Source organism: Sarcophilus harrisii, chromosome 1, assembly GCF_902635505.1.
Source record: "Sarcophilus harrisii chromosome 1, mSarHar1.11, whole genome shotgun sequence".
NCBI classification, from domain to species: Eukaryota; Metazoa; Chordata; class Mammalia; order Dasyuromorphia; family Dasyuridae; genus Sarcophilus; species Sarcophilus harrisii.
The window spans coordinates 256,860,036-256,981,931 of record NC_045426.1 but is presented as its reverse complement, the minus strand read 5'-3'; the positions used below and the strand labels follow the sequence as shown (position 1 = coordinate 256,981,931).

General features: G+C 35.9%; 2 protein-coding genes across 13 annotated transcripts; one reads left to right on the top strand and one right to left on the bottom strand.

Moving 5' to 3' along the window:
- The first annotated feature begins 2,262 nt into the window (after window positions 1-2,262).
- On the top strand, window positions 2,263-26,468 carry AP5Z1 (adaptor related protein complex 5 subunit zeta 1). Of its 2 annotated transcripts, XM_003761557.4 has the most exons (17): window positions 2,263-2,443; window positions 9,179-9,316; window positions 10,173-10,359; window positions 13,160-13,304; window positions 13,680-13,792; window positions 14,431-14,599; window positions 15,202-15,342; window positions 16,331-16,368; window positions 16,487-16,649; window positions 18,249-18,427; window positions 19,028-19,170; window positions 21,610-21,750; window positions 22,445-22,556; window positions 23,123-23,220; window positions 24,650-24,782; window positions 24,939-25,153; window positions 25,453-26,468. In XM_003761557.4, the coding sequence occupies exons 1-17, from the start codon at window positions 2,403-2,405 to the stop codon at window positions 25,793-25,795; spliced, it is 2,499 nt and encodes an 832-aa protein (XP_003761605.1). In that variant the 5' UTR covers window positions 2,263-2,402; the 3' UTR covers window positions 25,796-26,468. The 2 variants fall into 2 exon arrangements, with proteins under 2 accessions (XP_003761605.1, XP_031796883.1); XM_031941023.1 differs by lacking the exons at window positions 16,331-16,368; window positions 16,487-16,649 and having other exon boundaries at window positions 2,264-2,443.
- Window positions 26,469-27,627: 1,159 nt separating this feature from the next.
- Window positions 27,628-114,082, bottom strand: RADIL (Rap associating with DIL domain). Of its 11 annotated transcripts, none has more exons than XM_031940969.1 (17): window positions 113,985-114,082; window positions 110,827-110,965; window positions 105,198-105,790; window positions 74,558-74,874; window positions 72,088-72,756; window positions 69,616-69,653; window positions 58,138-58,298; window positions 53,148-53,260; window positions 45,097-45,165; window positions 44,461-44,698; window positions 39,191-39,363; window positions 38,136-38,286; window positions 36,415-36,602; window positions 35,679-36,084; window positions 32,229-32,368; window positions 31,212-31,351; window positions 27,628-27,945 (listed from the first exon to the last, which is right to left on the bottom strand). In XM_031940969.1, the coding sequence occupies exons 3-17, from the start codon at window positions 105,745-105,747 to the stop codon at window positions 27,840-27,842; spliced, it is 3,459 nt and encodes a 1,152-aa protein (XP_031796829.1). In that variant the 5' UTR covers window positions 105,748-105,790; window positions 110,827-110,965; window positions 113,985-114,082; the 3' UTR covers window positions 27,628-27,839. The 11 variants fall into 11 exon arrangements, with proteins under 11 accessions (XP_031796829.1, XP_031796800.1, XP_031796806.1 ...); XM_031940940.1 differs by lacking the exon at window positions 110,827-110,965 and adding an exon at window positions 110,703-110,800 and having other exon boundaries at window positions 113,985-114,079; XM_031940946.1 differs by lacking the exons at window positions 110,827-110,965; window positions 113,985-114,082 and adding exons at window positions 110,703-110,800; window positions 113,857-113,954.
- Between the last annotated feature and the right edge of the window lie 7,814 nt (window positions 114,083-121,896).

The window sequence follows — 121,896 nt, the reverse complement described above, 5'->3', positions numbered from 1 at the left end:
AAGGAGAAAAGGAAAGTATTTGAAATGCAAATGACAAGATTTATCAAAGTAAGAAAATATTCTTTGGTCTAGGGCTAGAGACTAGGAGAAACAACCATACTTAAAAGTTGAAACCAGTTTATTTAAATAAAAGCAGCAGAGTCTTTTATCCAAGGATTGTAAGTTCTTCAGAAAAGAATGAAACCACTTGCTTTATTAAGTTGTAACACCTGTCCTCAAACGAGAATCTCCTAGCCAAAAAACAGGTCCCAGGCCACACCCAACTTGGTCATTGTTTGGGCCATAATTGGCTCTGAATGTAAATAACAATTGCTTTGGTTTGGGCCAGAAACCCTGCTCCTCCCAAATTGATTTTTTTTGGAGGCAGAGGGAGGAACTAGGTAAAAAGAGTCCATTCTTGATCCTTTATTACTGATTGAACTTTACCTCACTCAAACTGAGATCTGTTTAAGACCTTAATTTAAAAAGGCCAAAGTCTCGCACTGCATCCAGGGCCATCTCCAGTCCTCTTGTTCTGTATCTTGGCCGCATCTTGACCCAGATGGCTCTGGAGGGGAAAGTGAGACAGACTCCCTCCTTCAAATTCAATTCACTTGCATGTCCTGGCATGCCCTCCCCGATGTCAGTTGTTTTTGAGAAAGCAGCAGAAACAATAACAGTTTGTTAGTGGGAACTTTCTATTAAGAGGTCACCAAGTGACTGGGGATATCTACCTTGTTAGTCCATCCAGATTTTGCAAAATATTCTCCTTCCCTGCTCCCCATTACAAACAACAGATTTAGAGAATAAATTGGAGTTTACCTCAAAGAGAAAGCACTAATATTGATGAGGCTTGGAAAAGGGTTTTGATGAGGGGAGCCCAGAAATGCTCTCTGACTTTGGGGGTGAGCCATGAGGTAAAGCCCTTGAGAAGTTCCTTGTAGGAGAGATTCTCCTTGAGCCCTGCCTCTGCGAAAGACCCACCCCAGGGAATCCAGATCTAGGTGGGAAGGGGTTGAGTACCACTCCTACTTAGCCAGAGCTGGAGATTCCAACTCCCTTGAATTGGAGATTAGCCCAGAGACCTTCATTCAATTTCAAGATTTTCTATTCTGATTCCAGCTCAAACTGTACCCAGCCCCCATCAGGGGCTGCCCCCAGCTTCTAACCTAGGATCCAATTATAAAAAGAGGCAACTTGAACCTCACTTCTTGCAGAGGACCTAACATGCCATGCTATGCCAAGGAACCTCTCTCTTTGCCTAGCAGCAACCCTCTGCCCCCTGGAATGACATTCTCTTTCAGCATTACCCCCTCACCTATTTCCCTAACAAGACTTTATACCTCTCTGTTGGGATTTCTCTGCTGGAAACTACTTCTTGTCAGGACCTTGCTCCCGAGGAATTCAGTCTTTCTATTCATACATAGCAAAGGCTGACTTCGCAATGCCAAGAATAAACTTCTTTTTGCCAGTCTAGCTTTTGGGTTGGCACATTCCTTTAGGACCTCTGTGCTGCAAGAAGGGGTTCCCACAAGTCCCTGCCCTGGGCAGGATCCTTGGGGACCTAACCCCTAACCTCTTCATTTAGCTCCCTGACCACCGGGAATCGGGGGGAGCAGAACCTCTTCCTTTGCTTCCCTGAACGCAAACCTCTCCAGTTTTTTTAAAGGAAAGCCAGACTAGCTGAGACTTGAAGCCAGGAGGCGGAGATGGAGAGTCCCACGCACTCAGAATGTAACCAGTTTAGACCCACCGAAATGGGAGAGGGGGTGCCCCGGATGAAGAAAAGCAAAGGGGGCAGCGTCACTGGCTCAGAGTAGGAGGGGGGAGGGGCAGGCGAAGAAGACTGAAAGGTGGGAGGCCCCAGGGCTTTGGAGACCAGGCCCAGTCTGAGAGAGCCGGGGAGCCGCTGGGATACACCGAATAGAAGGTGCCTGAGCAGAAGGTTTGGGAAGATTAATCTGACAGCTGAGCGGAGGACGAAGGGAGGCGGCTGAGCGCGCTCAACGCGAGTCCGAGGGACTGGGGCGTCCGGGGGGGCGGGGGAGCAAGGCCGGGGCAGAACCGCCTGCGAGGGCTGGATTTTCCGGCGTCCCCGGAAGTTGTGGACGACCATGCGTTTTTTTCTAATGATTCCGGCCGGGCAATGACCCTGGGGAAGCGGCACAGGACAGGACAGAAGGCCCCGGGCCGCGCCCCCAGCAAGCAGTGGGTCGCGCGGCGCTAACGCCGCTCAGGCGCGCATGCGCACGCGCAACTAGCCAGACCCGGCCCTAGTACAAAGGGGCTCCTCCCCTCCTCTCTTCTGCACGCCCATGGTGGTCACAAGGCTTTCCTCTTCCTACGGAAGCGGTTCCTGGGACTTCGGCGGCTCTTCCGCTGGGCGTCTGGGAGGCCAGTAGACTCCGGCTGCTGGCGGCGGGATGTTCTCGGCGGGAACCGAGAGTTTGCTCCTTCAAGCCAGGTGCGGCGAGAGGGCAGCGCCGTCTGGGGCTGGGGGCTGGGCCCCGGGGCTGCGCTTGGGGCACTGGGCCCTGCCCCGGAACCCGCCCGGCGTCTCGTAGGCGGGAGGGGGAAAGGGGCGGGGCCCAGGCGCCGCCCCTAACGTAACGTCCTCAGCCCACCCTTTAAAGCCAAGGGACCAATTCCGATCGATTGAAGCTAAACCCTTTACTCGGAAACGCGGGAAATCAACCCAGAATCGGCCGGAATCCAGGTCTCGCATAGAGCTAGGGGCACAAAGCTTACTGGGCGTGACATTAGCCCAGTAAGTCTTGGGTTATTGCCTTTGTTTTAGTGTGGAAAAGCCCTTCATTTCTGATGTTGTGAATTGTTAGTTCTGTTTCTGTTTTACTCCAAAGTGTAAAGAAGTCCTCAAAAGCTACTAGAAAATGGGTGGTCTAAGCTAGGGTGTAAAAAATGTAAAATGTTGTGGAAAAGGGAGGGACCCCCCCCCCCTCTTCTAATAGCAATGTGGAGACACATGATGCAGAAAGATGCCCTCCGCGAATGCAGATATGTGATTTATCGGGGCTTCTGGGTTTGTGAACCCGGAGAGGTTCAGGGACTTAACTAGTTCCCGGTCACACACCAGATCCTATTATAGTTCTTTGATTTATTCAACTGCCTTTCAACATTATTATTTCCTTGGTAGTTCTTTGCATTTTATACATTTAAGAGCCTTATTCTGAGAACGGGTCTGTGGACTTCACCAAACCGCCTAAGGGATCCCTGACAAGAAAATAGTTAATTCCTGACCTACATCACCTAATAAAGAGTTTGAATGGAAGGACAATATTTTCAGGTAGTACTAAGGTACTGCCTGAACAAGAGGTGTTGGAGTTCCTTGAGGTAGGAAGTGGGCAAGTGAAGCTTTTGGTTTATATTGGAAGCCTAAAACCACAGTGCCTATTCAGAGGGGGATAGCTATGCTAATATTTATGGAGAGCTGTGTTGTTGGGGTGAATGAGTAAGGGAGGAGACCTAGATAGTTTGCGGTAGCAATAAATAGGATAGGTTATAAGTATAAGGGCTCATGTCCGACCCAGATTATTATGTATTGTTATTATTTGTTTGGTAATGAGTCGGATAAGTCAGATTTGTAGGATTTGGATTCGACTGGGGAGTCGACGTTTAGGCGTTGTGAAAATAAGACAAGGGAAAATTATGATAATGGTAGGGCAGAGATGCCTATAATAGTAGGGCAGATGAAAGGGGCAAATAGATTTTCGTTCATTTTTTTTCTCAGGGGAACGGAATTTCTGGGAGTTTGAGGATTTCTTCTGGAGGATAAATATAGATTATTTCAATACCGATGAGTTGTAGTTGGAACGAGCAGAAAATGTTAATGATGGTTAGGCCGGCAACGTGAAATCATGCTGATGTTTCTAATTGAGGCATAGCTTTGAGGAATTGTTAAACTCCGCTAATACTTAAGTACTATGTTGGTTTCTCAAAGATGTTTGCATTATATGTGACCAGTTTTCAATATATTTTAGGGTCGACATTTCTAGTACAATAGGCATGAAGCTGTGGTTAGAGCCACAAATCTCTGAACATTGACCAAAATAAACTCCAGGGCGAGTGGAGGTTAGAGTGGCTTGATTTAATTGTCCAGGGACGGCATCTGCTTTTAGTCCTAGAGAAGGTACTGCTCATGCGAGGAGTACATCCTCTGATGAAATTAACATTCGAATTGGAAGTTCTATCGGAAGAACTACTCGATTGTCAACCTCTAGTAGTCGTAGTTGTCCAGGGGTTAAGTCTTGAGTTGGTACCATGTATGAGTCGAAGGATAAATCCTCGTAGTCAGTGTATTCGTAGCTTCAGTACCATTGATGTCGTATGGCCTTAATTGTAAGATAAGGGTTGAAAATTTCATCTATTATATAAAGAATGCAAAGGGAAGGATACCCTATCTGCTATATAAAATGGTACTTGCTTGTTAATAGTTCTTAAAGATATCCTCTAAAACTGAACTTGAAGGATTTTGTAATCTCAACCTTCTTCTTTCAGGACTAGAAAGAATCCTTATAGCTTTTTCATGATGATGATGACTATTTGGGTTAGATTTTCTTTCATGCCTTTTGACCAGAATTGCAGTGTTACATGGGTAGTTAAGTAGGGGAATGAAGGAGATGGGAGAGAAAGCAGAAGAGGGCGATAAAATGATGGTTTGGGGCCTATATTCATATGTTCAGCTTTACTTGAGCTTTGTCTTTATATTGGATTATAGACAGTAGTCTACTCCTAAATCTTTCTGCATGTTAACTGAGGCTGTGAACTATCATGAATATAATTAGAATTCTTTTTGCCTAAATATGCTACTTCATCCTTATTGTAAGATGAATTTATAATTGTTTACATTAAAGCTTAAGGTACAAGTTTCTCACTTTCATGGCCTCAAGAGATTTCCCTTCATTTTTTGTCCTAGCATTGGAAGAACTTCCTATTATCTCTCCACTAGATTTCACATTGTACTTCTTTCGTATCGTTTATAAAAATTATAAAATTTATTCTAACACTGGCTCATGAGGAACCTCACTCAGTTCAGATGTCTTTATCTAGAGAAATGTCCCTCCATTTTTTTTCCCTGAATCCTGTACATGAATGAATGAATGAATGAATGGTTGAAAAATCTCTCTTTAACGTGAGCAAAATTTTCCCTTTCCTCTCCCATGAAGTCATTATGTATAATAATATTTTTTAAAAATGAGAAAAAGATCAGCAAAACTCAAAAATATATTTTAAAAGTCTGAAAAGAAATGCTTTTTTAAAAAAAATTAAAGCTTTTTATTTAAAAAATTTTTTTAAATTAATTTTTCAACATTGACTCTTGTAAAGCCTTCTGTTCCAAATTATCTTCTTTTTCCCCCTTCCCCCTCCCCTAGATGGCAGGTATTCCAATACATGTTAAATATGTTAAATCCAAAATATGTTTACATATTTATTTATAAAGTTATCTTGCTACACACACAAAAAAAAAAATCAGATCAAGAAAGAAGAAAGAAAAAAAAAAAAACGGAAAGAAAACAAAATGCAAGCAAACATCAGAAAGAGTGAGAATGCTATGTGGTGAACCACTCAGTTCCCACAATCCTCTCTCTGGGTGTAGATGGCTCTCTTCATCATTGAATCTCTGGAACTGGTTTGAATCATCTTATTGTTGAAGAGAGCCATGACCATCAGAATTGATCTTCATATGTCTTCCTGTTGCTGTGTACAGTGATCTCCTGGTTCTGCTCATTTCACTCAGCATCAGTTCATATAATTTTCTCCAGACCTCTCTGAAATCATCCTGCTGGTTGTAAAGAAATGCTTTGTTAATCACACTTGTGGACTTCTGCAAAGGAGTGGAAGTAGGAATGTCTTGTCATAGCTCTTTTTTGAAGCCATGCTTATTCTTTGTAATTTTGCAATATTCATTCAATGTTTTGTGGATGTCTTTTCCATTTTTTAGTTTTAGTCATTTTGAATATTTTTTTCTTGTGTCTGCTTACTTATTTGGTATCAAATCCCATGCTTTTCTGCATTTATCATGTTTATGGTTTTTTATAATACCCCATTATATTGATATATAATAATTTATTTATCCATTTTCCAATCAGTGGGCATTGATTTTTTCCCCCAAAATTTTTTGCTATAACAAAAAGAACTGTTATAAATGTTGTATATGGGGCCCTTTTTTTCTTATATAAATAACCTCCTTGGGATATGTGCCTGGCTGTGCACATTTTAATCTTTTTATATACATAGTTCTGAATTACTTTCTAAAGCAGTTCTGATTTACAGAAAAAGCATTTTCACTTGGCTGCACCACTTTAAAACTACTTTGACTTTTCCACCATGTTTCCCACATCCATTTATTTACCTCTCCAGACTGCCCCCACTTCCTTTTCAGCTTTTTTTTTTTTTTAACATGTGTTGTCTTTCCCCCATTAACTGTAAACTCAAGAGCAGGGAATGTCATTTTTCATATTTGTCTGTCTAGTATAGAGGAGCCTGACATATATTAGGTATCTGATAAATGTTTATTAGCATACTATATACCAAATAAACTGACACATCATGCCATTATATGACATTTTCTCTTGGCAATTTGATTGGTATAGCATTAAAAATGTAAATTAACTTCATTATATTTGTATGGCCATTAGCCATGAGCACTGAATATGCTTCTAGCTATTTAGGTTATTCTTTATTTTAGGTATGTTTTGTAATTGAATCTATATAAGTCTTGCATGCTTTAGGAGATTGAACTCTAGATATTTAATGCATTTTGTAGTTCTTTGGAATGGAATTTTTCTTTCTGTTATTTCTTCTTATGTTTTGGAGGGTGTATGTGTGTGTGTGTGTGTGTGTGTAGGTAGATAGGTAGGTATAAAAAGATTGATTTTTGAGGGTTTATTTTGTAGCGTGCAACTTTGCTGAAGCTATTGTCTCTTAATATTTTTGCTGATTCCCTAGGGTTTTCCAATTAAATCATAACAGCAAACAGGGATAGTTTTATCTCTTATATACCCATCTTTATTCCATTCTCTTGTCTTAGTGCTATCACAACACTTGCAATACTATATCAAATAATAAAGAGAGTGGGCATCCTTATTTCACTTCTGTATTTACTGGAAAAGGTTCTATTAATTTCTTCATTGCATATAATGTTTGCTTTTGGTTTTAAATAGATTATTTTTTTATATTTAGAAAAGGTCCTTCTGTATCTATAGTTTTAGGGTTTTTGACATATGTGTGTGTATGGATGTATATTTCATAGGTCTTTTTCCTTTTTCTGAGATTGTTCATTTAAGATCTCTATCTGGTCTTTCAATAGTTTGTGTATTTTATGTTTTTGAAGACATTTCTCTAATTCTTTTGTGTTCTTAGTTGTGATAGCTTTTAATTGTGCATAATTCTGATTATTCTTTTTATTGTAGTTTTGCTGTAATTTTACCTTGCTCATTTGTTTTCCTTAACCAGACATGAAAGTTTATTGAACTTTTTAGGAAAAGGTGAAAAAGATGATGGTGGGTAGGGGAATTGGGTCTTTTTAAAATTTGTGATGTATATTTCTGAACTTCTGATATTGTATTATTATGTTTTTTTTTTAAAGATGCAGGCTTTATATAAGAGATTTGTGGTTTCATGTACAATTTTTCAATACTTCTCTACATGTGGAAATGCTCATATTTGATATTTGTTAAGTTCAGAAAAAACAAAAAATTAAAATTAAAAGAAAGTCTATAAGGATTTCTGTGGAATATTTATTGTTTAATTTGTTTTACTTCTTTTTTCTCCTAATTAACCACCACTTTATTTTCCTTTTCTAAAACTGAACAATAAAGTGAGAATTTTCCTGTCCAAATAAAGAATTGGATCTAAAATGAACTTGGACTCCTATAGTAATGGTTGACTCACAAATACTTTCTATACCAGTTCTTGTCTCTTCTATTTAAGAACTAAGTTCATTATGTTTCCTCCTTTCCATTTATTTATTTGTTTGTTTATACATTCATTCATTTATTTATTTACCTACCTATCTATTCATTCATTCATCCTATCTATCTATCTATCTATCTATCTATCTATCTATTTATCTATCTATCTATCTATCTGTCTGTCTGTTTATTTATTTATTTTGCTAAGATAATTGGGGTTAAGTGACCCAGGGTCACACAGCTAGGAAGTGTTAAGTGTTTGAGGCCAGATTTGAACTTGGATCCTCTTGACTTCAGGACTAGTGCTCTATCCACTGTATTACCTAGCTGCCCCTGTTTCCTTTACTTTTACATGTATGTTCTAGGAATGACTTATATATATATGACCCCAAAAAACTTTTTTTTTTTTAATTACTGATTTTTCTATTTGTATTAACTTAGAAAAAAAATGTTATCTTTCTGGCTCAACAGTAAGATGGGGGGTGCACAATAGGGAACTCTAAGTGAGCTTATTAGATAAATGTGAATGTACCTTCCAGCTTTAAATCATGTACTACCAAATTATAGCTAATTGGAAATTCCCTGTTTTTGTTTTTTTTACTTTTTAAAGCTTTTTTTTTTTTTTTTTTTTTTTAGCATACCAACATGCTTCTACTTTTAAATGAAATAATGTTATAAAGAATAAAATTCACATTGGTTCTACCTTAAATTTAATAAGCAAATCCAGAAATAGAAAGCAAATTTAAAGAATCTTTGCATCCTTGAAAAGAATTTTCTGCATTTGAGAAAAGGGTGACTAATCTTAGAATTTGTTTTACTTTTAATTGTTATCTTAAAAATGTGTGGAGAAAGAAGTTTTTCATTTTTTAAATTCATTATACTGTCTGAATTAACATAAACTTATAAATAAGTATGATCTGAATTAATGAGGAGTTAACTTGTAGGTATCTCTTAATAAAAGTTAAATAATGGTTCCCCTGTCAAAATATGTAGTATGAAGTTTGATAAATGGGCCATGTAGAAAAGGTGATTCAAATCAATCAGTTTAAGTATTTATTTGACTAAGTATTTGATTTGATTTGACTAATTTATTTGATTAAGTATATTATTGTGTGTTCAGCAATGGTTTCCATGTTTTATTTGGGAAACAATGATTTCATCATAAATGTATTTGACTGTTTTATTAGAAAGTTATATTGTAGCTATTCAAGTCAACAGTTTTGTATTACTTGATTGAATTCCTAATACTTTACCATCTTTTTTTTTAGGGAGATTCAGGATGAGGAACTAAAAAAATTTTGTTCGCGAATAACAGGACTCCTTCAAAAGGAAGACTTAGGAAATGAAACCACTGACTGTTTGCAAAGACTTTACCTCATTGTCTCGGCCACAAAATATTCTAGGAAGTGAGTGAAAATAGGCAATGTTCACTCTACCTCACCCAGTAATGTATAAAGCATTTATTGATCTCACAGAAATTATACCATCCTTAAAACATTTTTCTTTCCTTTTCCTTTGAGTTCTCTGGAACAGCATTGAACAAATCATTTCTTCTAATAGTTGAAGATGGCTCTTGTATTCCTCTGATTTGTACATATTTCTATCACTAAAATACTGTTATTTATATTGATACAGTCTAAGATTATATTCACTTTTTAGAAACCACTTCACAGTTAACTTATAGTAAACTTGTGGTCAACTAAAATCCCTAAAATAGTTCTCAAGATTCCTTACAACAGGGGTAATTTCTTGTACACTAAATAGTTGGAGTCATTTTACACTGGAGACAAAAACAAAATAATGATCAACTTTAAAATTTGAAGTAAAACTTTTTTTTTTTTTTTTTTTTTTTGGTACAAGAGAAAGGAAAGGGAATATGCATTTATATAGTGGCACTCTGTTCCAGGCACTTTGCCAAGTACTTTTTACAGGTATCTCATTTGATCCTTAGAACAATCCTATAAGGTAGGTGATATACCCCATTTCACCGTTGAAGAACATTTGGGTTTCTGGGCAACAAATTAGTCTGGTCCTTTTTTTTTAGTGATTTATTTCTTCTCCCCAAAAGTGCCTTATTTCTTTACCCAAACTAATGTTTGTAATGAGTAATCAAGAATCCTGAATATGTGAAAGCTATATAAAGATAATGTCTTGGGGGGGTCATAATCAGTCTTGGTTTATGAGGTAGGTTAGTAAATGAATTCTCTGAAATAGAAGGTGTAAGCATATTAGTTTCAATTTGACATGGTTATATTTTTACAGGCTTGAAAAGAAATTTGTGGATCTATTGCTGTCAACATTATATTTCCCAAAGTGTCCTGAACAGGTTCAGGTACTCTGTGCTGCCATTGTGAGAGAAATATCACCTTCTGAAAATTTGACATTGCTTTTTGACAGCATCCAAAATACAAAGCTATTAAGCTTGATCTCATCAGTTCTGTTGGCTCAGGTAACTTGAACTCATATTGCTATTTTTCTTTATGTGTCTGATCCCTTTTACTAGTTGTTTTTGTTTTTGTTTATTTTAGAGCAAAAGATGGAAAGTTAGATTCTCTTCCCTGCCTATGCCATTAGTCATGTAATCTCTTACTCCTTCCATGTCTATGAAATAAGTATTTAATTAAATAACATTGTCTGTATAGCTTTTGAAGTATCCCTTAAGGAAGCAAGGAAGGAAAATAAATGCTGTTGTACTATGACACATTTGAAGTATGACACCCCCCATAAATTAGCAAGGTTAGTTCTGTAGATTTTTCTAAACTAGAAATTGCTTAACGTTAGTAGTAATCAATAGTGGGGCAATTTTTATTTAAATGTTGCTCTTTCTATCATATAATCATACTTATGTTTTTTGTGGGTCCATTTAAAAACAGTTTTTGTATCTAATGAGTATATATTGAAATTTAGATATTTAAATAAACTTTTACAGTAATTTAAAGTGAATTCTTCAGAGATTCCTATGTATAATAACCTAAGCTATTTAATTATGATAATATGACCTGGACTTTCTTTATACTTAGAAGGAAATTTTTAAACTTTGATTTTATGGAGTAATTTAAAGTTAAAAGGTGATTCATCCTGTCCCTTTAACACCTTTTCCCATACATGAACTGTTAGTTTCAGTGAGCCTTACAAATGACTTTGCCTCCTGGAATAAGTCTAATACCTCTAACATTCATTGCTATTTATTCTACATCGATGAGCTATAAATGTGGTTTTGGGGGGTTGGGGGGGAGACGGAGAGAATAGGTTACTTTTTGTGTCCTTTAGACTCTTGGGAAATTTTGGATATTGTTCAAACACCTATTAGAAGAAAACTGTTGTTACAGCAGATGGCGCCAGAGGTTAGTAATGTCTGAGAAAGACTGACATTAACTCTCATCAGGGAAACGGGAGGTATTACCTAGCTTTCCAGTGTGAAAGTGATGGAAGACTCCATTTGGAACTCACTTTCCATACTAAATTCTCTTTTGAGCTATGTGGACTACTCAGTCTTCTTCTCTACTTGCCTTTACTTAAGCGAGTTTCAAATCACTTGGTAAACTGGCCCTGAAGAGTCATGGCGTAGATTATATAATTAGAATGGTACATAGGACTTAGTTTTTATAATACCTAGGTTTGAATTGTGGCTAACTACAAATGTGTGTCTGCTACAGCATAGAGTGCTTCACTAGTTATTTTATCATTTGCTTTTTCAGGTTTAAAGCCATTTTATTTGTTTTTAAAAATAGTTCATTCCAATAATTAAAATTTTTAAATCCCCAAAACTATAACACTGAGCTTTCTCTTTTTTTAACTGTTACCTCTATGGAGCTTAGCACTTAATCTCTGTTAATTTAGATTTTTTTTTTTGTTTCATTTAAGTTCTTTTATTATTCAATGAGCTCTTTTTATATTGCTATGAGTAAAAAATAGCCAGGCAAAAAGGAAAGCAGTTTATCTTCATTCAGTATTAGTAATTCTTTTTTTAAAAAAATTTATCCCACCAATTTAGAATCATCCAGTTTTTCCTTCTGTTTTATATTTCTATTTTCTTCAGTATAGCCTTACCAAATCTTTGAATTTCAGATATTCCTACAGATTAAGAACTTGTATGGGCAGGTGATGGGAAGTGACATAAGTCTTCAGAGTGGATGCTCTGGAATGTTACTTTACAGATTTCTGTTGGTTTTTTGCTTTGGAGGAAAATTATTGAAGCATTGGTTCAGAGAAAAGTTATTTGATCTTTCTGGCATTAACTTTTAAAGTTTTGGATTTTTAAAAACAGATTTATTTATTTAAATAGTATTTTATTTTTTCAAATACATGCAAAAACAGTTTTTAAGGTTCATCTTTGCAAAACCTTGTGTTACAAATTTTTTCTCTCCTCCTTTCTGCTTCCCCCAAACAGCAAGCAATCCAATATGGGTTAAACATAGGCGATTCTTCTAAACATATTTCCATGTTCATCATGCTACACAAGAAAAATCAGATAAAAAGGGGAAAAAGCCATGAAAATGAAAAAAAAAAAGCAAATAAACAACAACAAAGGTGAAAATATTATGTTTTGATTCACCTTCAGTCTCCATAATTCTCTCTGGATGCGGATGGCACTTTCCATCCCAAGTCTATTGGAATCGTTTGACTCTTATTTTCAACTGCATCAAAAAATTAATAGTATCTTAAATCCCTTCTTAAAGTTATTTGGCCCTAAATATGTAGCATTTATAATACCTTATTCTGGAGTATTCTTTGGAATTAAACCATTTATTTTTTCTGTTAGCTGTATCCTTAATACTTAACAAATAGACTCCTATTTTATGTTATTAGAGCAACCAAAGCTCCTATTCTTGACTTCATTCCACTTAGAATTAGAGTTTTCAAAAGCAAAATAATAGCACCAAATTGCTACTGTATTTCTTTTTAATATGTAGTTTTTTCTTTGGGGTAGCTTTCATATTAAAAGAATGAGACTGATTTCATTGATAGATCTGGGACAGTAGAATGTGATCTTCCTACCTGCCTTGTGCAGCTGGGATTACTATAATTATTTTGTGGTAAGTAAACCTTGTAGTCTTCAGGTTTTCATATGTTGGTCCTTTTCTCCCAATGGCCCTTTTACTTATAATGCTTCATTGTGCATCAAGAAAATCTCAAAGGACATAGATTTATCATCTATCATTTTGTGAACAAATTGGAAGTTATAGCACTTGTTTGAAGCCACAAGGACAGGGAAATACATCTTCTTTTAATCTGTGTTTGATTTGAAGGGCAATAAAAGGGATGAGGTCAGAGATGTGGGGCTGCGTGTTACAAAAATCCTTGAAAGTCGACAGCCTGAGGGACAGAGCTTAAGATACCTCCTGCCTGTCTTGTCAAAGGTCATTACCCTTTCACCAAAAGTCCTCAAGGAAGGTAAAAATGGGTTTTATGTGTCGTGACACTTTTCCTTTAATACTTTTTTTGTTGCTAGTTATTGTAGGATGAAAAAGAAGAAAGCTATTGTGCGTTTGAATCATTTTAAGGAAAAACATACATACAGAGCACCAAAAGATGTACATTATGTATCAAAAGATTGTATTACCAGTCTTTTTCAGCTTGTGCCATTTTAAGGGAAGGATGTGTAAACTCAGAAAGGATTGATTATCATTTGATTGCCAGTTTGAAGTAGTTTTTTTCTGAGAACCATTTTAACAGGTTTTGGTTTAGCCCATAAATCTATTTAGGATGTTAGAATAATAACTTACATATTTCCTCTACTTTTCCTCCCTCTGCCCCCAAACCTGGTAGACCAGATAAACCTCCTCAACAAAAGACTAATTGACTGGCTTCGTTATGCAAGTATCCAACAAGGAGTTTCACAAACGTCTGGAGGCTTCTTCTCTAATCCCTGGGCCAGACAGGTAGGCCATGGTGTTTACAGAGGTTAGATCTCTGATCATTAAATAACTATAGGAACTTTTTTCTTTGTGTCTGTTTATGAATCCCTGAGCCCACGATGCTTAGGATAGCTTTGTTTTATCAAGTTCATTTTTTAAACAGAAATTACATTGCTGTGTCATCTTTTCTTGCCAGTGTTCTAAAACCGATGTATCTTCTATCACTGAGCCTCAGTAACCTAGAGAAATAAAAGACTAATTGTATTTTAAATCTCTACAAACAGCACAGTTGTTTTTTGTTTTTGTTTTTTTTCTCTGAACCTAAAGGCCAATGACAGTTATAATTATTCTAGCTGGAATAATTTTCATATCCATATCTAGAAGATGCATGTCCAAAATACAGGGAATGAGTTTGCATCAGTAGCAAGAATGAGCAACGAGACAGAAACAAAACTTATTCCTTGCACAACTGAAGATTCTATTATTCCTGCTCTTGTATATCTTTCTAAGATTATGCCTTTTTAGGTATTTTTATGTCTCTTAGCATATAATCTGATGCTATTTGGATTTTTTTTTTTTTTTTAATCTCTTTAAACTAACTTAAGTTAGCTGCTTGGGAGATTTTGTAATTTCCCATCTCTTTTCCTTGTTGTATCCTACAGCCTGGCCCCATCACTGAGGTAGATGGTGCAATTGCCACAGACTTCTTCACTGTACTTTCAGTAGGCCAGCATTACACAGAAGATCAGTGGTTGAACATGCAGGCCTTCTCCATGTTGCGTAAATGGCTGCTTTATAGTGGGAATGGTGAAACAGACAGTCCAGATTCAGGTACTGACTTTGGAAGCCCTTGAGGATGAGCATGTCTTTAAGAAAGACTAGCATTACTATGAGAGTATAAAAGAAATAAAAATTTGCATTATTGATGTCCTCATTAGGTTAACATTTGGTACTCTTTCTGAAAATTTTATGAAACAGTAGTATGTTTGAGATCTGGAGAGTATTAGCAATAAACTGTTCTTGATGAAGTATTCTTAATCAGGTTAATAAAAGACACTGATTGAAGATGTTTTGTATTCTTTGATTTGATGAAAATTTAGATTCAGTGGTCCAAGATTAGAAGAAAACTTGAACTCTACTGTATGGTTGGACCAAAGTTTTATGAAAAATGTCAGAAATAATTAAAGAGATATACAGAGGTAGCTTCTTTTGTATTTGGTGATTGTTACAGTTAATGAATTCTCTTGGAAATGTTATCTTTTTTCTTTTTGTCTCATTAGTTTCCTCATGTTGTCTCTTTAAATTGGCAGTTTGTATTTCCCTAGCTGAAGATGTGAGTGGAGTCAATTACTAACGCTGTGGCATCTATGCTCTTCCTGGCCCCCTCACTTCTCCACCCTCCCCCCCCCCCCCCCTCCCACTCACCCATACAGATGATAAATCAGAGCTAGAGGGCTCTATTATGTCTATGGTCTCTGCTACCTCTACCTCTAGTCGCCAGCTTCCCCCAAAGGAGCGCCTGCGAGAGAATGCCTTTGAATATTGCCAGAGACTCATTGAGCAGAGTAATCGGAGTAAGTTGTGTTTTCACTGGTTTTCGTGTTTTCAAACAAATCATCTCTAATGAAACATAAAAGTTTGTGACTTCTTTGGAACTTGTAGTTTTGACCAAGAGGAGCTTCCTAGGACTCATACTTTTGAATTGTGTTTAAAATCTGATGATTCTTGGGGCAGCTAGGTGGCTCAGTGGATAGTGCACCAGTACCGAAGTCAGGAGGACCCAAGTTCAAATCTGGCCTCAGACACGTAACACTTCCTGGCTGTGTGACCCTGAGCAAGTCACTTAACCCCACTTGCTTCAGGAAAAAAAAAATCTGATGATTCTCTGTAAGTCAAGTATTATGGGAAGCAAATTTTTTTTAGTTATGAATGTCATTAAAGTTGGTCAAAGGATGTTTTAAATCACTTTGTAGCTATAGTGGTTCTATTATATGTGGGGCCCATAAAGAACACTGCATTGAAAATAAACATAACCAGTGTTCTTAAGATGCCTACCATTTCAGAATCCTCTAAGCAAGGATATGTAGACACCTTCAAAGAGATACATTTATTACATTCAGACATACATGTCTGCTTTTTTATAACGAGTTAATGAGTTGAAGAGGAACTCTACTTGACTTATTGACAACTTTGAACTGCTTAAGTTTTGATTTTCAAAGAAAATAAGTTAAAAATCCCAAGGGGCAAAGAGGGTCTTCATAGTTGTGATGAATTTTGATGCCTGTCTTTGCTTGGTTCCTACTCTTGACTCTTTCTAGAACACCTCCTATGTGAAGTGTGACCCCAGATTCCATAATATCCTGTCTTTACCATATGACTTTCAACTTCCAGCCTCTATAAGAGACTATATATTTAGGTTTAAAAAATTTAGGATAAATTCTTATATTTTAATCATTTAGTATAGTGAGAACTGAGTTCCTTCATTTATTAAACAGTTAATACTCTCATTTTCCATGAATGATTTGTAGGAAGTAAGTGAACTTAATTTGTTCTTTTAACCAGGAGCCCTGAAGAAACCAGATTGTGAGTTGCAAAAAGCTGTAAGTATTCTTATAGGGATATATAAGGATATATCCACCTATAAGGATAGGTGGATAGGGAAGATCAATTAAAGTCCTACTCATTTTGCTCTGATGAGGGTACTCTCTTCTTATGCAGTGTCTGGTTGAAGCTGTGATTATATTGGATCTACTCTGTAGGCAGGATTCCTCCTTCATCTACCGGACTCTCTCTCGTCTAAAGATCTTACACGGGCGGCTTTGTGGAGATCTGACTTATGTTCGAGCATTGTTGCCAGTTGCCCAGTTCTTCCTGAATCACAGTGAGATGTCTTGCTCATTTTTTAAACCTAATTTTGTTGGTCATTGCTCAGGATGGTTAATCCATAGTTTTTCAGAGCTTTATGTCTGTATCCTTTGAAGTAGGCACGAGGAAAAATTGCCATTATGAATTTCACTGATGCTATGACACAAATGCATACTTAGAACAACCTAAAATAATAGATTGAGACAAGAATCAAGCAGCAATTAAAAAAAGTTTTTATAGCTATGGCATTTTAAAAATATATATTAAAAACTCCTTTATAATCTTTTTCTTGATCAGATTGGTCAGTCCTAGTGTAAGCTTAGTGTGTTGAGCCCTATCTCACTGGCTTTGGCTCCATTTCTTGGAGTCTTTATCTACTTGATTAGCTGCTTCGTTTATATTGAGAATGACTGAACAGACAAGGGCCAGGGCACTGAAATGATCCATAGAGAATGTGGTGGGAATATACCTTGGTTTATGTTCTTATCCTACCCATAAGACTGACTCATTCCATTCCTTGATGTATCAGGCATTTATTAAGTGTTTAATATGTACCAAGTGATCAGCATACAAGGAAAAAATTGAAACAGTTCTTATACCTATATGAGTAAATACAAAATAGGTACAGAGTGATTTGGGGAAAAGAAGGTATTAGCTAGTGAAGTGGTTCATGGGAAGGGACAGACCAGAAAAAGCTTCTTGTAGCAGATTGATCATGAGGTGGGTCTTCTAGGAGACTAGGAATTTCAAGAAGTGGAAGTGAGGATGCACTGGATCCATTGCATTTCACGCCTGGGAAATGGCTGCTACAAATGTGTAGAGAGAGGACATGGCATACATAGTAACACCAGAGTGGCTGGGCCATGGCTTCTCTGTGTCTTTGAGGCTGCATTCTATCTGATGCATTTTTCTATGTATAGAATTATAGAGTTGAGAGCTGGAAGGGGTACGGATGAGGCAAGTGAGACCTAGAGAAAAATCATCACCAAAATGAACATCCTACAAACTACTGGGTCAGAAACTGCTTTACAGTGAAGAACGGGGAATATTTAACACATGCAGCTCTCACCTGCTGCATGTAGCAGATCCTATATAGTTACATCTATTTGTACAGCTGAATTTGGAAATACCTGTGTTATCAGAGTGAAAAACGATTTCTGGAATTTTCGATACTCATTTCCATAAACATACACAAAGCCAGAAATCTTTGTCTATTAAGTTTTAACAAGAAAATTCATCTTTGCATGGCACATTGGCTTTCTTAATTTCAGAAATGTTAACAGTGATACTGCTTTTTTCTATAACCCTTTCATTTTATGTACTTTTCTCCTGGCCAATATTCTATAAGTTAAGGCTTATCTGTTCTTTAACTTTGGTTCATCATGATCATCCCTAAATGGTACATATAATAGCATCGTAAAGATATTAGAACTGGAAGGAATCTTGAAACACTGCCCAGTCCAGCCTTTTTACCTTAATATAGATGCACAAATTCAGTCTCAGAAAAGTAAAATGATTTGCTGAAGGGTCACAGTGAGTACGGTGACTTGCCTAAAATCATTGATCTAAAATCATTGACTCCAAATTCACCCTTTGGCTTGATACATTCTTCCAGGTGAAGCAGCAGCAGTTGATTCAGAAGCAGTTTATCAGCATTTGTTTACCAACATCCCTTCAGAGTTATTCTATAATTCAATGTTGGCCTTTGAATTCATCCAGTTCTGCAGGGAAAACATCCACTTTTTCAATGGAAATCTTAGCGTCTTCAAATCAAACTTCCCAAATCTCTTTAAGGTATGTTCATGTGTTCTAATACCCCTTTTGCTGAAATCAAGCAGGTCCTGCAAAGAACAGGAATGTTTTGGGCTAAAACCAAGTGTATAAGTTGCACTATTATTTATTCTTCATTAGCTTTTCTAGGTGACTTCTTAAATGCTATGGTTTTGAATTGGAAAGTATTCTGAATGTATGTCTGTAAACCCGGGTTTAAATAATTCAGATTCAGATTCCACATATTTTCATTTTACCGAATGATTTACAATATAATTTGAGTAGAAAACTTCTTAGTTTATTTTAAATATAAATTATTTATATAACTCTTTGGTGGTTATTTCACAAAGTGAAGAACACCTGCATAATCTTTTTTTATCCAAGCTTATGTGTATTTTCACTGAGCTTTTTTCACCTTAGTGACAATTTCATTGCTAGAAGTCCAGTTTTTTAGATATAGTTTGAGTGATTAGTGGCTTACCTAAAGTCATCTAATCAATCAGTGGTATGTCAAGGCACCACCATATGTATAAATTATAACAATTTAGTTCTCCGGATGAAACCAGAACTGTTAATGTCCATCATCTGCTAAAACTCTCAATTAGTCTTGTTTTTTTCTACTAGTTCTTGGCATGGAACAGTGCATCCCTAATCTCAGAATTTGTGGATATACTTCCTGTTTTCATTGATGCTAGTACAGCCATTGAGATGCTCCATGTCCTCCTTGATTTACCATGCTTGACTGCTGCCCTAGACCTATATATTAGGTGAGTCCAGATCTCCACTTCCTTTTTGTAGGAACATCCTGTCAGGTGAATCTTCCCTGTCTTTACTTTAGCCACATAATAATGATGACTAGAAAAATGTCATTTGGGCAACTTAGACTTTGGAAATGGACTTGCCTTCCCTTGTTAGTGCTATTCCAGAAAGCATGCCTTTTATGACTTGGACTTTGGGTTTCTTTGAATGAAATCCTGCTTTATTTCATGGATTATTATTGCTTAAATATGTGAGATTCTTGTTGCTTTAGGAAGTAGCAGTCTGGCCACTTAAAGAAAACAGAGGCTTAGAATCTCCAGAGATTCTAAGTGGCAGAGATGGGGAGGGACATTCATGGAGGCAAGCAGTAATACTATGTTACAGAGAACAACCAATAGTTGGAATGCAAATGGGAGCTGCACCAGGGAGAGCAATATGAAACCCTCCTAAAAAAGGTAAACTGAAGTTTGATTATGAAAGGTTTTTTTCATTGCCAAATTGTAGACTTTGCATTTTATTATTTAGTAGAGAGCCATATCCTAGAGGTGATAATGTGACATAGTCAGACCTGTGTGGAGGATGAGTCAGTATAGTAAGAGCTTAGTTGCAAAGACCTCAATTGGGAGGCTATTGTAATAGTTTCAGGGAACATGTAATTGAGGCCCAATCTGTGGTGGCTGTCTCATGTGTGTGAAGAGAGAAGTGACAGACCCTACATATTATGGAGATTGACTCAACAAAACTTGGTGACTGATTGCATGTATCAAAGGTGAAGAGTTGAGCATTACACCAAAGCTGTGTGCCTGGATAACTACAAGGATCTATTACCCTTGACAGAAAAAAGGGTAATATAGGAAAATTACAATACAAAAAAATACAGGAAAAAAACTATGGAATTCTACTTTGGACTTGTTAACTTTAGGCAGCTGGAACACAGTGTGTTTGGAACCCCAGACACTTATTAACTGCGTGACCTTGGAGAAGTCACTGAACTTCTCAATCATTTTTGAATCTGTAAAATGGGGATAATGATCGCACCTACTTTGTAGCATTGATGTGAGAATCAAATGAGATGATGTAATTAATATCCTTTGTAAGTCTTTAAGTTATATACATGCTATTAGATGATGTTTATGATTATAGGTCATCAAAATACTCAGCATCGATTGGTGATAGGAAACTAGTGCTTAGAAGAAAAATGGGGGTAAGATAAAATCGATTTGAGAATCACCTGGCTAGAGATGATAATTGAACCCAAAGGTGTTAAGAAAAATCAAAATGGAGACAAGAAAATACCATCTTGCAAAGAGTGAGAGACACAGGATGGTTCAGCAAAAGTAGGTAAAAAGAATAACTAAAAGGTTGATGAGGTCCAGGAGGATGTAATAATCAATAAAAAGCTATTGGGGTTTTCAAAGCAACATCAAATAATGGAAAGCTTTCTGACCCTGGACTCAGACATTCTGGATTGAAATCTCACCTCTTTGGTATTTCTTTTGTGATTTTGGGTAAGTCATTTAACTTCCCTGGATCATCAGTTTCCTCATCTATAAAAATGAGATCACTAGTTCTAGGTCTAATTCTATCATCCTGTCATCACTGGTAGCTTTGATGAGGCCTGTTGCCATTGAGGAGTGATGAGGTCAGGAATCAGATTGCAAGGAGTTAAAAAGTGAGTGAGATTTGAGATCAGTGGAGAGCAGCTGGTGCCTGAGTAGGTGGAACGCCATACTTAGTGTTGGGAAGACTAAGCGTGAATTCAGCCTCAGACACTACAAAATGGAGACCTACCTAGGTCCCCAAAACAGCACCTCTCTAGTAGGACCGTTGTGAGGATCAGAATGCACATTCTCTTCCTCAAAGAAAGCTCTCTGAGAGCCAAAGTAGAGGGGATGTGTTAAAGGGTATGAGGTTAGAACTGGAAAGAATCTCATGATGAATCACTTGTTTGGGTTGGGGAAACAGTGGGGTTGGAAGCTCAAGGAGAAAAGATTTGGGATGGACACATCAGGGCAATAATAAGAGGATTACTCTGTGGGAGAGCTCAGTTGAAATTGTATAAAATAACTTTGTAGAGGGTCCAGTCAGCACCACTATGTGACTTCTCCAGGGGCTCAGCAGCTTCCTGAGAGATGGACAGAGGGGGAGTTATATGGCGTCAAGTTATGGGGAAGAGATGAGCAATGATAGGACTAGAACTCGGCAAGGGATCTGAGGATACAAAACAATCTGATTTCAGCTATTGCACCAAGGTTTTAAAGAGCAGGTAATGATCAGGGAGCTGTAGGGAGGATGAATAATATGATCCTATAGCCATGGTGAGCGAGTCTCTAAGGGACATCCTTTTAGGAAGGTTCTAGTAATGACTTCCCAAAATTCTGTCAAGGAAAGATCTCATGACCTAAGACTTTATCCTCTTTTCTGGGATTTGATGTTTTGGTGATTAGGTCATCATCTCCTACAAGTGAGAAGCCTCTCTGGGATCCAACTCTAAAGCCCACTAGCTGCTTGGATGGTTTCCGAGACCCTCACTACCAGGCTCTCTTTCAGTACCTGCTGCGCACAAAAGCCAGGGGAATTGTCAAGGGGTAAGACTGGCTATCTGGTTCGTTTGCTGTGGTGAGAAAATTCATGGGATGGGAGTGGTGCTAGGGCCTTTCTCACTACTGCCTTATGAAGGGCTTGAGAAAATCTGTGAAGAGAATTCTGCCCATGCTGCAGGCTCTGAGGAGAGATTGGTGGGGCGCTAGAAAAGGTGGTTTCTCTAGTGAAATTCGATTGAAATGTCTTGAGTCTGTCTTATCTTCTCTTGCCTAATTTGTTTTTTACGCTAAGAGAAAAAAAACAAGATGTTCCAAAAATATTGTCAACTATTAATCTAAATTTTCTTTTATTTACCAATCCCTAAACCTCCTACAGAAACCAGAGAATTGACTTCTCCTTTGAGGTCACCTGGAAAATTCACAAATTATACTACCAGCCCCTTTTATTCTCAAGAATATACTTTTCTTTGGGGAGGAGAGGAGGGAAACGCCAAGTAATCAAGGTTAAATGACTTGCCGGGGTCACACAGCTAGTAAATGTCAAGTGTCTGAGGCTGGATTTGAACTTGGGTCCTCCCGATTCCAGGGCCAGCACCTGAGCCTGACTCCATTGTGCCACCTAGCTGCCCCTAATTCTTTTTTAAGTGGAAGTCTGTGGGGAACAGTGGTTTGGAATAGAGCCAGTTTTTAATTATGACTCACCTACTATTGTAGGTCTGATATTGATTCTTGCTCCTAGGTTGACTCCACTCCATCAGCTATTGAAGCCCATGGCCAGTTGTTCACGAGTTGTACAGTGTGCAGAGATTGTCCCTATTTTAATACAGCTTTTCTTTACTGTGGTGACTGAGGTAAGCATTTTCTTCCAGATACTATTTTTCTCTTCAGTTCTATAGCTGTCATATTAACTGTCCTTCTTAGAAACTTCCAGTAACTTATTACATGAGTTGTCTGGATTTCTCATCCCGGTGTGTCCTCTTTATAATATGGTTTCAATCTCCCTCTTTCTCTATGTTATATAGTCTAACAAATTTGGGTTTCCTACTCATATTTTGCAGTTTCCAAACATACTTTTTGTTCCTGATTTTTATTCACCTGAAATAAAATTTTTGGCTATATATACCAATTATTTTTCAGGTCTCATCTGAAATGTCATTTCATGTGTGAAGCCTTCCCCAATTATCCCAACTGAAAGCAAACTTTTTAAACTACCACAGTCCTTTGGGTCTCTGTGGAACACTACTCATTCATCTTATTAATCATCTAATTAATCATTCATCTAATAAAAAATTGTAATCTCTTTCTTTAGGGGCAGGAACTGCTTTTCTTTACACTTAGCTACTAAAGGACAAAACACATGCATTCTGTACCATGTTTAGTTCATTGAGACATTCATTTTGGCAATATTTAACTTCAGTTTGCAGATGGGATACTAATAAACCAGCTTGTAGTACTACTGTTGGAAAGAAGTGATTCACTCTTTGATGTTCCACAGTTTAAAGCTGCTGTCCACAGGTATATTTCTCCTGCCTTTTTTTAATCTACTTACCTTAAAATTTCCAGACTCTAAATTACCTTCTTCAGGATTCTGTTCGACTTTTTTAGGGTTAACCGACTTGCCCAGGTTCACATAGCTAGGAAGTGTCTGAAGTCACATTTGAACTCAGGTTCTCCTGACTTTAGGGCTGGTGCTCTATCCACTGCGCCATCTAGCTGCCCTGTTCTTGACCTTTTTTACAGAACTTATTCTTTGGAAGATGTCAACTATCCCTCTTTAGAGCAATTCCTCAATGTTTCTGTGTAGCTTCCTACTCCTTTTGTTTTTGCAAACCCTTTATATAGCCATTCCTGTTGATGGTGACTTGCATTATTTCATTCTCCATCTTCATAGCCTTTTTTTTTTTTTTTTTCCCTAAATAAATGTTTCTTGGATTTGTCTTCCCTTCAGTCACTACTGCAGCAAGCACCAACCAGGCCACAGCCTAACCAATCTTTCTTCTTTCAAAGCAGTTCTGGTCTAACTTTAATGAAGAATATTTTTATTTTGTTATTTATTTCCTTTTTTCAAGAAACCATAAAATAGTTTCTTGTTGCCTTAAAGAGCAAGCTAATTTTTTATTTTCTAACACTAGCAAAAACCTGTTTCTTCTATCAGCTGGTCTCACTGTCCTTTTCATATAAATTGTGATAGTATGAAAAGTCTGGTATCCGGATATCTGGAAAGGCAAATTTGTTAATTTTTCATGAAGCGCCACTTATTCATGTACTTAACTTAAAAGCCAAGATAGATGCTATCTCATTTCACATAAGAAACTTCCATCACTCGAATCTAATTAAATGCTACTCTGTGGAGGATTCTATGAAGTTTGGAAGTATAGAAACAACTTTTGCCTTCATAGGTTGTCAATTCTTTGTTTAATATGCATCTGGATGACTACAATTATTTTTAAATTCTCTAAGACTAGCCCAGCTTGATAACAAGGTATTGGAATATAAATGTGCAAAATGCCCCAGAGGACTCAGAGATCTAATTTGTAATTATGTTTTGGATTTTGAATCACAGCCTTCCCAGAGTTTTGAGTTAGTCTGCTTCATTCCCATCTTCTTCCTCCTCTCAAAATTACAAAACTATACAGTTCCTTTGTGGTTCTTTGCATTTTCATATATTCATGGATTAAGTTAAGTGGGTAGGGGGGGAAATCCATAACTCTGTAGATTGAGTATTGCCTTGTCTACTTTCATTTTTAAAAATTTATTATGCAAACCTATACAAAAATTGAAAACAAAGAAAAAAATGGAATGAGGCAGATCTATTATATTGAATTATGTATTGTGTTATGTAAAATTACATTTTGGTCCATAGCAAATGCCCCTAGAGTCTATGATTTTATGTTAACTCTAATATAAATGTCTGTTGATTGTATAACCATCTCTCCTCTGGCAGGGTAATGAGTTCCCAGCTTCTGGTTCTGTGTAAACTACATCCTTCTCTTGTAGTTGAACTGTCTAAGGAACTACTGGAGTTCACAGGAACCATCAGCAACATCCACAGCAAAGAGAACATATTCACCAATGTGGTAAGGAGCATGCTTAGCTGCTGCTTATTTTTGCTTTATCACTTTTTATTTGCTATATAAAATTCTGTGGTTTGTTTTGAGAAAATTAAGCTACCCATTCAGATGGGTATCTTAGAATCAAGGTTACTCATAATGGCTTTCTGTGTTTGGTTAAAGGTTTGGGCAATTGGAGAATACATGTCTGTACTCTATGACAGGAGGTGTACTGTGGAGCTGATCAACAAATTCTTTGAAGCCCTGGAGGCCTTGCTGTTTGAAATTACCCAATTTCGCCCCTCTGCTACGCTTCCTAAGTGCTGTCCACGAGTAATCACAGTTCTCATGACCACACTGACCAAACTAGTCTCTCGGAGTCAGGATTTGATTCCCAGGTACATCATTAGGAAGTAGGAAAAAGAAATTTTAACTATACAAATCCATTTCTCACAAAAGAACTTCTTTACTAAAATTACATGATCCTTGCTCTATATCCTAATGATCTATGCCATGAATAACTTTGTGTATCTCCTCAATTTGGTCCCTAGGATAGATATTAAAAATAGACTAAGCCAGACTCCGTCACTGTATTATCTTAGGTACAGTCTTTCTTGGCCTGAGTTTTCCCCTCTAAAGTGAAAAGGTTTAAAGTCCCTTTCAGTTTTTAGACTACAATTCTCTCTATTTTTTTCAGGGTTTTCTTGTTCCTGTCCAAGGTGAGATCCTTTGCTGAGAATCCTGCTATGACCTCTGTGTATGATAATGAGGAAGACATGGAGACTATCCTGACTAGAGCTACTGAGTTGATGAACTTACTAAAAATGCCAAGTGTGGCTCAGTTTGTCCTGACACCATCTGTAGAGGTGTCTAACCCACGTTATCACCTTGACACGAATACCTCTTTGCCTCTGGCCCTGAGGATGGTCAGTCAGCTAGTTGAGAAAGAGACTGGCCTTCTGCCCGGGCGAGGTGCTGATGTGACCCAGTGCACACCGGAAGACTCAGATTTAGAGCCCCCTCAGCTTGCATTTAGCTAAGCTCCTAAATATTGTAACAAGTGTGAATGTAAGGAGATAGATATCCATGACCATGTTGTGGTCTCTCTCAGGTTTGGACTTAAATAATTGGAAAGGTGCTATTCTCACACTGAGGTTGGAGGTGGATTTTCCTAGAATCAAGGATTGTGGATCTACTTAGATGTCTAGGAAGACACGTACCCAACTCCTTTGGCAAGACAATAGTAACGTGGTAGTGTACTCCAGCTAATGAAAGTGTATAGAGAAATCTGATTTCTCTTTTTGGTTTTAGGTACATGAAATTGTAGTTTTACTTTTTTTGTTCCCTGAGTAAAATCAGATTTCTTTGCAGTTATTTTCTAAGCATATTAAAGTAGGCATTTTATTATATCTATTTTTCCACTTAAATCTTTTAATATAATACTCTTAAACAAATTTGCACCATTTAGTATTGTTATTTGTCAGATAAATACATAAAAAGATGTACAATATTAACAGGAACGAAGAATCAAGTTTCTTGCTGGTGGTAACATCCAAGAATAAAATTTAACATTCCTCCCTCTCCCCCATCCTATTTACATTAATGGAATATTTGATTTCAATAAACAAAGATAATATATTCCCTTTTGGAGGGATTGATATTCAAAATATGGTATCAGTGAAACATCTGAATAAAGGAAAAGAGGTAATATGAGTTTTTGCATTTGCTCTAATTGTGCGTCGATAAGACTGTCAAGCAGAAAGGAGTACAGTAGAATAACATAATTCTTAGGATGTCGCTTAGCCTATTATTAGTAGGCGTGATACAGATAAGCTTTGTGAAACCCTCTTATCAGTTTATTTCTATTGCCCAAAAGAACCATTCTCCACGATTTTAATCAGTTTCACTCCATTAGTTTTGATTGTTACCTTTGGCTAAAAAGTTTTGGAGGAGCAGAATACTAACATCAGCCCTCAGAAATGTATGGATAGATTCCTAAAAGGGGAATGTTTGGTTTTGGGTCAGGCTGAGTTGGCACTACCCACTGTCTCAAGAAGGCACTTAGGGTAACACCCAAGTTACAGCCCAACAAGAAAAATGCACAGGGACAGGTTTTTGATACTAAACTGTCTCAGTTAAAGTATTTCAGATATGTAAAAAGGCTCATCCAGCTTGGTGAGAGAACCAGTTTACCAGAGATCCAGGAAGAAATCTGTTAGGAACCCTTATCATAAAGTAGCCAAGTTAATATTTAATCACCCAAAAAAAAAATTAATCACAAACTTTTTTTTTTTCTTTGTAGAAAATGAATGATACGTGAAGTATCTAATCCTCTTAAGACAATTTCCACACGTTACATGTGACTATTGTATATCTAGGAGGCTGGTACCTTTCTATTCTTTCTTTAGTAAAGATGCTTTCTATTTCAGAAATCTTTGGCTGACAGTCAGATGTCACTATGTAAAAATCAAGTATGTATGTCACTCTGGTCAGAATTTTTCCTTTTGTAATTTCTCATGGATCAGCTGTAGAATAACAACAGTTTTTGAGTTTAGTTTCTGGAAAAAGATTAACTAGTAAACTATCCAGTTCAGTATTTTGACACATTTGTATGTACAAAACAAGAACTAAAAACTGACCAGGGATTTTGTTGCCCACACAAAGTTCACATACAACAAACTTTATATCTTTATAGTAAGGAACACATAAAAAACCTTGCCATTCTGCATTGTGCACTGGACCAGACATTTTAGGAGGCAGGAAAAGTAACAGTTGATCATGCTACAATTTTGAGATGAGTCACAATGATGTCCCTGTTTAGTTTGTAGGCTGAACACATACTGGGAGCCAGTAGCACCTGCCCACTTTATAAGCCCTGTTTTTTTTTTTTTTTTTTTTTTTTTCATATACTGTGATTTCTTCTGCATGGTGTAATACTGAGTAAATAATGCAACATGAAAAGCAGATACCCAAACTGTCATAACGCTGGATTCCTACTTTCTAGGAGCATTATCAAGCAGAACCTGCCTGACAAAGCCTTGATACAGGTAGGCAGATATGTAGAGCAGTTCTAGAACAAAAACCTTAGGAAGGAGAGGCGCTTGAGCTGATTTTCTTAGTTATCTCTATATCTGATTTGGCAACCAGAAACCGTAGCTTCTTTCCCCCAGATCGGATCAAGTCCACAGCACTGAAAGAGAACAACAGAGTGTCTATTAGGTTGTAATTGTAAATGAGGCTACAAGTAAAATCGGTGGTATGTATGGCAGTCTAGGAAAAAAAGTCACGGGGAGATTTGTGAAGCTTTTCCCACTACTGATATTTTTATCAAAAACTATATGTATTATTTTCTATATATAAAAGTACCCATCATCATCATCATCCTCCAAGGATTATGGAAGTTTCAATGCTTTTTAGGTTTTTATCCTTGTTTTTTAAGCAAAGGTCTTTTTTTTTTCCCTTGACATTTTTTGCTTAATGTGTTAGGAAAGGCCTTTGGGAGACAGAAAAAATAAGAAATTGATTGCTCATCCTTTTGTCTTTCCTTTGAAATAGGACATTTTACCTGAACAAAACACATACCACATGTCCCTATTTATTCAACTTGTCTAGCACTTAGTTCTAGCTAGACTTGTCTGTTATGTATTTGTTCAGTTACTTTTCTAGTCCCAAGAATAGGATTAAAAATTTACCCCAATTGCATTTTCCTTAGTTGGGTTTGGCTCATCAGTCTAACTTCCCACTGAACATCCTCCCTTAACAATCATCTAATACTTCTACTTCACCTTCCTACTACACCAAAAAAGAGACCCATTTGCTAAAGTTTTTTTCTTCTTATCTCTCTTCATTCAGACAGCTTTCTATTTCCAATCCTGAATGAAAAGGTAATCCTTGCTGTAAAGGACTGAAAAACTTGAGCTCATGCACTGAGGTTCGCACAACCGAGCACTTAAGTCTAATTACTTATTGGACAATACTCTATTAGCATATGCTTGGAAAATGGCCCACCCCATTATTCTGTGCTGGCTTGATCTGTTGGTGTATATAGAGAATGGGAGGAGGGATTAGAGAGTGGAGTAACACAAGCCAGAGTGACTTCTGGCTGGGAGACAAAGAATAGAGGTGTGGAGATTCCTGTGTCCATTCCTCTCACTTCAACAAAGAATAAAGACCAAGAACTTTTGCTTATCCTGATTCCGGCTGATTCTAAAGTATCCAGGGTGCTCAGTCCTCACACCTTGCCAATTTGGATAGCAGTTACTTCATTCCTCCTATTTTCATGTCATCTGAAAATTTAATAAGCATGTCAACCATCTGCTTCTTCATCCAAGTCACTGACAAAAAATGATGAACTCCTCCATGTATTTGTGACAGGTATCCTGAACCTAAGCCCTTGTCTACATAGTAGAATCAATGCTCATGGTAGAGCAGTAATTTCTGAAATGCATTGCTTTCAAAAGTAAAAAACAACAAAAAAAGACTTGGAAATAGTTCCATTAAATCTATAGTTCTGACACAGGCAACTTTAAAAGTTGGAAAAGATCTTAGAAGCCTAATTTGAGTATGCTAAGAAGTAGAAATTTTGTGGCATGTTTCTGACTTCAAATCTAGTTCTCTTAATCCTTTATATTACCATGGCTCCCTTCTTGCATACCTAAGAAAACATGTTGCAGCTAAAGTAACACCATTTTGCTGTTATAAAGAGCAAGTCTAGATTTCCAGCTAGAAAACCATGACCCTGAGGATTTTTTTTCCTCATAGAATACCCAAAATAAGAAATGGGAGTAGCAGTGGGAAAGCTACTAAAAAACTCACTAAGAAAGTCACTTCAGCAGTATGTCACCATAATAAGGGACACATAAGAGAGAACAACTTAGGATATTTTATCTCCTCCTTGCCTCTCTCTTCTAAACCTTATCTATGTGAATCTGGCTTCTTCAATTTCATTTAACTGAAATTTCCCTCTTCAAAGTTACCAGGGATTTCTTAATTGCTCATTCCAGTGGACTTCTCTCAGTTCCAATCTTTCTTGCCCTCACTCTATCATTGGACTCTGTTCACTTCCCAGATGCTCTCTCACTGATCTCTCCTATTCTCCCACCTGTCTGACAGTTTCCTATTCTCCTTTGCTGCATATTATGTCCCCTATCATAGGTGTCCCCCAAAGCTCTGTCCTAACTTTATTTATACTATTCCCATAGATTCAATTATTATTTCTAGGCAGAAGATTCGTAAGATTTACATATCCTGTCCCAAGTTGCTCTCTAGAAACACAGTTTTATATTACCAATTGGATTCTGGACATCCCCAATTGGATTTCCCAGAAGAAACAAACTTAGCATGTCCAAAACAGACATCATTGTCTTTCTTCTTCTAAACTTCACTAGTACTATTGAGGGTTTTGTTAATTTTCCATTTAACGAGACTTATCACCTCAGAGGCTCTGACCAATTTTCCTCACACATATCCAATCCCTTTCCAAATCTTGTTTCTCACTTCACAGTGTCTTGCCTACACTTTTGGAATAGTCTCCTGTTGCTTCCTCTGCCTCAAGTGTTTCTACACTCCAATCCTTTTTTCTTCTTAGTGGTCAAGATTTTTTTCTTTTTTAAAGCCTAAATCTGACCATGGTTTTAAGGTGTCATGAAGAATTGGACACAAATGAAACAACTGATTTAACAAGTGATCATGGCATGCTCCTATTCAATGAGCTACTATTACCTATAGGATGAAATATAAACTCTTCTGTTTGGCACTTAAAGTTCTTCATTACCAGTTTTTCTTTGAAGCTTTCTAGTCTTATTACACTTTACTCCCCTCCACACATGCTATGATCCACCTCCACAGGTTTATTTGCAATTGCTTGAATATCTCCCATTTCCTTACCTTGGCATTTACTGTCCCATATGTCTTTTTTGCTTTTCTGGATTTCCTTTAAGACTCAGTTAAAACCCACTGTCTGCAAACGGCCTTTCCTGGCCCCCATCTGCTATCCTCCCAACTTACCTTTTATCATACTTGATATATGTTTTCTACACACCTAATTGACATGCTGCCCTCTCCATTAGGCCATCCATTTCTGAGGACAGGGATTGTTTTTGTTTTCCTTTGTATGCCCAGTACTCACAAAGCAGTGGCTGGTATACAGTAAGCACTTAATAATGCTTATTGACAGATATAATAGGGTCAGAACTATCTCGCCTTGTATTCTAAGGTCTACTTATTGTTGTTGTTCCCTTGTCTTAAAAAAGGCTAATTCTGCCTGTATACTAATTGAGCCCTCTTGCTTTTCATTCAAAATTTATTTTTTTGCCTTGTCCATTTTTCTGTTGATAAAAGCCGCCATGAAGAGGTGAGCGCCCAAAACTATAGAAGACATCTTGAATTACTGCACCCGCTCTGAGGGTGGAAGCCTAGATAAAGTCTTTATACAAGTTTCTTTATATAAGTTTCTACCTCTGATAATCAGTGCCAATCAAACTGGTGCCATTCACTGCGAGAATCCGATCTCCTAAGGAAAGTCTCCCATCAGAGGCCGCTGGACTGTCTTGGATCAAGGTCCGTATGTAGATCCCAGGAGCATTCAGAGGAGTGTGCTGTAAAAGATCAGAGTTCATACCAGCACTGCACCCAGCAGGGAGCTATGTGTGCACGAGAACACTACCTGCCTGTAATCCTCACTTCTAGAAAATAGCAACACTCTCATGTAAACTAGTGCTGTGGTTCTCACAGCCATGCAACCAGTACATGGTGAGATACCTCCTTCTGTAGGATCATCTCCAGGAAGAGAGTGGGGAGCAGGGTGGCACAGCAAACAGAGAGCTGGCTTTGGGTATGTGAACCAACCAACTTTAAGATTTTTAACCTTCATAGCAGTTGCCAATATTCACTGGGAAAGTGGATACTCATCAAGGATTCCTTATACTAATAAAAAGTACAGGTCTGGGCTGACAAAGCTTTAAGGAGGAGAGCAAAGAAATTTTCCAGAATTTTCAAATATTCCAATTAATAAGGATAACTGGCGGTTTGGTTTAATCAGAGTGGAAGATATACAAACAGTATAGAATTTCTTCTAAGCTCTCTTCCACAAAAATACTATAGTGGTAACAACTCAATAGTTTTAAGTGTGAGTTTAATTTTTTCCATTTTCCCTCCACAGACTAATAAGCAGCCAATCATTTCCTAAGTGCCTCTTCCTCTTCAGACTAAAATAATTCTTAATATGAAGGTATGACCATAAAATAATAATAATAATAATAATAATAATAATAATGATAATGCTCACTACATCACACATACTTAATATTTTTAACAAAACATAAAGCTACAAATCTCTCAGACCTGAAACAAGTAACCTTTGGAATTGTCTAGGAAGTAAAAGAAACACATCCAAGAGTCTCTATCAGGCCTACCTCTTTAAGGTCGTATACAAACAAGAAGGTAGCTAGGGTTAATTGCCTCTGATTCACTTACCAGCCCATCTATCAGACCCATCCCCAGCCCAATAGGTCCTTTTTCCAATTCCACCACAAAGGCATAACAGAAGTCATCAGTAGCTGAACTGCGGCTGGAGGAAGCAGGGGTAGGATAATCAAAGGGGGTGGGAGAATCTCCTGTATAACCAAGAAAAGATGGCTTCACTGAAAAGCAGCAGCACATTTGAACGTGAAGGTAAGAAAATTCTATATGCAAGCATATAAATAACAGACCTTATGGAATATTAGTCAATTAACTATACAAAAAGCATAAGATAAAAAACACAGTAAACTGGATGATTCTCCAGGCTCCCCACTTCTCCCACCTTTTGGCTATCTCTGACTCTCAATGTCTTCTCTAGAGACTGATCAAAGACAATGAGACACTAACAGTTATTATCATCACTAAAATATCAAGTTATATATAATATCTCAGGTGGATGTCCCACTATTACTTACTCCTTCCACATATTTATTTACTCTAATTAACAATTTAATTCTGGCTACCCACAAACAGAGGTATTCATCCTTTAGGGTATTTATTGTGCTTAGGAAATGCAATTATTCTGGAGGTTTTTTCTAGTTGCTTTGTCTTGGGAAGGGAAGAGCCCATTTTAATTTAAAATTCAACCTACATTGAGGATTACCTTTATTAAAGGGTGTTCAGCCCATACAAGTTGCCAGTGCTTTCTTAGGTATTATCACAGAGATAGCTCCATTCTCCCCACCCCCCAACTTCCTCCCCCCCCCCCCAGAGGAGACTGTCCTCTCTCCTATTAAGTTTCCAGATATTAATAAGCAGCTAACATAGTTAGATTTTGTTACTTCTTTGCCTCAACCTTTGCAGTCTCAGAGCTGGAAGAGATTTCACTGGCCATCTTATTCCACCTGAACTTTGCAATTCCTGCAAATCTGGTCATTTGGTCTCTGCTTAAAGAATTCTAGTGGGAGTCATTTTCTACTTCTTTAGATTCCCATTCCCTGGATCAGTTACAACTGTGAGGGAGTTTCTTTACATCAATCCTCAATCTACTCAAATACAGCAGTGGTGTCAAACTCTCACAGAAATGGATCCCTGTGAACCACATACTGATTTAGAAACCCATGAATTAACATTATTATCAATGTTGTATTTGTTAAACATTTTTCAATTATTTTTTAATCTGGTTATAGTCTGAGAAATTTAACCCCTCTTCTGGTTTTAACCTATCATGTCTTAATCTCCCCTGGAGGCCAATCTTTCTTACACATCACAGTCCTTAAAACTCTTGAAGAGTACTCTTGTGCTCTTTTCAACTCTCCTTCAAACTAAACAGCCCCAGTTCCTTCAACTTATCTTTTATGTGAAATGGTCTGTAGATCTCTTGGTCTCCATATTGTCCATTTCTGTGCACACTTCAGCTTGCCTGTGTCCTTACCAAAACACAGTACCCAGAACTGAACATCCCTTTTTCTAAGCAGAATACCACTAGCATTTTCCACTCATGTCACATTTTTTAGCTTGCGTTGAACTATTACTCCACTGACAATGATCCCAGATTTTTTCATAGCAAATGTTGATTATCTAGCCCAAAGCTTCTTAAAACTGTGGATTGTGACCCCACACAGGGTCATGTAATTGAATGTGGGTGAATGAGATGAGATGAGATCTTTCAAGACAGTTGTGAATATCCAGTAAGGCTTCATCTGTTTCAGAGTTTGAGTAGGTCTGAAGGACTTTAAGTATTAAGTCAAGGGCATACTTAAGTCCCCTTGTTATCCTCCTATGACATCAGTGTCTTTCTGTTAGGTCTTTCTGTTGCCCAAATATGGGCAACTATGTACTTATTGGTCAAGTTCAATTTCTTGGGTAGTTCCGGCATTTAGAATGTAAGATCCTCAGCCAATAAGGATGAGGGTCAGTGGTGGGAGGTGGTATTTGCGTTAGGGATAAAAAGTGTTGATCCTGCCCCCTACAGTGCCTCCTCCCTTCAACTGTCTGCTTGATGGGTGGGATGCCCAATTCTCCTGAGACCATATAATAAACTTTGCTTTGCTTCTAGAGATCTCTCCAGCTTTTTTTATTAAATGCTGTCTGAATCACACATGGAGGTTGCAAAATTATGATTCATTATCAGTAAATGTTTGATTTGTCTGCCTATTTTATATACCTATAAACCTGGAGTCATGTAAAAATTTCTTGGGAAGAAAAGGGTTGTGAATGAAAGAAGTTTTAAGAAGCCTCTGTCTAGTCCTTCCACCATTCTATATTTGTGAGATTCTTTAGTATTCAATGTAACATTTATCTGTCCTCTAAACTTTTTAAAATCTACCCTCCCCAAATCTAAGGTAAATGGTAGATCATGCCCAATGTCCTCCCCTTTTTAGAAGATATGATCGAGTGGTCATTTATTCCTAAGATTATCACTCCTAGATCTGTAACAGTGGGATCCTCTCTACTGGTCAGAATCAGGCCCAGAGGAGTTCATTTCATTATTTCCTCCACATGGTTAAACTTATTCAGTCAGACCATGAGTACTGGCTACTCTGCTTTTGGTACAAGGAGTATTTTAGAACATATTTGTGCTACCCTTTCTCTATATCCAGGTTAAGTATGTGATTTGTCTCCTTAACTCCTTATGTAATTCTTCCAGGGATTATACAGTTTCCTTCACTTAAAATATTATTTTTATGTCTCCCTCCACTCATTCTTACCCAGATGTTCTCCATCACAGTCCCTATGAAGTAAAATTTTCTTTTCTTTTTTTATTTTTTTTTTGGGGGGGGTTATAATCTCTAGTTCATATTCTGTTTATAACTTTGCTTTTGGAAAGAAAGAAATAGAACTAATTAGTCCAAGAAACTCCAAGGTTTTCCTTTCTGGTTCTGAAAAAATATTACACATTCTTCTATCCCCATGAGACATTTGGCTACTGTGAATGAACTCGGGCTACAGGGACCCTCAATGACAGCTAAAGGTTCAGGGTAGTCAGCCCATTTTAAATTAATTTTTTTGTGTGTACAGACATCCACACATACTATATCACCTCACCAAAAAATGTGGCAGGTACCAGTTCATTTTTTCCCCTACCTAGTAGAACTATTAGGAATCCAAGAAAACTCTGGGAATAATTACAGTTGGATGTGATAAACAAAATGCTCAATGTACACACAGAGATGTCTATAACTCTTAAACTGAACAGAATCCCTAAAAGCAAGACTGTCTTTGGAAAACTCTTTACCAAGATTAACACTTCCTCCCCTGTATTATGACAAAGAGCTCAGTAACAAGGTAAAGCCAAAAGCCCCAACTTCCCTGGAAACAATCTTTTTTCCCTTAAGTTCCATGAGTGGAAAAAAATTGTTTCTTGTTTTAACAGGGTGGGTGGGTCTAATGGAAACTTTGGTACAGTTGTTTATTTAAGGAATTGAGAACTACCAAGGCCCTCAGCCAGAGGGCCTCCCATACCTTCCTGTGCCGCGATCTGAGCAGTAAGGCCATTCCTCTTCAGCTCATGCAGGGGTTTTTCACAGCTGCCACTGGGCTGGAGAGAATCCTGACTTCTGGGTTCAAAGTTGAGTGGTGTATTGGGAGGGGTCAACAGACAGGAAGAATCCCCTTGAGATGTGTTCATCTTAGAACTACTCCTGCCCATGCTGTTCTGGGGCTTTAGCTTCTCCAGAAGAGGGGTTCTACCAGGGGACTGGGCTCGGGAAACCCCGCTGGTAGGGACAGACAGGGTTTTGGCCTCTCCAACTGCCCTGGCCACTGTGCCCACCGAATGCTTTAAATCCAGGTGGTCCCCAGCATCCTTGGAAGTTACTAGACTATTTGGACTCTCTGAGTTCCCTTCAGGAATAGTGTGATGCAAACCCTTAAGAAGAAAAGATAAAGAATAGGTCAATTCTATCTACCATAAGTTTAAGATTATAAGGAAGCATAAAACAATAAAAGTTTTTTTTTTTGTTTGTTTGTTTTTGTGAAAATAAGGCTGAGAAAAGAGAATAAAGGAACACTAGGGCACAGGTATGTGAAGGCCATCTCACCCTTCTAAGAACACAATGAAATGGCCAGACATAGCCTGATTGAGAAATTCTCAGAACCTAAACCCATAGGCCTTAAATTGTGGATATTCTACCATGGATATTTTACCCCAAACAACAAAACCCAACGACTTTTCTAATGGAGAACCCACCAAGGTTACCTTTAGATTTTCTGGTTCAGGACCTCTAGCATGGGAGGATTTGCTCTGTAGGCTCCACAGGAAGTGGCGGATGTAAAGAAGGTGCCGGTAAATATTATCATCCAAACATTCTACCTCCAAGTCTACCTTGAACCCTCCACTTGGCAGAACAATGGGTGGGTGATTATCATAAGATTCTAGGACATCCTCTGTAAAAAGAAAATTAGCAAAGTCAAGTCCAAGTTAATTGCCTCAGCAACATCACATAAATTGCTTTTGGCTTTCTGCCATCTGTTTTCCATAGTATACTACATTTTTCTGTTTACTTTTTGAGAAATGAATGATTCTTGGTAGAATGATAGGCAAAACAAGCAATTTGAGCTAAGGGTTCATTATCACAGATAAGACCAACTGCTAAGGAATGAATAGTTCCCCAACCTACCTATAGGTACAAAAAATGGGACAAATAAGAGATTAAAAGGAGGCTTATAGATTTAACAATAATTTATTAAGCACCTTTCTTGTATGAAAGCAGTATGGTAAATGGGGAGATAAAAAGTTTAAATAAAAAATGGTCCTTGCCTTCAGCCCAACCCATACCCAATATCAAAAGCGCTACCCCCAAAACTAGTAATTACAAAGCCTGCTGAAAGTTGCAGGGCAGCACAAAGGCATATCTGAAGACAAATTTCATGCAATTTTGAACTCCTAGATTTTCCCTAGGCTCAACTCTGAGGATCCATATTTCCCTAACTAGATCAAAACTAAGCTGAAAGATGGGACAGTGTCTACTAAATACCACTTGTCACATGAAAGAGAAGCAAAAGGAATGCTATTTCTTAAGCAGACCTCAGACTTTTTCTTATTGACATTTTCTTTTTAGACTACCTTTGTTTCCCAATAAAGCTATCCCTTATAAAATAGAAGAAAAAAATAAAGAAAAAATTCCAGCAAAAGTAGTCAAAACATTAAATCTGACATAATAAGATGTATTCAACTTCTATAATCTCTCTACCTCTGCAAAGAAGGGAAAAGGGCACATGTTCTCATATCTCCTTCTCAGTGCCAACATTGTCCATTATAATTATATGCTGGTTCTTCAATTACTGGCTGTTCTTTCCATTTACATTATTGTAGTCATATATGTATTGTTACCTTCATTTTGCTATGCCTTCCTTAAGGCCTTCATAGGCCTTCCTTAACCAAAGTCTCATAAACCAAAATTTGTTTAATCATAACCTAATCACTGGGTATTTATCAACTAACAATCACTTAATAACTATATATTATATGTCTTGGTACTTTGCCCTGGGCACATAATTACAAAGAATTAAACAATGCCCATTCTTAAGAAGCTTGATCTCCAATTCTTTGCAACCATGAAAGCCACTGCCCTAAACGTTTTGGTGTATACTTGGTTTTTCTTTGGAATTCCAACCTCTGAGAGGATGATGACTTGTCAGTGAGATTTCTAAATTGAAGAATATTTATTTATTTTTGTTACCTTTATATCATAATTTCATGCTATCTTCCAAAATTGTTTAATAAGATATCAATTTACACCTTCATCAATAGTGCATTAATATACCTATCTACATCCCCTCCAGCACTGACTAGGGCCACCTTGTTTAGCCTTCAACCATTTGCTGGGTGTGAGGTTGAGCATTAAAAACTTTTGTGATGGCTCTTCTGCTATATGGATACTTTTCCATTTCTCATCAAAAATATAGTCAGGAACTCACCTGTCTTGAAGGCTTTGGGTCTATCTTCATTTAAAGGCTCCCAAGCAGTCACAGAACCAATGTCAGATGCTAGCTGGTATTGAGTCAACAACCGATGCAGCTGAGCAGGGCTCAATTCTGGAAACTGAGTCCTTAAAGATGACCAAGTCATCTGAATGATAAGAGGAAGCTCTAAGAGTCAAGGCCTCAAAATGGTATGAGGGAAGCAGGGTGTTAGACCAACAAGGGGATACATCAGCATTTATTTGTTACCTTATGATTTTATAAGCAGGGCATTCATTCTTGGGAGAAGAGTTAATTATCAGAAGAGATCAAATAACACAAATGTGAGCAGCTGGCCACAACACCCATCCAGAAGACTGTCTTTTCAATGTAGTACACTGCATTAACTAATGTGGCCGTGTGTCTGACAGGTGGTGGGGTGGGAAAGTATTCAATGTACATTTACTTAAGACAATGTCCTATATTGAGCAAATAGAAAAGGCTAGTTTCGAGTGTTTTATTTTCTGAATGTCTTAGAGAAATGTGGTCTAATTAATCTTTGGTTATTATTTGGAAGGCTTATTTTATAATATTCTGAATGTTAAACTAGCCATTTTGGAGCAGCAATCCTATGCCATTTCTACAGATAAAATTTTCATTTAGTAATTAGCTGAGAAAAGCTGCCTAACATATTTGATTTGTAAAGTCATCCAGAATTTTGGTTTTAGTTGAGGATGGCTTTTTGTAAGATTGCCCACCTCTCCAGAGTATGTTAACATTTTACTACCAAACTAAAGAAACTATTAATTTATTCATACTAGTACCCTTCAAGGCAAAGTTTAAAAAAATTTCTGTGACATGGTAATTACTTATAAAGCTGTTTTAGGTCTTGATGGCCCTTTACACATAGGAATCTAAGCCAATGATCCAACTATTTTAAAAACAACAACAAGAGAAAAACAAAAACCCTAAGTATTTTAAGAGCTATAATAAAACAAACTCCAAATACCAGACAACATGACTCTTGTGACTCTACACCTTCCACCTGCCTCTATATCATCATCTGTACCTACCTGTATCAGCTGGGCACTGGGTGTGGCCAAAAGGTTTACTGTGCAGGAAAGCTTCTTGAAGAATTGCTCTGCCAGTGGCCCAAAGCCCATACTCTGTGCCCATTCCAAGAGCTGCCGTAAGCGAGCACAAACTTGTACCCCTTTTGGCCAGTGGAAGCAACTCAGTGTAGGTCCTGTGAGAGGAAAAATAAGTGAAATACTTGACTCTGGGAGCTGGGGAAAAAGTCCTAGGTTTGTGGGGAGAAATAAAAAGACACAAATTCTCCTTCCCCTAATACTCCCTCCTCCCTAGTCACCCTTCTGCTGAGAAAGCTTTATTCTGTTCCACCTGACTACCCCTTCCCTTAGTGTGAAGTTGTTAAAGAACATCAATAATCTACTATATGAAAGCTAATTGTCTTTCCTAATAACCACAAACTAGACCTAAGTCACTTGCTAAATGGTGCCTAATGATCACAATACTTACTCACATTCAAATAAATGTACAATCTAGGTCTTTATTTAGCTCATTGCTAAAAATGCTGAACAGGTCCTAACAGCTTGGGGTACTTGATGGAACACTTACGGTAACTCTGGATCCAGTCATTCAACCAGTTCTCAAACTACCTCATCTGAACTACTCTTTAATCTGCATCTCTCTACCTTGTCCATCATAATAATAATATGCTTTGCTAAAATCTAAAAGAGTTTATGTGTTTAAAGTAATTCTACCAAAAAAAAAAAAATGAGGTATCTGGAATGACCAATTCATGAAGCCATATTGGCCCTTGGTGATAATTTGTTTCCTTTCCTAGATGCTTGTTAACCTCTCAAATAGTTCTTTATGACTTAAAAAGTGACAGATATACTTTACTTCATTTGATTTCTACAAAACATTGTAAAAGATAGAGATAACGGAAGTGCTTTTATGTTCTCTTAAAAAGGAGGAATCACACTCAGTCGACTTACACAATGGCATACCATTTAAAAGAAAGGGGCAGGAAGCTTACTGACCAACTCAGATTGAAATTTAAATTTTTTAAATTAAAAACTAGTATTCTGTTCATACTCTGATAAGGGAATCATACAATCCTTATGTCAAATTTACTAGGCAAATTGAAGAGAGATGACTGGAATTTTAACTTACAGAAATTCAGGAGGGATTTAAATTGAAAAGTAAAGCGGAAGAAACTGCCTATATAGATTTTTACTGTCTGGTAACCCAGAACGTAAAAAGAACATAGGAAAGAAAAGCTAGGAAAAACTAAATTCCTGAGACATTAGAGACTCTATAAAATTCATGACCTCAGATATCTATCTACAAACATACAAAGTACCAATAAATCAACAAACATTTATTAAATACTTATTACTGCTATGCTAAGTACTACTGTACATAAGCAAGGAAAAATACAAGTATGCAAACTGGACCTTTTAGGTATAATTATTGAGAGCTGGCAGAATGAGATTCATCAGTGTATATAGCTTTTATTCAGAAGGAAAAAATGATAGAAAAGAGACAATGGAACAAGCATATACACTGCTTAGTAAGAAGATAACATTCACGAGAGGAAATCTAGGAATCAAGCATGGGGAAATGCACTTGGATCAATGAAGATAGAAACAGAAACAATAGGTAGGAGGAATTATTATATAAGAAATTCAGGAAACTGATCACAAACCAGCTAGATGCATAATACTATTTGAAGGGAGAACCTGAACTATTTTGATATTTACTGGAACTTTTTTTCTGTCCAAAACAGAACTAATAAATTAATGCTTTTTTTTGGACTATTAACTTCATCCTTCAAAATGTAGAGGAAATTATAAAGGGAATTGCCATTTCAGGCTAGATTCCAATCAAAAAGAATAAATTACAGGTTACTGAAGAGAAACTGATAGGAACCATTGTTTCTTCCTTTATTTTAGAATTCATGGTAGAAAGGATGAGGAAAGGCATAATGTGCTATATTCTGTAAGACTTTATTTTTTCCTCATTTTTTAGTTTTTTTCAATTACATGTAAAAAATTTTTAACATTCATTTTTTAAAATTCTGAGTTCCAAATTTTTTCTCCTTCCTTGAGAAGGCCAGCAATCTGGTATGGGTTATACACGTGTCGTCATGATAAATGTATTTCCATATTAGTCATGTTGCAAAAGAAAGGACCTCACCCCATCAAAAAAAATGTAAAGAAAGATAAAGTTAAAAAAAAAAGCTATCTGCATTCAGACTCCATTAAATCTTTCTCTGGGGGTAGACAGCATTTTTCATCTCAAGCTCTTCAGGATATCAGATAGCTAAGTCATTTACAGCAGATCAATGAACAATACTGTGTATAATGTTCTCTTGGATCTGCACTCTTTTACCAGGTCGTATATGTCTTACCAAAATTTTCTGAAACCAGCTCGTTCATCATTTCTTATAGCACTATAATACTCTTATCACAATCATATACTACAGCTTTTTTAGCCATTCCCCAATTGATGAGGAATTTCCATTTTTTTTGTTACCACAAAAAAAGCTGCTATTGCTATTTTTCTACATATAGATTTTTTTCTTTTTCCTTGATCTTTTTGGGGTACTAGTAGTGATACTGCTAAGTTAAAAGATATAGTTTTATCACCCTTTGGGCATAGTTCCAAATTGCTCTCCTGCATGGCTGTGCACTAATGTCCTAATTTTCCCATGTTCCTTCTAACATTTGTCATTTCCCTTTTCTGTCATATTAGACAATCTAATAGCAATGAGATGGTACCTCAGAGTTGCTGTAATTTGTATTTCTCTAATCAATGGTGTTTTGGCACATTTTTTCATATAACTATGGATAGTTTGATTTCCTCTCCTTTGGTCATTTATCAATTGGAATAATTCGTATTCTTATAAATCTAATTCCATTCTTTGTGTTTTTGGGGATGAGGCCTTTATTAGAGAAACTTGCTGTAAAGTTTTTTTCTTGGTTTTCTGCTTTCCTTTCCATTTCTTTGGCACAAAAGCTTTTAAATTTAATATAAAATTATCTATTTTACATCCCATAAATGTTATCTTGTTTTGTCATAAATTCTTCCCTTATCCATATGCAGTGTTCTTCTCTGAAGTATAATGTTCTCTGGGAGCAGATTTCTTGGGGGGCTTCAGACCCTTTATTGTCTCCTTCAAAATAACCCGGCTAGTTTTCTTAGAGGCCCATCTCTCTCCTTGGTTCCGAGAGCTCTTGCCGCTAGTATTTTGTCTCTTCCAGCTTCAGCCTCTAGCTCCCTCTGAATCCAAAGCCTCCAGCCCGCACAAAGGTGAAAGTTGTAATGAATCTTGACTCCTCCTCCAAGAGTGGGATTGTGGGCTTCTGACTTGTGAATCTCCTGGACTGCACTGAATCCTGACTTGTGAATCTCCCAGGAAATCTCTAATGGGCTTGTCCTTTTGTGGGCTCCTCCTTATATATGCTCTCTTAAAGGTGTGAACTCTAAAGGTGTGAGAGGTGTGAACTCTCCCAAAGGTGTGAACCAAGTACTTAAGCATTGTCTCTATCAACTCCAGTGACTTAGCACCTTGTTTCAAGTTCTGGCCCATAACACCCATAGATCTGACAAGGTAGAATTTTCCTGCTATCCTAACTTGCTAATGATATCCTTTGTGTCTAAATCATGTATCCATTTTGACTGTAATTTTATATATGATGTGAGTTGTTGGTTTATGCTTAGTTTCTGCCAAATTACTTTCCAGTTTTCACAGCAATTTTTGTGAAATAGTGAGTTCTTGTTCCAAAAGCTTGGATCTTTAGGTTTACCAAATACAATATTACTATGGTCATTAATATAATGATCCACTACTCTATTTTTTATCCAACACTAGACTCTTCTGATAATTTGTTGTTCAATCATGTCCAATTCTGTGACCCCCATGGACCTTTCAATCCTCCTGTTCAAGTTCATGTTGTTTCCACAGCACTATTCATCTCATTCTTTGCCATCCACTTTTCCTTTCACCTTCAATGTTTCCCAAAAGGAAAATCTTTTCCAGTGAGGTCTGTCTTCTCATTATGAGGCCAAAATATTTATTCTTTATCTTAAATACTTGACCTTAATTGGAATTACTTTTTTTATTATTTTTTTTATAGCTTTTTATTGACAGAACATATGCCTGGGTGATTTTTTTTTACAACATTGTCCCTTGCACTCACTTCTATTCCAACTTTTCCCCTCCCTCCTTCTACCCCCTCCCCTAGATGGCAAGCAGCCTTATACATGTTAAACATGTTAAAAGTATATTCTAGATACAATATATGTGTGCAGATCCATACAGTTCTCCTGTTGCACAAGAATAATTGGATTCAGAAGGTAAAAATAACCTGGGAAGAAAAACAAAAATGCAAGTAGTCCACATGGAATTAATTTTTAAAGCACCGATTCGCTCTCTGCTGTGCAGCACCACAATTCCAAATTGCTCATTCTCCATTCTGTGGTGTACAGCTTTCCTTACAGTCCAACTCTCAAAGACACACATTGTGACTGAAAAAAACCCTTCTGGATCCTTCCCTTGTCACAGAAAAAGCTTGCATCACTCAATGCAACGGCAAGCTACGCTGTGCGGGACTTTCTAACACAGGTGATAGCAGAGAGTTCTGACAGATGATGATAAACTACAGAAGAAAATGGCAAACCACTCTGGTACCTTTGTTAAGAAAGCCCTAAGCAGTGTTAAAGTGATAAAAAAAAAAAAAAAGATGATGTCAGAAGATGAAGTCCTCAGGTCAGAGGGTGCCCAATATGCCACAGGGGATGAGTGACAGCCAACTAGAAACAGCTGCAACTAACAAAGCTGCTGGGCCTGAGACAAAAAGAGAGGAGCTAATGGGAGAAGTTGCATGATTTCCTTCATCTTTATTCAGGAGTAGGAGCATAGGGCGAAGATGGTGAATGATCAGCGTAATAATTCAAGGCTAACACTTGACTGGGCATAACTGGGAATATCAAAAGGAGTACACTCCAAATAATTCCAGAGAAGACAACTCCCCACATCTTTTTGGCAATGAATTCTCAAGTCTCACGATTCTTGTGGTCAGAAAATCCTGCTGAATGCCTAACCTATACTATTCCCACCCTTTATCCTCTGCTCTTTATATATTTGACAAGCATTAGAAATAGGAAGTATCTGAAAAGGCCAAGGGTTAAGAAGACACTTTTCATTAATGTTTTTTGTGATGTTTTCTATTGTTCAAAGATAATCCATAGGTTAAGAGGGAAAAAAAAGAAAGACCTGTGAAGGACCAGGTCCTCTCCTATTCCACCTCACCTTTATCTAGGAGCTGGTTGAAGAGTAGTGTATTAGAGAAGAAAAAGAGGTAGGCAAACATCTGGGAGGCAATCTCGGGGTGAACCTCATACTGCTGGAGGAGGTCCAAGGTGGCCTGATAGATGGACACGATACGTCGAAGCTCCTCGGGCAGTTGTGGGACTGAGCACCAGCTTTCTCGGCTCTCATTCTGGAAAGGGATACACTCCAGCAGAATGGGCAGAGAGACATAGAGAGACTGGAGAGGGAAGAAGAAACACAAGCAACTTAAAACAAACAAACAAACAAAACAAAACAGAACTTACCTATGAACAAACAAACCACTGAGATTTAGCCTAACCTTAAACTTCTTCCGTGATCAATTCAAGTACCACTATTTGCGAGAAACTTTTTCTAATTCAATCTACTCCCCTCCCCCCCGCAATTTCTGGTGTCCTCAAACTACTTATATTTAATCACATAATTGTGCATAATGTAGGTAGATGATACTATAAATAGAATACTGGACGAAGAGTCAGGAGAGACTTGAGATCAAATTCTCCTGTAAAATGGGGATGATGATATCATAAAGTACTATATAATATACACATACATTTTTGTACACACACATATATATATATATATGTTTCTTATTACTCTGTAAAATCCTTGAGAACTGGGATGATTTCCTTCTTTTTTCTTGAATCCTAGCACCACACACAGGATCTAGCACATAAAAATCATTTAGTAAATACATATTCATTGACTGACTGGAGAGATGAAATTCAAAAGGGAAAAAAATGTAGATTTGGCATAAAAGAAAGATGGATTGTGGGAAAAGGAGCCAGAGAATACTGTCACAAGCAATCATGACAGGAGAAAGGATCGAAGTTTGTTTTTCTGGGGTGGGGAGAAGAAGGGAAAGGAGAAGTTATTATTAAACTTAAATGGGATTTCCCAAAATTAATTTCTAATTATAATGTTATAATCCTGGGAGAAGCATAAGTATTTCCTTGCACTGAGTTGAACCAAGCCATATAAATAAGTACTCTAAATTGAGCAGCTTAAATGAAATCGTTACTAGCCTGTCCTCCCCTCATATGGCATATTAGTAGAAAAATGGGTATTTCACTGCTCTTCACTGTCCATCTGGCAAGAACAATTAATCAAATGAGACAAGCTGTTTGGTTATTTCCAAAGTTGAATCATCTACCCCCCACTCCTAGCCCCAAGAAGCTATCTACTTAATTAATGAGACTTAATTTAGGTATAGGGTTCCATCTGACTTGCTTGAGGGGATAAAAGTCTGATATCAAAGAGAGGATAGAGGAAACATTCATGTCATCAAAAATATGCAAGTATCATATAACACTGCTGAGAAAAATAATATAACAGTAACGAAGTAGTTTATTTGGCTATAGAATTTAGCTCATAGCTCCAACATCTCTCATATACATCCATTTTCTCCTCTGACCCTTATACCACTTTAATGCAAGCTTTCTTTACATGAATGCCTAAATTACCACAACAGCTTGCAGGTGGATTATCCCTACTTTCATCCATTTTCTAATCAGCCACCAAAGTGATTTTGTCCTAAAGTATAGGTAGGATCATATAACTAACCTTCTCCCCCTGCTCCTCAGGTCCATAACACTTCCAGGATCGAATACAAAATGCTTTTTGGCATTTAAAAGCCTTATAATCTAGTCCCTGCCTACCTTTCTGCTCTTATTATATCTCTTACTCCTCAACACATACCCTTTCTTTAATCTAGTGACACTGGCCTTCTGGCTGTTCTATGAACAAGACATTCCATTTCTCCACTTTGAACATTTTCTTTGGCTGTCTCTCATGGTCTCCCCCCTCAAACTCTGCCTACTGACTTCCTTTTCTTCCTTCGTGTCCCATTTAAAATCCCAGTTTTAATTTTTTTATTTTCAAAATCCTTGCAAAACCTTGTGTTCCAATTTTTTTTCTTCCTCCCTTCCCCTATCCCCTTCCTTAGACAGGAAGTAATCCAATATATGTTAAATATGTGTAATTCTTCTATACATATTTCCAAAATTATCATGTTACACAAGAAAAATCAGACCAAAAAGGGGAAAAATTGAGAAAGAAAACAAAAAGCAAGCAAACAACAAAAAAGGTGAAAATACTATCTTACGACTCACATTCAGTCCCTATTTCTGGGTACAGATGACTTTCTCCATCACAAGTCTATTGAAATAGGCCTGAATCACCTCATTGTCTTATCAGAATTGATCATCGTGTAATCTCTTGGTTCTACTCCACTCAGCATCAGTTCATGTAAGTCTCTCCAAGCCTCTCTGAAATTATCCTGCTGATTGTTTCTTACAAAACAATAACATTTCATAACATTCATATACCATAACGTATCCAGCCATTCCCCAATTGAGCCACTCAGGTTCCAGTTTCTTGCCACTACAAAAAGGGCTGCCACAAATATAAAATCCCGTATTTTACTGGAAGCCTTCCCCAATATCTCCTAATTTCAGTGTCTTTTCTGTTACTAATTTCATCTATAGCTTGCATTGCCTATATTTATTTGCACAGTCTTCTTCACTGGAATGTAAGCTCCCTGAGGGCAGAGACTGCCTTTTGCCTCTGAATCTCCTAAATTTAGCACAGTGCCTGGCACACTGTAGGTGTTTAATGAATACTTATTGATTTCTTCGAAGTTCTATATAAATACAGTTTCTTAGCTTTTTGGTAATCTCGTGACTCTTAGATAAGCAGCTCTTTTGGAGAAATGGAAAAAGAAATAAGAATATACCAACATGTTCTACTTAGTTTCAAAGGAAAAAAAAATCATTAAAAAATCCACCAATCAAGAGTCCAAACCACAAAGCAAACAAGGAAATGAACTGTGCTCTATAATTAGTTAGTTTAAATGGGTTCTTAATAAGCTACTATGAGGAAGGAAAAAAATTATCAACCAGGTTATCATGATATTCCCGCCAAATGGCTTTATATTTATTTTGCATATATTTACATGTATCCACATTGTGATAGAATCTAAGCTCCCTGAGGGAAGATAATAGTCTGATTTTAGTCTTAGTATCTTGGAGCTCAGTCTGTTGACAGATACCCCAAAGAAATTAAGATTAAAGGAAAAAATTTACATATGATTCAGAAAATAAAAAAACTCTTAATTCCCAATATGATTCTTATTAAGATCTTAAACCCTATTATAATCAAGTAAAGTAGTCACAGCAACATGTTTCTTCCCAGTCAAATGGGACCTGATTTCCCAATCTATCTACCTGGTTTAAAAAAAAAAAAATTCAGGCCATGAAATCTCTCTCTATCCTAAAATGAAGTCCTTTTATTGCCTTCCTTAAGTAGGTTACCATATTCAGGACTCAGTCTGACAGCAGGACTCAGTCTTAAGGACTCCTTAAGAGAGCCAGCTGGTCCAGGAACTTGGTACAAATGGGAAAACTCAATTCCATGCAGATCCAAGGACTTCATAATTTCCTTCTGTCCTATAAGGGGAAGCATATTCCTGCTGAAAAGCTCCTCCAGATGGAGATGGGCCTCTTCCAGAGGTCTGGCTAATTGAAACTAAATGTTTACCTCATGAATGATTCCCAAGCATGTCAAACAAGGGAAAAAGTTGCAACAAATAAAAACAGGTTTATCAGTCAGGTTTGTCATTATGATTGTTCTCTGTGTAGAAATTGTTCCGTAGTCTATCCTGGCTGCTAAAGTGCTCTTGGACTTAATTCAGGAGAGAAGAGGTTTTTTTTGGCTTGCTACTTTTTCGCCAGATGGGACAACTGAACAAGACACAAAGAGGGACAGGAACAGGAAAAGGGGAGTTAGTACTTCCCTCCTGAAATTCACTGTATTTTATTACCAGTCCTAAGAAGAATACTTTTGTTGCTAAGTATAAACTTGTTCTCTTCATTTCACTCATTTCGCCCTGCATCAATTCATATAGGTTATCTAGGTATCTTTGAATCCATCCACTTTGTCATGTATTTATAACACATTCCTTTCCATTACTTTCTTATGACATAATTTGGTAATTACCCAATAGATGGACACTTCTCTTTGCTATAAAAAAATACCTAGCAGAAATTAAGAGTTTAACCATCAGACCCAAGAGGAGGTAGGAACAAAAGTTATAAAAACTACTCTAGCAGTTGCTGCCTCTGCTATAGTAACAGGCAGCTAAAGAGTTGAGAAATGTATAAATATGACAGCGTTGATGATGAAAAGTGTTTACCACATTTATATTGATATACAATTCAACTCCATAACCTTGCTGTCCCAGGATGAGGTCCTGGTTAGCTGTAAAATAGTATTATGTACATTATTCAGACAATTGGCTGATATGTCTTAGATTCAAGATACTTTATTGGTTTTAAAAAAAAAAAAAAAAGAATGTCTCAAATGGGTACAGATCATGGCTTGGGTGTGATCAGGGAAATGGAAGAGGCTTAAAAATGAAATTTGAAGTTATGGCCAAAGCTAATAAGTCATGGTTCAATGACATATCACAGATATATTAAGTCTTCTCATTATGAATGGATTCAGAAAGAAAGAAAAATTTACTACCCTTATCTTCACAGGATCCAGTTTTTTCCAAGTTTGAAAATCTTTCCCCCAAAGCAGCTGCTGCTTTTCCTATAGTTCCCAAAGAATTAGAGTTAATATGGAAATAGATAATCATGTTGAAACAGATTAATATCTGAAATAAATAATCTTGTTGAAGGACCCATTAAATTATCACTGCCTTAATTCATCTTATAGGTGTGTAGTTTGTGGTTTCTATGACTAAGTTTTCTAACAGCCTTTCTCACTGGAGAAGAAAAAACCATAATTAATCAATGAAATGAATAAATAATAATAGTGATTTGATATTATTTATTAGAACATATATATTTATCCCTACACACATTTATACATGTTATACCCTTGCTTGGATCTTTGTGGTTTAAATTTTTAAAAAATTAGAAGTTTATTGTCTCTCTCTTCTCTCCCTTTTAGAATCTGAAGTTAGAACATCCTTATGTAGAACCTTGAGGGAAAAAGCCAGAAGCATTTCCTTAAGGCTTTTGAAATTTTAAAACACAGTCAAATGACTGAAAATTTAAGGATAAAATATCCTATTGCCAAAACAACTAAGTTGGTAAACTGATTAAGGGGTGATTGTTTAACAATGAATGTTACCTAAATTACCTAAAAATCCATGACCAAAAAAAAAAAAAAAAAGGAATTGAAACATTATCTATTTCAAGAAATCATGAAAGCATACTTCACAGGTCTATTGAAACCAGAGGGCAATGTAAAACTAGAAAAAAATTCATTAATCACCTCCTGGGGGGAGAAAAACACCTCAAATGAAAATTCCCAGGAACATCATAACCAAAATCCAGAGCCTTCCAGGTCAAAGAAAAAAATACCACAAGCAGCCAGAAAGTTTTAGTACTACATAACCATAGTCAGGATCCCAGTGATACAGCAGCTAGCATGGTAAAAGAACCGAGACATGGAAAATAACATTCCAGAAGGCAAAAGATATAGATTTATTACTAAGAATAATTTACCTACTAAAACAGTATAATCCTATGATGAGGAAATTTTTGCTTATAAATTGAATTGTATTTTAATAGTCCTCATGAAAACATATTTATAAAGAACTTTAAGGTTTTTAAAGTACTGCATGTTTAACATAAAATTTAATCAGCACAACAACCCTATAAAATAAGCATAAAGATATTCCTTTTTGTTTTTTTCCAAAAACATATCAAGATCATTTTCCATATTCATTTTTACAAAACTTTATATTCTAAATTTTTCTCCCTTCTTCCCTTATCTTCCCACTCTCCAAGAAGCAAGCAATCTGATACAGGTTTAAATATGTGCAATCTTTTTAACATATTTCCTTAATTGTCAGAAATTTTTTTAAATAAAATAAAGCATTTCTAAATAGTTCTGATGAAAAGACCAGAGCTGAGTAGAAACTTTGAAATAGAAACACAGGAGTCAAAAGCAATATAAAATGGCCCATATGAATGAGCAATGGGATTAAAGTGTTTACATTATAATTGAGGAAAATTATATAAATATCCCCTCTTTAAAAATCCTAATGTCATCAGGACTCACAAAGGGAATTAAATAAGACAGAGTCCTGGGAATGACTTTATATTTTGATGATTTTAAGAGAAGTCCAGGGGGAAAAGGAATACACTATGGAAGAAGGGTATAGAACTTATCTCTCATAATTGAAGTTTGTAAAGATAAGATTAAACAAATACAGAAGAAGGTATGGACTATAAGACCAGGAAACCGTTGAATTTCACTTTCAACTGAAGTGGTCAAAAAAGTTTGTGTGTATACATATCACAGAGAATTTAATACAGAAATGCATTTAACTCAACAGGGAAAGAGAGAGAAGGGAAGGAAGAGGAGATATAGGGGAGGGAAGCAGGATAAACTATATGGGTAAATAAAGATAGATAAACTAAAGCTATATTTCAAAAAAAGATTAATTGCTGGAATAAACATCTTAAAGGAGACAAAAAGAAATGTGTTCAGGGCCACAAACAGGGGTTAAGATGTCTTTGGCTAAATTGTAGGGATGATTTATTAAGTAGCTCATTTTCTAAAATAAGTGATAAGGAAGACAGAGAGGGTAATAATTTTAAAAGGAGGAAGGATTACAGGAGAGTTACTTTGAAAGGGGTCAGTCAGTCTCAGTGAAATGACTTATCTGCTATGGAAGGGAAGGAAAGAGAAAGAAAAAAACTAAAAACAAAAGAGGGAGTGAAGGGAAGAGGGTGAAGAAAAAAGAAAGGGAGAGGGAAGAAATAAAAAAAAAGAAAAGGAGGGAGATAGGGAAGGAGGGAAGGAAACAAAGGGAAAGGGAAAGAAAGAAAAAAAGAAAATAGGCAAAGAGAACTATAAGAGAAAGAAAGATAACCTGTGACTAATAGTTAAGAAAGGAAAAGAGAAGAGTCAGGGAAGTAGAGGCAAACTGCATTGAATAGAGCACTGTATAAGAGGATATAACAAACATAGATATACAATTAAAGATTATAGTTAAAAATAAGATGAGTTTACCCATAAAAGAAAAAAAAGCAGAATCCAACAATATGTTGTTTATAAGAAATGCACTTTACACAGAGATTCACACAGTTAAAATAAAAGACTATAGCAAAATCTATTGTATATCATTAGAACTCAAAAGATCTTGCACATCCTTTTATAATCAACCTTAATTAAAATGAGAATTATTTCAGTTCCATGCTTTCATCCCACTTAAACAATTACAGAGCTCAAGGATCTCAAAGAAGAGATCATGAAGTAAAGTAAATCTAGTTCTCCACCAATCACCATCCACATACCCCCTGAAATGAAAGATCATCTCTAACAAAATATTGGGACTTATCCTATACAAAAAGAGAAAGTTGAGAAACCATCTTTGAACTAACTGGCTCATCATCACCCTAAACTGGACAGATTGGGGAACATCACAATATCCATTTGTTGCTTCTAGCCAACTGTTTAGAATATTCTCTAATATATCTCTTCAAGATACATGATGTTTGTTGAATTCCTCCTGTTGCTGTCTCCAATATGGACCCTGGGTTATCACATAATAGCTCACTTCAGAGAAACATTTGTTCTCAAATATATGAATTGAAATGCACAGGTGAAACAAGTAATTTTCCCATTTTAAAACTCAAAAATCCCACAATGAGTCCTCATTCTAACTGTTGCAGTGAATAGTCATGACTTGAATCTCTGAAGACCTTTCCAACTCTAGAGATCTATAAATCTGTGATACCATAAAATTTGGGAAAATTTCTGGAATTAAAGAAACACTGAGCCACAATAAATTCATGGGTATAAAGGAGGGTTATTAGGGTTTGTTTGTTTGGGTTTTTTTTTTTTGCAAATATCAAAAAAGATTCTTCATTAACATAAGCTGGGAACAAGACTCTTGGAGGGTTAGAGATGTTAGGGGGTAATAGGAATGTAGCTGAATAAATCTCTCTCTCTAAAACACAGGTGACTATCAATAATTTCCCCTGTGAAGTTTTGCTTGAACAGGAAAAACTTTAAATGAAACAATGGCTCCAAATCGAATAATTCAATATCATTGAAAAATATGCCCTATACAGGATACATGTCATAAATCTCCAGGTCCTACTGCTAAGTAATTAAAGTATATAAGTCATATATAGGTCTGGATCATAATTAGGTTAACCAATCAATCTTTTGCTTCTTCCCTGCTTTATGCTTCTTAAAATCATTCATGCACTGAATCTAAATTTAGAGCATGCCATGACTTTGGAGAGAAGAAACATGTTAGGATCCAGCAATGGACCACAAATGAAATGAAATGAAAAGGTACTGAGCAAAGGGCAGGGGATAAAGAAATAGTATCTATTTCTTTCATTTTTGATCAAAGAAGTCCTAATAGAACTAGTATAAATGAACATTGTTCCTAACTCGATTTTGTTATGAGAGATTAATAAGAAAGAGGGCTTCCAAATGGAGAAAAAAAGTCTCTGGGTTAATTTCAAGGATATATGGACTATGTTATTAAGTTACTTTCTCTATAATTATTATTATGTCTAAAACCTGTCTGCATGATGGACAAAAGTGAAGATTTGCTGCGCATCCCACTGGGAAGCTTCAACTTTTGAAAAGTTGAAATGAGCTGACAATACCTTAGAGATGTAATACACACACTGCTGGAATGTGTACATGATCACCTCCTCTAAAACTGTCATGGCTTCCTCACTGGCTGTGATCGTTGAAGAGAACAGTGATTCCTTAGAACCTAAAGGCAAACAGCAAAACACTGTGAGAGAACCTCAACAGAAAGGTAAACATCTCTAGGGTGAGTTAAAAAGAATTCTGTGTTGAAGGTGGTTTTGGCCACAACCAGACCAAACCCATTTTGTCATCTCAACCTAACAAAGGAAGTGTTAGAAGATACTAATAAACAAATTGTAAACAAAATAGGGTTCCACCTGCACCTCTTGCATATTTCTGTACTGAGATCACCCTACTATTGGGTAGGGGACATAACAGATTTTAATCCCAAATCAAGAGAAACTGCCAAAAAGACAAACTTTAATTATAGATCTATGATCCAAAGAGACACAATGAACAGTCTCAAAATAAAACTACCAAATCTTTCAAATTAAAATATTTAAAAAAATAAACAAAGGGGGGAAGGGAAACCCTCTTTTATTTATATTATTTCATTCATGTGAGGTTTTAGCAAATGATGTTATTTCTACTTCTCAGTAGGGAAATGGCTTTTCCCCAAGTTATGTGATGCTATGTAACAAAGGGAATTAGTAGTGTCAGGAGCAAAACCAAGGTTCTTCCTGCTCTTTTCTGACAGTTCTTGAGTCAAACTTGGATGAAAAATATGCAACAGGAACTATTTTTGTTCTTTAATCACTTAAACCAGAACATCAATGAAGAACTGAAACTCTACCTTACTTGGTATTGGGGATAATAAAAAAGAATTCTGTATAAAGTGATCAGCAAGAAACAATCAAATGCTGAACTGTTAAAATATTAATGGACACTCAATATATCCCACACGCATCCGGATCTTGCTATTTTCCTTCCCACAGTACTTTCACCCTAGTGTAGATATTGGTGACCTCTCCTCATCCCCAATCCCCAAAGCTCCTGCAGAGCACTGTTTACTCACTCAGCACACATGAAGGCACTAGGGAGCTAAAGTCCTATGAAGCTTGCCAAACTGGCCCCACCCTTAGTTCTTCCCTATGTAGCCAAATGGCACATTCCTTTCCTTTATTCAACTGAGCTTTTCCACAACAGCACAGCCAGAAACCATCTTATGTCAGAAGTTTTGCTGCTGCTCTTTTATTTTGTTATAATATTCTGCTTAGTTGGGTGTTAAATTCCATGTACAATAACCCCTCTGTACAACAAACCCTCTGCTGGTCTTCATCTCACCTGATCATGTAAGCCAACTATGCGAAACAATGATAAATTAATATTTGTTGCTAGCTAACATATGCTCCAATATTCCAATACTCTAAAGCACAGAACTCATATGCCATAGAATATGGTATATAGGGGGCTAATGTACTCTTTAGATATAATGCAAACCGTTCCCTAGTTTATTCCATTAATATGTGCTTTTCTGTCCTGTAATAGTTTCTAAGAAGTTCAATTCAAAATTTAGCTGTATAACTATGAGATGTCAAAGGAGTAGATAAAAAGGCTAAAAAGAACTGGATCTAGCAAAATTAACAGCTTAATTATATATATTTATTTCTGAGATATTCACAGAAACACAGACCATTTCACTGAAACATATACATATGTGTGCTAGGCATTTTCTTGATCAATTTGACAACCTCATTATAATCTAAGATGACAAACATGTCACTTGCTTACCATCTTTGTCCATCTATGGTCTATACTGGTTTGCAAAGACAATGACTAGAACAAATCTTGTCTTTTTGTGCATAGCCATGACCAATTGTCTATATGACATGAGTATCTAAAAAAATCAGCTACAAGGAACAAAAAGTGATCTAGAAAAGCCTAAAACTACAAAATGACTGTGCCAAAAACTTTTAAAATAAACATGATGAATCTCATTCTTTTATGTAAAAGAATTCCTGCTTACAAAAATTCCAGATCAACACTTGAGGTAACTTTTTTAGACTGTAAAAAAAGGTATTTTAAACTCTCTCAGGACATGACATCTTTGTTTTTAAAAGTTTTCCCACAGATATTTCCTGTGGGTCAAGAGGCTAAAATGTTGATTTTAACCTTTATTTCACCCTTGTTGTTATTTTTTCTTCTGGGTTCTTTGGAGCCCACTATGATCATAGCATTTATTTATCTAACTTTCAAAATTCCTGCCTCTGCTTCCCACCACTCTACTTTCACGCTCAAGAGCTTCTCTTATTCCATAGTTTCCCCTATTGAGTTTGAGAGTTGTGGGCCAAATAATTAGACTAGCAATGCTGTTACCTCACAATCTAAAAAATTCTAAACCCTATTCAGGCCATAAAACCAAGAATGATTTCCCTGACAATATTTATGATTTTCTTCTCATGGTGGATGTTCCAACAAAAAATGAGTAAAGAAAGTGACCTTTTTCTCTGGATTAAACTGTGCCTCCTCAGTTTTATGAAAACATTCTTTCCTCATGAAAACTACATATCTAAAAAAATCCACCTTTTAACTTTTTTTCCCCAGTAGATGCTTATCTACCTTTATTTTTTCGTAATTTATTTTTTGCTGAGGCAATTGAGGTAAAGTGACTTGCCCAGGATCACACAGCTAGGAAGTATTAAGTATTTGAAACCAGATTTGAACTCAAGTCCTCCTGACTTCAGGGCTTGGATCCACTGCACAACCCAGCTACCTCTCACTATTTAACTCTAAGTAAAAAAATGCAAAGAAAAAATAACAGACCAACCAAAAATCATTTTAAGAGTCCTGTCCTGGGTTACTATGTCTTGCAGAATAGCAACTCTACTACACTATAAAACTATAGCAACTATAAAACACTATAAAAGAGAAATTTAGTGTAAAAGTTTATGAATTTGAAGAGAGAAAAGGAATCGAGTTTCCAAAATTTATGATAAAAAATATGAAGTAAAGATTTTGTGATCACTTTCCCAATAGTACAAGACTATCCCTCTGGATTCAAACTAGTTAAAAAAAAAATTCCCACCTATATTTTATCCATGTCCTGGGTTTTATAAGTTTTCTTGATCAGACATTGCTCTAGATGCTCTTGTATCTCAAGTTCCTAACTGCTATCTCTTTTAGAGCTAAGGTCTCTAAAAGGCTCTGAGAATAACCTATTCTTAAGGGGGCCAGATGTCTCTGATGAAATACTAACTCTTCAAGATATGAAGAATATTAAATGTCTGTTGATAGTCAAAACTGAAGTGAAATAATCTCCAGAAAGTAGGCAGGGCAAATTCTTAGGATGCCAAATCACTAGATAAAATTTCTAGGGGATTGGACTTCCCTAACAGAAGGGGGAAAAAATTATTTCATAGGACAACAAAGACATATTCTTCAACAGATTTTTTTCAAAAAGCTTGAAGCACCTGTGCCTATGAGGAAACATTCTACCATTTCACTACTCACTGGCCAACCACACGTTGGCACAGAACATTTTTTGCTCTTCACTCATTTCAATCATATCTGATTCTGTAATCCCATTTGGGGTCTAGTTTGCCATTCCTTCTCCAGCTCATTTTACGGATGAGGAACTAAGGCAATTAGGATTAAATGAATTGTCCAGGGTCACATAGCTAGTAAGTGAAGCCAAATTTGAACTCAGGAAGATGAATGTTCCTGACTTCAGGTCCAGCAATATATCTACCACACCACCCACTTGCCCCCTACGTATTTTTAGCCTGTGGGAAAGAAACTTTTTAAAAACTCCCATCACAGAAGAATGCCCTCCCCTCTTCTACATATCATATCAGTATTAGAAACCTAGATAACCAAAGCCCTGGAAGCCTTCCAGAATGCTGGAAGGTCTTTCTTCCTTGACTACACATAAAAGAGAAAATAAAATGCTAAGAAACCAGAACATACTGAGGGGGGGAACTTGCTTAATCCCAGCAACTCACTGTAACTAGGATCTGGGACCTTCCATTTCATTAGAAGTCATTACCTTCCCACATCTCTTTCAAAGAACAACAAAGTATCAATCCTATCCCCAAATAAACCAATTTGTCATTCCTCACACTTTCCCCACAAGTTGGAAAATGAGATGAGCAGAGCTCAAGAGCCAGAAAGCTGAAACTCTCCAGCTAGGTCTCCTTCAACTTAGTTCCTCTTCCACTCATTTTACTGGCTCAATGTGCAGGTCTGGAGAAATGCAGTTGAGACACAGGTTTCATCAAGAGAAAGTAGGCAACTCTACAAACAGATGATATGCCACCTTTCCTTGCTTATGTCATTTTTACCCAAAACCAAGGTTTTCAAAGGGCTTCAGGCAAAATGCTCTCCACTGCTCAGCTGATGATTCTGCTAGGAACAGGTTGATTTTCTCTGTTATGAAATATATTTCTCTTTAGTATCCAGTGCACAAAACCAGACTCTCAGCTGCAAGGCTGCAATCACTGAGATTATTTTTAACAGCTCTGTTACTTTATCAGGTACTTAGCAATTCAGGATCCTACTGAGTGTCTATGTTCGGCATGCTGAGTACTCAGGGTTTGTTTGTTTTTAATGGGTTCTCTAAAGATGGGCTTCTCTCAGAGATTCTCAGCTGTATACACAGACTAAGGATATACTGAATGAAGTCAGTGGCAGTCTGGATGCTCAGAATTTCCTTAGCTCTATTATACTTTAGTTATCTATGCCTTATTTTATACAACTGAAAAATGAATATGTTAAGATAATAAACAGCAAGCTTAACATGCTGTAAATTATGTGAGAGAAAGGTGGTTTTATTAATTCAAATGATTATTCTTATTAGAGCTAAAGAGGGATGTCTTGGATCCACATAAAAAGACTCCTAAACTAGGCATACAATGGGCACAAAAGAAATGCTTCTCTATCTTTAGAATTTGTCTACTGAACAAATTCCTCCTTGTCCTATGGGGCCCACTCTGTCAATGTGATATCAAACTAAAGCTGCCCAACTAGTGTCAAAACACTAACAATGATACATAAAAGCCATACCTCTGACATCCAGCTCCTCTTCCATGCTCTGGATATAGAGTGGAGATTTCTGCTGGACAAAGTAAAGGAGCTCAATGGAATTAGACATCCAGAAGAGAATATACTGGAGGTCTGGCAGTAGGTCAGCAATGGTGAGGCGGGAAAGAGAGATAGGATCCTGGCTAATGAAATACGAAGAGGGAAAACAATGGTTAGTTAAATTTAGCTATAACATGACAAATAACAAAACTTAATATTTGAACTATAAAAGAACTAATAATATAAGGACTTAAGGGAGGTAGCTAAACTGTAATGGACAAATGTTAAAATAATAATATACTACATTAACTTAATCTGTCCTCATTTTCACAGCCAAAGTCTCAGAAAACACTTCTACCCTAATTTTCTTGATTTCTTCTCCTCCCCCTTCACAATGTATTTTAAGGTTTATAAAGTGAAGTTCAGGTATTATTCTTCCCATTTTATAGATGCCTGGGACAGAACAAAGAGTCATTTTTTCAGCCCAGGTTGGTTCAGGGAGACAGAGAGGTATATGGACACTGGTGATGGCCATGACCATGCAGTGTATAGCATCCAGAGACATGAAAGAGTCAAGATAAAGGCATCAGGGCAGGAAGCACTAGGGCAGAAAGAGATCCCAAGGAATCCCCGAACTACAGCTGGTACAAGAATGGGTGCTATCTGGCAATTGGGTCAACCAATATGCAGTTCCTGGTCACAAATCCAGGGCAGAGAGGAGTGAGTCACAAGCATGAGTCTTGTGTAAAAGCAAGGACCATAGTTCAGAAATGCTGCTATATGGATTTAATCCCAGGAACAATACAGTGGCTCAATTCTAGCCACTAACCTTAAATGTGGGCCTGCAGTCTTGGAAAAACCTGTGAAAGGGGGAACAAAGGGCAGGCGTTGGTCAGTTTCTCTTAATGAGCAGAATCTTCCAGCAATCTAATCATAACAGTCCAACAGCAATCCACTAAAATTCTTAAACAAGATGAGAGACTCAACTTGAATCAGGAACTTGTAGAACATAGGAGAGCAATGAACAGACAGACCTTGCGTCAAACCATATGGTTTGAGAAAGCAAAAGGATGTAAAATGTCAGAAACTCAGGCCAGACATCTCCACTAATATTGCAGAGCCTAACATGGACAAAGTCAAAAATAAATAAGTGGGTTAGAAGAATGAGCAAGCAAAAAAAGAATCCCACCAGAGAGTTATTATGGTGACAGAGAAGACAAAAAAACAAAAGAAAATGACACTAAAACATCTATATGCAATGCCTCAAAGAAAAAAAAGATGCCACCTAGACGTAAGTCCAAAAAGAATTCCCAGGAGAGTTAAAGTAAGAGATTCAAAAAAGCTAAATGAGAACAGTGGAGGAAGAAATGAGAAAAACTAGAGCTTGGAAAAATACAAAATTGTATTGAAGAAAATAACTTCTTGAATATCAAAATTAGCCAAGTGGAATCTAATGACACTATAAGACACAAAAGATAATAATTTAAAAAGTAAAAACTTTTAAAAAGAGGTGAAAATATGAAATATCTCTGGAAAAATAATTGACCTAGAAAATAGACTGACACAAGATAATTGAAAATCATTTTAGAAAACTGAAAAAAGACTCTACATATTATATTTCAAGAAATTATAACAACATATTGCCTAGATATCTTAGAAATAGAGGGAAAAGTTTCTAGAAAATTCATGTCACCTCCTGAGAGAAATCTTCAAATGAAAATGCCCAAGTATATTATAGTAAAAACCCACCTCCTGAGAGAAATCTTCAAATGAAAATGCCCAAGTATATTATAGTAAAAAACCCAGCGCTTCCTTGTCAAGTAAAAAGTACTTCAGGCAATTAGAAACAAAGATATCCCACAAGATTTAATAGTCATCACTAATGAAGATCTTGAAATATAATATTCCAGAAAGCAAAAGATTTAGTTTAACAACCAAGAACAACCTATCCAGCAAAGCTTAAAAAAAAAAAAAAAAATTTTTTCAAAAGGAACAAAATAGATATTTAATGAAATACAGAATTTTGAAGCATTCCTTATGAAAACCACAGAACTGAACAAAAACAGAAGAATCAAGAGAGTAAATGAATGCATAATCGTAAGAGTCTCAATGAAGTTCAACTATTTACATTCCTATATGGGTTGATGATCTAATTCCTAAGAATTTGATCATTTTTAAGGCAGTTAAAAGGAGTTTACACGGGGAGGAAATGAGTATTTTGGAATAATCTCCAAAAACCCCAAATTCTAAAAACTCCAAAGGGATGAAAAGGGGATGAACTGGATAAAGGGTAAAGGTAAAGAGGTAGCATGGGGAAAATTTTCTCACATAAAAAAGGTGTGCAAAGAAGAGCTTTTACACAGGGGAGGAGGAAATGGGGCATGGCAGCACAGTGCTTGAACCTCTCTCTTATTGGAATTAGAGAGAGAGAGAGAACAAACACGAGAATTATAATTAACCCTGTAGGGAAATAAAAGGAAAAGGGCAAAAGAAGAGGAGTGATAAAAAGGAGGGCAGATTAAGGTAGGCAATGGTTAATTAAGCAAAATAGATTTTTCATTAGGGACATGATAAAAAAAAGAAAAAGAAAAATAAACAGAAGAAAATGGAGAAAGGAAATGTACACTTAGTAATCATAACTGTGAATGTGAATGAGAAGAGTTCCCCCATAAAATGGAAGCAAAGAGTAGAATGGATTAAAAACCAAATCTAACATTATGCTGTTTAACAAAAGACACCTGGAAATAGTCAGACACAGACACACACTCTCTTAAGATAAAAAGCTTGAGCAGAATCTCATATGCTTCAGCCAAAGAAAAAAAGCAGGAGTAGCAATCATATCAGACAATGCAAAAGCAAAACAGACAAAAGAGATAATTAAGCAAATTACTTTTTGCTAAAAAGTCAATGAAATCAATGCTATAAAGGCAATGAAGTAATATCAAAAGTTTTTATAGCAAGTAAAAATAAGAGCCATTCACCAATTGATAAATGATCAAAAGATATATACAGGAAGTTTTCAAACAGAAATAAAAGCTGTCTATAGTCATGAAAAAATGCTCTAAACTTATTGCTTAGAGCAATGTAAACTAAAACAACTTTGAGGTACCACCTCACAGCTATCAGAAAGGACAAATACTAGAGGAATGAAGGAAAAACAAATACAGCAATGAAAGGTTGGTGGAATAATGAATTGGTCCAATTATTTTGGAGAACAATTTAAACTATGCCCAAACAAAACTCCATACTCTTTAACTCTGTAATACCACTATTAGATCTGTATCCCTAAGAGATTAATGAAAAAGGAAAAGGATCTATATGTATAAAATATATATATATATATATATATATATATATATATATATATATATATATATAGCAGCTCTTTTTGTGGTGGCAAAGAATTGGAAATCAAGATGTTCATCAGTTGCAGCATATGATTGTGATGGAGTACTGTTGTGCTGTAAGAAATGACAAGGGTGGGTAGTTTAAGAAAAAACATCACAAGACCTATGTAAATTGACTTATGAAATGAACTGGGAGATCACTGTGCACAGTAACAGCAATGTAATGATGATCAACTATGAAAGACTTGGATACTCTGATTATCCTACCTAATTAATCCAAGGATAATTCCGAAGTCTGAATACAAACTGAAGTAGAGTTTTCTCACTTTCTTGCTTTTTTTTTTTTTAATATGGCTAATATGGAAATAAGTTTTGCATGATTTCCCATGTATAATTGCTACACTGCATATCTTTTCAGTGGGAAGAAGAGGAACAGAATTAGAACATGTTAAATGTTTTAAAATGTTAAAAAATGATAATATTAAAAATATTTTTAAAATGTTAAAATGAGGCAGCTAGGTGATAAGAGTGGATAGAGCACCAGCCCTTAAGTCAAGGAGGACCTGAGTTTAAATCTGGTCTCAGACATTTATCACTTCCTAGCTGTGTGACTTGCACACTGCAATTGCCTCAGGAGAAAAAAAAAAGTGAAAAATAAATAATGGAAATATTAAAACAACAACCAAGAGCCAGCATTATCTATGGGAAAAAAACTAAAAGCATTCACAATACAATCAGGAGGTAAGCAAGGATATCCATTATTACCATTACTATTCATTGTTATTATTATTAGATATTATTAGAAATGCTAGCTATAGCAATAAAAAAGAAAAAGAATTAAAAGAATAAGCATAGACAAATAGCAAACAAAACTATCACTTTTTGCAAATAATTTACCTAGAAAACCCTAGATAATCAAATAAAAATCTAACTGAAACAATTAACAACAATTAGCAAAGTTATAGGACACAAAGTAAACCCACACATTTTTGTATATACCAACAAAATTAGCAAATTGAGATAAATTCTACTTAAAATAACTAGACACAGTATAAAATATTGGGAATCTACATGCCAAGATACACAAAGGAAGTATGTGAACACTTTTATAAAACATCCCTTAAACAAATATAGATAGCTCTAAAATTTCAATAAATTTTGTTTGTGGGTAGTCCAAGGCAATATAATTTTTAAAAATACTACTTAATTTATTTATTCAGTACCATATTCATCAAACTACCAAAGGATTATTTTATGAAGCTAAAAAAAAATAACAAAATTCATATGCAGGGAAAAAAAGGCCAAGAATATCAAGGTAATCAACAGGCAAGAAAAATTGGAAATGTGGGAAACCTAGCAATAGCTGATCTCAAATACTATGAAGGCTTAATTATCAAAATAATCTGGTAATGAGTGAGAAACAGGTTGATTAGTGGAACAGATTAGGTACACAATAAATAGAAGCAAAAGAGCATATATTATCTGATAAAGCTAAAGATCCCAGTTTTGGCATCCAGAACAAACTATTCATCAAAAACTATTGGAAAAAATAGAAAACAGTCCGGCCAAAACTACATATAGATCAATATCTCACTCTATATAGAAACATAATCTCCAAATATGTACACAATGGGTGACAACATAAGCGAATTAGAAGATCACTATAAAACCATCAGGTCAGATCTAGTATATACAGTACAAATAATCACTTTTAAGAAGACTCTAATTATCAAAAAAACATAAATTAAAATAACTCTAACGCAACAAATAACATTTGCCAAAAGCGCAAAAAATAAAATAAAAATGATAAAACTCAATGTTGGTCAGAGTGTAAAGAAATGTTATTATATTTCTGGGGGAGAAGAGAATTTTGGAATTTTTAGAGAGAATAATCTGACGATACACTGCAAGAATTATCGAAAGGATTTTATCTCTTTACTCAGCAATTATGAATATATATTGATAACATAAAAAGAACTATCTATTCAAAGATAATAATAGTAACATCAATATTAATAATTTTCCCCAACTGGAAACAACCTATATATCCAATAATTGAAGAACAAATATGATGAATAAACTACGGTGGACCAGAGTAATGGAATTACTCCATTACTACAACTCAATTATGAAAGAAAATATGAAAAGATGCATATGAAATAACAAAAAAATGAAGAAAGTAGAATTCAATCAAAGACACTAAGTGCCTTCTGCATACCAAGCACTGGGAATAAGCCGTATCTTCTGAAAAAATCTTACATTCTGTTGGAGGAAAACAACATATAAAGAGATAAGTGTATACATGGTAAATTAAGAAGGGAGTGGAAAATTAGCCATTAAAGGAATTAGGAAAAGCTTCCCATAGGTTCATAAGTTGGACCCTAGAAAAACTAAGAATCCTGGGAGGCAAATGTAAAGAGGGAGAAAGCACTGCTAGCATGGGGTAGAAGTGGGGGGTAGTTCTAGAAGAGGGGAAGAACTATGCTGAGGTACAGGAATAGGTGTGTTGGGAATTTTGAGTTTAAGGAAAAATTGGCCTAAAAGACAGAATCTCTGAAGAGGAACAGTGAACTAAGCCCATGAAGGCAAGCTGAAACTAAACTGTGAAGAGCTTTCAAAGTTAAGCTGAGAAATAATTTTTTATCTTAGAGGCAATATGGAACCACTTCAGTGGTTTATGCCCGGGAGTAACATAAATCAGATTTATGCTTCTGGAATATTATTTCAGAAACTATATGGAAAATAAACAAAAAGAGTGAAGCTGAAAGCAGGGAGTCAAAATAAAGAGGCAGTTAAAATTAACCAGGAAGAAGTGATGCAGGACTAAGGAAGAGACATCTAAGAAATGTAAGGGTGAGATTGGTAAGACTTAACAAATGAATAGAGGGGATAAAGGGTGAGGGAGAAGGAATAGCTGATGATGATACTTAGGCTGTGAACCTGACAGACATAAAAGGAAAGTTGTACCCTCAAAAAATGGAGGATAGAGTAAGATTAGCTCTGAAGAGAAGATAATGACTTCTGCCTCCGATAATTTTAAATGGAATTTCTCTATCTCTTGCTGATGGGCTTTGCCAGAAATATATAGAAATGCTGATGATTTGTTTGGGTTTATTTTATATCCTGCAACTTTGCTAAAGCTGTAAATTGTTTCCATAAGTTTTTGCATGATTTTCTAGGATTCTCTAAATATATCATTTACAAAGAGTAGTTGTTTTATTTCCTCATTGCCTATTCTGATTTTTAAATTTTTCTTATTGCTAAAGCTACAATGTTGAATAATAGTGGTGATAATGGCCATCATTGTTTCAACTCTGATCTTACAAGGAATGTGTCCAGCTTCTCTCAGTTACAAAAAATGTTTTTGCTGTAGGTTTTAGATAGATACTACTTATTGTTTTAAGTATGTTCTTTACCCTTATGTTCTCTACAGTTTTTAATAGGAATGGGTACTTGTTGAAAGCTTTTTTGGCATCTATTGAGATTATCATATAATTTCTGTTGGTTTTAATATTGATATGGTTGAATATGGTAATAATTTTCCTGATATTGAACCAGCCCTGCATTCCTGGTATAAATCCCACTTGGTCATAGTGAAATAATGAGTTCTATTTTAGACATGGAGATTGAGATAACTGGGCATCCATTTGGAGATGTCCACCAGGCAATTAAATGTTGTTTAGCTTTGGATATACAGTTCTAGAAATCATCTAAGTAGGCATAATTAGACTCATGAATACTAATGTGATCAATAGAGAGAATAAATATAGAAAAAATAAAGGATAAACCCTTGTGAACTCATGTAAAGGAGATTGAACATCAATGATGATCCAACAAAAGAAAGCAAAAAAGAGCAACCAGAAAGGCAGATTCTTGAGAACCTGGAACAGACATCACAAAAACCTTAGGAGTCAATATCAAAAAAATTATTGACCATTGTATTTAACAATGAAAAGATCACTGAAACTGCTAGGCATGTACCCCAAGAAGTTCACTGACAAAAGAAAGACCCTCTATACACAAAAAATATCTATAGTAACAATGCAAAAAAACTCTATTCAATAAAGGGCCATGGAAACATAGATTATAAATGAACTGGAAATTAAATAATCCAATCCTAAATAATAAGTAGGTTAAAGACAAATCACAAAAATAATAATTTCATTAGAGAAATTGAAAACAATAAGACAATATAACAAAATTTATTGGATGAAGTACTTAGGAAAAATTTCTATCTCTAAACTCATACATTAATAAAATAGATAAAGAGCAGGTCAATGAATTGGTCATGCAACTAAAAAAACTAGGAAAAGAACAAATTAAAAATGTCCAATTAAACACTAAATTGGAAATCCTGAGAATCAAAGGAAAGATTAATAAAGTTTAAAGTAAGAAAATCAGTGAACTAAAATGAAACTAAAACCTGGTTTTATGGGAAGAAAAGTCAACAAAATTAAATGGTTAATTTGATATATATATATATATATATATATATATATATATATATATGTAAAAGAAGAAAACCAAATTACAAGTATTAATTTTTTAAAGTAAATTTAGGGAAAGTTAGGTAGTAAAATGGGTAGAGCACCAGCCTTCAAGTCAGGAGGACCTGAGTTCAAATTTGACCTCAGACACTTAATACGTCCTAGCTGTGTGACCTTGGGCAAATCACTTAACCCTAATTGCCTCAGCAAAAAAAGAAAAAATTAAAATAAATTAAAAAGTAAATTTATTACTTATGAAGATGAAATTAAAGGAATTATTAGGAACTATTTTACCCAATGATATAACCAAAAATTTTGACAAGTAAAATGGATGAATACTGACAAAAATACAAATTGTTTAGATTAACATAAGAAGAAAAAAATATTTAAATGACCCTATCTTAGAAAAAGAAATTGAACCTGCCATTAATGATCTCCCTAAGAAAAAATTCTAGGAGTAGATGGATTCACAAGTTTACTAAATATTTAAAGAACAATTAATTCTCATAAACTATTTGAAAAAGTAAGCAAGGAAGGAGTCCTGTCAAATTCCTTTTACCATACAAATATGATGCGGACACCTAAAACCAGAAAGTGCAAAACCAGAAAAAGAAAACGATAAACTAATTTTCCTAGTGAATTTTTACACACCAATTTTAAATAAAATACTAGCAAGGAGATTACATCAACATATCACAAAGGTCATACATTATGAACACCTGGGATTTACATCAAGAATGTAAGGCAGGTTCAATATTAGGAAACTATTAAGCATAACTAATCATATCAACAACCAAACCATTAAAAATCATATGCTTATCCCAATAGATTCAGAAAATGCTTCACAAAATACAACATTCATTTTTATTAAAAACACTAGAAAGCATATGAATTGTTACAACAAGAAAAGATAAGATCAGGGATAAAAGCAAGGATATCCATTGTCACCACTTTTTTTTGGAAATTTTTCTAGAAATGGAGGTATAATAAGTAAAATAAATTGAAGGAATTAGAAGAGGTAACAAAGAAACAAAATTATAATTCTTTGCTGATATGATGGAGTACTTACAGCATTTTAGAGAATCAAGTAAAAAAAAAAACAGTTGAAATAATTAATTTCAGCAAAACTGCAGGATATAAAATAAACCCACATAATGGATCAGCATTTCAATATATTACCCACGAAATTCAGCAGGAAGAGAGAAAAAAAAATTCCATTTTAAATAACTGCAGACAATATGAAATACTTAGAAATCCACCCACCAAGACAAACTCAGGAATCATATGAACACAATTACAAAACATTTTTCATGTAACATAAAGTCAGATCTAAACAACTGTAAAATTATTAATTGCTCATGGGTAGGCTGAACCAATAAAAATGATAATTTGACCTAAATTAATTTACTTATTCAGTGCCATGCCAATCAAGTCATCAAAAATACTATTTTTTAGAGCAATGAAAAAATAACAACATTCATCTGGAAGAACAAAATGTCAAGAATAATAAGGAAAAATATATGAAGGAAGTTAGCAGTTGCTTTTGTTCAGTCATTTAGCTATGTCTGACTCTTCAGAGTCCCTCTAATGGGTTTTCTTGGCAAAAACATTGCTTTATCATTTCCTTCTCCAATAAATTAAGGCAAATAGAGGTTAAATTATTTGGCCAGAATCACACAGCTAGGAAGACCAGATTTCAACTCAAATCTTCTTAACTCCAGGTCCAACACTTTATATCTTCCTGGCAGTATCAAATTTCAAAATGTATTTACAAAGTGATAATCATCAAAACAATCTGGTATTAGCTAAATAACAGAGTAGTGATCAATGGCATTGTTTAGGTACAATACACACTAATAAATGATCAGAATAACGTAGTTTGACAAACCTAAAGATCCAAAATTTGGGGATAAGAAATCACTATTTCACAAAGATTGCTGGGAAAACTGCAAAGCAGTTTGGTAGAAGTTAGGTATAGACTAACATTTCACAACACAAGATAAGGTCAAAATGGGTTCATTAAACATAAAGAGTAATATCATAAATTGGGGAGCATGGAACGTTTTACCTGTCAGGTTTATGGATAAGAGAAGAATTCAGGAGCACACAAGAGATAAGAGAACATTATGAGATATAAAATGGATACTTTTGATTTCATAAAATAATAAAGGTTTTTTGTACATAAACAAAACCAATGTTGCCAAGATTAGAAGGAAAGCAGAAAGCTGAGAAGAAAAAATTATGACAAGTGTCTCTGAAAAACCTCAAAAGAAAACTAAGTCCAATTTAAAAGAATTAAAGTCATTCTTCCATAGAGGTCAAAGGATACAAACAGGAAGTTTTCAAAAAAATAAATCAAAGCTATAGTCATATGAAAAATTCTTTAAATCACTATTGATTATTGTTCAGTTGTTTCAATCACATCCAGATCTCTGTGGCCCCATCTGGCAAAATACTAGTTTTCTAGATGAGAGAACTGAGGCCAACAACCTTCCCAAGGTCACACAGTTAGTAAGCATCTGAGGCCAGAATTAAACTCAGGAAGATGAGTTTTCCTGATTTTAGGCTCAGCACACATATTCACTGTGCCACTTAGCTATTCACTATTGATGAGAAAAATGCAAATTAAAACAACTCTGAGGTACTACCTTACATTTATCAGACTAGCTAATATATAGAAAATGTCAAATGCTGGAGGGAGTATGAAAAAAATGTACTACTGTTCAAAGTTGTGAAACTAATCCAATCGTTCCAAAGCCCAGAAACCTACAAAATGGTGTATGTTCTTTGAACCCAGCAATGCCACTACTAGGTCTATATTCCAAAAAGATCAAAAGGAAAGGAAAAGGATTCCAAAAAATGTGTGGACAAAATATTTATAGAAGCTTTTTTTGTAGTGGCAAAAATTGGGAATTGAGAGGATATCCTTTGTTTGGGAAATGGCTGATCAAGTTGTCATAAATGATTGTAGTGGAATATTATTGTGCTATAAGAAATAATGAGCAAGAGATATTTTCAGAAAAACCTGTAGAAACTTATATGAACTTTTGCAAAGTGGAATGAGCAGGACCAAAACATGAATACATAATAATAATATTGTCAATGGTCAATTTTGAATGACTTGGCTATTCTCAGCAATACAGCAATCCAAGATAATTCTAAAGGACTAATGATGAGAATTGCTTATCGATTTCCAGAGAAAAAACTGATAAGAGTCTAAATGTAGATTGAAGCAAATTTTTTTAAATTTTATTATTCTTCATTTTACTTTTGGTCTCTCATTTCTTTTGCAAAATGTCTAATGTGGAAATGTTTTGCATGACCACACATGTGTATCTTATACCAAACTGCCTTCTCAAGGAATGGGAAAAGGGGAGAGAGAGGGAGGGGGGGAGGGAAGAGAAAGAGAGGGAGAAAGAGAGAAAGAGAGAGAGAGAAGGAGAGAATTTTTAACTAAAGATTTTTTAAAAATATGTTTAAAACTTTAGTTTATATGTAGTGAAGGGGAGAAAAAATACAATGCTCAACTTCAAGAGAGCAGTCAGGATACATCCTGATGGCTTTGAAGTTGATTTACTCCACATTTGATAAGTACATTAGGGACTATATATAATTATTATACTTACTGCTGAGACTGTTTTTCGGCTAGTTCTTTGGTTTTTTCCTAAAAGAAAAAAATAAGTAAACAATAAAACAATAAAAAATAAGTAAACAATATACAATAATTCTATTATAGAATTATAACCTATTTTTTAAAAAAAAACCATGTAGTACCCTGATCAATATCAGAAACATGAAACTATCATGTCAGATCCAGTCTATATTATACTAACTACTCTAAACTATATTGGAAAAAAACAGCATGACATATCATTCAATTTTTTTTTGTCATTCTCTTCCCCAAATTTATCTACTTATTTCCTATTGCAGACACATTTCATAATCCTTACATAACAATTATCCAGTGAAAAATAATAAAGAATAAATACTTATCACATTCATAAATTAGGATTCTGTTTATGTTTTTTTCATTGACAATTACATGTTTTAAAATGTTTTAATCCTGTGATTATGAGTAAATGAAAAGACATTTGAATTTCTAGCAATATTTGAATGTTAACATGGGATCCCCAAGCTTGACCAGTATTTGCAGTGCTAACACATAAAGTGAAGGCATAAGTCTAATTTTAATTACTGATTTATTAAGGTAAACTGAACTATATATTTATCAATTAGTCTTCTTAACTACCCACATTAGCCAATATTTGGGCATCTACTTGTTACAGCAAGAAGTTACAGCAAGAAATAACAGAAAGAAGCCTGAGTTAAGCACTAACTCTGCTATTTAATTAACCAAATGATTAGGAAAGTTCCTCAACTTCTATGATCCCATTTCCTCATTTGTAAGATGAAGAGTAGGCGATCCCTAACTCCAATTTCAAAATCCTATATCAACAAACTTTGCAGACACTATATTGAAAGGAAGGGATCAAAAAGCTCCTTAAACAGATAGCCAAAAAAGTTTAGTAGAGGAATCAAAAAAGTTTAGTAGAAGAATCATAGGATTTAGAGCTAGAAAAGGCTATCAGGCCAAGAGGGACTCTTATATTTTAGAGATTAGTACCTACCAATCAGTATTATAGAGCCTTTTGGTAGAATTTATATTTATATTTCAAAATTAAATATTTTAGATTTCATTATTTTTATTTGGGTTTCAACTCCATATTCAATTTTTTTTATTTTTTTGAGAATGAAATAAATGAAATAAAAATATTTTAAATGTTAAAATTAATATGATATACAGGAATTCATTTTATACTAAATTGATCTCATCAAGCTACCATGCAAATTATTGGTTCTCTATATGGGATTACTGTTATAGAAATCACAATATTAGATTTCATAGTGAGAATCCTAACAGAATTGACACAGTACCTAGATCAATGTTCATGGCATTAAGGGTTAGTTATCAGATGTATGTTGCAAACCTTAGTCAGTCACATTACTTTACCTGTCAATAATAACAACAAAAACAAGTCAGTATTTCTGAGCTTTGCTTTTTCACAAGTTTGTTCCAGGCTATAGAATAGCTTAACTTTAGTAGAAAGGATCACCCAGAATGACCAATCTGAACTACAAAGGATCTCTATTTCCTTCGATAATAAGATTATGATTGTGGCCTTTCTCATTTAGGAGATACAGCTCAGGTAACTTTTCATCAGCCAACAGCCAATTCCAAACACAGTTCAGACTTTCCAAGTGGCTGTTGACCTGCCAAGGAGAGAGTATCCCAGATGTTAATAGTTAAACCTCATTTTGTAATATTGTGTTAATTTAAAAAGTAAGTAATGCTATATGACTTCTGAGTCTGAAAAAGCTAGCCATGCTCCCATAAGATTTTACCAACTGTTTTCATGTGCATCAATGAGGGGAGTTGCAGGCAGTGCTTATTCTTATGGCAAAGTGCCAACAAAGAACCATTTGTAGAGAACTCTAAGGAGACCTGATACATAGCACTATCATTTCTATCAATACAGAACTATCACTCTTGTTCCCAGATCCAAGTTCTCAGTACATAATACCACTGGGCAACATCACCTTCATAAAGGCACCAAATGAGATTCAAAAGTTATCTAGGTCAGTAAAAAAAAGTAGGGGGAAGAATATAGCTAGAACCTAAGCATGTTAAGCAAAAATAATGCTGATTCATTATCATTCTAGCCCTGCTTGAGGAAATTGTAGCAAGATAATCTAATATCCTTTTCCCTTATATTTCAAGAGTTTTATTTGCTTGCCTAATGAGCTTGAGACATTAAAAATAAATTAGAAACTGTAAACAAGCAGAAAAGGTTTTGTGCTTAGGGCTCTACTTCTAATAAATTCTGATGTCCCAAGTTTCCTACTGAGGAAAGTATCTAGCTTTCCTAACTCAATTTGTAGATAAAAAACTGAGGAGGAGGACCAGAAATATATTATTGCTACTAAGTATTAGAAACTAACTCGAAAACTGTCTCTCATGAAAAGCCAGACAATTAGCACAAGCACTCCTGGTCATACCCTTCGAAGCCCAATTGCCCTCAATCTCCCCTTTGACTGACCCAGACTGTCCTCTGTATCAGTTTGGCCAGTTTAAGCAACAGTTGCCCAAATTCGCCTGGCTCAAAGTTGGTGGCAGAATGTTGAATGCAGAGGCAGAATAGGAAAGCAGGTGTCAGCTTATGGTCATCACCCCCTGGCTCAATCAATGTCATGATCCTCTTCACCAGAACATCTTCTACAGCCGGTTCAAACTCCAGATGAAGCCTTCGTCGAGGGTTCTTCTGACTAGGCAGAGCTCCATGCTTCTTGGATGAGGAAGGCGTTCTGCCCCTGAGCACTGATCCACACATTTTACAAGTGATAGGGTCTGATGTTCGGGGAACAGCTTTGAGCCGTGCCAAGGTTTGGGCAGGGAGAGTGTGGGCTCGTGCAGGATCCTTATACAGCAGCAGGTAGTAAAGCCCCAAGGAGAGTAGGTCTCCGTGGTGAAGGACCATAGTCTTTCCCACTTCTGAGAAGTTGATAGATATACTAGCCCCAGGAATTGGCTCAAGAATAAGCTTCTCTTCTGCTTGGGAGTGTCTCGAATGGCTGGAGAGGTGGAGCCGACGGATGGTACAGTGAAGGGGCAGAATGTCTGGGGCTGAAAGGCTGATGCTGGGCTTGCTAGAGGGAGTTCTCTGGCCCACTGTGTGCTGTTCACGGTTGAGCACATACACTAAGCTATCCTGAAACGAAAACATAAAACTTCAGGGACAATCCAAGGCTTCAAGCAACTTGATCAGGAAAAACACAAGGAAAAAGGCACTTTGGTCACTTGAGCCTCCAATGCAAGAAGAGCTGTCCCAAGGGCCCTGGACCTACCTGAAGCTGAAGAGCCATGGAATCTCTTATTTACATTTTGCTCTCCACCTGCCCCACATTTAGCACCCACCTTGGATTAAGTAACTTTCTTTTCTTCTTCCCCAGAGATCGGTGTCCCAGAGGACAATAAGGAACAGGTCTGAGACTCAAGAGATTGTTCTATTCTAACACCTTTAAATCTGTGTGGCAGGATAACAAGTGGCCTAGAAAGAGAGAGACTTGCATACTGACCACATGCCCGTAACTGCTAAACTGTCCCCAAGTGATCCACAGCACTGCTTCCCTCTAATATGCAAGTACAATTATCTTTCTCTCCTTCCAATTAAGTAATCTGATATTCCCCTTAATATGTTTTGAACTTTTTGAAACTTTCTATTTTGTAAGTTTTAATGACATAATTCTTAAATAGAGTAGGAAAGTAAATTAAAGCAGAGTAAATTAAAAAATGATGAAGGAGAGAATGAAGGGTTATCTGTAGAGAACATGATAAGTGCGGACTAGAGGAGTAAGGCATTAATTTCTGACGAAAGTGTATTCAATGGTGCCATTAATGGTAACTGCTTCCAAAGTCATCCCTCAAAAACTACATTTCATAGGCTTAAAAATGTACATACAACCCCAGGAAAGAGTCTTTTCATTTCTACCAATTACATTGTGAACTAGAATGAAATAATCAGCCTGCCCCTATTCTCTTAAAAATGAAAACCATATAATCCCTTTGTGTGTGTCTTGAAGCCAACATGGGAAAGGATCATGAATTCAATGGAAAATTTAAGAACTAGGAGGGATCATTATTGAGTCCAATCCTATACTGGGGGTTCAAGTGACTAAAATAGGCATAAATGAAATTCTGAAGTACGTTTCCCACAATTTCTGATAGCAACCTGGTTGGTAGAGTAGATGTCTTTGAATATTATTCTTCCCATTGAAAAAAAAGTCAAGCCATCCTAATGGGCTGGAGATCACTTGACAGAAGACTCCTGGCTTAAGATATAGGGGAGAGTTCTCAGCATTTTCCATTTGAGGAATAAAGATCAAGTGCTATTATAAAGCTTATAATATATGCTTTATATAATATATAGCAAATATAATATAAAGCATAATATATATATATATATTCTTAGAAAATGGAGACTCAGGTTTGAATCCTGGCTCTCACATTTAATAGCAGGATGTCTCTGGCAGGTCATTTTATTTTTCTAAATCTCAATGTTCTCTGCAAAATGGGTATAAGAATGCTTATGCCATCAACTGAACTTATGTAGAGAGCTCTGTAAACCTTGAAGTGCTAATAAAAGTGGGTCATCAAACCATGGATCCATTTGGTCCCAGAAATTTCTCCTTTTAAAATAAATTATTAAATTGTTCTCTTAAAAAAAAAGTGGGTCATTATTGTTACCTAAAAAGTCAAACTTGCTAATAATTTTAAATACAATAAATGTAATTTTTCAAAGTATTTTCATGCAAACCTAATTACTCTGATAAACATCCCCACCCCACCACCTTCAATTCCTTACTAGGGTTATAAATTACAAATCATTCTCACAAGGAAAATCATTTGACTAAAGACTGAAAGAGGACACTTAAAGAGGGAGTAAATTTTATTCATCAGAAGTCTAGGAACTGCTTATCCGGGCAGTTTCATAAGAGAAGTGAAGTACGTACATGTTGCTGACTATATCCCTGAAGGAGGAGAAGGTGTGGGGACTGGTAAAGTGAGTATCTCATACTGCTACTGTTATTTCTCTCCAAAACAGGGTCTGGAAGCTCTTTGCGTGGATCCTCTGGGCTTTGGCTGGGGTCTAGCAAGGTGGGATAATGCCCCTTTGGCTCCTCTTCTTGAGCACTGGTGTGGTTCAAGCTGGTTTCACTAACTGTGCGCCGAAGTGTGGGTGGAGTAGAATTTCGTTTACATCCAGCTGTCAGTGTTGTAGCACCCTTTGCACGATTCTTCTGGAGTTTCCTTGCCTGAGCATTGATCCCTAAAATGAAAACCAAGTTGTTTTCAAAGAATTACTTTTTTCAGAATTAAATATCTGGAGTTTTACTGCAGGACTTAATTTCTCACTATATCCTTTTGGTTCTCATTTTAACTAAACAAGCTTCTCTTTAGCCACGGCAAGCCTTCTCAAATGAGTCTATGCCTCCAAAATATTATCTTCTTTCCCCATCATTCTTTTGATAGTAGTATACTTTTCAAATATAGAAGACTATATAAATATCCCCATTGTCCATTTTCACTATAACACACTGGGAGTTTTTCTTTAAGAGTGAACTTGGGGCAGCTAGGTGGCGCAGTGGATAGAGCACCAGCTCTGAAGTCAGGAGGACCAGAGTTCAAATTTGACCTCAAACACTTAACACTTCCTGGCTGCGTGATCCTGGGCAAGTCACTTAATCCATCTGCAAAAGAAGGAAAGAAGCAAGTGGCCTGAAGTTTACTAGCCAATTTTATCTCAGCGGGGAATTTGCTTGAAACAAAGAGAAATTCACTTGGCACAAGGAATATGGAAAGATTTACTTGTCACTAAATTTTCACAGCAATAAGATCACCAGACTGGAAGCAAAGGCACTGTCAAAGGGTGGGAAGACACTGTTCACTTCTATGGCTTTCATTTATTGGTCCACAAAACTCCTTGCCATACATGGTAGCTACCTCTTTTGAGTCTTCATAGAGGATCATTTAAAAACTTTCTTTAGATGCCTAGTGAACCTTAATTTGGATCTGGATCAGTTTACAGGAACTTAATGGCTTTCTTCTCACTTCCCTTTTTATTTCATAAAAAATTCAAATGGCTTCTAAATTTGATGGATTCCAAATGCAAAATATATTTGATAAACCTTGCTTTTAAGATCTAAATGACGTCTTCTTGAAACCACCACCAGGGTGCAGTATTAGCACCATACTGGTGCCAACTGGCCAGTATATTTCCTAGGGACCACAAGTATTATCACATCACCTATACTTAGCATTCATAAGATGCCCAGTGAAAAAACTTATCCTTTCCTCAGAAGCCATTGGAAAAATGCAGAATTCATCCATCACATTTATTATATTACCTTTCATCTGCATAGTGCTTCATAGTCTTTAAAGTGCTTTTATTTATTTTACTTCACTTGATCTTCACCACCTTCACAAAATAAGACTAGTATTATCCCCAACTTACAAAAAAGGTTCAGAGAGATCGAGTTATTTGTTCAAATCCACTCAGCAAAACTGCAAACCTGGAGGAAAAAACCTAGATCTTCTGGCTCCTGGCCCAGTGAACCTTATGCTTATCTTTTAACACCCAAAACTAGGGGGTGAAGATGTGGGGAGGGCAGGAGTTTGAATAATAGAAATTATAACATTGAAAATAAGGCAAATTTCCTAGGATTATATTTTAAAACTCACTCTATTCTTTTAATGTATAAAAATAACATTAAGTGCAACATTAAGAATTTATAAATACAAAATCAGGGATCTTTCAAGTCAAAATAATTGGAAAATTTGAAAAATCACAGTACATAAAAATTAGCTTTAAATTAAAATGCTCCCCAAATTCATTATTAAGCATTCTCTTTTCAACCTTCAGCTCCATTTCTCCTTCAGAACGCCCTTTAGGCACATTTTGCCTTTATAAGAAGACCCATGGAAATCTGCAGCATCAGCTGCCTAGAGTCACACAAAATGAAAATAAATAAAAGAAATATCAGGGCACAAAGCTTAAGGACAAGAGATTCATTCCTTACCATATATATGACTGAAGCCAAGGGCTTGTGGACAGGTCTTTTCTTTATCCTGTACTGTACTGAAGGCTGACCAGTTCTGGCAATAAGCAGGATGAGAATGCCAACTGCCCGAACCTGCAGACTGCAGTATGAGGAATCTCAGAGTCTGCCTGCTGCAGAGCAGACCTTAATTAACTTCTGGGTATCAATTTAGAAAACAGAAGAATGAAACTAAGGGACAGCATATAGCTCTTAGTCCAATTACTACAGTTTATCATCATCCCTCTGCCTGCCTGGTTTAGATCTTTTATCCCAAATAATGACAGATAAAGCTCCCTTCTGTGATTGATAGCATTTTGCAAACTAAATATTATCTATGAGGCACAAATCAGAAAGGAAAGTAAAACAGGAAAGGTAAAAATGGCATTTTTAATCTTTCAATCTTTTCTCAATCAAGGAAAAAGATTCTTGAGTACTCTAGTCATAGTATAAAAATGTAAAAAAAAATCATATTATTTATATATATATAATAAAATATTTCTAGGAGAGAGAAAAAAATGAAAATTACCTTTCAGAAGTCACGAAGCTATAAAAACAGGGAGGTCTAAGAAAAAAATAAGTCTTTTTCCTCTCCAATTTCCAAATTTCATTTTATGTGGCATGAAGCCCAGTGAATGCATGTAGAATAGTGTATTTGTAAGTACAGGCTTCTCCTATGGGCTCCTATCTCTAAATCCAAAGACTCAGACACAGTATGCACTCTATGCCAGAGACAATGGCTTTCTGCAGAGCCCATGTTTTCAAGTCTGCTGACTACTTAAAGGTCCTTGTCAAGTTAAGGTCTAGAAATAGAGTAAGTTGTAATATCGGTAACTACTAGGTGAAATTTATTCATAGTATTGAAATGTCTCTTCAACAGGAGAGGGAAAGGTTTTCTGATTTAAGATGCATGATTTGTTGTTTTGAACAAGTTCTCATATAAGCTTTACATATTATTGTTAATAGTAATAAAAGTTTTGTGGGAGTTTGAAACAAAGAATTAAAGCAAGTTTTTTGGCAATTTGGGAGTTTAAAATTTCCCTAATTTCTTCTTCCTACTTATTACAAGTAATCAAGAGTTGAAAAAGTACCTTGGGTAACCTGTCAAATCAGTTATACTACATCAAAACTGATTTCTAATACATAAAGAAAAGACTAAAGACTAAATGTTTAGCTTGGAATTTAATCTCAAAAAAGCCCTGCTACTAATTTTTAATATGTGAAAGAAGTGCTTAGATAGTCTGTAAAATAAATAAGCTAGGCCCAAATAATCAAGAGTCAATTAGGCAAGAATGCCATTTTTCCACAGGGGATGAGAGATTTCTTCCTTGCTTTGTCAAACATTTTGGCAATGCCTTAAAAATTTAGAATTAGAAGCAAAACAAATAATTCCTCTTCCAACATCTGAGAGTACTATTACAATTGAAATAAGCTAGAGCACATAGTTAACATCTCAAAGTATAACATCTATTGGCTCCACCTTTGACTGTTCAATGTGATTGTGCTCTACCTTCCTCTATTGTAGAAATCTGTTGGGCACTGTCATTAGGATAAAAAACCCCACAACAATTCCAAAATCATGTTTTCATACTTAGGATTAACTATGTCAGAGACTGAATATACACGAATTTTGTACCAATGACAAGAAAAAAAAAAAAGAGAATGAGATCACCTATCTAAGAGAAGCTAGATAGGTTCACTCTGCAGGAAAAAAATAAATGATCCCTTTTATATCTATATCAGTTTCATAAAATGAGGCCATTTGGAGAGAGGAGAAGAGGTTGGACAGTAAAAATATTTTAACTAAAAACTTCTCTCCCTCAATCCCTCAATGAAATTAGTATTTCCTTATCTACTGGAGAGGAAAAGCTTCTGTATTTATTTTGTATGGTAAAATTAGCTTTGAAAAGCAACTTTTCACTGCAGATAGAGCTCCTGTCACAAGTTCTGTTCAAACTACTGAACTGCATTGGAAAGATAAACACAGCTTTTTTCCTGAACATAACAAAGTTCCTCTATATAACCTTAATACCTTCAGTTTTTACTCTCCTGATCCTGTTTTTCTTCTTTCCTCTCAATGCTGTAACTATCTTTGAAAAAGTATTTTAAAAGATTCAAAATTTTGAAAGATTTCTATTACCTAAGTCCCAAACCAGAAGTAGGTAATGATCTAAAAATTGGAGTGTGATGGACAATCATTTGGAGCAAAGCAGAAACTCCTACTGGGAGAAAAAACTAAAGGCCTTTTTAAAAAGTAGTTCACCCTATTTAACATGTATAGGACTGCTTGCCATCTGGGGGAGGGGGTGAAGGGAGGGAAGGGAAAAATCGGAACAAAAGTGAGTGCAAGGGATCATTTGTTGTAAAAAATTACCCTGGCATGGGTTCTGTCAATAAAAAATTATTAAAAAAAAAAAAAAAGTAGTTCAGAATGCCTTGTTTAAAAAAAAAATAAGTATGGTAGAAATATAGACTATCTGCATTAAATGAGTGTTTTTTTTAATTGTGTAACATATTTGGGATTAACTACCTTTTATTTGTTTTTGTATGAATCTGCAAAAATTGAATCAACTGATACTTGAAACCAAAGTTCTATAAGATTTAAAGTAATAGCTTACATTTAATAAAGCTATTTGAGGTTTGTAAAGGATTCCACATATTATCTCCATTATAAGCACTCTATATTATCTCATATAAATCTTACAACAAATCCGACTTGAAAGAATTACTTTAGCTCATGAAGACCCTTGAAGGACATGAAAGAAACATTATATCAAGCCCACTAAAACCCATACAACACCACCAGGATTTCTACTAAAGGCCAAAATGGGTATATTTGGAAGCTAAAATTTCAATAGAATTTCGATTCTTTTTTTTGGCAATTGGGGTTAAGTGACTTGCCCGGGGTCACATACAGCTTAGTACGTGTTAAATGTCTGAAGCCAGATTTGAACTTAAGTCCTCCTGACTCTGGGGCCGGTGCTCTATCCACTATGTCACCTAGCTGGCCCTTTCAATTCTTTTTAATAGTTCTCTGGTCTGAGTATTTTCTATTTAAATCCCTGAAAGCCTCTACGAATAACATAAAAAGTAAAAAGGCATTTTAAAATTAATGTAGCATCTGTCCCCTGATGGGAAAGTACCTGGGCTGCTGATCTTCTGAGAATATTGTCAAAGATGAGCAAGTCTATCCCTTTCCCTTCAAAATGCATCTCTTTAAAAGAAACAATTCTCATTCCCCTTTCTACCTTCGTCTGTCTTTTACATTGAAAAAGCCTTTGGGTTCCCTATACATGGAGCTGAAAAAGACACCAAAAACAGCATCTGATCCAGGATCTACCTTGTCAACAACTGATGCCCAAACCAGCAGGGTTTCTTCAGTTTGCTTCTCAGTGCTTGTTGTGCCAGCTATGCCAGTGAAGTCTATATAGCAAACATGAAGTTTCACTTATTACTGACTAAATGGGTACTGTGGAAGAAGTTTTATCTGGGAGAGAGGCAAGTACTAATTACCAAGGCCTGCTAATTAAGTATTAAATAGATTTGGATACTAATAGTTCTTTAATAGTCATACTATGATACCAACAGGTTAGGCAATGACCTCTCTATTTCTGGGGGGAAAAAAAGCCCTTTGCAGTGATCAGTAACAAAAAACTTATGGGTCATTCTTCTAAAACCAAGTTGTTTATATCAAATAGAGTACCAGACAACCATCGAGTCTCAACACTGCAAGATCATTCATGTTTTTTGCACTAACACTTTACATGAGGCAAAACCCAGAAATCTCACTATTTTTATCTAATACTATTTTGTCTAAGATTAGATCTTTTTTTGGATTAATCTAAAACAAAATACATTGGGGGAACTGATCATGTGCAGAATCAAACAAAGGATACTACATAATTGTTTGGAGAAAAAAAAGAGAAAAGACATTTTATCAAATTCCTTTTATAAGATAAATGCAATCCTGATATCTAAACTAGGAAGAAAAAAAAAAAAACCAGAGAAGACTATCGACCAATATCCTTAATAAACATTTATGTAAAAATAATGAATATTAGCAAAGAAGCTATAGCAACATATTTTAAAACATCATCTATTCTAAGCAAGTTGGATTTATACCAGGAATTAAGCGACAGTTCAACATTAAGAAAATTATACATATATTAGATCACATAAAATAAAAATCATGATTATGTCAAGAAATGCAGAACAGACTTTTTAATAAAATGCAAACTTCTATTTAAAAAAATACTAGAAATCATAGGAATAAATTAATTTTGCCTCAAAATGGTGGGCAAAATCTACTAAAAAACAAAAGCCAGTATTATTCCATAATGGAAAAACACTAAAGGCCTTTCCAGCAAGATCAGGGATAAAGCAAATATGTTCATTATCAATAATAATAACAGCATTTATATGGAGCTTTAAAGTTTGCAAAGTATTGTATAAGTTATCTAAATTGTTCACCAGTTATTTTAAAATAATTCCAGAAATGCTAGCTATAACAAAAAGAAAACAAAACTGAAATAAGCATAAGAAGGAAATCAGCAAAGAAGAAATAAAGTTATCACTATCTGTAAATGATAAAAGGCTTAATTAGAAAACTAGCAATTCCACTAAAAATTAATTGAAACAATAATTTAAAGTAAAGATTCTCTTAAAGAGAAAATAAACTTACAAAAACTATCAGCATTTCTGTATATTACTAACAAAACCCAAAAGGAAGAAATAGAAAAAAAAAATCCCATTCAAAGTAACCACAGAATATATAAAGAATCTGAGAAGTCTATCAAGGACACACCCAATTAAACAAAAATAAAGGAAGACAAATAATTTAGATACAATTCATACTTAAACCAGGCCAATATTTAATAAAAAGGTCAATATTACATAAGCTGATTGGTAAATTTAGAGTCATATCAAACTATCAATGAGTTGTTTTCTTCATCTGGACAAAATAACAACAAAATATATCTAGAGGAACAAAAAGTCAAAAATCTCAAGGGCAATCATGATGGGGCATGGAAGGAGGCATAAAGGGGACTTTGAAGTACCCTTTTTCTAAAGTTTACTGTAAAGTAATGATTATTGAATCTTTTTTAAAATTGGTACGGGCTAAAAAATGGGCAAGTTGATTAAGGAAAGTATTTGTGACATTAGATACTCATATATGAACTCCCAGTTTGACAAAAATTACTAGGAAAACTGGAAAACACTCTAGCAGAACTTGATTGTTTAGATCAACACTCTCTTCAAATACCACAATAAATTCCAAACAGATAAATGACTTTAGTATACAAGAAAAAAAAAGGTGGACAACTATGGCTAGCAGAATTCTTACTGAAACAAGAAACAAAAATGATAATTAAAAGATAAACAAATTTTTATTATGTGAAACTAAAAAGCTGATACATAAAAATAAATGCAGCTAGAATCACAATAAAAATAATTTAGAAAAAATTTCAAAGCACATTTCTCTGATGAATGTCTAATAGTCAAGATATGTAAAGAACTGACACAAATATTAAGTATGAAATTTATGCTCCAATAGTTATGTGGTTAAAGAATATAAACGGATGGTTTTCAAATCAAGAAATATAAGGTATCAGGGCAGCTAGGTGGCACAGTTGATAAGAGCACCAGTCCTGAAGTCAGGAGGATCTGAGTTCAAATCCAATCTCAGACACTTTAACCCTTCCTAGATGTGTGATCCTGGACAAGCACTTAACCTCAATTGCCTCAGGGGGGAAAATTAATAAAATAAATATAAGGTATCAACCATCATATGCAAAATTCTCCAAGTTACTACTAAGAGTAATGCAAATCAAAATGACTCTGAAGTTCCCATCTCACATTCTTCGGATTAGCAAAGGGAACAAAAAAAGGAAATAGCAATTGTTAAAGGGATTGTAGGAGTCCAAGCACACCTTGTACTAATGGCAACTAATGGTGAAACTGAAAAATGGAAAACAATTTGAAACTATATTTTAAAAGTGACTAAACTGAACCATAATATTATTAGTATGCACATACCCTAAGGTGATCACGGAGAAAGAGAACTTTTATGTATAAGAATATTTATAGCAGCACTTTTTATTGTAGTCAAGAAATGGAAATCAAGTGGGTCCCTGTCAATTGGAAATGCCTGAACAAATTTTTCATGATATGAATTTAAAGGAATTTTACTGCACCATAAGAAATGATGAGAAATAGGATATAACTTGTATGAATTAATGCAGAGTGAAGTAACTACAATCAGAAGAACATTTTTTACACAATGATTACAATAATCTGAGAAGAAACAATTATAAAATACTTTACAACTAAAACAGAACCCAACAATGATTTCAAAATACTCACTAATAAAACGTATCTTCTACCTCTGCAAAGAAAAGTAAAAAATTCAGGATACAGAACAAGATATTTATTTTCAGACTTGGCCAATAGTTTTGCTTGATTATGCATTTGTTAATGAAGGAGAGATTTTGCTTCGAAGGAAAGTGAATTAATGGGCAGTGACAGATAAAAAGAAAATATCAAAAAAGTATTTTAAAACTTCATAGAAGTGATCGAATGTGGAACTGAGAAGTACAAAGACAAGGTACTAATTTTACAAAAATGCTTTTCTTCCCATATCTTGACAGTAACCTTTTTTTGTACCCAACTATCTCCTAGTCAGCACACAGCAACAACACATCAGTAGCTACCTTGAAAACAACTGAGCAATCTATAATGAATAGACTGACACTTCCCTCTATTTGGCAACTGCACAAAGCTTGCTGTATTTTCTTCTAACACATTTCCATCTAGTTGTCTGGCTGCTACACACCATCTCTAGCATCCACCCACACTAATTCCCAACCCTGTTCTTAATGGCTCAGTTTCCACTACAATCCAGCCAGTTTCATTATAGTCAAGGCCGGTTATTTCCTAACACCTGTATGCTCCATCCAGTGAAATGCAGAGAACTTATGTATCTGCTTTTATTGTACTTTTGGACTCTTATCTTATTATATTATCTTATTCAACAGATGAATGATAAGTGTTCAATATCTCCAAATCTCCTTAAAAAGGCAAATTTCTATGAATTCCCTGTTCTTCCTTTAGAGGAAGGGAAAAAGCAGTGAAAAATTAATTCAAAGGTAAACATTTTTTCTCTATTTGGAGATTTCCATACTAACTAGTGACTCAGTAAATAACCCTCTCCCCTCCTTCTCAGTTAATAAATTAATTGGGATAACAGTAACTGAGCAGATAAAACTCTTAAGCCATTTGTAAGGTCACAAATGATAAAATTAGGTATGCTGCAAAGAGAATTTTTTAAGGCTGAAACCAGAGCTTGTACCTAAATAACAAAGACTACCTTGTTCCTAAGTTAAGGAACCAGTACTGTCTACCCTAAGGGGACTCTCTTTGCCAATCTTTAGATGGAGTTTGTCAATGGGCATCTGTAATTTGGTTTTAGCCTGGGGAGGATAAACAAAGAAAGTAGGAAAGAAAGGATAGATGGGTAACTATGCTAATGTCCACAGGCAAGAGTTGGTAAGAACACTTGCTTAAAATGAAGTATTTTTGTAATGCAGATAACAACTTTTGTAAAATACCTAATATATGAAATATTTAATATTTAAACTAGAAGGTAAAAATCAATCAATAAGCATTTATAAAATGGAGAGTCCACACTAGGTATGCACTAAGAGCCAGTAACACAAAGTAAAAAATGAAATGGTCTCTACTCTGGAAGAACTTACATTTGGGTGCTGGGAGGAAGGATGGGAATAGCTGACAACACGCACAGATTTAAGAAACTACAAAATAAATACAAGGTAGTTTAGGAAGAGATGGTATTAGTAGTTGGCAATGGTGGCAGATCAGGAAAGACTTCATATAAAATATAATACTTAAAGTGAATCTGGAAAGAAGTCAGGAATTCTAGTAAAGAGAGCCCTCTAGCCAAGGGGAATGTCTATTAAAAAGGCACAAAGACTGGAGATTCACCTGCCACTGTGACCAACAGCAGTGACAGAGTTTAGCTGGACTTTACAAGTCAAAAACAAAGTAATATAAAATATGGCAGGACAGATAATTGAGGACAGGACAGGTTTTATACACAACCAATCCTAGAATCCTATGCAGTTTACTGAATTAGTGGAGTTGCATAGTCAGACCTGTACTTAAGGAAAATCACTTGAACACCCACACAGAAGACTGATGGGAGAGGTAAGAGACTCAAGCCAGAGAGATTTTTAGGCGGCCACTGTTATTGTCTAGGCAAGAGGTGATGAGGGCTGAAAGTAAGGTAATGGCTGTGTGAGTAGAGAGAAGTCTGGATTAAAGAGATTTTGCAAAGAAAGAAATGACAGCTTTTAGCATCTGTTTAGATAGATGTAGTAAAGAAGAATTAAGACTAGCCCCAAAGTTCTGGACCTGGGAAATTAGAAATTAGGTTTTCTTCAACAGAAATGGAACATTTGGGAGAGGGATGGTTTTAGAAGAAAAATAAAGGAATTGTTTTAGACATGGTGAGTTTGAGATGTCTATGAAACATTCATTTTAAAATATTCAACAGGTACTTAGTGATACCTAGGACAGAAGCTCAGGAGAAAGGGTGAGGAAGGATTTAAATTTGAGAGCTATTAGCAAAAAGATGAAAATCGAGCTACTGGGTTTACTAGAGAGGTTGGGGAGGTTGTAACAGTCAGAGCTGCCTCTTAGAAAAATCACTTGGGCAGCTGTGTGAAAGACAGATTAGAATGGGGAGGGGTTTGAGATAGGAAGATCAAAATGGAGACAATTGTAATAGTCCCAAGTGACAGGAAATAAGGGCTTGAGCTAGGAAGGTATATGAAGAGGAAAAAAATATATAAAGAACAAAATCTGCCAATTAGATAGGTGAGATAAAAAAAGAAAAAGGAGTAAGAAGGACATTAAAGCTGCAGCTCCGAGTGATTGGAATGAAGGTGATAACCTTAATACTAATAGAAAAATTCAGAAAAGTAGGTTTTGGAGAAAAACAACATCTGTTTTGGATATGGTTAGCTTGATATGCATGTAGCCACTGAAATAGAAATTTCCAACAAGCATTTAATTGGTGATATAGAACCGGAGTTAAGAAGAGAAATTGGAGTTAAATATATGCTTAAATCTAAGAGTATTTGGCAAAGAAATGGTTATTAAATTTATGGAAGATGATAAGGTCATCAAATGAAAGTGTAGAAAGAAAAAAAAAAGTAGGCCTAAGACAGAGCCATGAGGTTCACTCAAAGTCAGTGGGCATGAGTTGGATAAGCAGCAGTTAAGATAGATAAGGAAGAACCAATGTCAAGAAAACCTAGAGGGAAGACAGAATCAAGGAGGAGAAGAAAATGATCAATGGTGTTAAAATGTGGCTGGAAGATCATAAAAGATAAAAGCTAAGAAATGCATCAGATCAGACAATATATTAGTTAATGATTTAACAAGTAATTAACAATTAATGGTTTCTAACAAGAGAAAGCTCTGGATGTATTTCAAGATAACAAGAAAGGAACCAGTAAAAAGGAAAAGGCCAAAGATTATCAAGGGATGAGGTAGTTTGCTGGAGAAGAATGGAAAGAATGAAATAAAACATTTGCATAGGATTTACTGGAAAGAATGAGCCATTCCTTCAGACTGAATTAAATACAGTAAGAGATGATGTCATATTAATGAATGGTGAATGAGAAGGTGGGCTAACTTAAATGGCATTGATCTTTTGAGTAATAAATGAGGTGAGAACCTCAAATGAGAAATTGGTAAGAGATATTGAGAGTCCCATGAAGAATCAATTAGGGAGATGTAAAAGAACTGTTTTGTTAAAGAACTAGAGATCATTATTGATCACAAAATAGAAAATTTTGAATATATCAAGTTTAAAAGCACAAACAAAACTAATGCAGACACGATTAGAAGGGAAGCAATAAACTGGGAAAACATTTTTACAGTTAAAGGTTCTGATAAAGGCCTCATTTCCAAAATATAGAGAGAATTGACTAATTTAAAAGAAATCAAGCCATTCTCCAATTGATAAGAGGTCAAAGGAACAAACAATTTTCGGATGATGAAATTCAAACTATTACTATTCATATGAAAAAGTGTTCCAAATCATTATTGATCCGAGAAATGCAAATTAAGACAATTCTGAGATACCACTACACACCTGTCAAATGAGCTGACAGGAAACGATGACGACTATTGGAGGGGATGTGGGAAAATTGGGACACTGATGCATTGTTGGTGGCGTTGTGAACAGATCCAACCATTCTGGAGAACAATTTGGAACTATGCTCAAAAAATTATCAAACTGTGCATACCCTTTGACCCAGCAGTGTTACTATTAGGCTTATATCCCAAAGAGATATTAAGGACCCACATGTGCAAAAATGTTTGTGGCAGTCCTTTTCATACTGGCTAGAAACTGGAAATTGAATGGATGCCCATCAATTGGAGAATGGCTGAGTAAATTATGGTATATGAATGTTATGGAATATTATTGTTCTGTAAGAAATGACCAGCAGGATGAATACAGAGAGGTTTGGAGAGACTTACATGAGATGATGCTAAGTGAAATGAGCAGAACCAGGAGATCATTATACACTTCAACAATACTATATGAGGATCAATTCTTATGGAAGTGGCTCTCTTCAACAATGACATGATTCAAACCGGTTCCAACTGATCTGTAATGAACAGAACCAGCTACACCCAGCAAAAGAACACTGGGAAATGAGTATGGACCACAACATAACATTTCCACTCTTTCTGTTATTGTTTGTTTGCATTTTTGTTTTTTTCCCTGGTTATTTTTACCTTCTAAATCTGATTTTTCTTATGCACAGATAATTATAAATATGTATATATATATATTATATTTAACATATACTTTAACATATTTAACATGTATGGGACTACCTGCCATCTAGGGGAGGGGGTGGGGGAAAGAGGATTAAAGTTGTAACAGAAGTTTTTGCAAGGGTTAATGTTGAAAATGCATATGTTTTGAAATAAAAAGCTATTAAAAAAAAAGAATTGTTTTGTTGCAGGAAGGTTTCTTGATCTTATATATTTGTGTTGATTTCTTACATATTTTGGTTAACAGATTTATTTTAGAGATAGTTGATGCAACATTTTATTTTCCCTAATGTATAGTTTCTCTTCTTGTTCTACATGCATTGACTTAGTCTGTGCTAAAGTTTTCCAGTTTCATGTAACTGAAATTATCTATTTCATCTTTTTTAATGAATGTGTCCATCTCTCATTTTGTTAAGTGTTTTCCCCCTAACCATGGTTGTTAAAGGTATGTAATATGCTTTTATAATTTTAAAAAATAATATGAACTTCAAGATTTAAGTCAAATATCCATGGTAAGCTTATTGAAACATATGATGATGAAAAAAAAAAAAAAAACATATGATGAATTTTTTTTTTTTAATCTATGTCTAAGTCTATTAGCCCCTAATTTTCAACCTCTTTTTATCCATTGGCTCCTTTCCTGATACCCTCATTTCCATCTTCCTACCTTACTTCCAACTTACTTCTCTCTCACATACTTTGCATTCTAGTCGGACCAGCTAACTTGACCTTTTCCATTCATGAAGCTTCATCTCCTATCTCCATTCCTTTGCACAGGCTATTCCCCTTTGCCTGGTTCTATCTCCTCACTCATTGGAACTTCTATTGTTCTTTAACTCAGGTTGAAGCTCCTTCATGAAATCTTTCATGATTCTCTTAGTTGTTATTTTCGTCCTACCTTAAAATCATTGAGTTTATTTTGCAAATAGCCAATAATTATTTATCTATAGACATGCTATATTCCTTAGTAGAGTATAAACCTTTTAAGGACTAAGCCAATCTTATTTTTTTATTTTTATCTCCCCACATCTAGCACCACGCCCGGCACAAAATAAGTGCTGACAGGTCATCTCTGAGATGGGGAAATAAATTACTGCCCTGTAAATCACTAGTAGAGATGAGGAATTCTACCAAAACATATCACATTGGATTTTTCTTTTCTCTGAAAGGTAATGGTATGTTTATATATGTCTCAGTATTTGATGGACTCAAGTTCTGATCTCCTACACAATTAGAAGATATCCTGCCCTCCTTCCCCAGAAACCTATCTCCAAGGAATTTCTTATGCTATAACTTACTTTGCCTTGTCTTAAGTTCTTGACAAACAATGGTACATGCCACTCCCTATTCTCCTCCTTTTAACTCCCATCCACCCCCTCAGATGGTATATTAATAACTGTTGCCTTTATTACAACATTGAGCACAGCCCCCTTTTAATATGTCAGATTCTAACTACTCATCTTCTGGGGAAGACTCAAACAAGTTCCAGCTGTGCATTCATCCTAAAGCAGAGCATTGGCAACCTGGGTCCCTAAGGTTTCAAAGAAAAAGATCAGAATGAAGAATCTACAGCAAGAAGTCTTCAAGAAAAATAAGAAATAATGGCTTGCACATGAAAGACTCAAAATTCATTCTAAAAACTCATCTAGAGGGTAAAAGTAATAATTTGTATTAGGAAGACATTTACTTTTATTAATATATTCTCTTGCAAAAATACAGTTTCTATGTTAAGTGTTGCTGAATGCATTAGAGTTGTGACAGAAGAGTTATGTGACATCACATAACTTCACTACCAAGACTTCCACTGATTTCCATTTTCCCTGGTTTAACCCAGTCACTTGTTAGAAAGCTTTATACTGACCAGATCTTGGGCTCTAGTTATGGGAAAGAGGATTCTAAGCTTTGCACTATGTGATTTTTTTGCAAATCATTTAAAGACTATACTTGCATATCCTCACAATATGACTCACAGAACTCAAGGGAAGTGTCCAGGAAGCTACTAAAAAGCATATTACAAATGCTTTCCTGAACAGAGAGAAACTTTTCTACACTTAAAATTTTACCATTAGGCTCTTACTTGGGTGACAATTGTTGCTAGTGTTGTTTGTCCTCCATTCTTGAAGACCAGGACATCCAAGTGAATTGGATTTGAGGGTGGGCAGGACAAGATCACCTCTCTCCCTTTCCCCTTCAAGCCTTCTGGGTCTGGTGGCCAGATGTAAATGAAACTCTCAGCAACAAGCCTGTCACTGATACTTACTCAATTCCTTTTCATTATTACTTAAATAACTCACATTTACATAATAGCTTAAGACTGATAATGTTTGTCATCATATCCTTTAAATTGGGTAGTGTAAGCATTATCATCATTTTATTGATGAAGAAACGAAGGCCCAGAGGCTACATATCCAAAGGTAGTTTTATAGCCTTGATTCAAACTCAGGTCTTTGGATGCTACCAAGGTTATAATGCTATAGGTTTATCAGTCTCTCCCATTAACAATATATGCCTCTCAATGCCATTCCAAAACAACCTTTCAGAGAAAAAAAATCAGCCAATACCTAAAGAAATCAGTTCATGCTATTCAGTAGAAGTCAAATACGGAAAGTGAAGTTTAAATACTTTGGCCACATAATGAGAAGACCAGACTCATTGGGAAAGACCTTGGTTTTAAGAAAGGCTGAAGCCAAAAGGAGAAGGGGATGGTAGAGAATGAGATGGAAAGGTAGTGTCATGGAAACAATGAATATGAACTTAAAATGACTTTGAGAGACAACAGAGGACAGAAGAGCTTAGCATACTATGAGCCATGGGATGAAAAATAGACACAACTGAAAGACTGAACAACAACAAAAGACTAATTGTTTTCTCCACAAAGCCCCTCCAAACTTTTCTTCTCACTTCAAACTTCCCACAGGCCCTCATGCTACAACCTTCTCAATGGAGCACTCCAATTCATACTTTATTAAGAAAACAAAAGTTATTCTCATGAACTTCCTCTTCTGCCTAAGAGTCATTCTTGACATTATCCCCCATTCTCTACTCTCTTCTTCCAGTCACTGATGAAGAGGCAACATTTTTCATCAAAGGCAACACTTCTACACATATCCTTAAATCCCATCTCTTCTTTCCCATATCCTTCTGCAAACTGCCCCTTCAAATCATTTCCTTTCTCTAATCTTCATTTTCTTCAAATCCACTGGTCTTCCCTGTTGCTTATAAATATAATTACATTTTTTCCATTCTTAAAAAAATCAACTCCATTGTCCTCTTCTCCCTTTCATAGCCAGCTCCTTAGAAAAAGCTGTCTATAATTGGTTGCCTACACTTCCCACCCATTGAAACATGGCTTCCAACTTCATCACTCCATCCTATTACCTTTTAATTACAAGATCCAAAATACAGGTGGCTAAGGTAACTCACACCTTCAGCACTAAAGGAGCCAGACTACTCTCCATGGATGTAGCAATTCATCGTAAGCAAGCTATTTTGCTGCAAAGCACCATTGCTGAAGGAGAATGGAGGAAGAAATACTCTCTCAACCCCCTGCACTTTGGAAAAGACAGAGAGGAAAAATAGTGGTTAGCAACTGCTTTTCAAAGATTAGATTTCTTTCTCCTTAGCTACCTCTTTCCTCAACTGCAAAAGATGACTGACTCTTCAGAGCTTATACTTGTTTTTGAAGCAACAATGGCATGACTGATCCAATGGCTAGCCAATGGCTAATTGTATTATAGTTATGACAAACTGATTGAGGAACTTTTTCACATTTCCTAAAGGAAAAAAAGAAGCAAGAATGCTTCTTTAGACTACTTTTGCATGGCCAAAGTCCAAAAGAGGCATACGGTACTGTAAATGAGCCACTCAAAGTCTAGAAGGCAACAATCTTTATATATTATTACCTATTATTTCATTAAGTAGGTTGAAGAAATTCAGCTGATAAGGGTTCTGTCAACCTGCCTACAGTTTGTTGAATGATTGTTAATGGGCTATCCTTCCTATAGCATTTGATCCTGCTGATCACATCCAATTTCTGTGTATTCTTTTCTTAGACAGAAAAAAAACAATAAATTCTAGATCCTCCAATCTCTCTAGCTATTCCATTTCTTTCTCCCAAGATTCTGTTTTTGGTTCTCTTTTCTCTTTCCTCTCCAAACCATTTAATTCATTCTTAGACCTTCAATCATAACCCCTAAAAAAAAAAAATCTCTAGTCTAACTTTTATTCAAAAGCTCTAAATCTAACATCTCCAGGCCCTACAAAGACCACTCCACCTGGATATCCACTATGTTTTTGAACCCTGATACCAACTTTGACTTTTCTATCTCATAATTCTCAATGTTACCAAACTCTACAGAGGGCAGGTAAGGGGCACAGTAGAGTACTACTCTACTGTGCCAGATCTAGTCATCAATTCAAGTCTGGCTTCAGACACACTGGGCAAATTATCTTAACCCTATCTGCCTCCATTTTCGAATCTAAAATGAGCTGAAGGAAAAGGAGACCCACAATCCAGCAAGAGTCAGGCACAACTTAAACAAAATGACTGAACAACAACAAAAACACTATTGATTCTATCTCCACATTCTTTCATATTTACTTCCTTCCCTGTACCATTAGGTTCTTTCCTAGGCCCTTTCCTCTTTTTTGGTGCTACTTGGTGATCTCATGAATGCTCATGAATTTAATTACCATCTCTATGCTGATGACTCTCAAATCTACCTATCTTTTCCTAAGCACTTTCACATCTCTAAATGTCTTTCAGACATCTTGACCTAAATGTCCAGTAGACACCTAAAACATGTCCAAAACAGAACTCATTATCTTTCCCCAAAAACCTTCCTCTTCCTCACCTTCCCTATTTACTTGTAGAGGGCAACACCATCTTCCCAATCTCAGGCTCCTAACCTAGCTGTCATCCTTGACTCTTGACTATATCTCACTCCTCTCCTCTGACACTGTTCCCCATCCTAGTACTGCCATTATCATCTCCCATCTGGACTAGGGCAATAGTCTGATGGTCAATCTGCCAACCTCAAGTCTCACCCTACTCTAATCTATCTCCCATTCATCCCCAATTCATTCAGCCAACAAAGTGATTTTCCTAAAATTATTTTCCATGTTCTCTCCCTCCATAATAAACTCCAGAGGATTCTTATCACTTCCAAGATCAAATACAAATTCTCTATTTGGCATTCAAAATCCTTCATAACCTACCTTCCAAGTCTTCTTCACTCTTTGACACTGGCCAAATGACTATTTCATAAATAAGACACTCTCATTTTGAGACATCTTCTCTGGCTATCTGCCATGTCTCTGAAGGCTCTCCTTCCTTATTTCTGTCAACTGCCTTCCTTGGCTTCCTTTAAATCCTAACTAAAATCTCATCTTCTATAGGAAGCTTTTCCAAACCCCTCTTAATTCTTATGCATTCCCTCTCTTATTTCCTATTTATCTTGTATATAGTTTATTTGTATGGATGTATATGTATGTGTGTAGATTGTGGTTAGTATGAACCAGCTACGCCCAGCGAAAGAATTCTAGGAGATGACTAAAAACCATTACATTGAATTCCCAATCCCTATATTTTTGCCCACTTGCATTTTGGATTTCCTTCACAGGCTAATTGTACAATATTTCAGAATCCGATTCTTTTTGTACAGCAAAATAACGGTTTGGTCATGTATACTTATTGTGTATCTAATTTATACTTTAATATATTTAACATCTACTGGTCATCCTGCCATCTGGGGGAGGGGGTGGGGAGAAGGAGGGGAAAAATTGAAACAAGAGGTTTGGCAATTGTCAATGCTGTAAAGTTACCCATACATATAACCTGTAAATAAAAGGCTATTAAAAAAAATAGATTGTGGTTAGTGAAGAGGTCAGAACACAAATAACATTAATCAATTAAACTTCCTATCTAATATGGGTGTGGCTCGTGGCACTCAAAACAATAGTAACATCAACAATCCCTGAGCATAGATCACCATAACAGATACAATCATAATGAAAAAGTTTGAAATATTGAGAGAAATTACCAAAATGTAACACAAAAACTCAAATGTGAACACATGCTTTTGGGAAAATGTTGAGAGTCTTGGTTGACAAAGGATTTCTACAAACCCTTCAATTTGTAAAAAAAATGTAGTGTATATGAAACATGATAAAGCAAAGTAAAATAAAACATGATATTCCTGTAATATGGGTCTGTGAAACAAAAGGAAAATATAGGGAGCACTAAAGACATGTACAATTTTCAGTTAGAAACAGTGATGCCCCTTCTGTGACCCCTCAGGGAGAAATACTCATTCAAAAGACTTTTATGCAGTCTTTTTTTTTTTTAGGTGAAAACTGTTACATATTTTATTTTATTTTTTAATAGCTTTTTATTTACAAGTTATATGCATGGGTAATTTTACAGCATTGACAATTGCCAAACCTTTTGTTCCAATTTTTCCCCTCCTTCCACCCACCCTCTCCCCTAGATGGCAGGATGACCAATACATGTTAAATATATTAGAGTATAAATTAAATACAAAATAAGTATACATGTCCAAACCATTATTTTTATGCAGTTTTTTAAAACAAGAATCAACCTTTTTTTACCTCATATGTCCAATTCTCTCTTTTTTTGAAATTAAGAAACTAAGACCCAAAAGAGGTTAAGTGACTTGCTTAAGTTCATATGGGTAGTAAGAAGCAGGGCCAGTCTCTACAATGTTTATACTAAACTCTCTCTATCCATGATGTCATAATTTCCAAGTTATTTTCCAGCTTTTTAAATGGTTCTAATACCTGATCTACTAAGGTCACCTTCTCCATCCTACTATGAGAGGATCAGAATATTTGTAACTTACCACTTAGAAATAAGACCAGAGATTTATAGGGGAAAGAGTTATTTGGATGATAGAAATGGGGAAAAAAAATTTGAATGGAGCCCACAAGACTCAGAATTAATAAGAAAAATTTTAGGAAGAACACTGAAAAGCTAAAGAAAATCCAAAAAAAAACCCCAAAAAAAACTATGATGATAAAGGGAGTGGAGATGATGCAGTGTGAGGAATAACTGAAGGAAATGGGGAGTGTTTACACTACAAAGGAAAAGGATTTAAGTGGAAAAAAAAATAGTTATCCAAGTATTTGAAAGATTATAGCATGGAAGAGGGAAAAGATTTATAAAGCTTGGACTCAAAGGGCAAAATTAAAAGCAATGAATGGGAGTAGATAAATACAGATTCAGGCTTAATATATAGAAGAACTTTCAAATAATTAGAGCTGTGAAAAATTAGAATGGGCTGCCTTGGGAAGTTGAATATTTCCACTCACTGGAAGTTTTCACACCTATAGGTCGGTATTGTTTTTAAAGGAATTAATGGTTAGATATAAGTTAAATTAGAAAGACACTGAAGTCCCCTTCAGAACTACAGCTTTGTGCTCCAATTCTGAACTTGGTATACATGCATTCTTTGGTTATTAGAGGAACTGCTTCTGCTCAAAGTTATATTTTCCTCTATTCAGCAAAGTGGACAGTGTTTGCTATAGGTCCTTCCTTGTCTTTGTTCAGCTCACAAGATTACCTAAAATACAATAAGCTTTATAAACTCAGCCTTATCTAAATTCTATGTTATTTAATTCTATGCTGATTTAATTTTAGCTGACCTGAACATAATTTAATAAATAAGTATCATTTTCTGTCTCTCCCAAGCATCTGACAAAACCTAGACATCATCACTGTATTCATTTCCTCTTATCCCCTACAGTACAATGTACGTAAGTGATTACCTTCTTTTGTTAAAATGATAAGGCCTGGTCTACTCTCAACATGGCTTTGGTTTTAAATGACAGTCTTCTTAAAAAAACAAACAAAAAAACCTAGCAGGTTCCATCAATGCTCTGCCTCTCTCCTTTCCATCTCATTATTTCCCTAAACACAAAATAATATGAAACTCTGGAGAAAAAAAAAGGGAAAAGGCAATTAGAGAAAGGCAGAATCATTGAGAAATAAAAATCAAAACAACTTGACCACTAGCCCATGATAGTAATCTGATTTATCTCCTTCATCCATTTATCCAATAATGCTAGAAATCCAAGTTCTTCTAGATAAAATATCCCACCTCCCATTTTAAGCTGAAATTCAGCTCTTGGGGAAGTAAAAAATACTTAAACTTTTACTAAATGCTTAACCTGAAACCCATTACAAAACAAGTCAAGCCAACAAGCCCTAACAAGTAAGTTAAGCTCCTATGAACTCTGCCAACTATATACTATGAAAACGTAAAAAAGCTAAAAACAGTCCCTGACCATAAGGAGCTTACAATATAATAAGACAGATAATATGCAAACTATGTACAAACAAGATATATTACAGGATAAATTGGAGATAGCTTCAGAGGGAGATAGCTTCCTAGCATTAAGGGGAAAGGCTTTTAGCTGAAGCAGAGATTTTAACTTGGATCTGAAGGAAACTATAACATAGAATCAGGAAGCACAGAATCTTAAGCATTGAAGATAGCAAAATTACTAATAGCTATTAGAGGGAATGGAAATGCCATATTGGGAAATATAATCATACAAATTATTGATATATAATGTTCACTTACTTGAAAACTAATAGGACCAAAATTTATCTCTTTGCATGTATGGAGATGGACTCTACTTTTCTATGGACTCTATTTTTCTACTACTGTTTCAGATCAGATTATCCCAGAGGGCAAGTGGGCATTTTGAGGGGTGACAAACATTTTACTCTTTTAAGATATGGGAAAGAGACGAAAATAAAAATCTTAGAAATTCCAGAACCCATTTAGTGTCATCTGACTAGGGAGGAATTCACCTAATTTACTCCAGCAGGAGAATACAATCCCAGCTCCAAATCATGCTCTTTCCACTCTACCCTTTTCCACCAAAAACTTAAGACTTTGATTAGGTGAGCTTTCTGCTTTATCTCACCTGCAATCAAGACTCCACACTTCATTTCCATGCTGCTAGCTCCAAAGCGTGATATGCCACATAACTCCTTTCACCCTTTTTCTAGCTCCTGTTTTTAAACTAATAGTTTAGGTGGTGAGTTTATCAAGGGCAAGGAGTTAATGTATCTCCAGCACTTAGTACAGTGTCTGGCATAGTAAGAACTTAATAAATGCTCTATCAATAACAATGAAATTCTATTAAATACCATAAGACTTTCTTCTTTAAAACAAAACTGTTTCTATGTTCCATCAGGTGACCCACAGTATTAGGTGACAAATGAATTAAATGGAGAATTGCCAGGATAGCAAGTTGAGAATATATGTTCAATGAAGAACAATTCAAAGAAACCCTGTTAAAAACAGCAAAAATAAATAAATAAATAAAACCATGGTAAAATATCTGTAGGGCTGTCATATGGAAAACCACAAATGTGTTCTGTGATTCAGCAAAAGGCTGGCTAGAATCAATGAGCTTAAATTTTATCTTAACATAAGATCATTTTAATGTTTATATTTTATTTTTTCCAATTACACATGATAATTTTTAACATTTGTTTGAGTTCTAAAATTTCTCCTTCCTCTCCTCTCCATTGAGAAGGTAATAAATTTGATATAGATTATATAAGGCAGTCATGCAAAAATTATTTTCATGTTGTAAAAAAAAAAACCAGACCAAAAAAAAAAAACCTCAAGATAAATAATTTTTTAAAAGTATGTTTTGATTAAGACAACTCTGAGATACCACTACACACACACACCTGTCAGATTGGCTAGAATGACAGGGAAAGATAATGCAGAATGTTGGAAGGGATGTGGGAAAACAGGGACACTAATACATTGTTTGTGGAATTGTGAATACATCCAGCTATTCTGAAGAACAATTTGGAACTATGCTCAAAAAGTTATCAAACTTTGATCCAGCAGTGTTTCTTCTGGGCTTATATCCCAAAGAAATCTTAAAGAAGGGAAAGGAACCTGTATGTGCAAGAATGTTTGTGGCAGGTCTCTTTGTAGTGGCTAGAAACTGGAAACTGAGTGGATGCCCATCAATTGGAGAATGGCTGAATAAATTATGGTATATGAATATTATGGAATATTATTGTTTGGTAAGAAACGACCAGCAGGATGATTTCAGAAAGGCCTGGAGAGACTTACATGAACTGATGCTGAGTGAAACTAGCAGGGCCAGGAGATCATTATATACTTCAACAACAATACTATATGATGATCAATTCTGATGGATGTGGCCATGTCCAGCAATGAGATCAACCAAATCAGTTCCAATAGAGCAGTAATGAACTGAACCAGCTACACCCAGCGAAAGAATTCTGGGAGATGACTATGAACCGCTACATAGAATTCCCAATCACTATATTTTTGTCTGCCTGCATTTTTGATTTCCTTCACAGGCTAATAGTACATTATTTCAAAGTCCGATTCTTTTTGTACAGCAAAATAACAATTAGGACATGTATACTTGTATTTAATTTATACTTTAACATATTTAACATGTATTGGTCAACCTGCCATCTGGGGGAGGGGATGGGGGGAAGGAGGGGAAAAATTGGAACAAAAGGTTTGGCAATTGTCAATGCTGTAAAATTACCTATGGATATAACTTGTAAATAAAAACCTGTAATAAAAAAAAAGTGTGTTTTGATTCATAATCCAACAGTTCCTTTTCTGGAGGTGAACAGAGCTTTTCCATCATAAATCCTTTGGAATTGTCTTGGATCTTTGAATTACTAAAAATAACTAAGTTATTTACAGTTGAATGACAAGATCATTGTAATAAAGAAAACCAACAGCAAAATAAGTTCTCTGGGAAAAGAGTAAGGTAAGTTCCCCTTCACTCAAAGTATCTAAAGGCAGAGGCTGGATCAATATCCCACATGTTGTAGAACAGACTATTCAATAAATGGGAGACTAAAACTAGATCTACATACAGGCTCTCTTCTAATTCTAAGGATTCTATGAGTCTTAAGATAAGTCATAATAAATCCACAATAATTAATAAAATTGCACATCCAAATTCATGTCCATTTGACTAGTTGTGTTCTAAGTATGTTTATCTACTCTACTGATAAGAAGGGAAAGAGAGAAATCAAACTTTCAAAAACTCTTTACATTCACTATGATACATACTCATTTAAAAACTAAATCTGTGATTTCATTGGTGTTGGGAGAAATTTCCATGAGGAAATTCCTTCTACCAATGCACATCTGTATCTGTTCTACAACTCTGACACTTAGTTGTCTGGGAGTACTGAGATGTTAAATAACTTTCATAGTGTCATAAAGTCAGTAGTGACAGTGTCAGAGGCAGAGCTTGAACTCAGATATTCCTTGCTTCTGGAACCTCTTCTCTCTCACTCAGTGAACCTCATCAATTTCCATGGGTTTAGTTATCTCTCCATATCTGAGATCCAGTCTTTTTTTTTTTTTTTTTTTTTAATAGCCTTTAATTTACAGGATATATACATGGGTAACTTTACAGCATTAACAATTGCCAAACCTCTTGTTCCAATTTTTCACCTCTTACCCCCCCCACCCCCTCCCCTAAATGGCAGGATGACCAGTAGATGTTAAATATATTAAAATATAACTTAGATACACAATAAGTATACATGACCAAAACATTATTTTGCTGTACAAAAAGAATCAGACTCTGAATTATTGTACAATTAGCTTGTGAAGGAAATCAAAGATGCAGGTGTGCATAAATATAGGGACTGGGAATTCAATGTAATGGTTTTTAGTCATCTCTCAGAGTTCTTTTTCTGGGTATAGTTAGTTCAGTTCATTACTGCTCCATTAGAAATGATTTGGTTGATCTTGTTGCTGAGGATGGCCTGATCCATCAGGACTAGTCATCATCTAGTATTGTTGTTGAAGTATATAATGGAGATCCAGTCTTAGACTCAATCTCAACTCCTTTCTTTATTCCACATATATACAATTAGTTGCCAATTTTTATTGCTTTTACTTCCACAATATCTCTCATACCTGTCCCCTTCTCTCTATTCTTAAAGTCACTGCCTTCATCATCTCTCACCTGGACTAATAAAACAGCTTTCTAACTAGTCTCTCCATGTGAAATGTCTCACACATTTCCTTCCATCCCCATAACATTTCCAAATTGATATTGCTAGAAAGGAGCATAATGGACAGAGAGATAAGCTCAGAGTCATCAATAGCTGTTCAAATACTGCTTCATATATATTGGCTATATGACCCTGGGTAAGTCAATTAACTTTTCATTCCCCAAAAACCTAAGCTTTATAAATTGCAAGTAATACATCGATCTACATTGACAAAGGTAGTCCCTACACCCAGGAAATCATGGGTCCATTTAAAAACAATCTTTTCAGCAAGTTTCTCTGATAAAAGACTGCTATGTAAGATATTAGATCCTAAACATTCAAATGACATGAACAGACAATTCTCAAAATAATAAACCCAAGCTATCAAGACACATATGAAAAAAGCTCCAAAATACTAAAACTTAAGAGAAATTAAAGTTAAAACAATTCTGAAGTTTCACATCACACCATCAAATAGACAAAGATGACAAAAAAATAAAAATGATGCTGGAAAGTCTAAGAAAAAAAATGCTCATTAATCCACCACTGAAAGAACTGTGAATTGATCCAGTCATTCCAGAAAATAATTTAGAGATATACCCCAAAAGTCACCAAGCTTCACATAACTTTTGACCCAAAGATACTATTAAACCTAAATCTCAAACATATCAAAGTAAAAAGACTCATATTTACCAAAATATTTACAGGACCTCTTTTTGTTATACCACAGAACTACAAACAAACAGAGTGGCCATCAAATGAATAAATTATGGTATGTGAATATTACCCTATAAGCAATAATAAATGTTCTTGACAAAATGGACAGTTTCAGAGAAATCTCAAAAGAGTTGTACGAATTGATCCAGGGTGAAATGAGGCAAACTAGAACAATGTATACAATAAAAGCCAACAAGAGTTTTGTTGGGAAAAAAAACAAACAATTCAGAAGACTTAAGAACCTTTTTTGATGTAATGACCAATCATAATTTCAGAGAACAAATGATGAATTCTCTAACCACCCCCTTAAGAGGTAATAATTCAAGAATCAGAATGAGGCACATATTTTTGAGCATGACCAATGTGAGAATTTGTTTTGCTTGACTATAAATATAATCCATATTTCACAGCTATAAAAGGGATTGTAAAAGGGTTGTCAAAAAAAAGGAAAGAAAAAGAAAATGGGGTCACTGAAGTATTTTTTAAATGCACACAAAAGAACAGAAATAAAAGAAATACAAAGAGGACAGCTTTGAAAGTTACATTTTGATTTTATTATATACTTAAAAGAAAAAGCAAGCTGTACATTTGCAGTTTCATGCACAGATCTTTTTTGTTTTTTGTTTATAGAAACATCCATTTTATTTAGTGTTTTAAGTTTAAAATTAAAAAAAAAACAAATGTTATAAAAACATCTCTAAAAAAACCCTGATAATTCTTAAAACACAGCTCTAACCACATATGATTCCCCCTACTCATTAACTCCCATGGCTCCTCTAGAATAAAATATAAACCCTTCTGTTCAGCATTTAAAATACTATACAATCTGATTCTAACCTGCTTTTCAGCTTTTTTTTTTTTTTTTAAACAATGTTCATCTTCACACACTATACAATCCAAGTTAAACCATTACTCTTGCTGGTCCCCACAAATGACACTATTACTTTTCAACTAATTACATGTGCAAAGGCTATCTGTCTCCTATGTTTTAAAATCCACTCCATCATCTTTTGAAGCGGGTTGTGGTCCCTTTAAGAAACTGTATTTCCTATTGATCTATGATACCTTTCAGATTCTCAGCCCATTCCTGGCTGAGACATATCCTCCCCAGACAAGTTATCTTTCCAGGATGCCAGAGCCTTTGATTCAATTACAAATCCTGGTTAAAAAAAAAAAAAAAAAAAAAAAAAAAAAAAAAAAAAAAAAAAAAAGCATCCCTTTGAATTCCAATAGGAGATCTGGCCTGTCCCAGCTCCCACGGGGTCTGAGCCAACTTGGGCTATCCCAGCCCCCTGTAGGTCTGACTTGCTTGGGCTGCCCTGGCCCTGACTGGTTCTGATTTGCTCGGGCTGTCCCAACCCCCACCAAGATACTCAATATAGTAACTTCTATCAAGGAAGGTCTTTTGCAGATGGACCTTGGCAGCTCCCTTGCTGCTAGGACCTTCTGTCCACTGAGAACTGCATTCTCAGTGCAAAACTACATTTTCCATAGATCTACCACTATAGAAGTCAGTCTCTTGGTAAACTGATTTCTACCTAACAATAAACTTTCATTTTGCAACTAATATTTTGGGAATAAGAGAATTCTTTCACTCCTAAAACCTGCAGCCAATTTAAAGGGGATTCTTAATAACTCTTATAGCTACTAACCTCTAGACCACTCAAATAGCATCAATTTTAACCTTTTGAAATCTTTAATTTCCTCCAAAGCTTAGCTCTATCAATGCCTTATACAGAGGCCTTTCCTGATCCCTCCCAGTAATTAGTGCATTTCTATACTGCCAAAAAACAAAAAATTAAAATTTTGCATATACTTACATAGAAAAAAAGGCCCTGAGAACACAGAATTAAGTGATTTGTCCAAGAAATGTTGCACAAAAAGACAGTAGCAGGGATTGGGTTAAAATCCAGAACTGAATTTCCTATTTAAATTAGTAGCTCTCTCACAATGGAATGAATGTAAATTCCCTGAATGCAAAAATTGCTTCATTTTTGTCTTTGTATCTCTAGCATCTAGCTCAATAACAAAATAGAAGGCTGTTTGTTGACCCACTATTCCATGATGCCTCTCAAACAAAAATTACTTTTCAATACATCCTTAAATTTACATAATTCTTTTATAGGGTGTGATGATTTATTTCATTAGATTTTTATAACCTTATGAGTAAAAATAAGGCAGATTATTATCATCCACATTTTACAGATGGGGAAAGTGAAGAATAGAAAGTAGTAATTTATTTAGATAGTAAGTTATATTCATAGTAATTTCTCCAAAAGTAATTTATAGTTACAATAATTTATCTAAATTTATCCAAAGTCATTCGGCTAGTGGCAAAACTAGAACTAGAACTATGTCAGTCCTATCTTACTCATCAAAACATTCCAACCACCCCCACCAAAACCAATAAAACAATAATACAAAGATCTACAAACTTAGATGGAAAGGAATAAGGGGAATGTAATGTGAGTAAGGCTTCCTTCCCTTTCAATTTAAAATACTCCTTTTCATTTTATAATTGATAATAAAGAGAATCCAGGTACTAATTATGTCCTAGACACTAGCTATTACAATCTGAAATGTGGTTTTTTAGCAATGTTCTCAATAAACACAACTTTATAATGATGAAAAATGGTATGCAAGATGAAGTTCCTTAGAATAAGTAATGAACTATATATAATCTCTGGAAAATATCTTATGGATGAGTAATTTTTAATTAGGTCATCATAAAATCTGCAGAAAAATCAGACCAGGTTACTTCACAGTAGCTAACCCAGGATGTCCATTCATCTTTGTATTTTTATTTGTACAAAGATGAGTTTAGATGTGAGCTGTTATCTTAAAAAGGAATTCAGGTCTGGATGTCAATCTTATCTTTGCCACTGACTTGCTATATGACATTTCTTGAGCAAGTCATTTACCTTTCTATGTTACCAAAGCCTCTTCTCCATATATGTGTTGATCACACCTGGTAGATCATTTAATTAAAATCATCTTACAATTTGCAAATGTACAAATTATTTTATAAATACTCAATGACAGAGTATAAATAGTTAGCTTTATTAACTTTGGGACAGTACACTTTTTTGACACTATATTAACTCATAAACAAGATTTGAAAAGAACTAGAGGCTATAAAATTAACTCCTATTTTCTATCATAACCTTTCCAGGACCTGCTCTTCAAAAATAAAGCATACTTTTCTTAAGGGGTCATAATTAAATCACATAGAAAAATAATATTCAGCACCTGGCAAATCTGGTGCTTTCTGCTACATAGCTGATCACAGACTAAATATATATCTTGTTTTCTTGTCCTATGAAAATCAATATGTGGTAGGAAAATTCATAGCCATATTATCTTTACTATCTAATTATCAAAGAATTAAATCTGACCAGGGCCCAGTGTGTTACTGGTACCAAAGATAACAAAACAAGGTGCCAATAATTTAAGTATTTTAGACTCCACTGCATTAATTAGAATATAATTTCTTCATTTGTCTTTTGACCTCATTAGTAGCCCCTTCACAACCAATAACAGGAAGTAAAAAAGATGCTCAAACATTATCCAAGTTGTACAGTCAAGAAAGAGCATCAACTTTCTAAATATATACACAGAATAATTAAGCAATAGGTATAATTAGTTTTCCATGTATAAAGATTTTTAAAATAGAAATCAACGACCAACAAATGGAGGGGATGTGGGAAAACAGGGACAATAATGTACTGTTGGTGGAGTTGTAAACTAATCCAACAATTTTGGAGAACAATTTAGAACTATGTCTATGTCCAAAAGGCTATAAAACTGTGCATACCCTTTGATCCACAATTCTAGGTCCATATTCCAAAGACATCCAAAAAGGGGGGGGGGGGTGAAGGACTTATTTGTAAAAAAAAAATATTTATAACAACTCTTTAATTGGAAGACAAAAGGTTGCTTACCAATTGAGGAATGGCTAAACAAGCTGTGGTATACAACCATATTATTATGCTATCAGAAATGGCAAGCAGGACGATTTCAGAAAAACCTTGAAAGACTTAGATGGACTGATGTAAAATGAAATGAACATAATCAGAAGAACATTACACACAGTAATAGCAATATTGTTTAACGAAGACTTGTGAATGACTTAGCTATTCTCAACACTATAAGAAATGTTTTCATGAAATCAAGTTGGAAGAAACCAGAAGAAACAGAAGCTTCAGTACTGAAAAAAAGAGAAGACAGGAGCAGGCCAATAGTGGAAAAGCAGCTAAGAGCTCAAAAAGAACATCCCAAAAACTGGATTTAGAATGTGATTAATAGACTAAATACAAAATAGCGTGAGAGGATGTAATCTACATTCACTTTGTGGTACAGTAAAGAAATATAGTAGGAAATCATATCCCACAAAAAACCTGCTGATTCTATTGAAAATAACACTTTTTCTTTCAAACTTCTACAATCCTCTGCTTTCATTACTATGGGTATTCATTCCTTCATTCACACAAACCCTACCCTCTCTTCACTGGAGTAGATGTTTATAGGTTGCTGTGACTAAAAAAGATCTCCATTTTGTGGCTAACTTTCTAGTGATGAACTACCCCAAATTTGACAGACCAGTCAGATACAGGAAGTCATTAGGGACACACTCAGAGCCCTCTTAGCTTAACAGGATGTGGCAAAGCCAGCATTCTCCTGACAGTTTTCAAGAATGTACAATCACCTTCATATCAAGACAAGGTGCTGAAACAGGACATTAGTAGAGCAAAGAATACACAACATACATAAAAAAGTATAGGTATACCTGGCTTTTCAGGGAATAGAAACCTCCTTGTTCTTTCTCCCTTTCTCTATGCTAGACAGACACCACCACCCCAAGCCCCCAAGGACTCAGCTGTATGGCCTTTTTGTATTCTCCTATCATCTCACCTGCTGTGATAGTGTCCACATCCCTGGCAGCCAATTCTTCCACCTCTGATCTCTTTCTCAACTCAAACCTCCGAGAGAAGCCTTCTCGGGGCTTCCACAGATCCTGGATCAAAAGGGGCTTCTCATTATCCCGTAGGACTCGAAGGCCTTCTGCCTGCCATTGCTGTCCTAAGCCTCCAAATCGCCCCACCACATCACACAGCACATACTGGCTGGCTGACACTGCATTCAAAGCATAACGCTCCAGTGCTTCCTTTACCAGCTCCTGAGCACTAGAGCTAGCCGTGGCCAGGACACTCTTGTAATGGGCACCTGTACAGACATTGTCCCCAAACACCTTTAGGACACCTGGAGCAGAAAGTTGTGTGGAAAGCTCTGCAGGGTCATCACTGGCACCCAAGTTGGGAAAAGTAGAATCAGAGCTTCGGTCCTTATAGCTCAGCGTTCGGGACAGCATGTGGGAAAGCAGGCGACTCTGACGCTTTAGTTTGCTTTTGCTAGGTGGAGACATGGTAGGAGATCCATAAAACATTGTGGGAGAAGTCGTCATGGAACAAGAGTTTGAGCTTCAGTCAAAAGATTTAAATAGTTTCCTAAAAAAGAATAAGAATGAAGATAGATAAATAACATTATAATGAACTAATAATTAAATAAGTCTTTAGAAGCAGCTGAATGTGATGCAATAAGATCACTATTCTATTTTCAAGAGATCTCACAATTTGAACCAAGTAAATGATCCTGATCTTTAGGGGGAGTAAAGACTGAAGAAAATAAGTTAGATTTGAATGGGTTGAAATAGTTCAATATTTTAAGGATTTTGTGATCCTTTTAGTGTGGAAAGAAAACTAGAAGTGAACTACACATCTGTCAGTTTGGCTAGAATGACAGGGAAAGCTAATGTGGAATGTTGGAAGAGATGTGGGGAAACAGGGACAGTAATACATTGTTGGTGGAATTGTGAATACATCCAGCCATTCTGGAGAGCAATTTGGAACTATGCTCAAAAAGTTATCAAACTTTGATCCAGCAGTGTTTCTACTGGGCTTATATCCCAAAGAAATCTTAAAGAAGGGAAAGGAACCTATATGTGCAAGAATGTTTGTGGCAGGTCTCTTTGTAGTGGCCAGAAACTGGAAACTGAGTGGATGCCCATCAACTGGAGAATGGCTGAATAAATTGTGGTATATGAATATTATGGAATATTATGTTTGGTAAGAAACGACCAGCAGGATGATTTCAGAAAGGCCTGGAGGGACTTACATGAACTGATGCTGAGTGAAACGAGCAGGACCAGGAGATCATCATATACTTCAACAACAATACTATATGATGATCAATTCTGATGGATGTGGCCAAATCCAGCAATGAGATGAACCAAATCAGTTCCAATAGAGCAGTAATGAACTGAACCAGCTACACTCAGTGAAAGAACTCTGGGAGATGACTATGAACCGCTACATAGAATTCCCAATCCCTATATTTTTGTCTGCCTGCATTTTTGATTTCCTTCACAGGCTAATAGTACATTATTTCAAAGTCCGATTCTTTTTGTACAGCAAAATAACTGTTAGGACTTGAATACATATATTGTATTTAATTTATACTTTAACATATTTAACATGTATTGGTCAACCTGCCATCTGGGGGAGGGGATGGGGGGGAAGGAGGGGAAAAATTGGAACAAAAAGTTTGGCAATTGTCAATGCTATAAAATTACCCATGCATGTAACTTGTAAACAAAAAGCTACAGTAAAAAAAAAAAATGATTGATATGATTCAGTTTCTCCAGCAATATGTTCATTCACTGGATATTGAACAAGATTTTCACACTCAGGGTACCAACAGTTAAATTAAACTTAATTGATGGTTCAAAAAAATTAGAAGTGAAATATTCTATACTGTAGTAATCTTTTGAAATTTCTATAGCTTGGGGCAGCTAGGTGTTGTAGTGAATAAAACACCAGCCCTGAAGTCGAGAAGACCTGAGATCAAATATGAACTTAAGACATTTAACATTTCCTAGCTGTATAACCCTGGGTGAGAAACTTAACCCCAATTGCCTCAGGGGGAAAAAAAAGAAATTTCTATGACTTAAAATATTTATCATTTAATAGTTAACCTTTTAATAAGGAACCTCTCCATGCCTGTCATCAAGCATATAATCCCTCAATATACCCATCATCCAAGATACCATTCTGGCTAAATATAACATGCCCAAGATCTGCTGGCAAAGCCCTCCAAAACCTAATGTTACTTTTATGCTCTTATGAAGCACCAGAGAGGGATTGTAGTAGAGAAGGGAGCTCAACTACCCTCTCAGAAAGAAACTACTAAAGAGCTTTCCTCACCAATACTAGACATGTAACCCCAAATTGATATAACAAATATGTCTTTTGCTTCCTTATACATAATTGTTAAAATACATTTTTCTTTCTTTCTTTCTCAATGGGAGAAAACTATTGATTGTTGACTGAAAAATAAAATGGAAAAAACAAAACAAAACAAACATGCCCAATAGAAATGGTAAATCACGTACTTCTCTGAGGGTGTTGATTTCTAGAAAGCACCCAATAAAATACCTTAACACAGAAGCAGCTCAACAGATATTTGCTGAATAAAAGAAGTATCAATTATAATTAAGGAGCTTAAGTTCAACAAGAATGACCTAGTTAAGCTGGGGAAGGCCCACTTGGCATAGAATTTAAAGGAACCATCCTCATCTCAAAAGTTTTAACTCAATTAGGAAACAAGTGAAATAAGTCAGGACTTATTTGCTGTTACAGAAATGTGACTCAAATACAACAGGACACCAGATCTTCAGCAGTAACTTAAAATAGAAGGAATAAACTGACATTCAAAAATGCAAACATTAAAATAAAATAGCACTCTTTACATCCTAGGATAAAGAAAAGGGGGTCTAACATGACAAAGATACACTTTTTAGGGGCAGTGCACCAGAATGTTATGAAGTTACACGCACAAAGAATACAAAAAGACTATTCCAGAAGCAATATAAGCATGACTGGAATTTCTGCATTCCACCCACTGCTTCAAGACTGGTATTTAGGCTCTTTCCAGTCCAGATGGATGCAATATTTTGTTGGGGGGATAAAGAGGAGAGGTGAAAACTTAAGAGTGCTATAAAATTCATAATTACACAGGGCACATTTCTAACAAATTCAAAATACTGAAAAAATATTTTGTCAATTCCTCTTTCCGTTATCTCTATAAATTATTTATGAATTAGAGATCTGAAATTCACCATAAATAAATGGAATACCTAAAAACCAAACCCACATCTCCTGGTTCTTGATCCAGTGACCACTAGATTATTCTGTCATGTTTTAAGTTTATAAGGAGATTATAATGCCTTAAATTATGCAGACGGGGGGAAAAAACTTTTCAAAAAGCCTCCGGAATTGGAAGCCCATTGAGAGCTATGGCTCTCAAATATCACTTTGATCCTAGTTCCTACTTGACTACTACTTTTCAATTACATTCTTTTTTTAAAAAAATACTTTAATAGTATATTATTGTCCAATTACATGTAAAGATAGTTTTCAACATTCATTTTTGTAATATTTTGAGTTCCAATATTTTTTTCCTCCCCAAGACAGCAAGCAAACTAATGTAAGTTGTATATTACATTCTTTAGAAAGATCTCTCCCCCTCTTGTCAAATGTCATGAAAATTCTTTTGTAAATAGGTCTTAGCCATTCATTTTCCTTAAAAATTAATGATTAGGACCAAATAACAAAATTAATCATTCTGCCACCATTCAATATTAGCATCTGCCTACCAGATTTTACATGAGTTCCAGCTACTTAACATTCTACCTCCTATGAGAGGCTTACCCCCTTACCCTAATTCCTTCCTTAGGGCTCACAATTATGAATCTTCTTACTATGCAGAAAACAAGTAGGTGTAGTATATGATTATATATTTCAGTTCTTTACAAAATGTTAGCACAGAATCACAGATTCAAAGCTGGAAAAGATCTCAGATTATCTAGTCTGACCCTCTCATTCTATAGTTAAAGAAACTGAGGCTCAGAGAAGTTAAATGACTTGATCAGAGTTGAAAGATCATGGCTAATATGACAAAAATAGAAAATGATAAATGTTGAATGTGGGCAAACAAGGACACTTATGCACTGTTGGTAGAGTTAGGAACTGATTCAACCATTGTAGAGAGCAATTTGGAACTATGTTTAAAGGGTTATAAAACTGTGCATATCTTTGATCCTACCAGGTCTGCATCCCAAAGAGATTTTTTTAAGAAGGGAAAAAAACCTATTTGTACAAAAAATATTTATAGCCTCCTTTTTTTTGGGGGGGGGGGGTGCTAAGAACTGGAAATTGAGGGAATGTCCCTCAATTGAAGAATAGCTGATCAAGTTGTGATATATGATTGAAAGAGATTATTTCCGCGCTATAAAAAATGACAAACCACATGATTTCAGAAAAGCCTAGAGAAAGTCTTACGTGAATTGATACAAAGTGAAGCAAGCAGATCCAAGAGAACATTATGCACAATAATAGCAATACTGTACGATAAACTATGAATGATATAGCTATTCTCAACAATAAAATAATCCAAGACAATCTCAAAGGACTCATGATGAAAAATCCATCTTCAGACAAAGAAATGATGTCTGACTGAGGAATACTATTTTTCACTCTTTCTTTTGTTTGCATCTTCTTTCGTAAAATGACTATTATGGAAATGTTTTACAAGATTGCACTCAAATTACCTATATCAAATTACTTACCCTCTCAGGAAGACAAGGGAGGGATAGAATTTGAAACTCAAAACTTTAAAAAGTGTTAAGTTTATTTTTATATGTAATTAGGGGAAAATAAAATATTATTTTAAAAAATTTTAGTGTTGGCTACAATAAAAAAAATTTTTTAAAGAAAAAAATAATGGATCCTCCGACTTCAGAGCCAGTTCTCTTTCCAAATTTCTGAAATTTGCTTGAATACAGGTATTTACTTTTAATCTATCTTTAGAATATCTGAAAATGATCATGTGAAATTTTGTTTTTGCTGAAGGGAGGGGAAAATGTGAAAGAAATCCAAAAAGAAATCAGCCAAAAGTTTTGCTTACCTAAAGAACATGTATTAGGTATCTTGGAATGCACTGGAAAATACATTTTGGTCATGGTTTCTTTCCCAATGACTAAGTATAAGGGTTCTATTTAGTTTGCAATATTTTTAAACATCAAAGTATTCTTATTTAGTATTCTTGTGGCCAGCACATGTCTTTCTGATAGTGTGTTACACTGATAGCTCCAAAGAACTCCCAATTCTAAAAGCAATCTTATCTCATTTCAGGCTTCTGGAGTCAATTTTCAAAACTGGTGGTTCAGAATCTGAGAAAAAGTAGTCAAATCAGCTTATATGATTTTCTTAATGATCACAAGAAATTCATGGACCCGAATTTCACATTTCTAAGACTTGATAGTCACCTACAAACCTAAAAGACCTTTGAAATGCTTCATACCTCAACTTCTTCAGAAGTTATTCGATGTACCAGCTCACTCTTTCCTTCCTTAGCAAATCTGTGCCTATTTAGTACATTCCTGGAGATTTGCTATATTCCTGGAACAAAAAGCAAAATGTCTTACACGTGTTATTTGGTCTGTAGTGCTTCTTCCTAATGCAAGGGCTGTTATAGGCAACTTAATGGCTTTGCATGGCTCAGTCCTTCCAAGTGATGGGTTACATTATTGGCAGGTTGAACAATCTCCAAGTAGGGAAAAGTCACTGTCAGAAAACAGAATAAACAGGGATTAAAAATTCCTTAAGACACTACACTAAACCAGAGAAATCTTTTGTATCCTGCCTTTTAGGCATTCAGCTTTGCAGATATGCTGCTAAATTGATTTTGTTAGTTATCAGGAGAAAAGGGATTTTTTTAAAAAGTGAATTCATTGGCTATTATTCTTCTTTAAATGCACCGAATCAAAGCCATATATCCCCATTGGGACTGCCATATATTTTAGATATTTCAGAAAGTATTTCTTGGAGTAATGTCTCATTGCAACTCTCTAAGAAAGGGACTGCTAAGAGGAGTCACTCTTTTTCCCATCAACTTTCTTAAGTAATTACAGGTTGTACATAATATAATGTTTGTGAAAAATACTTCAGATTCAAAAAGAAGAAAAGTACAAGAGGAGAAGTCAATGAGAACTCTCCTGAGTTGGAACTATGTAAACTAATTTATTTCTTAGGAAGAATGAGCAGGTTATTTTTTTGAGTCCTGATATTCTCCCCAACAGAAGTCCCAAACAAAATATACATGCTTCTTTTGTGGTACAAAGAAGATGCCTATATTAAACTTGTAATTGCTACTTTTAGAGAATGTTTTCCTCATGTTCTTAAAAGAGAATCCAATTTCTGATGAAAAACAGACTGAAGTTATCCCACTGGGAGAAGGAATAGAAGGGAGGAGGTTGGTGCAATGTTCTGTGCAAATAAGATGGGTGGAGGCAAGCCATAGTTCCAAAACTATGATGTGGAACCTATTATAAATTTCAACTAGTAAAAGAAATAAAAAATGTGGGCTTGTTATACTCTGGTTTCACTCCATCTATTAAAATCCCCATATCTCTATGGTTCCAGCAATGGTGTTTCCAAATGCAAAAAGTACTAAAATCAGAATAAAAAAGCATTCTGCCATGAAAGACTATTTAGTCAAGAGGGTTTTCAATGGAGGACTAAAATAAAAACAAGAGAATCACCAACTGATGCCTGGAAATTAAAGTCCTGAGTTTCTGGTACTTGACTTTAGGAGTAATCAAAAATTTTTTTCAGTTATTTTGGATTAAACTAACTCAGTGTGTGTGTGTGTGTGTGCACTTGTAATTGCTCTACTAATTACCAACTCTGGCTTGTGTGATACTGGACATATTAGAATATGCCTGTTTTTCTACCAGGATTAAACAAAGTAGCTTTCTCATATTTGCTAATCCAGGGTCTGCTTTTTATTTTTTTTTTTTAAGATGTTTTGTTCTGTTGAACATGATAGACACAATTTGTTGGAATAGAGGGGGAAAGAGTTTCTTTTTTGGGGGAAAAAAGAGCTCCATGTGTGTTAATTACTGAATCTACTGTGAAAATCTGAGAGAACACAACAGGTGCCCTTTCCCCTTAATATGCTCCACTTAGCAAAACTTCCCACATATCTAACTATCAGCTTAACTATGGCGAAATAAACAATGGTTTTTACAGGCTCCTTTTCAGGGGCCTGTTCTTTTCTTTCCTTCTTTTTTTTTTTTTTTTTTTTTAAACAATCGAAATATAAGCTTAATAGAATTTAAATCAAATGATGATTATACCAAATCAATCAACAAAACAGTACTGAATGGCTACTATATGCGAGGCACTTTCTCCAAGGCAGCAATTCTTAAATTGAATCAGGTTCATGAACTTGGACAGAGGTGGGGAAAAAAAATCACATTGTCATTTTCATTAACGTTAACCGAATTTCAACATTTCCTTCCATTATGAATTGAACAGAAAGAATGCATAGGTTTCACCAGATCGCAAAAAAAAAAAAAAAAAGAAAAGAAAAAAAAAAGTTAAAAGCTCCTGCTTTTTTCTTTCAGATTTTCTTTCAGATCTAACTTTCCTTCAATTTAGTTATCAGAGTTATAAGTCAAGGGCTGCCTCTAAAAAGGTTGCAGCCCGCATTCCCGGCGCTTAAGTCCCCTCCTCCCCCTCCAGGAGCACATACTTCGGTGTCCTGCGCGCGCTCACTCCCACCCACCCACTCACTCACTCACCCACTGCTCGCTCTTGTGCATTTTCAATGCTGAAGTTTCCCCCACCTCTCCATACTTCATTGCTCCTGCGCGCTCGCGCACACACGCATATTCATTCCCACTCTCCTTGCCCTTTTGCATTTTCGAACCTTAAGTTCCTCCTGTCCTATCTACCCAAACGCACATACACTTTGGTATTTCTGCGCGCGCGCACGCACACACACACACACTTGCCCATCTTCTAGTTGCACCTCCATCACTTAAAAAAAAAAAAAAAAAAACCCGAGACGAAGCGTGCGTCCTCTAAGGAAAACCACCTGCATGTACCGCCTCTTCCGCATCACTGGTACACTCAGGAGGGCAGGTCTGGTCTCCAATAGCAACCAGACAAGCCTTCATCCAACACTTTCCCTCCTTTGGGCTCCACTTTCTGAGCGCGGGGACAAGCCGTGTAATTCCTGTTTTCTATCACTCCTCTCTGGAATTTTCCTCTGCACGCTCTCGTCCCGCTGTCCGGCGTCCCTGCCCAGGTGGCAGAGCTTTTCACCCAGGGAGGGGTCTGCCCGGGTCCCCTGGCTCCGTTCGTCTCCAGGGAGCCGTCAAAGGCCAGAGAACGCCCGTCCGGGCCCCTCGTGGGCAAGCCTTCCGGACTCCCGCCGCCCCCTCCCCCCCAATCTCACGTCGCAGCGGGAGGGAAGGTCACCAAGAGAGAGTCGCGCGTCACCCCGCCCCCCTTCTCCTCTTCCTCCCGGTCTCGCGCTCGACGTCGCCCCCTCCCCCTTGACGTTCGCGCTCCCTCACGCACGTGGACTCACTCTCCGCGGCCTCCCCTCCCACCTCCCCCAGCTCCCCCTATTCCACAGGGAACGGCCCTAAGTTGCTCTTACTCACCGCCCGCCCAGGCCCCGCGTCGCCGAGCCGCCCGCTCCTTGCTGCCTCCCTCTGGGCCCCGCCGCGTCCCTTCCCCTCCCGTCTCTGGTCCCTCGCCTCCCGTCCGTGCCCGCTCCCTCACTTCTAACCTCCGTGCGCAAGAGCAGAGCGGCAGCATCCCACGTCCCGAGGCCATTGGGCGCAGCAGGCGTTGGCGCCACCCAGTGGCGGGTGAACCCAACAGCCGCTCTTGAGGGCGGGGCGAACGATGGAAAAGCCCACGCGGGGACCCCCACTCGCTTCTCTGGCCCCATGAGCTTGCCATTATTTTAAGAATACTTTATATAAAATAACCGGGGCTTAATAAAGCGGTCATCCTGTGCAGCCCCGGCTGTGGCTCATCTTATAGGGAGAGGCTTTTCAGAGCCCCCCACGCAACTGCAAATGTTTAACAACCAGCCCTCGAGGAGAAAAAACGGTGCACGCAACACACGTTTAAGCTGCGTTGTCGCGCTTTTCTCCGCCACCATCAAATGCTGCTTCGTAGCATTTGCCAATTTCTGAGGTGCAGATGCAAATTCGACCCCCAACTCCCGTCCCCTTCCCCCCCACTTCCCACACATTTGTGTGTTTGTTCATGCTGTTTCCCCAGATAGTGTGTAAGCTTTTTGAGAGCAAAGCCTAATATTCCCTTTGCACCCCAACATCTAGCGGAGGAGGTCTGGCCCAGAATTGTGCAGTCTGGCCGGCAGTGAGGCCTTTTAGGGTTTCCCAAGCAAGGACGCTGCAGTGATTTCCTTCTCTAACTCATTTTACATTTTGCAGAGGAGGAAACGGAGGCAAATATAGTTAAATGACTTGCCCACTGCCAGTAACCATGTGAGGCCCGATTTGAATTTAGGAATGAGCGTTCTTGTGGAAGTTCCACCTAGCTGTCCAAGAGAAAGAAGCCGGGTTTCCAGGGGACTTGCTGGTTAATTTAATTATGTAAATTAATTTACATAAAATTATAAAGGCAAAGAAGGCCCACTCATTATTTTGCAGATGAATAAACTGAGGCCCTTAGAGGCATTATAAGAGGATTGCCTAAAGTCAGGCATGCAGCTGTATAGCGGGGATGTGAATTCTGACTTGATTCTACATCCACTTATTGGGGTTCAAATCCTTAGTTATATGACTCAGGACTAGTCTCAATTTCCTTACCTGTAAAATGGGGATAAAATGAGCACCTAAATCAGAACTCCCTAATAGTACTCTTTGATCCAGTGAGCTCCTGACTGTTCCACACAACAATCCATCTCTCTTCTGGGAGCATTTTCTTCAGCTGTCTCATTCCTGGAACATTTCCCTCTTCCACTCCAGCTACTGACTTCCCTGACTCCCATTAAGTTCCAGCTAAACCCCACTTCCCAATGGAAGTCTTCCCCAAGTCCTCTTAATTTTAGCACCTGCCCTCTATTAATTATTTCCTACTTATCGTATAGATCCATTGTTTTGTGTATTTTGTATGTTACTGTGCCTCTCTTTCTCTGTGTCTGTCTTTGTTTCTGTCTCTGTCTCTGTCTCTCTGTCTCTTGTCTTCTCCCCTTCCTCTCTCTGTCTCTCTCTCCCTCTCTCTCTTTCCCCCTCCCATTAGATTTTAAGCTCCTATCTTTACACACACACACACACACACACACACACACACACACACACACTGCCTGCCAGGCGCTTCATAAATATGAAATAAAATTAAATCAAATTGAAAGTGTTTTGCAAACCTTAGCTATTGTTATTCAGAAGGAATGAGACAAATGGAGAAAATGCTCCCAGAGGAGAGACGGACCGTCCTGTGTGGAACAGTCAAGGGTCCAGTGCTACTAGATGCATAGTTAGGAGCAGGAGAATGAAAATTAGACCTAGGTTCTTCTATTAACTAGCTATGTGATCTTTGACAAAAATACTACCAGTCTCTGGATTTCATTTTCTTCCTCTATAAAATGAGGGGAATGGAGAAGCTGCATGGCATAATAGAAAGAGTATTCACTCTGAAGTAAAGGGTCTTGACTTGGGTTCTTTTGAGATCTTGAAAAAAAACACTTAACCTCTCTGGACCTCAATTTTTTTATCCGTAAAATTAAGGGTTGAACTAAATATCTCTAAGACTTTTTCTAGGTCTAAATCCTATGACCCTATAACTAAAGAAGGTCTCTGTGGTCTCTGTGACCTAACTCTGTAACCTAAGGGTTGAACTAAATACCTCGAAGACTTTTTCTAGGTCTAAATCCTATGACCCTATAACTAAGAAGATCTCTGTGGTCTCCTCACTTAAAGTAATCATAGAATCTCAGAATTAAAAGGAGCTCAGAGATTACCCAAATCCATCCCTTTCTGAACAAAATGGAAGACAGGAGGGGTAGAACACCTGATTTAGGAAGGCTTAAGTTCAAATCTGACCTTAAGTTTATAGTTGTGTCACCCTCAACAAGTCCTTTAACTTCCTCCCTTAGTTTCCTCATTTGTAAGATGAGGATATTAATAGCACCTATCTCCAAGACTTGTAAGGAGACAATTGTAAATAGTGGGTAGTTTATAATTATTAGCTGTGACTACAGGAATCCCTTTTATAATCTCTCCTACTAATGATTCAGCATCTATTTGAAAGCCTCCAGTGAGATAGGCCCTACCACCTCTGCATCAGCCCTTTTGGTCAAGTTCAAGTTGTTATAAAATGTTTGCAAATAGAACTGTCATCTTGCTTTAACATTAGAGATGTGAATTGCTTTCCATTCATGAGCCCTGGCTACATGTATTCCCTAAATGTATCCTCTAAACCTATTGATGGGGAAGGTACATTTGTAGGAGAATATGTCCCCAGTTTGTGGGTCATTTTCTACTACTACCCAACTCATTGACTACTTTTTCTGAACTGATTGTGTTAGCTTGTGGATTTTTAAAAATTGCATTAAAAAGCAATTGTTGAACTATGGTTTTGAGTAGAAATGGAACCACAGAATACCCTGAACTTGAAGTGACTTTTCTAAAGATTTCCTTTGTTGCACTTGTTTGCAAGAAACCTGTATCCTTTGGCTGTCACTTTATTTTGAATCCATACTATCTGATATAGACTTTCCTCTTTATTCATCCAACAAACATTTATTAAGCATTTACTATGTGTAATCCACACCATCTAAGGTGGGCTTTCCCCTTCACTCATTACATGAATGTTTATTGAGTACCCACTATATGCCAAGAATGGAGTTCAGTCCTAGGTTAAAGAGAAAATACTCAGCCCATAAGACGTTTATATTCTATTGGGAAGATATAATATGTACACAGGTAATTTGAGGAAGCAGACAACAGCAATATCTAAGAAGTAGTGGCAGGGATAGGTGAATCAGAAAAGGAAATATTAGGCAAACTGAGTAAGCCTTAAACAATGCTAAAAATTCTTTTTTTTTTTCTCATTTCTTTTTTTTTTTTTTTTGGTTTTTATTTAATAGCCTTTTATTTACAGGATATATGCATGGGTAACTTTACAGCATTAACAATTGCCAAACCTCTTGTTCCAATTTTTTACCTCTTACCCCCCCACCCCCTCCCCTAGATGGCAGGATGACCAGTAGATGTTAAATATATTAAAATATAAATTAGATACACAATAAGTATACATGACCAAAACGTTATTTTGCTGTACAAAAAGAATCAGACTCTGAAATATTGTACAATTAATGCTAAAAATTCTTAACAATAAGAGGGAAAAGGACCCACATGTGCAAAACTGTTTGTTTGTAGCAGCTCTTTTTGTGGTGTCAGAGATTGGAAAGTCTGTAGATGCTCATCAATTGGGGAATGGTATATGAAAGTAATATAATATTATATTGTTCTATAAAAAATGATGAACAGGCTGATTTTATTTATTTTTTTAATAGCTTTTTATTTACAAGTTATATGCATGGGTAATTTTACAGCATTGACAATTGCCAAACCTTTTGTTCCAGTTTTTCCTCTCCTTCTCCCCACCCCCTTCCCTAGATGGCAGGATGACCAGTAGATGTTAAATATATTAAAGTATAAATTAAAAACAAAATAAGTATACATGACCAAACCGTTATTTTGCTGCACAAAAAGAATTGGACTCTGAAATATTGTACAATTAGCCTGTGTAGGAAATCCAAAATGCCAGCAGGCAAAAATATAGGGATTGGGAATTCAATGTAATGGTTCATAGTCATCTCCCAGAGTTCTTTCGCTAGGTGTAGCTGGTTCAGTTCATTACTGCTCCATTGGAACTGATTTGATTTATCTCATTGCTGAGGATGGCCAGGTCCATCAGAACTGGTCATCATATAGTATTATTGTTGAAGTATATAATGATCTCCTGGTCCTGCTCATTTCACTCAGCATCAGTTCATGTAAGTCTCTCCAGGCCTTTCTGAAATCATCCTGTTGGTCATTTCTTACAGAACAATAATATTCCATAACATTCATATACCACAATTTATTTAGCCATTCTCCAATTGATGGACATCCACTCAGTTTCCAGTTTCTGGAACAGGCTGAAATCTTTCCAGAAAGACCTGGAAAGATTTACATGAATTAATGCTGGATGAAACTATCAGAACCAGGAAAACATTGTACACAGAACCAGCAAGATTCCATGATGATCAGCTATGATAGACTTGCTTCTTTTCAGTGGTTCAATGATCCAAGGCAACCCCAACAAAATTTGGATGGAAAATACTAGCCAAATATATAGAGAAAACTATGGAGACTGAACATAAATCAACATATGCTATGTTTACTTTCTTTTTCTTTTTCTTCTGATTTTTTTCTCTTGTTTTTTTCCCTATTGCTCTGATTTTTCTCTCTCAACATGATTTTTAAGAAAATGTTGGGAAAAAAAGAATGTACATGTATAATGAAAAATATGTTGTTTCTACATGTAACTGGGAAAAATGAAAATTTAAAAAAAAATCTTAACAATGGAGGTAAAGTGGGAATCCCATATTCAAGGCAGGGGGATAAGATATGAAATTCTAAGTTCTGGGAACTGCTAGTAAACCAAAATAATAATTTGAAATAACCTTAAAAAGCAGGTGGGAGCCAGATAGTAGAAAACTTATTTAAGCACCAATAAGGAGCCATTAGTTTTAGAGCAGGGGCAAGACATGGTCACCTGTGCCTCAATAAAATGATTTTTGAAGTTAAGTGGAAGATGTAGTAGAGAACAGATAGACTATATGCAGAGAAACCATTTAGGAAACTATAACAAGAATCAAGATGAACATGTAATAAGGGCCCCAAATTGAATTAATAGAGGTATTTAAGAAATTTTGTGGCAGAAAAATAGATTAGACTTGGCAACTGAATTTGGAGTCATGAGCATGAATATAAGGAAAATGAGAGTAACTTGGAGGTTGTAAACTTTAGGCACTGATAGAATAATAGTAAGGACCACCTGGTTCAGCTTCATATACCAGACAAGCTTCTACCTCAGCCATCTCATCATCTGCCCACTGCCACTGACCTGGCATCCTCATTTGAACTAGCACCTCCACCCTGGACCAGAGATTTCTGACTCTATACTTCCTTCTTCAATTGTGCTCCAATGTCAAGTGGGAGTTAATCTTTAGAGATCCCACTTTCTCTGTTGATTGGGAAAAGAATATGTTTCACTGGTCCACTGAGCCATTTATAGTTATGCTTTAGATCATACAATCACTAACCTAGGCCATCTCACAATTTGCTTTCCATTGCTAGCCCCTTCACCTAGACCAGCACCCTTGGAAGATACTGATTTCAGATGGCCCCCACAGTCACACTTTCATATTCCCCAGAATGAAATTTCCTTCCATGGTTTCCTTGACCTATATGTTCTATCTTCCTTTAGGATAGCAGGTCTAGTTTTGCAATCTTCTAACAGGTTCATGATAATGATCCACTAAAAATTCTTTAATGGTAGCTTAAGAAGTAAAAAATAAAACAAAACAAAATTCTGCCCAATTATTAGAAATGTGTTTTTCTTCGGTGACAAGCATATGCATGTTTGAAGCATTATAAATTTGTTTCTTCAGACTAGAAATCTCCATTATCATGAGCACAGTGACTTTGGGTGTTTAGTAATTATACCAAACTGATAGCTTCTAACTAAATGCCATGTGTTCTTTGAAGTTTCTCAACCTGTCATCAAATTATTTTCAAATTGCCACAAGGATTTGACATTTCAAGACAAATAAATCCCTAATGGATAGTCAGATGCATGCACAAACTCTCATTTTCATTCCATAGTCAACCAGAGTGGATCCTCTGTGTGTTACCCTATAATTGTACCTCATCAGCTATATAATCATACAATCAAGATGTAGGAACATTTGTGTTCTTGTAGCACAAATGTCAGGCTATTTGAAAACCATGGTTACTAAGTAGGTGTATTACAGGCAGTCTTGAAACCAACATGGACTATGTCAAATGTTCTGTAGAAGTAAACTAAGGTATGGCATCTTACTAAAGAATAAATGCTATTTTTCCGATTTAAACCTATCCTCCACTTATATTACTATTCTTCTATTTGGCAGATTTTCAACCATTTTTCAACCAGTGGATCAATCATTTTGTAGAATTTCTGTGAGAATGCAGGCAGTTTGTCAGTGGGTATAAATGAATAAAGTCATGTCTGAAGAGATTCTTTACTTATGAAGATTAATTTTTATGGAAACAGTTTAAAAAACAAAGCAATATATATGATTGAATTTTAAATATACTTATCATTTAGCACAGCACTTGTCACTAGCGAGTAGAAAAGTAAATATTTTATATTGTAGTAAGCTATTCATTTTCATACATTAATCAGATAGCTAAAAATAAAAATAAAATGAATTTCTATCAGCAAAAGAGATGTAAAATTCCACCATATTCCACCACATATTTGAGTGAGCAAGTGTTTTCATTTCATTTTTGTTTTAAATCAAAATAAAGAAATATACTTGATGGAGAAGTAAATTTAAGACTTTATTAGTCTTGTCTTGGGTTAATCTGATCTTGAATCAGATTCTTGACATCTCTTGCTTCTTTTAAGTCCCAACTAAAATCTCATATATATTTATTATGCTATGTTTAAATATCTTCCTAATTATAACTTATTTCATTAAAAATGTTATTTGTAGCCAATAGAATTGGTAAAATAAAGAATTCTTTACCCATAATAAACTTCTGAAGTCTTGCTAGTTTGTTCCTTTTAATTCTTATAGAATGTACTATATATTTGTAATCTTTTTTATAATGAATAGTTTTAATAATTTTAGGTAGAATAAAACTTAATGTTTTATAATTACAAAATGTTCATTTGGAGAAATAGGATTGCAGTTATTTTAAAAACTGAATTAAATCTAAGATGTTATTATGTATATTAAATATTAGACAAATATTATGGGTATAGTATCTATTAAATCACCCCAGGGGAAGTCACTTTTTTATTGTTCCAGTTGAAGGGGTTTAAAGAACAAAAAAAGTTGGGAATAGTGGCTCTAGTAAGATATAAACTTTTTCCTAGGGGGAAAAAATCTCTTATTGGATAGAAACTGCTGAGAGATCTGGAAAGCAAACTGGCAAAAAAATAGGTTTAGATCAACACTTTACCATCATGTTCCACAATATATTTTAAATAAATATTTTTCCCCTAGGAAATTTATATTTTTTATTTTTTCAAACATTGTGTTATTAAGTTATGTTGTTTCTGATTCTCCCTTATCTAGTCCGTTCTATTGCTCTTTCTATTTTTTTAACCAATACAAGATGTTTTTGATAGATGAATCTTTATAATATGTTTTGAGGACCAGAAATGCTAGTCATGAGGGAGGATTCTGGGAGGATGGCAAAGAAGGTTGGTAAATTTCAAGCTCTCCCGATTTCCTCCACAAATAGAAAAATTTGTGCCTTAAGTCAAGAAAAATCAAGAAGACTTGGGGCAAAACAGGGGACCTCCTGATACAACCAGAGAAGATCTGAAGAAAGACCTAGGCCTGGGGATTAACCTGTCTGAAGTGCAAATCCTTCCTGGCTAGCTTCACAGAAACACTAAGT

What these genes read in the sequence shown, in the direction of transcription:
- RADIL (XM_031940969.1), bottom strand. Translation starts at nt 105,747, where the DNA reads ATGACGACTTCTCCCACAATGTTTTATGGATCTCCTACCATGTCTCCA. An exon ending in GCCGAAAAACAGTCTCAGCA is followed by an intron (nt 58,299 to 69,615) that starts GTAAGTATAATA and finishes GTATTTCATTAG; the next exon opens with CCAGGATCCTATCTCTCTTT. An exon ending in ATTGGCACTGATTATCAGAG is followed by an intron (nt 27,946 to 31,211) that starts GTAGAAACTTAT and finishes GTTCTCTTTCAG; the next exon opens with TGCTGTGGACTTGATCCGAT.
- AP5Z1 (XM_003761557.4), top strand. Translation starts at nt 2,403, where the DNA reads ATGTTCTCGGCGGGAACCGAGAGTTTGCTCCTTCAAGCCAG. An exon ending in GCCACAAAATATTCTAGGAA is followed by an intron (nt 9,317 to 10,172) that starts GTGAGTGAAAAT and finishes ATATTTTTACAG; the next exon opens with GCTTGAAAAGAAATTTGTGG. An exon ending in AACAGACAGTCCAGATTCAG is followed by an intron (nt 14,600 to 15,201) that starts GTACTGACTTTG and finishes TCACCCATACAG; the next exon opens with ATGATAAATCAGAGCTAGAG.